This window comes from Molothrus ater, chromosome Z (genome assembly GCF_012460135.2).
Source record: "Molothrus ater isolate BHLD 08-10-18 breed brown headed cowbird chromosome Z, BPBGC_Mater_1.1, whole genome shotgun sequence".
NCBI lineage: Eukaryota > Metazoa > Chordata > Aves > Passeriformes > Icteridae > Molothrus > Molothrus ater.
Genome location: NC_050511.2, coordinates 53493209 through 53637387, shown reverse-complemented (window position 1 = coordinate 53637387; position 144179 = coordinate 53493209). Strand labels below are relative to the sequence as shown.

Sequence of the window (144179 nt, the reverse complement as noted above, 5' to 3'; positions counted from 1 at the left end):
CTAAAAAAAAGAGCTACAAAAGAGGGGAGAAAAGATAAAATTATTCAGTCTTACATGTCCAGGATTAGGATAATGCAAATCCTTTGCAAAATTCTGGTGAGGATGCTAAAATTTTAGGTAGGACAAGGACATAAACCATATGATACATGAACAGACATTCAGGCAAAGCCACCAGCACTCAGCACATTCTGCCAGGACCCATAGTATCCTTGGGGATCTCTGCAAAGATGGTACAGATTGTTATGACAGATTTATAGGACCAGAGCATCCTGCCAATAAGCACACTAAACCAGATAAAAACACTAAGCAATACATCATCCAGACCCCTGATTCTTTTTGTGATATGAGAGTAATGGGAAAAAACAAACAGAAAAAAGAAGGAATTATGGGTAATTTCTGTTAAGTCATTTGTGTCAAATAAATATTCAGAAAAAGGGGAATGACAGTCATGGACACATTAGCCAGTGCTTGAAAGGTTAAGAATACATATTTTTAAGACAGATTCCAATCATAAAAGAGTGCTCCAAAGTGCTCCACTCACAAAAGAGTGCTCCAAAGGAACCTTCTGGTAATGGTCTGTACATGTAACGTTCTCACTTCCCAAGGTTTGCACAGTAAACAGTGCCAGAGATGAACATTACACTTTTTACCTAAAACTATAATTTTAGATCTAAAATTGTTCTACAGCAGGCCAAGAGGATCTGCACCATCTGGGAAAACAGAGATAAAGCAAATGAACTGAACTAGTTCCATCTCTTCAGAGAGAACAAAAAACAAAGCAAAACAAAAAAAGACAATTAAACACAAACTAATATTCTATGACTATTTGCATCAAATATTCTAAGAGGGGTGAGCTACTGAATGTTCTGAAGTATCTAAGATCATCAAGTGCAAAATCTGTCTCTGTACATTAAAGCATTGAAGTCCTTGAGATACAGAATTTGTGAAATTATTTTAAACTGATTAGCGATAGCCAACCAGCTCTGGCTGGATTTGATTTTAAGTCAAGCCTTCTACAGATATTTGCCAAACATGACCAAAGATATGCAACATAAAATTGTGAGACATTCCAGAAAATACAGCAAAAGCAAAAAAAGTTTCTTGGAAATTGAGAGTATTCCCAGTTTCAGGGAGAGGGAAAAGGAGTATTTCATTGACCAACAGACTTGTCAAGGCTCTGCATGCCAGAATAGCACAGCAAATGAGTGAAACAGAAATACAGATCTGCTTTCATTAAACACATACCTCCTTCTTAACTTGCAAGCTATTAAGTCAAAATATGAAATTGGTCGGGATCTACCCAGCATGCTATGATAAAACATTGCTGATCTGATTTCAATGTGATTTGAAAGAGTGTAGGCACCCAGAGCACTCAGAAACTGATTCATGTTACTCACTCTTGGGGCAAGAGCAAGGCAACACCGAGTGATGTGGCCCAGCCTTTGACATAAACAAATTATATTAACCACAAGCCGTTACCTCAGCAGCAAAGACTGAACTGGGATGAACACATATGGACATGTATGTTCCCTCTATTATTTCTGCTGTGAGTGTAACACACACTCTCTGCCTGAGAACAAGGCTGATCATGACCATCCTTATCACCACCTCAGCAAAAGTATTCCAAACAATACAACAGAGGCTTCATTCAGATTTCAAGGAAGATGGTGACCTGTAGATGTTCTGCATAAACCCAAGACAAGTGTTTGCAACACTTTAGAAACTGAGTGGTTTTGACAACAGATGGCTGTTTGCCAGCAGCATGTTTACACCCCGTATCCAGGAATTCAGTCATATCACTCTATCACAGCACCACAGCCAGCCAAAAGCCAAAGCTTTGAATCAGCAGCTATAATTTTAACCTTTTAACAGCTGCATGAAGCAAATAAATGTGCCAACCCAGCCTTAAAAAAATAACTACACATGAAGTTTGATTACAAAGTCTCAGTAAAACATTCAGTGCCAAGACACAAGCATGGATATGTGCAGAAGGACACAAAATCCGAGTCAGACATACTGTTCAGACAGATTGTGGACACCCTCTCACCAGAGAAATATAAGAACTCTCTGGACACAGTCCTGTGCATGTGCTGTGGGTGGTCCTGCTTGAGGAGGAGGTTGGACCACATGACTCACTGTGGTCTCTCACACCCTGACCCATTCTGTGCTTCTGTAATAGAGTGTGGATCGAAATGGTGACAAAAACCTTCCAGGATCCCATGAGGAAAAGAAAAAATTCTGAAGATAAATTATGTTCTGGAAATGAGCTGCATATATGAAACAGAAAACTTTATGGAGTATGATTTGTTTAGGTTTCAGGTTAAGTGAATGGGTACATATTATTTCAAAACAATAAATATAACCACTCATTATGAACATATGCAGCCATGAAATACACCAAGAATCAGCTATCCAGAAAAAACATCTGCACTACTAAGTAGCCAGCATCAATTTAGACATCCTCAAAAACACTATATATCCACCAAAAAACCCAAACAAACAAACAAACAAAACTCAGCAAAACAAATTTTAAAAAATGTAAGGAAAAAAGCTATTAAAAAAATTCTAATTTCAAATAACCCACAAACTTCATTCAATGTTAAGATAAAAGGAAAGCTTTTTCAGGTTCATAGAAAAGTTTTGTTGCCAAATAGCGTGTTGAGGTTTATTGCTGAGTTTAAAAGAATGAGGATGGTGATGGCAACACAAGTTTTACTATAATACAATACAAAACTTTTAATATAATAAATGTAAGCAAGGCACCATAGCTTCATCTAGCTGTGCTCTGTTGTGTTAAGAGAATAAAAAAGATATTACAATAATCAGCAACCAAACAATAAGGGCATGCAGTGTGCACGTACAAAGGACCTTAAAATATTAGCACTTGAAGGACATACATAAAAACCAGAAGTGCTCAGCTAGCTTTACACTCATTTTGCACTTCAGAAGTGAGCACATTTGCCTTAGGAGCACTACTCCTGAATCAGAGAATCAGAGAATAACCCAAGGTGAAGGGACTCCTAAGGATCATCAGATCCAACTCCTCCTTGCAGGCAAACATGTTTTGGCTTTCAATATAGCTGCTACAAAAAAATCACACTACACCTTCCAAACCAGTCTACCTATAACCAGTCCAAAGCAAGGAGGGAGGTTAATAAAAGTGAACTTTAAAAACGGTGGAAATTACTGAAACAAAGAATCCAACACTTTCAGCAGGATTTCAAAGCACTGAGTAAGCACAGAGGCTTGTGTTGTTGTATCCATTGATGTCAGCATATGAAGACACTGTTTTGTGGAGAAGCTTATCCAGAAGCAGTTTGTTCCCTTTTTAATACTTAAGTCCACTTTTTTTATCTGAAGTATATAGTTAATTCTGAAAAAATCATGGCCCTGACTTGTGAAACACCAAATTAATTTTAGATATTTTGCTGGTAGAACTTTTTATTTTATAAGTTAAAATTAATTAAGGCTTGGGTTCTTTAAGAAATGCTTTGTCTCATTGAAAAAAATGTTTTCCTTACATAGAGTCTGAACTTTAAACTATTTCAGTTTAAAACCATTACCCCTGGTTTTAATGCCACAGGCCCTATTAAAAAGTCTGTCCCCATCTTTATTATAAATCCCCTTTACAGAAAGGGCAGGTGGATGCCTTTGGCCCAAAACCCACTTCTTTCTTTTAAGAAATCTTTTCAGGCATGTTTTCAAGGTTTTCGCTAAAGACTGTCAACTAAAAATATTTTTAGGATGACAGGTAAAAGTTGCATGCAACCATGAATCCAGGAACATAAGCTGCCAGTCAAAGCAGTACTATGAAACTTCCATATTTGAGATGTGATAAGGACATGCAGATGTGTTACATTATTTGATTATAATCTACATCCATGACACAATACTGGCATCACAGGGAGGATTTAATCTGTCTGAGGGTTATTCAGTTTTTCCTATCTGCTTGACATGCATGCACTATGTATTAAACCTACTCATTGATCATAATCACGTCATTACATTTTTAATTTCTTATGTATTCCAGTTGATTTTAAAAAATCAATTTTTATATGTTTATTTGAACTTTTGTTGGTACTCTCTGAGCAGATATGAGGGAAAATATTTTCTAGTACATACAGGTCTAAATAATCTTGGTATTTTTTTAAAATCAACAAAAACATCCCCACAGTTTCTATCAGCTTACTTAGTTTCCCTAGGGAGGGTACATGAATACAAAAAAAAAAAGACAAAAGAACCAAAAAAACCAAGGCATTCAATTACACAAAAAAACACAGAATCAATATAATCAAATTTTACTGGATGGAAAATATTAAAGAAACTATAAAATATTTCTGGGGATCAATTACCTAGAATATAGAAAGTTTTGACAGTTCTGGTGCATGAGACTAGGTATACAGAATACAGCACTGGTGTCTAAACAATTGATTTGAGCTTAATAAGAAACGAGACTAATTTGCTCCACACTCAATTAGTAGAAGCACTAAAAAAAAGAAAAAAAAACAGAATCCACAGTTCCATGTTATTTATTCCTCATTTTCATGTCTAAGATTTCTAGTGTACCTAGTAATAAAAATTCGAATTGGATAAGATGGTAATTAGGTTTTGTATGGATTTTCTTCATCTAACAGTATTAGGAAGCTACGCTGCCAGCAGATGGAATACTACAGATTACATCTAAAGTGCACAATGGGAAGAAAGTGATCACTGTGAAAAGTGATCACGTTTACTTGCTTCATGCCTGATTTAAACAAAAGATCTTTCTCATCATTTTCTAGAACATAATAGACATAGTGCAGCACGGCAGACTTTAGTCTGGCAGAGGAAGCAACAAATGAATCCAGGATTTCTGTGTTAATAGTTATAGGTTTCCAGCAACAGATTCCCTCAGGCACTTCACTACCAGTAATAATAAACTGTGTATTTAGTCCTTGTTTAGGTTTATGGCAGAATTTTACTTTTAAAGCAACGTAAAAGAAAACATATGCCTCATCACATTAGTCTGTCTTGCTGTTTAACATCGTCTGTAACAATCTTTTGAGAATCTGACTAAAAGCCTACAGTTTCTCTACATGATGTCCCTTGGAAAACATCACAGAATTCCTGCCATGTAAAATTAGGCCTAATCTTAATTATCTTGCTGTCTTTTTCCTGAGCTTAATTAACTTTTATGAGTGCTTTTCCACAGTGCAATGAATACTAAACCCATTTCATCTTATTCGGTATTTCATAATTTCTTTTCCCTCAGTTCTAGGACAAGAAAAAGCTCTTCATAGTCCTAATTGTTATGGCAGAAGCTCAGGTATGAAATCTGAAAGAGAGCTGTAGCTAAAAATTTAAGAACGTTCAGCCATGCATACAAATAGAAGGGCAGAAATCTGCAAATGTTGAGAGATAATCCATCCTATCCTCTATTTAACTGACTTTAAATATTTAATTATCTTGTTAAGTAAATCCAGATTATAATATTCAAATCCTAGTCATTGCAGGTCATGACACTGCTTTAGGTGAAGAACAAATTTTCTACAGTCCACACGACTCAAATAATTTTAGAATAATATAGCAGCTAATTTGCATGACCAAGCCTTCTCCCTTACTGCTTATTCAAATTTTTGTATGATCTGGACCCTTTTATCACAAGAGAGAACAACACTGAGAAGACCGAGCACGTATTTTTGCATGTCACTTTCCTTTGGCTTGACTTTTACTTTGCTTCTCTCAGATTATAGAAACCATCTCTATTCTTTGGGGAAAGAAGATACAAAGGCTGTTTACTCCTTTTTTTTCTGTTCATTCACAAGACAAAAGAGCAATTTTACTTAACCTGGCTGTTTAAAAATCCAATAGATTTATCTTAAATAAAAGAATACTTTCTTCCAAGATCAGACAATATCCATTAGCCCTTACAGAGCATTTACTACAGATTACTCTCTTCACCTCTACCATGCCAGCAAGATGCAGGGTGGCTTTGTCTCTAGGTATGATCAGATGAGGTATTCTGTGAATGACTGGCTGATATGCAGATGGTTCAGGTAAGCTGCTTTTTAATAACACCAAAGGCAGAACAGACAAATGAAAATCTAGTAAGGAGACACCAGGCACCCTCTATTTAAAGGTCTAAGGGCTACCAGATTTTACAGAATATTTGTTTGACTTCTCAGGATTTAATCCTGTCACTAGTTGACTGTCAGCATCAAAGATAGATTCAAATACTTAAAATAACCAACACCAGAGAAAGAAATAATTAGCATCCATCCAGAAAACAGGGAACATCTAAACTATGTTTTCTGTTTCCACTTTTCCCATAGCAGGCACAAACAACAACAAAAAAGCTTAGCAATAACTTCATCAAAGTGAGCAAGAAATCTTGATTATCATAAATAACTATCTTAAAGTTAGCTCATGATGGGGTAATCACTCTATGAACTCAGTCATCTCCTCTATTAACCTGGACACCAACAAAGTATCCTTTATATGAGAAACTAATGCACTGCATGAAGAATGGAGAGGGCCAAAGTTCAGAACATTTCACTACATGAATTTGTTTCCGTTTGTATTTCAGTCTTTTTCATAAATCAAAGCCTCCTATTTGTGAGCTGAGAAGGTACAAGGGCCACTTTCAGTGCCTATGGACCATTTACAAGCACTGCTGTCCCAAGCTGTCCATGTTTTTTAGTGGCAGCTTTCAGAAGGAAGATGCAATAGGGGTATTTTGATGTTCTGAACAACTTGTACTCTCTCCTTCAGCATCAGGGAGAGAAATTAGACACAAACATTGTAACTCCATGCTGTCACACAGGACACACACTAGATCATCAGCACAGCCCACAAAGTGTACGATTGCACAGCTGCAACTTCTCACCTACTCCTAACTTCACGCTAATGCAGGTATTCTATCTTTCTTGATAAGTAAGTAGTAAACTGAGTTACCAAGCAGAATGCTTGCAAAAGTAGGTCAAAAAAAGAGTCTAAATACAACCCATTATAATAAACAACAAAATGAAGAAAAAAACACCTAAACCTCTAGAGTAAGTGTTACTTATATTTTCCACATCAGGTTCTACTAACATCAAAACTTAAGCAATGGGTAACTTCAGTCTATATCACCACTAATTTCCCCATTTTACTCTCCCTCTTCCAAAACACCAGAAAAAATCTCAAAAAAGGCAAGGGCTACTTAACAGAGGCAAAGGGCTATCCCAGCTGGGCAAACTCAGTCTCAGAAGCAAGAAAACCACGCTCCCAGGACTGGCACCAGCACACCCAACTCTGATACCTGGGCAGTATATGCAAGAAAAAGGCCCACCAGGAAAGGAAGCAACAATTGCTGTCTCCCTTTTGTGAGGTGGCCCCAGAGTTGAAGCTAAAAACAGCTTTGAGAAACCTGTTACACCTGTGTCACTAGTCCATGGCAAATGGCCAGTTTTGACATGTGACCTATAAATTTAGGAAGGTTGGCCATCTTACTTTTCACGTTTCAAGCACAGTATAAACTGGAACAGTTTAATCTGAATTCTTTGGAAATGGATGTCCCTTTTCCTTCAAAGAAAATCCCTCTTAGGAACCAGAGCCCAGAGTGACTTACTGGTCACCAGTTCTAAAAGGTTCTGTTAAGCCAGGGCTGCTCACACTGCTGTGACCTCTATTGTGTCAATACAGAAACACCAAAACTTTGAATTTTAGGGCAGCATTTAAGTGACAAGCTATTTAAGCTGACAAGATGGAGGTGAAAGGCTGACCACATGAAGCTCAAAAGAAAAAGCAACAATCTTCTCCTTAAGTGGTTTAAGATTTGACTCACTGTTTCATCAGCTTGTGGACTTATAAATTTTTCCACCTCACAGAGCAATTGTATTAATTTCCACTAAACTGGACAGCATTTTTATTAAAAGATCAAGCAAAGCACTTGTCATTTCCTAGCCTTCTAGCACTAGTGGTGTAAGAAACCACTGCCTAGGCAAAAGGTCCATAAACTTATCACCTTAGTGTATCTATTGTCTTTTGAAGTGAGCAACCTGCTCTGTAATTCAGTTCTCATTGACAGATACAGACAAACATATCCCCATGCAAACACCCTCAATGTCTATTTTAAAAATATGAGAGAGGGAAATTTGTATTTCCCTCTACCTATTTTGAAATGAAGAGTCTGAACAGCCAAAAAACTCGATGTGCATATTCATATCCTCATTCAGTTATGGAGAGCAATTGGCAAATAAATGAAGTGGAAGAAAGAATCATAGACGATCAACAGGTTGCTTTTGCTCAAAGACAAAAAGTGGCTGCATGTTAGAAGTGAGAATGTGGGTTTCACACCCATGCATGCTCATGTACAAAGCAGTATGTAATTTTCTGCTGTTTCTCTGTGTGAAGCAGGTGATTAAGAGTGAACAGATTGAGAGACAACTGTCATGTAGGCTAAGTGTTAAAAGAAAAGAAGCTCATGTTATCCCAACTGCACCACCATAACACTTTCAACTACTACTTGCTTGCTAAAATGAAGCAAAATGAACAACTAGAGAAACAAACAAGAACTGAAATAAACTCTCATAGGTAACCCTTGGTAACAGCAACTCAAAGATCTTTTAACTAAAAAAAAGTTTCTAGCAAGTTAGAAAAAATCTGCTTATGTCTCAAAATGCAGTGAGTTTCCAGGCATGCTTCATGATGACTAGAAAATATATTACGGTTTTATTTGATCTAGATGAATGGGGGAAAAAATAATCCCTACATCTGCTAAAGCCACTAACAGCTTATTGATAGGTTCAACTGAGCCACTTCCATATTTTCCCTACTTTGCTTAATATATATCTTGGCAGTCAGCAGACATGACAAAACACAGTATTAGAGAAGGCAGGGGAAAAGCCAATACACTGCTAAAGAAAAACATACATCAGCACTTCAGTCAGCCTATTTTCTGTGCTTTTGCTTCTTCCTCAGTGTGTGTCCTGACATTTTCTAGTAATGCCTTACAAAAGCCATTGTTCAAATTAATATGAATTTAACATATTAACATATGTACACACTGTGCTGCTCTAGCAATTTCCAGATTTCCTCCTGTATTTTACAGGGGTTTGAGATTATGGTTGCCAGAAGCCACAGAAGCACTCCTTGACGCAAACATGAACATAATGCACAAACATATCCATGCATAATACACATAATACTCCAATATCCATTCCTTGGTTCTTCCCTTCCCACCTTGCCTCCATTGCTGCACAAGTGAATAACATTACGGATTTCAATATGTTTTTGCTTACAGCATTTTCATGTAAAGATATTCCTACGGTTTCACAAGAAATTAAAAATATCCAAAACAGGAAAGCTATTAGAAGGACATGTTTCTATAAAATAAGCATTCTGTCTGAATTCTAACACCTGTGGGGTTTTTTAAGATAGCTTTGTATCCAGACCCTGTGTATAAAGAGTAAAATCACTGATACAAATCAAACACAGCACCATTTTTTCATGTAGTCAGATAAATATATATATATTCATATATACATAAATATATTTCAATCTCTATATATCCTAATTATATTAAAAGACAGTGCTGTCTTTAATTTATATCAATTGGTTTGCCACGTAGAAGATAGCAAGGTCAGAGGAGCTTCTGTTACTCATGTTTTAATACTTTTTTTTCCAGACATTCTGACTTCTATAGCCATAGGGACAGGCTAACCATATCTAGGTCTGGCAGAGCACTGGGCCTTCCAAACTCTGCAAATTATAGTCTTGCACTTGATACCAGTTGCTAAATTCAAAATGATGAAGAAGTGAATAGCTGAATATTCCTTTATTTCTTTTTCATTGCTTGTGTGGAATTTGCAGGAAACATGAATACCTATTTTTCTGCCCTTCTTACTCCACAGTAATAACAAGACATACATCCTTTAAACACTTTTTACAAAAACAAGGAAAAAAATCGGTCATATATTTTCTTTTTCCAGTGCAATATTCTTTAATACTCTGTTACCAACAGATTTGACATTGGGCCCTGAAAGAATGAAAGGACAATTGTATTCATATTATGTGGAGAATAAACACTATGGTATAGAATGCTACTATATAGATTACGACTTGATACCTGCTGGATGTGAAATCTAGAATGATATATCTTTTTTTTTAGAAAAAAACACCAAAAAAAAAATTGTAGCTTTATAATATCACAAATATGCATACTTGCTTTACACCCTAATTATGTGCTCAGGCCAAGTAACCTGAAAAGTGCTAAATAATAGAAGCCAAAAACAAAAAAGATGACACAGAAAAAAATTAATATTAATTTGGCTGGCAAGGTCAGAGTTCACAGTGCTTTCTGTGACCACTAGCAGTGTCACCCAGGCACAAATATGATGATAGTGTGCAATCTCCATGTTTAACTGTAGAACAGAGCAGGATATACACTAGGTCTTCCCTAAAAAAGGGGGGCCATTTAAGTACAAATATGAGACAGAAACTCTGTTTGGAAGTGGCAGAGAATAAAGGTGGAAAGCAACTTAGATGAAGATAAAAATAAAAATAACATTTCTGGTTCTTAGGAAGGAAAGCATGGGAAAAAATCAATAGCCTTCAGGTAAGCAGACTTCTATAACTTTACAGCAGGGTTGCTGAGCTCTAGTGGGATGGATGTCTAGATAAGAAACAGGAATGAGTAGAGCTGGTGACCTTTAAAGGGCATGGGTGCAAGTCATCACAGTTCAGTGGAAGGACAAGTAAGGCTTGGCAAACACTGACTTGGTTGCTCCAGTTTTTCAGTGATTTCAAAAAGAGAACCCTGGGTAGAAATTAGCTTATATTATTCTTTATTACTACTAGTAATTTAAAAAAGACAAAAAGAGAAGAAAACATAGAAAGGCCATTCTTTGAAGATTTAAGGATAAATTAAACTTATTTGGTAAGTAATTCAATACAAAGACAAGCACCAAAAGAGCTGGCTTTACACACAGTGAAGAGGAAGCACCACTTTGCAGTTCTCAGTGACTGACATATTCAATACCAGTTTGCCTCCTTCCTCACTTGGGGAAGCATTTAACATGACCAATCTAAGTGACAGAAAGGTAGAAACTCCAGCAGGGCAAAGAGCATGTTGGATGTTTTGAAGCTGGCAGTGCAGCTGAAATACACTATCGCACAGACTGAGGCCAGTGCCTCTGTGAATGGTGGAGCCAACCTAACAGCACTCAATCTGAGGGCAGAGGAGAGGAACCTGCTTCCTTGCCAGCAATGGGCAGCTTATTGGCCCACCTTTCAGTCCCAAAACAAGTGTTTGCAAAAGGCCACAGGAAGCAATTCAAGAACAAATCAGAAGTTATGCTTCGGATTTCATGAAAAACCTGGACAAGCTCTGAAAACTGACAAGAGGACAGAAAAATCATGACAACTTTTAAACAGGGGAAAAGAAAGGGTAGAATTTAGGAATCTGAGCCCTATGAGCTTACCTCTGATTCCGAGAGAAAAAAAAAAGAACAAAGCTCAAGCACCACAGAGCTGCAAATAGCGCCAAATAATTTGCACTTCTCTTCCTTTCAGGGCATAGATCTTCCTGAATGGGGAGTAAAGTAAGTGCTAATACCTTGACTTTAATCTTTGATTACAAAGCCGTCCAGATTATTTTCTTGTAAGAATTAAAAAATCAAGTTAAGAGAAAGCAGCATGTAGGACAAGCTCAACAGCAGAAGTATCAGCAGGTTATCAACAAGCCAGATCAGGGTACCGAGTGAGGTTTTACAAGAGTCTATCCCAAGCCCAAAACTATTCCGTATTTCCTTACCAACTCAGATGAAAGAAACAATAGGTATGGTAACCAAATTTATTACAGGTAATATCAATAAAGATCAGAGTTAGAATTCCAAATCATAGTTAACTGAATTCTTACTGACTGCAACAGAAATTAGGCACTGCTCAAAAACAGGAAATGCAAAGTTCTACATTTAGAGATAAACCATTCAGACACAGGAAAACACGTTACTCTATGCATAGCTGAAGCTGCAGAAAGAGATCTAGGAGTTAACCAGTGTATTTTGTGATCCAAGACAAATGCCTAATTGGAATAGGTTTTGTCAACCGTGTGAACTTCTTCATTCATTTAAGTGACTGAGTTGCCTTCAGCTACAGTCATGCCCAGTTCTGAACACTCCTTCAAGATAGAGGTGAACCTGCTGGAAAAGGCAATAATAACCAAAGGCTTGGAATAACCAGTCTAGAAAGATTAAGAAGAAAGGGGCTGAAAACCCAAATGTACATCAGAATAAACGTATGCCACTGTCAACAGAAAATAGTGGTCCTAGAGGCTTAAAGCTCTACTTACATGCCAACAAAAAAGGCTTAACATCCCAGACTTTTAGAAATGCAAGACAGCACCTAGAACCATTCCAATTTGACAGCAGACTGGGCACTTCTCTATGGCTGACAGGTAGTAAGAGGATCACATTTATCCTCTAATTAAATCCAAAATTAAATAATCAAGTAAAAAGAGTTGGGATTGGGAGTAGAGGTGAGTATCTGTCCTATAGAAAGTGTTATGTGAATTATTTTAATTACATTTTGTTTGGTTGGCATGGCAAGGTTTTGGTAGCAGGACTGTACAAGGGTGGTTTCTGTGAGAGGCTGTGAGAGGCTGCTAGGAGCTCCATACATACCCAACAAAATTGGTTCCAGCTTGGTATAAGACAACCACTGTCACTGCACCACTAGCCAAGGCCATGTCCTACAGCTGCAATGGTAACATCCCTGCAATAATGTAGTGAAAAAGAGGTGAAAAATGCTCCTCAATAGCAGCTGGGAAAGACAGCCGAGAATATGTGAGAGAAACAATCTTGCAGCCACCGAGGTCAGTGCAGGAGTGGGAGGAGATGCTTCAGGGGACAGAGCAGAGATTCCCCAAGACTGTGGTGAGTCAGGTTGTGCCCCTGCAGCCCACGGAAGCTCATGGTGGAGCAGAGATCCATCTCCAGCCCCTGGAGAAGCCCAAGTCAGAGCAGTTACATGTCCAAAGAGGCTGTGAGCCCATGGGAAACCTGCACCGGAACAGTGTCCTGGCAGCACCTGTGGTCCCATGAGGAGAAGAGTTCATGCTGGAGCATGTGTGCTGGCAGGGCCTGTCAGCCAGTGGATCAGTCTGTTCCTGAAGGACTTCACCATGTGGAAAGGGACCCACACTGGACCAGTTAATGTAGAGCTGCAGCCTGTAGGAAGGACCTACATTAGAAAAGTTCATGGAGGTTCATAGGTCCTGCTGTGGGAGGGACCCCACAGCAGAGGAGGGGAAAAGTGTGAGGAGTAATCTCCCCTGAAGAGGAAGGAGCAGCAGAGACAACTGTGATGAATTGCAGTTTCCATTTCCTATACCTCTGCACCACTGGAGGGGAAAAGGTAGAGATAATTGAGATTAAAATTGAGCCCAGGAAGAAGGGAGTATTGTGGGGGAGGTGTTTTACAATTTAGTTTTTATTTCTCATTACTCTATTGACTTGCTTGGCAAGAACTTATATTAATTTCCTCAAGTTAAGTTGCTTTTGCCTGTGACAGTAATTGCTGAGTGATATCAACTTGTTCTTAATCTGAACCCACAAGCCTTTATTACTTTTCCTCTGCCTTGTTCAACTGAGGAGTGATAGACCTGCTTGGTGGGAGCCTGGTATCTAGTCAGGGTCAAAAGCACCACAACACACAAAATGTCTCATACTGCAGGGAGTCCTCTTTTCCTTTCTGATTCTCAGTGACTTCTACATTCAAACTGTGTTTTGCTAACTTTTAAATCTCAGTAGACTGCCAATCTATGGCACATATTCTTTGCAAATTGGATATTACCTCTGTTTTCTGGAGCTGAATCATAAAAAGGAAGAAGGATATGATGCAGTTCCATGTTACCATTTCTGAACTTTGCCATTGGAGGACAAGATTAACGAAACAGAAGACACCTGATCAGTGTTCAGTGTCTCGCTTAAAGCTACACATCACTTGAAGCACAACAATGCTGTCTCATGCCAGGCCATTATCTTTGCTAGAATACTATGTATTGCCCGTGGTGGTATTTTTCACTTAGGCAGAATATTCAAATGTGATACCAGAAATGCAGCAGTAGATGGCATAATTACACAGTGATCTGGGGGAAATTTCAGGTTCCCTCATCTCTTTGGCTAAGTCAAGCAGACCAAATATTAAAAAAAATTAAAATTCCCTATACCCAAAATATTTTGTTCTCCAAAACAAAATGGAGGATTTATGAAGGCGGCTGATCAACTGTAAGAGCAGAAACAACGCAAAGGGAACTGGAACTGTGTTTTCTTGTAAGAAAGTTGAGCTCTAGGCCCATTTCCTGTAATAGTGGTCAGAATCAAGCTGGAATTCAGTGTTTACATTCCTTTCTTTAAACTGAAACAATAAAAGTTTCAGAAAAGAAGTCCATTGAGTTCTTATGTAGTTATGTAGATAATATGGTTGGCATTACTTACTCTTGCTTTAAGACTATTTTCTTCCATATTTTAAGGGAAGGTTGGTTGGATGTTACAGCTTTGGTGTTTTTTAAGAAATCATAAATCCATTTTGAATTAACTATATAACCGAATTTTTCCCTTGAACTTCACAGCTATCATAGATTTTCAAAAATTTCATGTGAAACTATATTAAGTTACAGTAAAATCCCTCACTGCATTTCAGGTTGTAATTTCAAAGTGATAAGTAGATATTAAAGCATGTGAAAAATGACAACATAAACAACCTAATATAACAGCTTCTGAGCTACAGGCAACAGTAAAACTAAATTTCTGCTACCAGTAGGGGTTAGCAGTACCCTAAAGATAACTGAATTGCATGATGCCTGTTTCCTTCATCCTTACAAATGTTCCAAGGTGCTTGCTGTCTTGCAAAACACTTTGATTTTTCTATAGTGCAGAATAAACTGCCAAGTAGAGATCAGCATAATCTTGCTCATATATGGTTCTCATTCACTGAATTGCAATCTCAGAAGGAATCAAAACATGTAAAGAAAATACCCTCAAAAAGCTGGAGCATCAGTGCAGCTAATGGTCCTAATATATGACATAGCACCTTGAGTGCTCCAGAGACCACATCAATCTGTGTTAGACACCCAGAATCCCTCCTCGGGATCACCATGTGTCCTCCTTCTTCAGGTATCTTCACTGCTGCCTTTCCTCATTCAGAGAAATAACACAGAAAGACATATTGTCTAGAAACTTTTCTATAATTCATATGTAAGTTTGGAAGACTGTGGGCTAATATGACATTCTTACAGTCAGGTTAGGCAGAGAGAAATATCAGCACCTCCTCCCTATTTCATTATCTCTCTTATCTCTTGCAGGCAAGAATAATTGCACTCAGAATTTGGGTTCTCTTCCTTGAGGCATACTGGGTACACACACTTTTTCTATCCCAGAAAGACTGCTGCAGTCTCCCAGGGGTTCCTCTCTCTTCTAGAAGAGCCTTTTAAAGCACCTTTAGGCAAAAAATACCCACAACAGTGGAAAGAGTTGGATCCCCTTATCTTAGACTTCACTAAGGAGGATTTAAGACTTGGCAAAAGAAAATATTCTTCCAGTTCCCCATACTTGTTCAGGTTTTTATTTATATCAGTTGTGATAGAAGCAAAAAGGCCCAGGTGGACAAGTTTTTTCTAGCTTGTGAGCAGCAGTAGCCTTGATTACACAATCAGGTTTCTTTCTACAAGACAATCATCTAAGCTTGGGATGCTGATGCTCATTGAATAGAAAGTACTCAGCACTATAATGTCGCTCTTACTACTCAGCATAGAGTTACATTTTAGTATATTCCTCACATTTTATTCTGAATAATGATCCTGAGATCAGCTCAGCTTGTTAGACCCTAGTGCTAAAAACATCAAAGAGCTGTGAATCCCTGAATGGGCCAAGAGTGGGACTTGATGATCCTCATAGGTCCCTTCCAACACAATATTCTGTGATGCTGTGGCCTAATTTCTGTGAGAAACTCGGGGTGGGTGACTGCTTGTCACCCATCACATTGTCTTAGTGTGCTCCTCCAAACACTTCACAAGGTAAAGGAGTATTATGATTCCCTTGCTTTTACTGATGATAAATGAAAGCATGTAAGTCAAAGTTAACATTATGATTACAAGCTTTTTCAAGTCAGTACAATGTGATTTTTCAAGTCTTTGGGACAGAATTTCCATTTATTATAGTTTAATTGTGAAATCTCAGCATGTATGTGAACTGGGATGCTCAGGGTTAGAAGTAACATGCAAATAATTAATTAGGGTTTTGGCTTGGAGCTCTGGTTTTTGGGTCATTCTGTTTGGTTTGTTTGCAGGAGTTTGGCTTGAGTGACCTATAAAAATTTCAGTAAGATTTTGTGCAATGAAAATTAAATTCTCAAGGACAAGTTTCATCTGTCTTAGTTTTAAGACCTCTCTTCTCTACATCAGTCATCAAATACTCCTGTCTACATATCATTCAGTCTCTACAAGCCTTTGAAAGCTTTGATCTCATACTCCAAATGTTTATTACAATTTTCTTGTTAACTTCACTGCTGTTCAGTATACTGTGCAAGCATACTGACTGTTCAAAATACAGTAGGAAAAGCACCCTCTGAGACACTGTCCATTTACTTACACATGAAGATGTGCTATATCTTGCTGGAAACTGCAGTATTCCCAAATCATCTTTTAAGAGTGCTTGGTAATAATTCACCTACCCCCTAATGCTACTTTATGGCGTAAGCCTCTATGTTGCCTGTTAAAAACTATGCAATGAACAGTTCCCCTGCATGTGTCTCCCAGCCTCAAACTATTTCAAATGCATATATCCAAACAGAGTAAATTCATTAATTATACTTGAACAATTGAGAGCAAGATCACAGTGAACAGCACTACTGCTGCCAGAGGAAAATATTTCAGTGTGGCATGATTGCAAGGGACCCCAGACCTTGCAGATTCTATGCTTATGCTCAAGTCAAATCAAGCGGCACCTTTCAAGGATACAACTGTTTTTTAAACAAAACAACCTGCTTTGGAAAAAATGTTTCACAACAGAAATGGTTGTGTGTTTCTGTCCTTTGTCCTCTACCCCCACTTTATCCTGGAAGTTGAAAGAAGTTTCCTAAATAAAAAAAAATATTCATAATTAAGCTCTCTTCTCACAATTATTTCTCCTTTGCAGGAAATGGAAATTGGGCAAGTTTTATTCCACACATAATGAGGATTCCATGGCCTTCTCCCATACTCTTTCAGTATTTTTTCTTGGAGAATCCATTCCAGTTACTGGGATTTTCTGCTGGGTTGTTTTTGGGGAGTTTGGTTTGGTTTGTGTTTGGCTTTTTTTTAAAGAACTGAAGGCACCTAGATTTTAGCTTTTGTACTTTGATTTCTGTTACTGCCCTGGCTGAGTTCTTCTTTACCACAGGCAGATGTTCTCAGGTTGTGTCTTACAAGTGTTCTCTGAAAGTTGTCAGGCACATTTACATATTTATCTAGTAACAGGTGTTATCTTGCCTAGGGTTTTTTCATGTAACATCTGTCCCAATTCCCTACTTGATCATAAGAGTTAAGTCCTGCTGGCCTCACATGTTATAAAATTGTTCTCTGGAAGCAAATAAACTTTTCTTTTGTGTCCGTGGATTCCCATAGTATTACTAAAACTACTGTTCTGTCAGGACACTGGACAATGCACAGCTGGTATTATAACAAAAACAAAAACCAACCAACTAAAACCCCAAACAAACAAACAAAAATGTTAAAAACTCAGCACATTGCAAACTACCTTAAGCCTGAGGAATTCTCATTACATTTAAGAGTAACCTTACGACAGCTGTATTGGAGTCCCTGATCTTCTCCCATACAAGGCAAACTCTGCTAAGGTTTGCAAATGTAAGTACTGATATAAGTTTTATCCACCCTTTAAGTAAAGGTGTGTCTTTTTGGCTAATTGTAAGGCCCAATACAATTTTTTTCTGGGCAACAGCTTAGATCTCCCTGTGTTTATACACTACAGTTTCATGCACTGTAGTATTCCACATCCTCAAATCATCTCTACAGTTTCAGGCACTATCTTCCTTCAGAAATGGACCAAACCCACTATCTGCCAAGTTGTAGCTGTTTTGTGAAGCTTACTTCCTGAAAACCTGCAATACCACTTACTACTTATATTTGCAGGGTCAATATTATTATTATTATTATTATTATTATTATTATTATTATTATTATTATTATTATTATTATTATTATTATTAATAATAATAATAATAATAATAATAATAATAATAATAATAATAATAATTTTTCATTAATTATTTAGAAATAGAATGGTTTATGCAATTCTGATTTCAGACACTTCTAAGGTACAAAAAGAAAGCTTTCACACCTCAGTTGCCTATGATTTGCAGCTCTACTGAAGCAGCAGTCAAGGAATCAGCCTGCAAACACTGAAGAAGGAATACAAACCACTCCTGGGGAGACTGCCTCCCCAGAAAGCAAGACAGTGAAGCTACTACTATTCATGTCTTTCATTTCTCAGTACCTGCTAATTGAGTATTGTGCTACTCGATAAAGAGATACAACACAGGCCTTTTTCTGTCTCAGGTTTTGTGGCACCTGCAGTTTTGAAAGCACTTGAATATCATGATCAAGATTAATTCAACTTGTGCTTCATCAATGCAAGGCAATGATTCCTTCATATTTTTGAAACAAACTGCAGCTCTCCCATTTTGGAACCCAACTTTTCATCTTCACTTTCTTGTGATATCTTTAGCTTCATTCAAAAAATCTAGCATAAAAATTAAGTTTTAAAATCACTTTATTGAATGAAGAGTCTGTTGTTACAGTACTAATTTGGGAAAAGTATTTGAAAATGCTCTGTAGCAAAACAGACACTGCACAGAATTATTAAATAATATATTACAGATGCAATATCATTGGCAGATCAGTTCAGAGCTACTGAGGTTTAATATGGTTATTAAAATTATATTATTATTATGAAGTAATAAGTTTCAATACAGCATTAAGACTTGTTCATGAAGTAGCAGCTGTCAGAAAAAACAGTTCAAGATTGTGACAAAGAGTGTACAGGTGTGTTTCTGCATGTGTGAATGGTCCAAAATGATAACATTCACAAATTGAGTTCTCCTGTAGGGAGTGCTTAATTTAGAATGTTTATAAGACATAACAGATTTTGTCAACTTGCTTTCTGAATTTTAAGTATAAAATGAAAACATAGGATCGATTCCATGCAAAGAAATTGGAGGCAGACATTGCATTCGTCCCATTTGTATTGTTTGCAAAATGCACTTAATGGTTTAAATCCAGTTGCTCCTACAGAGCAGATATGGTGAGGCTGCTGAAATCTTGGAGCATCACAGGACTAAAGGAATGCTACTGAAATCACAGAACTCTTTTTAGGCTCAAAGGAGAAGGAACTGGAGACATTGCACATCATAGCTGAGTCTTCACACCTTCCTACACCTGCACAGCAGCTCTGCAAGCCTCTGGGGCTCTTCTTCAGGCACACATTGCTTCCCATGGTTGTCCATTCCGGCAGCAGCCTCTGCTCTGGCATTGCCAGGGCCACTGTATGCCCAAATCCCAGATGCTCATCCTAGCCTGACTTGCCCATGCAGCATAAATTCCAAAGTCCAGGCCAAGAGTCACCCCACAACTCCAGGAGGCTGGGCACCTGTCCATCACAACTCTGGCTCAGGAGGCTCTCAAGCAGGACCTTCAAAGCCACCACTTAAGCAAAAATGACAAGGACACTTCTACATGGGGAAATGGTGCCCAACTGGCTGACATTCACAGTGGAGCACTTGAGACCTAATGCTGCAGTCTTCCCTCAATAGGGAAGGGGGCCCTCCCTGGCCAACATCTCTAACAGACAACAGGACTCCACACTGCCTTGATACAGCCTACAGCATTCCACAGCAGTTGGATTTACTGCTCGAGTCCTGAGTCCAAACACCTGCAGCTCAGGAAATGAAAAGTGATAACTGCTATTTGTCATCTTCCCTTCTTGCTGCTGCAGCATGCCAGGACACAAGCTCCAGGCCACAATGTCACCACCATGGAGCATCATGGTGACATTTGAGAACTTTCTCTTGGAACCTGCAGCCAGCCAGTGCCAGTTCCTTGGCATTTGCTGTCTGGCAGGACCAAGCTCAGCTGCCCAGGGAAATGCCTATGGCTAGGAATCACTCTGCTCTAACCGTGACAAGAGAGTTTGAACAGGAGCCATCTCCAGGAAAAACACAATCTGCTCCTGCCCAGGATAAGTCCCTTCAGCTGAAAGACTCAGCTTCTTTTGTCCCTCGAGAATAAGACAAGAAAGCACCTTGCAAAGCTGGTCTAGCATCCTTCAAGGAAGAAGAGCATTTCCAAACATGCACTGATAACCAAAGTACCAACAGAATACATCCCCTTTATTAAAGAGAAGTGTTCTAGTGAAGCTGATGATTTTACCTTTCCAAACAGAGACATACATACACACAGATCCCCCTTCCTAGATTCATGTGCATACACACATTTGTGGGTTCTCCAGGAACTAGCATGGAGTCTCTTATCACACATACAGACTCAGAATATTCTGAGTTGATAGGGACCCTGCAAGGATCAAGTCCAGCTTCTAAATAAATATACAGGGATTGCATCCACAAACCTTGATGTTATTAACACCATGTTCTGACCAAATGAGCTGGTCTCTTCTCAGTATCCCTTCATGGAGTCAGCCTTCTTTTAATCCTGCATCACTTGAGGTACAAGGTGAAGTGTCTGGAAGTTGAAGTTCAGATGTGGCACAAGTGCAGCCCTGTAACTGGTGCACAAGGTGGCCCAACCTCTTGCCCCCATACTTTCCCAACAGTGCACCAAGGCATATGGCCTAACAGACTTTTAGGATCTCTGCATCTTTTTGCAACAGTCATTTCCTCTGCATGTTTACAAGCACAGCCCCTCACCCTGTGACCTTACCTAAATCAACATGCTCTCAGTTACAGCACTTAGGCATCTGATTAGGGCAACCTGGGAATTTTCAGATTGTTCCTGTGGTTTAGGGTGGGTGTAGCTTGCCCCGCAGCCACAGGAGCTGGACGTATGCTGGCTAGCCACTCCCAGAGTGTGGCCGGAGGAGACCATGAGTTCTGCAACTCCCTGGTTCTTCACAAAAACCCCGGGTAGTGGTGCTGTCTGCAGCATGGGTGGCACAGGCAATAGCGTGGCTACGAAGTTCTGAGGCGAAGGAGGGAGAGAGCGGACACTCGTGTAGATGCCAAGGCACTTTATTATCCCAGGCGGGGCCAGTGACGGTATCAGAGAAGGACCATTCAGGGAGGCACTGATAAAGGGGATGGGCGTGATGGGAGGAGACACAAGGGAACCAATAATTGAAGCCCAGGGGAGGAGCGAGGGGCACAACTGAAGCAATAAGTATTGCATAAGGGAGGGAAAAGGCTCAGGAGGTAAATCATATCTTAAGTAAGGGATAACTGACATAGAAGGTTCCCGAAATAAAGGGGGGTGGTTACAATGATGGACAGGGAAGCTGGGCAGCATCAGGAGGGAGGAGATAAACTTATAAGGACATAAAGGGAAGGACTAGGGGATCAGTCACCTTGACGGACAGGCCACTGGCAGGAAAACAAAGGACAAACCACTCAGGGACAAACCATTGTGAGGAAGGCACATGGGGGGAACCGAGGATCAAACCATAATTTCAACTTATAAAAAATAACCAACTTTACAATAAAACTTGTATAAATATCTTAAAACACACAATGCTACAGGTGTGTAGCTATATGTGTTTTCCTTCTGTCTTCTTTTATTTTGTTGAAATAGTATCCTAGAAATATGAAAATTCAAGAATGAGAACAGTACTTTGCTAGCAAGCCTCTGCTGTTTGCACCCTAATTTCTAATAAAATGGAATCCCATTCCTGATCATCCAAGGTATAGAACTATTTGATTGGGAAAAGAAATGTATTTCAATTACACAATACATACATTTTTTGTAGACTGTTGAAAAACCTTCTTCTTTTAAATTCTTTAACTTTTCTTTGTCAGTATTAGCTGTATTTTCAGATACAGAAACATGTTACAGGTTTAGCCAGTCATTAGTTGGGTTTAGAATGGCATTTCAAACTCTGTATGTGAAATTGAAGAGACTATTGCTCTGTTAAGTACAGCAAGAGCAAAGAACCAAAACAACTATACAGAGACTGAATGAGACATCAAAAATAAAAGCTGAAGCCTCACACGGTAGGCATGCATTTTTGATACTGCATAGCCCAAAAAGCAACACAGGACTCAGTGCAGCCTTTGCTGTGTACATTCAATATAAGCAGCACAGGCCAGGACAGCTTTGCTTTCTTCACTACACTCCTTGCACATTTCACCAGCATACTCTTTAACCTTTTAAAGACTAGGTGTTCTCAACCCTGGAATAACAGCAAGGCATCATGAATTTCACATACCAGCTGAAGCTCCTCTGAGGATAAGTGAACACAGGCACATTCAGCTAGCAGTTTTATCTAGCTTTATAACAGGCCTTGGAGATTACACATTACCATCTGCACACTTTGGATTTAATTTCCATGGTTTGGGATGAGCTGAAACGCCAATTTGCCAACAGCATACAATTGCCTGCATTTTGATTGACTGGCAGATGAGGAAAGAGTTTTGTATTTACTACAATGAAGTACATTCAATAAGTAACATTGGTAGCATTACCAAAATTAATAGTTCCATCTTGCCAATGGTACTCTTGCTGAAAGAAGTGTACTGACACCCTTCTGCCTTCCTGCACACAAAGGCTTCATACAACAAAATCAAACATAATAGGAAATCAAAACACCTCCAAGTCCTTCATAGCACACACTAGCTCATCCAGTTGTTACCATAACAACAATGAAAGATAAAGTGGATGAGACTTTACTTTTAACCCTGAAATATCTGAAGAACTACTTTCCACACGAAAAAATTGAGGATACTAGATATTCTCTTCTTCAGTGGCAAAAGTACTGCAACCTCTCACAAGCTGAAAAGCTGCTTGAAGAAGGAAACCTACAAGATGCAATTTAACAGAGGAAAAGAATACACTAATAGTCAGATTTGAAAAATTTGAAGTAAAGTTTTTTTTCTTCTAGCTGTGTGAAGGTCAAAGGAGCTGTGACAGGACACATAATGTCCACTAAAAAGATACTTAGTCCTGTATTTATGTAACTAAATAATGAAATTTAGCAGATGAAGAAACAGAGCTTAAGTACACTCAATCTTTGTTTTAATTTCTGCGATACTGTTTCTCAAGACCACAAAGTTTGTTCATATAAGCAAAAACACAAAATGTCTAGTTTAAATGTGATATCAATACAGGCAATCAGCTATTCTAGCTATCTAGAACCCTGACTGTGGACTTCGTGACTGTCTGAACAGAAGAGGCACAACTACTCACTGTGTAGAGAAATTGGGCAGAAAAATTCAGTCTTCAGATTAGAAAATAAAGTCAAGCACTGCAGAAGCCTTCAAAAGTCATGAGTTCAGAAACAGATGTAGGTGAAAAGAAGGTAAAGTAGAACACTTCAGCACATTTCATGGAAAAATTGATATTTCTATCTCTTCTACTTCTTCTATCTGTCTCCTTCAAGAAAGTGTAATTTATAAATTTTTTTCAGATACTTTTGGTCCTAAAGAATCTAAAAGTGAGTTTGGGGTTCTTTTTAGCCAAGGGGTGAGGAGTTCTTTTGAAAATGAAAAAGCCAAACAAGAAAATCACACAAACATTTTTCCCTCCCATAAAGAATTCTAATGAAGAATAACTGAATTAATTCTTGCAATGAATTTTCAGAATTTTAATAATTTCAAGTACCCAATGAATAGCACTTCTTGCTAATACCAACCAGCACTGTATGTACTTCTGTGTCAGTCTGTACTGACTTCTATGACTGTGTGTGCTAGTTTCAGCTGAGTTAATTTCCTTTCCTTCGCAGTGGCTGATGTGAGGCTGTGTTTTGAATTTGGTCTGAAAACAGGCTTAATAATACAGAAATATTTTTGTTATTGCTGAGCAGGGTTTACACAAAAAGCCAAGGCCCTTTCTACTGTTTGTATTTCCACTGATAAGGAAGTTGAGGGTGCATGAGAGGTTCAAAGGAGACACAGCTGGGACAGGTGATCCCTAGCTAAAGGGACCAACAGGATTTCCAGGCCTTCGTGCTCAGTACCTAAGGCTGGAGGGAAGAAACAAAAAGGGGGATCATATGTCCTCCCAAACAAGTGTTACACATGATGGGGTCCTGCTCTCCCAGAGATGGCTGATCACCTGTCTGCCATGGGAAGCAGTGAAATAACTTTTTTTTTTGCTTTGTTTGTGTACATGGATTTGGTTTTCCCTATTAAACCATTTTTATCTCAGCTCAAAAGTTTTCTCACCTTTGCCTTTCTGATTCTCTCTCCACTGGTGGGGGATGAGCATGCGGCTGGCTGGGGTGAAACCACAACACTGTGACATTTCTCTTTCTCCAGCTTCAAGTGAAGTTTCACTTAGTTATGCAAGCTCTATGTTTCCAGCTGAATATTGCTGTAAGATTTTTATGCAGGTTTACATCCAGAGGTTCAGTCTGTCAACATGTTCTTCCATTACCATACTCCTTTGTCTTTAGTTCTAAGGGGAGCTACAAAGGAAGGAAGCAATATCAAAACTAATGCATCTGTGCATATGAAGAAATCTGAGACAGACATTTAATGGGAAACAGGTTAAGAGCTTCACACTACTAAGTATGTCAGTTCTTAAGTAAGAAATTCTTCACTGTGAGGGTGGCGAGGCACTGGAACAGAGTGTCTAGAGAGGATGCGAATGCTCCATCCCCAGAAGTGTTCAAGACCAGGTTGAAATGGGGCCCTGAGCAACCTGATCTTGTGGAAGAAGTCCCCACCTGTGATGTAAGGGTTGGAAATAAATGGTCTTTAAGGCTCCTTCCAACTTTCCTGTGATTATGATTCTATGAACTCTTCATCTTAACTTTTATAACCTCCCTCATAAATAACAAACAACAAACATCCCAATCACAAAAAAAGATACACCTTATGTATCAGGATCTCACAAATACTCATACCTGGTGGACATACATTATCTGTTATCCAATAATCTCAAATGTAGAAAACGCAATATTGACACATAATGTAGACAACATTGAGCAAAAAGCCACATAAACATGCTTTTTCTAGAAAGAAAAAAATTATGAAACTTCCTTCTGTTTACATAACTTTCTTGATTTTGCACTAAAACTAACAAGTGACATGCAAAAAGTAAATTATTAAGCACCTGTTTTGACACCTGCCTGCTGTTGGATATCAGCTTTCTTGTTTGTTTCATCATTCTTGGCTCAACCACTTAAAGTAGCTTTAACTTAAATTCTTGCTAGAATAATCTGGATTTAAGGCACTTTATGAGAGTCAGAAGGGTGCATGACTCACAGTGGAAAAAGTTTTCTTTGAAAGAAGGCCATTGGTGAAGAGTCCTGTTAATACTCATAAATGCACTGCAGAGATAATCAAGAGCACTCTCAAATGAGGAACATTTGAAAAGGATGTTTTTAACTGATATATTATCAGAATAGTTTTAGAACAATTAAATTAATCAATGAATTCTTAAAGATTCTCAACTCACCCCAAGCTGTAGAAAAGGCATGCACTAAATTTCTGCATAATGCATTCCAAATTGACTATCATTGGCATCAGGCCCCATCCCAGGCAAATGGGAACTGGCAGCTGCAGCACCAGCCAGAGAGGTGCGGGTGTGGGTCCATGACTGCGGCTCCGTGGGAAGAAAAAAGCAAATGCCCCTGGCACAGGCCGCCAGGGTGGTAGAAGCCGCTAGATGGTGCTGTTTGACCACATATTTTGTACCTTTGTCTGAAAAATACAAAAAATACCCATTGAGAGCTACAATTTTTGAAAAAAAAAAAAATTCGGAAGAATTTTTTTTTATCTGCTTTGTCCTCATAATTCATGTGAATGGTGCGGGTCCCCATCAAATCTCTTTGCTTAGGCAACATTAGATCAGAAAACTAAACTTTGGCCTAGTGGGCTTAGAGATATATTCTCTCTTTTTTAACTGTTTTTAGGCTTAACAACAATTTAACAACTTTACAATTCTTAGACAGCTCTAGTGATAATGTGTATTCTTCAACCATATATTAAATTACAGCCTGGAAAATATCTCTCATTTTATTAATTCAAAGAAATAGTTAGGTTTGAAAAAAATTTACATTGCAGATTAAATAAAAAGCAAAACCTAGATTGTAGGAAACAGAACATGACCTTTTTTTTCCTGAACCTTTTCCAGTTTACTCACTGACAAATATCATAAGTTCACTGCACAGAAAGAAGACAAAGTTTAGTTTTTCCAAATGGCTTGTTCCACTTTGTCTACATTTCAGAATAAAAGTCTATAACAGCCTAACAGTTCCATAAACCTTGAGTGCATGCTAGGAAGGGGGCAGGGGGGAATTATGTAATACCTACAAGAAATTTTGGTGTAAAAATGGCAGCTAGGTCACAAAGGATGGTAATTTTCTCTTGGAAAAAGAAAGTTACACACACACATACACACATAGAGAGGTTAGACATGTAGGATTAGGAGGCAAGAATAATGTGTTGAGCCAAAAGGAAATTTTACTGAAGGGGGCAGGGACAAAGTATGTAATGCACTAAGCCATTAATATACAGCATACTGTAAAAGAAGAATAAGAGTGATAATGGGAGACAGTGAAGGTGTAATCACTAGCAGATTCAGTAGAATTTAGAAAATAGGCTGCTTATTGCTGGAGGGCTAAAAGTTCATAGAGAAGCTTTCAAGGATCACAATACAATTTACTTTTCCTGGTTTCTTATGAAAAGCTCAGAAACAAGGCTGAACCCAAAAGTTAGCTTTGACATCTAAGATAAATAACAAATCCAGTGCTTGCCTGAGCAAGAATATGCAGGAAGCAAATATGCTGGTGAAAACTGCTTATATATGCAAAATCACCACCATGCCTCTAGAACCTAGTATAAAACAGTGACTTTTAGAGCATTTTAAAGACATTGTTTTAGAGACAAGACAAGAGAATGCAGCCTCAAGCTGTGCCAGGGGAGGTTCAGGATGGACATGAGGAAGAAGTTTTTCACTAAAAGGTTTTGAGCATTGGAATGGACTGACCAGGAAGGCAGTGGAGTCACTGTCCCTGGAGCTGTTCAAGAAGAGACTGGATGTGGCACTCAGTGCCATGGTTTATTTGTCATGGTGATATTCAGGCACAGGTTGGACCTGATGATCTTGGAGGTCTTTTCCACTGTCATGATTCTATGATTCTATCACATAGGATTTACATAGCCTTAGAATGGTGAGCACAAAATACAAACTTCCTAAACTACACAACATTTGGTTTATAATTCTGATTATAAACCAAAATTGATTCAAAGTATGACTGCAGGTGTTTAATTTAGTCTTTCAGATATAAAGCTGACAACAAGATTAAAGGTAAACCAGAAAACTAAAAACTAAGAGAATAAAGTATTTCTGATATTTTCTGTCTTTCATTAGCACAAATAACATGCTACCAGAGTAGATTATTCAGTAAACTAATAGACAATATTTATTATAATTTCTAATTGCTAGTAATTAAAAACAACATCAGTGAAGTTAAAGATCTTAAAAGACTTGAAGCATTGTTTCCAGTTTTACTGGAACACTGGGCCATGTCTTCTGTTTAAGCATAAACAGCCTTTGTTCACTGCTATACTACCAATAACAAATTGATAGCTTGGCATAGCAAACTGACCTACAAAACATAGATTTCAACATAAAAGATTTTTCAGTACAAATCAGCAACTTCTTATGCTATTAGCTTATCTGGTAGTTTACCACATATTTTATTGTTCACTGTAGAATACAGTGAGTACAGAGAGTAATGAGCTGATGAAAATTTCAATTCCTCTAATTTTTAATAATAAACTATGTTAGCACTGAAAAGTAAAAATGGGTTGCTATATAATGCTAGATCTAGTAAAAATTTTAAAAGTGCTTCCTTATATTTTCAAACATGTATCTGGATATACTAATTACTGATAAAAATTTCTAGGTGTACTAATACTGATACAAAGTTGTCAACTTTGCTGCACTAGTCTGTTTTAAATTTGTTCACCCTCATTCAAGGGTTAGGAAAATTTGCTGTAAGAATATTAAAACAGATTTGTAAAAAAGGTTGCTAAAAACCTAAACCAAATTACCATCATCTGAGGAATGCATGCAGGCACACATAGACTAAAATTACCATGGTTCAGCTCCATTAAGTGATGCTATCTACTGCAAACTGATCCAAAGCATAGCTTTATGTAATTCATCTAAAGTGGAATGGTTTTCAAGGACACAGTCCTGTATTGCTGGTCAAATTGAAGAGTTGAAGTTTTGAAGGCTCTCCCTACCCCACTTATTTGAATGACATGGGCTGCTTGAATAGGCTTTTTAAACACTCAGCATTAATTGGTAACAGAGACCAGATTGAAATCAGTCGAGTTCTTTTAACCTTTCCCAAATACCCTCACATCTTCAAGTTTCACTTAATGTAATTGTAAAAACAGGTCTACCGTTACTCAACTCTCAAGGGTGGCATTAACTTCATTAGGTGCTGTTTGTACAATGTGTTAAGCTCCTCATTAGAACATGCACAGAGGTATTTTAGACTAATGAGGCTCTATTGTTATAACCTATCCCTGCTTAATTGCAATTTCTTTATAAGTAGATGATGTGGTGCAAACTCTCTTAAATGGCAAGTACTGGTACAACAATCAGTTTTAATTGATGTGTACATTAAAATAAATCTTCCCATTAGGCTGCAGGCTGTATGTCTATTAGCCTCAGAGAATAAAAAATATTTTTTAAAGAGGAAAGTAAAAATACATATGTCCAACTATGGACCTCACCCACTTGCAGAAGGGTGCTGCAGACTCCTTTCTTCTCTACAGCCCTACACAGCACCACCACATGGGCCCTACAGCTACCAGTGAGATAGAAACATGGAATCATTTAGACTGGAAAAGACCTCTAAGACCACTGAGGCCAGCACTGCCAAGTCCACCACTAAACCATGTCCTCAAATGCCACACCTATGAGTCTTTTAAATACCTCCAGGAATTACAGGTTTCAGCTCACCACATCTGTATTTTATAGCAACAGCCTTCACCGTCACCCTCAGTTCAGTTCACTCACTGCCTTCTCTCACACTAGAAGAGATACACACTCAGAGGTCAGGATAGTCATTCTCTCACAGGACCTAAACTGTGCTATTGGAACTGTGCTTGTGGTGATAAAAGGGATAGATGAAGTCACTCAGCTTGCAAATGCCTCAAAAAATCCTCTACACACGACAAGCATGTACAGCAAATCATTTGGAATTAAATAAATTAAGCAAATCAAGGCAAAAACAAAAGCAAAATCAAATAAAGCAATATGCAGGCTGCAAGTATGAATTTTGTTTCTGAACAATGTCAATTCTGTGGTCTTCTGTCCTCTTCATGCAGGAAGGATGTCAGGCCTATATAAATTTAAATCATGACAAATACCAAACCTCCAAGGGAAAAGAAATGCACCCTCAAATGCTCCTTCAAATTATAATTCCTGGGCAAAAAAGTCTTTAGATTTTAACACAGTGAAAGACAGTAGATAAAGCCATGTCTTTGTATACAGGGATAGAAATTAACCTCTGAAAAGGCATTCAAAAGGAAAAAGTATCTTTTAAAACAGAATATGTCTTTTTATTTCAGGAAGCTTTCTACTTTCAGGAAGCCCTCTACTCCACAATCACATAAGATTAATCTTGTATCTCTAACTTTTCCTTCTACTGTTTGTGTTAAATAAAAATATATGGTAAGAGGTAGAAAGGGACAATATAAACAAGTGGGGGCAAATTCTGCTTGGGACTACATGAAGGCAGTAAACCACCACTTTTCTTATAGAGAAGAGAAAAACAAGTTTGAAGTGCTTATATTTCATGGATCTGTTTACTTTCCTCCTGGCCTAGTCTAATTACTTCCTGAGAAAATCAAAGCAACCAAATCCATGAGTTGTTCAGATCATCTTTATGATTACTGTAGGCAAGTTTCTATGCAGTGAGGGTTTTCCATGCTTCCTACCTGCAAATTAAGTTCAGTGTTGCAGCACAGGGTTGTCTGACAGTGATTGGATCCAAATTCTGATGTTTCCATTCACCTAAGTGGGGTTTTGTATAATACCTCAAATGCCATTCCTGTTTTAATTATTTGCTACATGGATATATTAATAAAGCTGTCCTTGTTGGCTTCCTATAACCATGTTGTTGTTGCTTTGCTAACAGCTGTATTATTAGGTGGTATCTCTTTAATGTTATTATGGTCTTATGCATCTTCTTGGTGCTGCTACTCTAGCTGAACATTGCTGGAATTTCCTATTTTAGTCAGTAATGTCTTTGCTCATGCACCTCTTGAGAGGAAGTGTCACTGTACAGTCAGCAATGATATTTTACATGGGACATACCAATACCTCATTTACCAAATGACGTGTTTAATAAAGCAGAGGTCTAGCCAGGAGGCAGCTAGCTCACCACAAAGATGACACTAGTATGGGTAAGCAGAAATTTCCAACATTTCACAATGCTATTCGCTGAATTAATTTCTTTTTTTCATGTCAGCAGCCACCAGCTTAGTAAAATAGTTACTTCTCACTCCTAGCAACATTTTACTCTAGGTCTCTCAGTAATCTTAATCATTAACACAGAAAATTTGAATACATGACCTGAACAAATTCATCAGATTCAGCTGTGCAAATAAAGATATTAACATTAGTATTACAGTACTGAAGAGAATAGATCAATTCAAGTATTTTAGTGGACTGATAATACAGCAAAAGTCTATATATCATTTAGAGAACACAGCCATTTACAAAGCTGAATTTATTTAACTTTTTAAAGCATATCCTACAAAGAGCCAGTATTTATTAATAGTAATGGTATTTCAGTCAATCAGATGAAGTGGGTTTTTTTCTTAATCACATACCCAAGTCTCTCACACAGGGCAACAAACTTGGGGTTTTTGTCTCAGACACTTTTTGTCTTACTTTTCCTTATCAGCCTCAGGTGCTCAAGAATTAAGGCTTGAATTTTGAGGTTTCAGTGTTTCCTTTTGTTAAAAGAAAATTTTGCAAAGTCTCATCATCTAAGGTAAAGTTGCCTTTCATAACCCCACCACATCAGACTGTCTTCTCCACCCCAATGGCTTTCTTCCAAATTCATTGGGTGTGTTTCTTTAAAAAGCTTTTGCTGCGTGGAAGTAGAAGCTTCCAAACACAAATACAGACCTCCAAAAGCTGAGCATATGGGAGTTCCAGGATGAGGAAGGGAATTGGATGTTCATACATTGGAGTAACTGAAACAGCATATACTAAGGTCACCACCAAGAGAGGGAGCAGAAAAGACATAGTTTAAAGAGCATGTTCTAACAACAAGATTACTGAAAAGCAAAACAGTCACTGGCTTCCACAAATATGGACACCGCACCATTGTTTTAATTCCTGTGTACTTCTAGGCATAATTCTTCTATGCTACACGTTCTTCTATCGCTCTCACTCCACCTGACCACTTTTCTGTCCCCTTGCTCCACAAACTTGTCTGTGATTTTACTCATGAGTTCTGGTCCCATGCAGCATTCAGAGTAGCACAGGAGGAGGCACAGCAATTCTACATATCTGCCTGTAGCATCCCACATACTCAACACAGCATTTGTGTAAGTTCAAGCAGGAACAGGCAGAACTGAAAACTCCCTACATACAAACTGAGTGTTTCTCACTATTGCAAATAAAGTACAGACTAGAACAGATTAAACCGCAGTTCAAGAGGGAAACCAAGAAATCTAAGATCAGAAAAAGGAATGGAATACTGGAAACTAGATATAAAACTTAGCTAAAAATGTCCAAACTGATTTTAGAGTGACCAACATGTGACCCATATTTCTTTCTGGAATTATTTGTGGAAAGGTGCACTTTTCATATGTCCAGTTAAGAGGGAAAAAATATTATTTTTTGAATAGACTTGGTACAAGCAAGGAAAAAAAATGAGACAATCCTAATCATGAAAGACAATGTTGGCTCGGAATCAGAGCAGCTGCTTCTGTATATACCACAGAAAACAAAAATTATGAGAGCTAAACCCATAAAGCAAGAACTCACCTCCCCATTATTCTAGGGATCATAACAGACTAATTATGCAGTCCAATTTACAGGCCAGTAAATTCTGAAACTCGGAACAAACTGATAAAATGACCACTCATTGATTCCCCTACTCCTTACTAAAAAATCTATAAGCTTTTGTGGCCACATTCCAGCCAAGATGTAAGCTCTTATAAGAATGTACATAATAATATTCACTACCATCTCAAGTCACTAATACAACCTTCAGCCACAAGTTCAGCAACTGGTTTATTGCTCATTTGGTTCATTCCTGGATGGTAATAAAATTGAATGTTTTTTTCAATATATACTTCCTGACATCTCTTTACAAATTCTGTCTAACAGCATCTCCCTGTATGATCACTTCAACTTGCGATATTTAGGCAGTTTCTTAGCAGTCATCTGTCACAAGGCACAAAGTCATCCCTAGCATAAATGAAATCTCTTGCTCTGAATGCCCAGATTTCACCACTTTTTTCTTCCTATCGCATAACAGGAGACGATTTAGTACAAAAGGACTTAAAATGTGTGCAACACAATTGGCATTGTTAATATATTTCTGAATATCTCTATCTTCAGAAGAAATACTCCGGGGACTGAGAAAGCAAGAATAATCCACCATTTCTTTTCCTGAAGTAATTCACTTTATTTTGATGGGAAAAAAAAAAAAGGCCAAACAAAAAAAAACCACAGTAGTCATAAGGTAAAAAAAAAAGTGTACATTTTTCCAGATAATTTCTAACCTTTTAGTGACAACTGCTGCAGACTGAAAATAAAATTGTATGAAGTTCAAGGACACCAGCCACATTTTTTCCCTCCCTGCCTGCCAATCAGAAATAATTGCAACAGTCCTAGACTCCACAAGATATAGTCTAGCAGATAAGCGATAACAGAGTGTCAGTGACAAAGGTCAGAATTAAAGGGCATAGTTCGATAATTGAGAAAAATAAGGATACACTTGGTCAAATATGAATATGGAGTTCAAGAAAAGTAGGTTAAAGGGAGAGGAACTCAAGAAATAAAGGGGAAAAGTTGTTTTCATTGTATGAGACAGCAAGAGATAGAGTAAAAAAATTTACTCAAGCTTACAAGCTACTGAGCTACCAGTTTCTTCAGAACATGAAGAACAATTCTCTGGGGAGAAGTCCACGTACAGCAGATAGCCACACCATCAGGAGTATCAACTTCTTCCCACACCTGATCCACCGCATCAGAAAGAGAAAAGATACTGGTGTCTGTTAACTACTGCTAAGGGATGTGAAGTGAGCAGCTATAAAAAGTAAGTTCTGTATCTGCCCCACATCTCTATCGGTGACACTTCTGTAGGTATCTAGACCTCCCCTGAAAATATTTATGAATATCAGAAAGACGGATGGAGCAATCAACTGCTTTTAAATTTGCCTAGTGGTTATAAACTACACGGTTTTCATATCCTTGCATTAAAATAGGGCAACTCCAAATATTAAAATACAGCATAGATCCACATGAAATAAAAAATGCATTAATCCAAGTCTTATCACTTATACAGACACCATCAGGTCAGCCCTTCTGGCCTCCTAACTACAACTAACCATCTAGTATTTTCAGCCCTAAAATGATCTCCAAAACAGCTCGAGATCACAGTTGTGCAACGCACTGGAAATCAATAGTAAACTCAGGTTGTGTGGGCCTGATAATGAGGAAAAACCATCTCCTGAGTATAGGTGACAGCAGTACCACCACTGTACCTTCCTGTTCCCACTAGAAATGCATCTCATAGGCCTGCTGCTTTTCACAATCCAGGGAGTTATTGCTGCAACATTCAAGGCAGATAAGACCTCTTAATAAGCAAGAGCCATGAGAGTCTCAGGGCACTGTCACACAAACCTGTTTTTCTTCACATGGCCATACATAACACTGATTGTCACTATAACAAAGCTCCTGAGGTGGAACTGGCAGTGTTAGGTCTATGGATTGACTTGATTTACATGATTCTGTGATGCTGTGTATTCAGGCCTGAGCTGACCTAAACTATCTCAGTAACACCAGCTGTGTAGGCAGGAGCATTTGACTCCCCAGCCTAGTCCCTGACCTGGTTAGCATTGCACTAGCATGGCAAACCTAGAAGCCCTTCAGCACAGGCATATGCAAGTAGCCATATAATTGTAGGCTGGAAAACACACACTTACCACTTACTACTGTGGTATAGGATGGAAAACAGTAGTTTAGAAGCAGGCACGGTCCCCTCTACGAAACTGCAAAACTTGACTGTTTTGTACAACAGCAAAGATGCATAAAATTGGAGGAAAATAATTGTGTCATAGTTTTTTCTTGCTAAGAATGTTCCTGCAATTACTCATTTAGGGAAAAATTCAATTGCCCTCTCACTGTACTTGCTCTTTAACATAGAGAAAGAACACAGTTGCTATTCTGACTCTTAATGAAGGGGTTTCATTACATTTTACTGTACAAATAGATTGCTTTCAAAGATAAATACGTCATATTAATGATTTACAAGCTCATTATGTCACTTAAGTTTTCTAAATAGTTCTAAGAATATTTCTTTCTTTGAAAAAGATAAAGACTTCCTATCCTAAGTGAATAGATATGAACACAACAGAGCCAAAGCAAATTCTTCTTGTGATTAGAGAAGGAAAAAGCTTTTGTATTTGTTGAAGGTTATATCACTTGTTTTATGGAAGAGTAATAGAGTACAGAGACTTTGCCTGGTTAGGCAGCTCCATGTTTGTAGCCTATGATCACACAGGATCAAGTACAGACTAACAAAAAGGCCTAGATAGCAGGAAACCAAACATGTACAGCATAATGACTCGAGGCATTAATTCAGAATCCAAGTAGCTTAAATACAGCTCCTTAAGCACAGGTTTCATGGGGAATACTTAAAGATGATGAAAAGCATATACTTTATTTATTTTCTGTCTTTTTTATTAAAAGTCTTCTCACATTTATTTGGAATTTTTGCTTCCAAGGAAGCAGCTGTTTCATCTTTACCTTTCTTAACTATTATGCTAATCCTGTATTTCAATAGTTACTGTTTCACACATTTATAGATTTCATTACAATTTGCTTAACACTGATCACAAGCAAATTTTATATTTAAAAAAGTCTAGGTATTTAGTTATGCAAAGAAACCAGAAACAAAGAAATTTAAAAAGAGAAAAATGCATCAGTTTGTTTAGATGTCTTTGCATTTACCAATAAAACCTGTGGATAGTCCAAATGGATTTGTACTGTTTCACAAGCTGTTCATAGATGCTGAGAACAGAAAGAGTGTATTACATTAAACATCTTTGGTCAGTCTCATAGACAAATCTTCATTACATGCTGGTCCAAGATGAAGTTTAACAGGATTTCTAAATGCTTTGGATGTTAAATCAGTACTATAAGAGGATTTGCAATATAAAGATTTCTGATTATTTCACTCCCTAACCTAATCATTATAGTAATCTTCAACAAACAGAAAACCATGTACGTTTGTAGTTAATGTTTGCCAATTTATGGAAAACTGGTTAGACAAACTGATTTTGTCCAGTTGGGTCCCTGTGCACTGAGAATTAAACGACTACCTGTATTTAAATTGAACTGCAAGGATTTGACTTTTATAGCAGCCACTTGCACACATGTGGGCCAACTCATCACTGGAGAAGTGCAATATAATAATGTTGGCATCTTCACAACAGGTAGATGTAGTCATTTCTTAAAAATACACAAATTTGTTATTCAAACTTGGACACTTAGAGATAGGTAGATAGATCACAAAGTAGAATTTATGACAGAACATGTTTCAGTTTTAGGTACAAACCTGAAAAAAAACCATAATTTGAAATAGAGTTCATGTTTTACACTCCTCAATTCAGCCAAACAAGTTATTGCTATTTATAATGAAATTTCAAAGACACATTTCACCTAGATTTGATAATTTTTGTTCTCAGGTAAACTTCTGAAGTGCTGCAGATAAAAAAGAAAACTCCCTTATGATATCACAACACTACGTTACTCATTAACTGATTTTTAAACCTAGTTTGAGCTGGAGTCACACCAAGACAGCACTTCCTACAGCAGAGAAAGGCTGTGTGTTTCACGGATTGCTCCAGAATTGAACTTACCTAAGTCTGCAGTTAGCTCCATTAAAATGCTGAAAAAAGGAAGCTCCTTGGAGGACTCAGTTTTTCTTTCTGAAAGTCAGAACAGCTTCCGAAAATCAAGTAATGACACCCCAGCCAGTCCTACGGAGAGTGTTGGATCAGTATTTATAAGGTAAATCCCAATATATTTGAATATTTCGCATGTGCTTGATGATGGGGGAACAGGGCAGCAACAGAGGAGGGCACTGGGACAAGTACACTAACGAAAATACCTAAATAAGGAAGCCTAATACAAAAAGGATGCACACAGAGATGGCAATTTCATGTATGCTACTGATTGCACTGGGAAGGGGAGCACTACTGTAAAGGAGAAACTTGTGATGGAGGACAGAAGGGTATTTTTTCTGTTTCCTTATCTATTGACACTGAAATAGGGCTTTGAATGTGTATAAAACACTATATACCAATAAAATTCAAGTTTTAAAGTGACTTCTATAGGGTCACCCAAATATCTATAATATTTGAACTCTGTAAAAAACAAATGTAAACCTTGTTAGATCAGGGAGTTTAGCAAAATATTTTCATGTGTGTTTTGGCCTAAAGAGACTTCATCATGTTTATTAAACTAATTTTCCAGATGAGTGCCACCTTATTCACAAGAAATACTCAAGGAAGTAGAAAACTTACTAAATGAATTCTGGTAAAGGGTTTCCTGATAGAACATTGCAAAAAAAAAAAAAAAATAGGGGAAAATCTGTTTTCTTACTTTGGAAGTGTGGACTTGTTGAATTGCAAATACCCTCTGTGGTGGAATTCATGGCAATGCAGAGTTCTAGATAAATCATGCACATTTTAGACAGCACAAAAAATGAGGGAAGGCAATGTCAGAGGGCTTCCTCATCTACTTCATCTACTTCCTCCTTATCTACTGCAGGAGCAAGACAAGTAAATACACACAGTACTTATGTCAGCCATTCGTGAATAAAATAGCTTAAAAAGCTATTCAAAATATCATGAGACATTTATTGGTTCTTAATCTGCTTGAAAATTCTTTGCCAAGGGCTGGTCCTGTATGGTGCCAAACAACCCTGAAGAGTGATTTGGAACCTCTACATAGTCTTTGTGTGGCTGAATTACATTTCTTTGTGGCTGTGCACAAATTCTTTATATGGGGTGACAGATCTTATCACTAATTGGGTCACTACTATAAAAGAGCCTGTTGACCTAATTTTTCTCTTTTGGAATATTATTAGGGCTTTTTAATATTATATCTGCATATAATCCTTTCTTCCAATTCAAATGTCAGAGAGATAATGTCCGACAGTTTGAACAGATAATAAAGAATCAGAAATTTAAAGTTTAATTAGAGATTTCTAAGACTTTTATCTAGAACTTTGAGCTTGTTTTTAAGAAAAAAAATTCACATGACTTTTCATATGCCTCTTGATCTCATTTTGCATGGGACATAAGTAACATACAGAGGTATTCAGAGGGCGACAACACAAGTTGGTGATTTTACCCACTTCCTAATTTGAACAATACAAATTTTGTCCTCCTTTCTGTGTCCTGTCCAGAACACTGGGCAGACAGATCTACCTGCATTTTTATTTACCATTAAATAACCAGTACCCAAAAAGCTGCCATATATGCTCTGGGGGCAATGTGACCAGGCCTTACAAAGAACAGGTCCTTTACCCCAGATTTCTCAATAATCAACCTGCCTGCCAGGTATTGAGTGGTAGGAGCAGGCCTTCTAGAAAACCAGTTTACTCAGTTGCTGGTTCAGTAAGGATAATATGATTATAAAACCTTGAAACCATACTTCTATCAATAGTAAAAATGGAGTAGCAGGCTGCAAATACTAGGCAATCGTATAAGGAGGATGCACAATGGCACATAATGAGCTAGATGAACTGAGCTCTCACCAAACTTGCTTTTCATGTGTTTTCATGTCACAGTCATGATATTGAAAATGAGCCACATAAAAAATCATGGAAAATTATTTTGGAAAAAGTAAATGCAGACTCTGCATTTTTAGGTACTCCTTTCATACAGTCTTATTTATTTGTAGCATATTTTCTATATATGAAGATTCACCCACAGAGAAAATTTAATGATCCTTCTTGTTCATTCTAATTATTCATGCCCGAGGAGAAAAACTGCCTATACGCCTAAGTTTTTATATACATCTGGTTTAACCTCACTGTAATTGGCATGTGGATGAGCATGAATTTGGCAGAAACCAGGGAGTTATTAACATTTCATAAAGGGGAGCTCAGAGTTTATTGCCATGGCAGCATGTTGTTCCTGACATAGAGCAAAACTGATTTCAGAAGGAAATTGTGCTAAAGCTGAGGTGTCAGCCACACATTATCAATAAAAAATTTGTATTGATAAAAGTACTGGCCAGGTATCTTTGCAGCATTTTATCAGTATGAATGTATAGAGTTGTTCTGACATCAGAACAAAATATGGGCTAAAAAAACAGGGATCTCCAAGGTCCCATTTGGAGCCCATCCCTGTAATATGAGTCAATACTCTGTATCCAGTTCTCCTAAAATTTAGGAAAATCTTAAGGCTTTTGGTTTTGAATAATCCCCTGAGTGAGTCTAGGAAAAAAAAAAAAAAAAACCAAACATATTGAACACAAGAAAATTAGTTCAGCAATTTAGACCACCAGTTCTGTGAATGTCATAATGCTATGTATGTTTACATCAATCTTAGCAATAATCACATTGCAGGTTATATATTAAATGCTTTAAAAAAATTCAGCATTGGTCAGTAACACTGATATTAGGTGAGAGTTAAAAACATTTTTTTTTAAATTACAATTTACAAGTTAAAGAACAATGTTTTTAAAATTACAGAACATGGAGAGGTTTGTTTTCTAACTATCTCATCAAAATGGAAATCAAAAGAGTTCTCAACTCCAGTCCTGACACAGAAGCTCATTTGGTGCACTGCAATATACAAATACAGTAAATACAGCACTCACATTTTGCATCTGTGATCTGGCATTAATATTTACCTATTTTTTGCTTACAACAAAATAACAGAAAAATTCTGTTAACCAGTAACAACCAGTAGCATAAACTTTAAAGATGGTTTTGTTACAGACAGATTTTTGTTTGGACACAAAAAGGAACCCTACATCCAGATTTCCTCTATGAAGATTTTTTGACAGAAAGCTTTTTTCAAGGAAATTCTACATTGAAATTATATCCCTCAGAATCTTCCAGTGTACTGCTGTAAGACTGAGGCTTATCTCAGACTAATTTAAGAAGTCATGTTAAAAAGATAGGCACACTCCACCTTCTAAAAGGTGTGTTGTTTTTATAGCTCAGTTATGAGCACCTGAAACACTGGCAACTACCTTACTGCTCAGTGGTTTGCATGTGGGTTCTGGCATTCACCCTTACTGGCCTGAATATGAAGACATATTTACACTTGTTTTGGTTTCTTTTTCCCCAGAGTAATATAACTCCTAGTTCTAAATAAGACAGAATAGTAACTGTACAAGCACAGTCAACTAGCTTATTATTCACAGCCCTATCTGATGTAAAGACTGTGAAAAAACTGAGAGTATGATTAATTTTTTCACATTATCTTGTGTTCCTCACTTTAACCTTCCTCTTCTAAAGGTAAGGACAAACCTTTCCTAATCTTCTGGAAAGTCTGGGCACTCTATTTTCTTGTAGAAGATTCAATTTATCCTCAAACAAGTCTGTTTTCATTTTTTTACATACTTAATGTACCATACTGCTGCACTTCAGAGACTGCCAGATGACTAAAGGTTTTTCTCAACAAAATGATCACCATATTTACACATATCATGAATGTTTGCATGCACATGGGCATATGTAATTCCAAATAGGACCCACATGTATTCATTTATGATACACAGATTGAGTAATTATATACATGCATGCGCCTTATTTATTAGATACACATCATCTGTGTGTATCTAATGAATAATAACATACAGCTGTAGCTGGATTGAAATTTTTGTCCAAGTCATCTCTATACAGAGATGTCACACTTGGATATTGTCCAGGATTTCCTTGGATATTTTTAATCAAAGGATGACAAACCAAGCTAATGTGACCCATCAGAGTAGAACAAGCAATACTTACATTTATCTTTTTTAGCACAGATGGACAATATATTAAATGAGAATATATAGCTCTTTTATTAAAAATGGAAATATCTTTTTTAAATTATAAATGGAGAAAGCGCGGATTTTGCTGCCATGAGATTTCATACAATCATTTTTAATTACAAGATCTAGGCATCACAGTATTCTAATATGTTAGCACTGACATTCATGTGGCATCCAGGCCAATATACTACCTGAAAATATGCCATAACTGCTTTTTTTTTTTTTTTTATCATGAGCTAAGAGGAGACAGTGACATGTATTTTTCAGCAAAATGCCAACTGGCTGAGTGCTTTCTCATAGCTGGCAAATTCAAACTGTTAACACATCAAAAGGTTGCTTTTTCCAGTATGTAAGAAAGTTGCCATGAACAATTTGGAGTGAGCTGAAGATTCCTTTATTTCAACGGTTGTACTGGAGGGTTTTTCCATTAACCCTTCATCCCATACTGTTCTTTTGATCACCATGGCACAGTAAGACACCGTGATGAGGCTCACAGCATGAAGGGTGTCTTTTGTGACTCTACACAGGTCATTTTAAAGGTAATTGGTCCTAAAATGGCAGTAAATGGGCTGACGAGTACCTGTGCAATGTGTTACATGCTCACTGAGAGGTGGGCTGATACCATATAACTAATACCCCAGAAGTTTTGGTTGCAGTCTCTCTCCTTTGTCCTGCTAGGTCTTACAACACGAGTGTAGCATGGTCTCGTTCACCCAACTGTTTCAGCATGGAGCCACAAGGAACAGCCCTGGTATGCTCCTCCATTTGTGATAAACTCTCCAACTAGCTTTCAGCCCAGCTTACTTCATTTGCCCCATGCACTGCCCTGTCTAAAGGGGGGTTCAACCAATATAGTAATCCAGGCTACTTTAAACAAAAAACAGGAAGAGATAGTCAGGTAAGACTTTCAGTAAATAGCTCAGAAGAAAAATATTACCTGATATTACCTATAGATATATAGATATATATCTATAAATTAATCTCAAACTTCTAAAAGCAAATAAATTATTAAATTCTTAATCCAGGCAAGGAACAAGACTCAACTTGCCAAAACTGCTTTTCACTCATTATAAAATTGCACCATTCACTGTGTCTGGCCCTAGTTATCTTCCACAGACTATTTTGGACCTTGGTTCCACCTATTTTGAGCATACTTCAGGTATGCTGAGTAACTTGAACACTGTTTTTGAATATTCCTGATAGAGTCAGGAGTATCATCAACACCAGCTCAGATCAGGTATGGCTTTGTCTAGCTGGGTCTTGTACCCTCCAAAGACAGTCTGTAGCCACTCTGGGCAACTTCTTCCAATGCTGCACAACCTTTTTAGTCCAGTTGTTGTGGTTTTTTGTAGTGTACATCTCACAGCTGGCTTCACTCTGATTTGTGGATGACTTGTGTGTATTCTAGAAATTAGAATTTTTTTCCCTGTTTCAACATCTTTTCAACGTCTATTAGTTTGTGTCTCATACTATCAGAGCTCCTATTTCTATAGTATCTAACATAAGACTGCTTTACTATCACATTTCAACTATAAGGACTTAACAGGTCTTTCAACGCTTAAAGGCTTTCAAAACATTTGCATAGCCTTCACAGAATCCTACCAATGCAGAATATCACAAAGAAAAGTGAAGACATATACAATGACCTATTAGGCAAAAGTACTTGTATTCAGGCACTATTGAGGCTGTAGCTCTTAATACATTTTTACACCCACAAAGACATATAGAAGAACTTTCTACTGAAATGTGCTCAAAGCACACAGAATGCTTGTAACCACTTTACTAATTTTCTGCTTTGTTTCTTTCCAAGGAAGTTCCCTCATATTCAGGCATGCTGACACTTGCCAGTTAAACTGAGAAATACTTTATGAACAGCCACAATGAATGCACTGAAATAAACCTTGTTGATTAAGACAGCCTCTAACGCTATTTCCAGCTAGATTGTCTTTTTCATCATTCAACAGCAATGACCTAGCCATGAATCTCTAGATCTCTAGGCATGGATAGCAGTTGCACTGCTTTTTATACTGACCTCTCCAGTGTGTCTCATTAGGCACTTTTACTGTTTCTTGCTTCATGTCCTTCAAGATATGATTCATAACTATTCTGATAAATTGAGAAAACAGATTGGAAAGAAAAAAAAAAGAGCAAAATGCACAAAGGATATGTAGATAGTCATACTCAATCAAGTCTTACAATTTGCTGCTGATGTACTAGAGAACAGCATCTCAGCTGACATTTATAAAAGCTTCATTAGGTCATACTGCTTGAATACTAAACCTGAGCCAGCCTTCCTGTCGTGAAACACAACAAAGACTTTACCACAAAATATGACCAGTGGTACTGTGTATAGGAAAGATGAAGTAATCTTTTAAACTCCTCTTTATACAATCTTCATAAAACTACTGGTGTTGAGTATGAGGGACCATGCTTCAGAAAATAGAAAATACCTAAACCTACAAGAGACAGTTCATAGAAGAAAGAAAAAAAAAAAAGTCCAAAGCCACAATTTATATATTTTATCTGAGACTACAGATAAAATGAAAATGATGAGAAACTATGAGAAACAGTAGACAGGTTTTCACTGTTCTTCATATTCAATAAGTTAAGAAGTAATGGCTTTAGATTTCAGCAACGAGGATTCAAGACCATGTTGTGGACTGAGGATATCCCCCAGATGATAGCAAACACTGGAATTCGTGGCCTGGGCACACTTAGGACTTTTAAGAACAACTAAGACAAGAGTCTTGCCAGGAGTGACACAGGAATAGCAGGCCTTAACTCAGGACAGGAAATTAACTCAATGACTCAGTGAGTCTCTCCCCATTCTGCTTTTCTGTGATTTCATATGTATCGTAAATCTTTTTATTTTGCAATGAAAGTTTTTCCTATTGTTCCATCCCTAATTTTTTATCCTTTGTCATGTTACACATAATGTTGAAGGTTCTAATTACTGAAAATCCTGAATACCCTCTAAGGTTTAATATACTCTTCAGAGTAGGAACATGTGAATTTTAGTCTATACAGCATCACCAGTACTGCAGGCATTAAAAAGTAATCAGTAACTTTATAGTACACTACTTTCTCTTTCTCTCCCCAATCTGACCTTCAGCAGTTAGAGAAAAACACAGCGCAGATTTTCTCACAAGGAGTCTGTTGTTGACAGCTTGATCCTCAAATACTTGCTTTACTGTATCTGTATATATGAGCAATTATCACATTACAGTAAAAGGTCTTTTGTGCTTTTCCTTTTAATGTAAGACTTGATCATAATAAAAACATATGCTTTTCAAGTATATTCCACTCACATGAGCAGTCCCACATTTGCTTGTTTAATATAAGGCACTCCTCCCTGAATATTCCTGAGAATCCTGGTATTCAGAGCTTTTATCACTCAGGAGAGTCCCCTCTCAGTCTGAAGTTGCTGTACCATATACAGTTTGACAGAGCTTGGTCACAGAGTTTCTTTTTCAAATCCTAAAAACACCCCACAAGCTATAGTCCTGGTTCATTGTTTATTACTTCCACTGTCATTATCAGATAAGAGCAAACTGGACTAAGGAGACATTTATCACCAATCTTCCAGAACCAAGTCTCTGACAAGAATTAAGACATCATTATATGGAAGAAATAACTAAGCAAGGATTCATTTTTTTAATGTCAAGGCTTTAGACATCAATTTATTTTAATGTAAGTTTCTTCTGCACTAAATGACTAGACAGATTTATTTAAATCAGAGAGCTGTGCACACCTTGAGAATGGAGTCAGATGAAACTACAAGAGAGACTGAGCTCCAGGACCAAGCAACTCCTTTCTAGTTCTTGCACCACTGAGGTGAAGACAGGAACCTCTGGCAATGAATGAACAGAACAGTCAGTGGCAGTGTTTATCTCCAAAAGAGGTGGTTACAGCTGACAGACTGAAAATCTAAGCACTCAAAAGAAAACAAAGTTTATTTATTCAAATATCTAGAAGTCACATTCTCACCTACTAAAAACAGTACTTCTGCTGAACTGCATATAGTTACACAGGAATTATTCAACCACAAGTCTGCCTCAAAATTAGGACAAAATTAGCAATTACATTTTTAGTGGAATGAAAAGCCTCCAAAAACAAGATATGGGGTAGGCAGTCACTTTTCCTACTGATTCCAATCATCCTGTGTCTGCCTTGTTAGTGCACATTTATACAATCCCTGGGGTACCTAAAACCTCACACAGGTTTCCGCACCCAAGAAAAGGGCCTGAAGAGACACATGATGCCTTCCCCAGCCCTTTCAGTGCCAGCTCTACTCATAGTCCAGGCAGCTGAAATGGCTCCTATTCTGTTATGGCTGGATAAACAAAATGCTGTTATATTGCCACAGGTTGTGTCTGTGTTAGGAAGTGGGAGAGGCTCTGCAAAGCAGTGCCAAGTGCACTCAGGGGTTCCACAAGGAATAATAGCAGCAATCAATGTTTCACAGGTACAGGGCCTAACAGGCTGAATAATCTCCCTTGTAAATTAAATCTCATTTTTCCACATGTGCCTTGACATTTATGTTAAATACTATGTGAACATTAGTTAATGGTGTCTCCCAGAAATACAGTCATTTTAAATGTCTTCCATTCTATACATCTTAGCACATAGTCTTTAAATTTTCCTGTACTGGAGCCAATTAAACCCACACAGTCTAGCAAAAATCATACAGCAATCTCACATTTTTTGCAGGATCTGTGTGCCCAAGCAGCTATGGCAGTCTTGAGGCATTTCACCATTAACACCTTCTTTTTATCACTGATTTCCTGAAAGTATTGCAACAATACCTAAAACTTTTTTCTTGTGTGCCCTAAAGACTAAATATCCAAAGGTGATTAATTTGCTTCATACACTTTTCAATCTGAAATTTACATTAGTATCTATCTCCTACACAGATATTCACTAAAAGAAACCTCTCTACTGTACATATTCTCCCTTTAGCTCATGTGAATAGTCAGCTCTTAGGAAGTTATTCTATTCATAATTTTATTAAAACATGAAAATAGACCTTTGCCTAGACATGTTACTTTGAACTCTCATCCCAGGATTTTCTCTCCTTTGATTGCCTACTTACAACCACAGAGTCCCTTTAAGTTTTATTAAAACATAATTTCACCAAACTGAAACCTAACTTACTTAACTAAGTAGTAAAGACATTTTTCATAGTTAGTGCCTGCCATGCAAGATAACTTGTGGCAAGTGCTGCCTTAAATCTAACCTTCCTGAGGGCTCTCAACTTGTCCCACAGCTCTGCCAGCACGGGCCCAAGGAAACTTGCCATCTACAAGTCCATGGGCCCCAGCAAGATGCACACAGGAGTGCTGAGACAGCTGATGGACATCATAGCTATGCTTTCTTATCTTTCCACCATGACCTTATCCTGGTCATGGTGATCAGGACTAGTGTCTGAGGACTGAAGAAAGCAAATGTCACCCCGGTCTTCAAACAGGGCAAGAAGGAGGATGCAGGGCACTATCAGCCAGTTAGCCTCACCTCAGTCCCTGGAAAGGTGATGGAGCACCTCATTCTGGAGGCCACTTCTATCACAGGGAGGACAAGAAGGTGATCAGGACAGATCAGGACAGTCAGCACAGATTCATTAAAGGCAAATTATGCTTGACTAACCTGATTGCCTTCCATGATGAAACAACTACATGGATGGACAAGGGGAGAGCAGTGGATCTTCAAGGCTTTTGACACTGTCTCTAACAGGCAAACCCAGGAAGAGGAAGATGGGGAGGTGGATTGAGAACTGGCTGAACAGCAGATCCCAGAGTCACAATCAGTGGCACAGGCTCTAGTTGGAGGCCTGTCAGTGGTGGCAGGGGGGGGGGCCAGTCCTGTTTAATTTACCCATCAGTGACTTGGATAAAGGGGCAGAGACCTCCTCAGCAATTTCACTGACAACACAAAGCTGGGAGCAGTGGCCAATAGCCCAGAGGGCTCTGCAGCCCTTCAGAAGGACCTCAGCAGCCTGGAGAGATGGGCACAGAGGAACTTTCTAAAATTCAGCCAAGGCAGGTGCAGGATCCTGCACCTGGGGAAAAATAATCCAGTGCAGCAGCACAGGTTGGAGGCTGACCTGCTGGAAAGCAGCTCTGAGGAAAAGGACCTGGGAGTCCTGGTGGACAACAAGCTCTTTAGAGCCAGCAGTGAGTCCTTGCAGCCAAGCAGGCTGATGGTATCCTGGGCTGCATTAAGAGGAGCAGTGCCAGCAGGTTGGAGGATGTGATCCTCCTCCTCCTCTATTTGGCCCTGGTGAGGCGTCACCTGGAGTAGTCTGTCCAGTACAGGGCTCCTGAATACAAAACTAGAAACTCCTGAAGATGTCCAGCAGGAAGGACTAAATTGATCAAGGTTCTGGAGCTTAGCTACAGTCCTCTCATCTGAGTAAAGGCCGAGGGAGCTAGGCACCTTAGCCTGAAGAAGATACGACTGAGTGAGGACCTCATCAATGCCAAGGGGTCAAAGCCAGGCTCTTTTCACTGGTGCCCAGCAATAGGAAAGGCAATGGCCAGAAACCAATGCAAAGGAAATTCCACCTGAACATGAGGAAGAATTTTTTTACTCTGCAGGTGACCACACACTGGAACAGGTTGCCCAAAGAGGTTGTGGAGTCTCCCTTGCTGGACATATTCAAGAACTATCTGGACACAATCCTGTGCCACACACTCTCGGATAGTCCTGCCTGAGCCAGAATGCTGGACCCACTGGTCCCTTCCAACATCCCCTATTCTGTGTGTTTGTGATTTTTCTGTGCAAAGCAGCATGGGGTGCTGCTGTTGAGTAAGGAAGCATAACTGCCTACTTGTCTGCTCAAGATGTAAAGCCGCAGATGGAAATACCAGCTAATCATTTCAGCAGTTCACCTTAGTAGAGCAGTCCTGAGGCCAGTATCAGTATTTGGACGACTGCCTGCTTCCACGACTCGCCGGGGAAGGCGCTGACAGAAAGCAGGGCCCTGGCCACCACCACCTTCCCCCGGGACTGCGTCTGTGTCAAACCGCATATCTCCTGTAGTCCCCTATAAAACATTAAGGATGGCTTTTGTTGGAGCCGGCGGGAGCCGGTCTCTCACGCGACAGCGTCCCAACTGAATAATTTAAAGCTCGTAAGGGATCGGCCTCACGGGAAGCGAGGCTCCGCAACCCTCACAAGCTCCGCGGCGCGGGCGGCACCGGCCCGGCCGCGCGGGCCCAACCGGTTTATGGCGGCTCCGGCTCCTGCCGGCCCAAGCGGCGGCGGGTCCACCCCGGGGCGGGGCGGCGAGGGCGGAGCGGGCCCGGCCCGCCGATTCGGAGTGCCTTGCGGCCGCGGGGAGAGTCCCGCTGCCCGTGCCGATGGTGCTCATGACCGAGCCGCGGTGCGATGCGGAGGAGCCGAGGGCAGCGCGGGCCGCCGGGCGGCGGGAGAACAGGGGCGCTCCGCGGCTGTGAGTAGTGCCCCGCCGGGAGGGGAGCTCCGCGCGGGGCTGTGCCCGGGCCGCCCACCGGGCAGCGCCGGGGCCGCGGGGAGCTGCGGGCGGGGCGGCGGGGGAGCCCCGAGCGCTGGGGCCGCGCTGCGGGGGCGTCGGCCTGGAAGTTCCCGGGAAAGAGTCACCAAGGGGCCTCCGCCTCCAGGCTTAAGTGAGCGCGAACACCCACCCCTGCTCGGGCAAGATCCGCGCTCGAGTTCAGCGTTGAACTCCGAAGTTGCAGTTTAGGAGCAAAGAGTATAAATACTGCTTGTAGTAGTTTCACCCAACAGCCTGAAAATCTTTCTGCGCTGTGGTACTTAAATACAGTAATTGTGCTTTATCGCTTATGTTAAAGTGCACGGGCTCCTGTGGGAAGCTGTGATCCTTTCTTCTGGGTGCCAGGAAAACCCAGAACTTTATCGAAAGTTGACATAGTCTGATACAGGCAAGAGACATTAAAATAGGAGTTCATTCTGATGTCCCAGAAAGCAGAGGATGCCCCTTCTCAGGAGAAGGTTGTCACTTGCTGGTCCTGGCATGGTTCCCCGCGGGGCCGTACCTATACTCACGTTTCTGCTTTCTAACCTGAGAAGTACCGTAAAAATTGAGCAAGTGAAGAGGTCGGAAATATTCTTCATGAGGAAGAGGAGGCCCTGCTGGCTGGTAAAGGCAGTCTGCTTGGACTAACTGATGGAAAGTAGGGAAGTCAGAGTGCTCAGAGGGGTGGGAGAACTCCCCTGAGGCTGCTGACCTTCCCAGCCTCTGATGATGACTGAGAATGTCCAGAGTTAAAGGTTCACTCCTGCATTGGTCTCTTGCTTCCTGCAGAGGTCTCAAGTTGTTTAGGTGCTTGTGAGCCATGGCCATGACCATCACGTGAAAATGTTGCTGAAATCAAGCAGCTGTCTGTTTCCATACCAGGCTCCCAATTCACATGGGTCTTGGCAGTCCCAAGGACAGAAGTTAAGCATCTGTGAAACAAGAAACTAAAACATGTGGAGCTTTCTCCTCAAAAGAAATAAATAAGAATTAACTTTCTCCTAAACTGGGATGATTCCTCTTCCTGAAGAACTTTTCTTCACAAATATTTAATCTTAAACAGCTTCCAGGAGAAAGGCAAACAAGTTACCACCAGCTAGCTCTTTCTCTTGAAACAAATTCTGAGAAAGTCTGTGTTGGTTTTTGGGTTTTTTCCCCAGCTGTTGTATGCATGATGTCTAAGCAGGTGTATTCCTCAAGTATGTATTGCAGTGAAATCTGTTGCCAGAAATAACTTGCTTGTTAGAGAGCACTGGGAATCAAAGTGTCTTCTAAGTGTCCTTTATCCTGTATGGTGTAATCACATCAGTGACTTCACACCACAAATGAAACATAAGTCCCAGACCTTCGCTACAGTCTTCTGACTTCAAGCCTTGGATCCTGGTCCCTGCACAGAATTATGCCAGTGAACCTAATGAAATTTTTCAGGTATGCAAGATCTGTATCAGATTTTTCTCTTGAAAACAGAACTAGGTAGTATATGGAGAGCTTGATCTCAGAGGTATTGAACACGCACAGGTAACTGACCATCTGTTTTGCCCCCAGGTGTTTAGTCTTTCAGTCCTTCATCAGTTAACAGTTTTAGAAGCAAGGTCAGTCTTAGTAAGTGTGATAAACAGAGAAGTCTTACTCACTATGACTCTCTGGCTTTTTTTAGCTATCAATTTTTGCTGTTCAGTAGGTGTCATGCAGGGAAGAGCTAGGTGGTCTGTTACACTTTAAGATACAGTGTTCAGCAATAGTAGCCTGACAGCAGGAGGGTGAAAAGACTGGGAGAGAAAAGAAAAAAAGAAAAACTTGAAAAGATCATCTTAAACTAGAAAATTGTTGAAGCATTTGCTCTTCGGAAACAAAGTTGGAATTTCTTTTCCAGCCTCATTTTATTGAGAAACTTGTCTGAGAAACTCTTGTGTTCATTTGATTGTGAGTTAACCTCACAAGCCATGTATCTTTGGTTTGACTAATGTGAAGTTACAGGGGAGATTGTTCAGATCGAGAGCAGAAGCATGGCTTTAATTCAGCTGGAAATGAGATTGCTAGAAGTTGAATTGTTGAAGATTTGGTATTAGAAGATGTTGTACATAAGTGTATGTGGATTTGGTGGAGTTTCATTCCCCTCATGTACTTCCAAGGAACAATATGCAGCTAACAGAGCTCATGATGACCTCTATTTGAAAAAAATATTAGCGGGATTATAGAGGTTTAGGGAATCTTTAGTGTTTTCCAAAGCTCAGCGGGAAGAGAGATTCATATGTGTGAAGAGATTTATGTACCTGTACTTCCTGGAGGTATGCTTACAATGTTGTTCAATTTAGAGATGAACTTCATAGCTTACTATGCTGCTGGTGCCATAAAGGCTCTCTGGGGGGTAGATGCATCTGAAGGACTGAAGCTGTAAAAGTATTTTGGGTTGTTTTCGTTTTTTTTGGTTTTTTCAGTGTTTTCTTGGATTAGTTTTTCTTAAGTGTTTCAAGATTAGAAACTTCAAAGTTCATATTTATCCAACAGTGATTCAGAAGAGTGTTAAGTACTTTCATACTGAATCAGAAAATGGCCTACTCTGGCATATTTAGGGATACTTACATATTTGAAGAGTTTCCAGTAGAGCTCTGTGAGTTGTAACCCCAGAGATAATACTATGAGGAAGATGGGCACTGTTATTATGCAGACCCAAAATAGTGATGTGCCAAAAGTTTGTCATTATGTGGAGCTCCTTCCAAGCAAATAAAAAATTTGTGGATGGAAAAAAACTTTCCAAGTGGAGGTCCCTAACCATTACCTCCTGATGTGGCCTTGGACCAAAAAGGAGTTAACCCTTGCACTGTATCACTGTATTTAGAGATTTTCTTTTTTTTTTTTTTTTTGACTGGGAAGTGGGGTGTGTTTATTTTGTGGTGGCACTGGACCTCCCGTAGAAGCTGTCAGCCTTATTTCAGGGACAGTAGGTGGAACAGATGTTTGAAAATTGAGCACTGAAAATAAGTGTGGCACATTAAGGAGAAATGGCAGAGGAGTAATAGCAAGTAGTTCTCATGCTTTGTTAGCATCCCTCTGCTTTTACCCATGCTTGCTTCTGACAAAGTTCATGTAGCACGTTCTGGTGCCACTGGTAATATTTGTTCTCATATTATTCAATCTGTCTGTATAAGTGTAATGTGGTGGGTTACCATATGGCAGCATTTCACTAACATTAAGTGGCACATTCTATCCCCTTATGATTTACAGAATCAGGTAATGTCCAATTACTGAGTGTAACTTAAAGAAATGAAGGGACTGGGACTTGAAAATCTGAAATATGTGGAAGGTTTTCAATTTTTATTTTTTTCTTTTTAGCAAAAATGCATTGCAGGTACTGGGGAAGATATGCTACTGCAAGCAGTGGAAAATGCTTGCAAGCAATTTGGGTACTTCTGGGCAGGGAGAATGTGATTTTTATGGTTTGTTTGTCTACCACATTATTCTGCTGTAACAGATGTTTCTTAATAACTATTTATCAATTGATAAATTAAAACAGAATTAATTGAGTGGCTTGTGCTTAATCAAAATTCACTTCTTTTTCTTAAAGTCTCTTACTTGAGAAAAATACAAAGTGCAGAGAAAAAAGGGGAAATTATTTATTACCGACTTAACCTAGATCAAAGTTGAAATAAAACTTTAACTCCTTTCCAGCAAAAGTGGGGGTTTTTTTTGTTTTGTTTTTTTTTTCTGCAAAGAGGAAAAGTGTAAGTATGTATTTTCAGGGGATGAAAATATGAATGCATACTAAGTATCATATTTTTTAATTCTTCCCTAGTAGTTCTTCCTTACTTTTATAGCAAAAGTTGTGACACATGATCTCCAAAGAAGGAGAGGCTTGTAAATGAAACATTTAAATTTATGTGTGTGACAAGAGTTTTCCAGTCTAGGTTTGAACCTTCATTTGTTCATTATGATGTTTTTTGATCACTTCCCTCTTTTCCCTTCTCCTTGCCATTACTATGGTGTTCACTTTATGTGCATGCTTAAGTTATAAAAGCAGATTTTTAAAAATATTTTTTCTGTGTGTAAATGCATGGTATGGATCTGAAGAGATTTTTCTTTCCACCCAGATGCCTCATGTGGCTAATGTATTTACTAGTTATATGCAATCTGTGAGAAATGCTTATTAGGCAACATAATAACTACAGCTTTGGGCAGCAGGATTTGTTGTTGGTATTTGACAGATGATGCATAAACATCCCATCACAGTATTGTCTTACTTACTTCCATCTTACTTCCATCTCCATAACTATTGCAGTCATGTGGTTAGAAATTATGTGCTTATCTAATGAGGCCACTGCTGAGACTAGTGATCTGAATGCTCTGTACATAGCTGTTGCCAAGTCCACCTATATCCTTTCCAATGAATCTTTTCAGACCTGTGTTACTTTAACTCAACTTCTACTTGGCACTGACTGTCTTTGCCTCTGTCCTTGAAAAATAGCACACTAAGGTTAGGGAGGTTAATAAGCTCCAGAAAGAGTGACAGGAAATAATATGTGCAGATAGGGTGCAGATAGGCAGCAGACAATTTCAGCGGAACAGAGAACATAGAGGCAGACTGAAGCCTTTACCCTCAGTGGATAGAAAAGGCAAACCTAGTTATCTGACTATGAAACAGTAGTTCTGTACATGCCCCATAAAACCAGCCATACCCTGGCATGACCTGCACATGCCTCAGTTTAGCCCTCTGACTGTAGTTTCAGTCTGTTTGTGAAAGACAGAGCACAAAAGACTGTTGATGTTCTTTTGTAGCTGCCATCTATGCTATACTAGTTCAAGAAGAGCTGTTTAGATTTGCTCAGCCTTTTTCTCAACAGGAAGGAAGTTTATCTTAAAAAAGTCCATTAAATAACAGGATTATATCTATTCCTATTTGGTTTTGAGAAAGTTTAAAATATATGTAAACATGCTATGGCCAGCATAAGAGTGGGTGTGTTTTGCTGTGGAGGACAGCTTGTTGCCAGTGGAAAGGCTCAGACTGAAGAAGTAAGCTTTGAGAGCATTCAGACTCAGTGTCATGGTAACATAGAAAAATAGAAAAAAAATTGTGAAAATAGAAAACCAATTGTCATTAGCAGATGGCTGGCTACCATGTGTCACATCTGATCCTAATAAGACTACCTTTTTCCAAGACTCTGGAATGAAAATGGTTCCTTATATTTGGTGTCACAGTCAAAAGCACTGTTGTGACTGGTGTTGGTTAGATCCGTTGTTGGGAGCTAGTATTTCCTAGTGTGAAATAGTAGCTTTTGTATTCAATTATCCACATTGTTCTAGTCTTTTCCGTGAACACATGAGCAGGTCTGTAAGAGTAGTCATAGGTTGAAAAGATAATAATGGGAAATTCAGCATTGCCAGATCCTTGGTGAATGGTTCACTTCTGTCCTTGGTGAAAAGCATCAAAATGTACTTGGGTGTTTCTTGAAACTTTTGTCTCCTTGATTAGATGTGTTTTAAACTAGGAAAGCCTGGTAAAGCACAGTAGATAGAAGCAATGAGAAGTTCATTTTCATTTCATTGTTTTTCATTTGGCTTTGTTGTGCACTATTCTTGCTGGGGAACCTCAGAGAAAATGTAAATAAGATATTTAGGAGCAGAATCTAACACACTTTAAACAGCAAAATCTTATCAATGATTTTGGATTATCTTTTATCAATGCCAGTTTTCAAAGACACTGCTTTATTAGAAAATTCAATCCTCCTTCTCTTTGTATATAACCTTTCAGAAGAATAATTTATTTTTTTCTCATGTACATTGATTAAAACACTTTTTGTATAGCATAGTGAGTCACTATTTCTAAACCTACCATAGAAGAGAAGCTGCTGGTCAAGGGTTTCATGGCAGTTTCACTTTTTAATGGCAGAGAATGGAATCAAAGTGTTGATAAGATTATTCCCAAACCTTTGCTTTCCAACTGCATTCTTAATAACAGTTGTTAATATAATTGCAGGTGTCTGATTTTTTTTTTTCATTTTGGTTTTTGAGTTTTTTTAGTGGTTTTGGGGTTTTTGTTTTGTTCTGTTTTTAAGTATTTGAGTCTGATGTAACTACTTAGAGTTTTTTCAAAAGCACAATTAATGCTGGAAACTGTCATCCAAGTCTTGCAGTGTGCTGAGCTATGTTTCTCTGGAGTTCTTCCAGAACCAGAGGTGCAGCTTCAGGCAATGAGGCCAAACCTTAATGATTATTCTATGGTGATCAGGCCTTATTTGTAAAGATGCTTTTATTTTTTCAGATAGGTACATATTGTTTCTGGCTGAGTTAAGGAAAAGCTCTGATTGATAGATGTTTATATGGTAGCATTGAACATAGATAAATACTGCACCTATATACAATTTCTTTCTCATTGAATTTGGTATTGAACAATTGGTAGACCTGGCACGTAAGTGCCTTTTTTATCTTTTTTGCACCCTTAACGAGTCATAAATCAGGAATTTTTTCTTTTCCCTTTCTCCTGCCACTTCTGAAAGCTAAAGATAAAAACGTGAGTTAAGACTGTACGCTGCCTTTTCAGTATGAATTGTGATTCTATTTTTGTCTTGCTTTGGGTTAGAAGATTAGGTAGGCTAGAACTAAGGAGTTATGAAAACATTTTCTCCTAAAGGATGCAAGCAGGTTGAAGAATGAGAAAAACACATGCTCCTATCCAAAGCAGGGATAAATTAGTGTATCTTGCTTCATTTCCTTTTTTTTCTCCCTCAGAAATGTGTTTGTCCAAGATTTCTGTTGTGTGCTAGATTTGGCTATGCCTATGTTCAGATAAATAGTTGTTGGTCATCCTACTGAAACTCCCATGGAAGCTGCTTGATGGGAATCTTGTGGAGATGAGTGAAGATACATATGAAAGGGGTTTTGCTTTTTGAAGTGGGTATATGAAACGGAAACTCTTGAGAAGACAAGAGAGCTAAATGGCTTGTGTTCCTGTTCTAGTGTTAACTTAGTAAAATATCTTTTTATAGTGTCTCTGGTTTCAGAGCACAGGGAATTCTTCTGTGGTTGTGTTTTTTGTTTTTTTTTTCTATGGAACTTGATAGCAGTCTGGTTTTGATTAGACAGGGAATACAGACAGTTAATAATAGATGGTATTTAGAGCAGAGAATTTACATACTTGCTAATGACGTCTGCGGTGTCACAGTGATCTTGCTGATGTCCAAGTGGTAAGGCAGTGTGAAACTTGATCTAGTTATTATGTGAAATGTCTATTCAGTTGAGGAGAAAAACCTGGCTTTTTCTGTGCTTAACAGTGTTGGAGGGCTTTCTGTTCAGTACTAACTCCAAAATTTCATTTGTGTTTTTAATAAAGCATTACACCACAAACATATGAAACTATTCACAGGTGAGTAATTGTTTTCTAAGAGATAGATGAGTTATAGAACACAGTAAGCATTTCTGCAATTAATTAGCTTGATACATAAAATTAGTTTCAGATTTTGAGGAAGTCCTAAACAATTGGTTTCATTTCTCTTTTCATGCCATCTGACATCAAGGTTCCAGCTGTGCCTACTGATGTGTTTCATCCTAGAAATGCCTAGAGAAGCACGTGGTGTATGTGCAACTGTGCCCATCCATATGCATGTTTCACACAGCTGATGTGCAGCTGTGTAACTCTGCCTCCATTATGCCGTGTTTGACTCTGATCTCATGAGAAGAGACTTAGCCTGATCCCTGAACAACCAGAGGAAGTTAAATCTCAGTCTGGTTCATACCTATTCATATTGGCAAACTGACCTTCTCTGTCATGCAGGGTTTCGCATCTCCGCACCATCATTAATGCTTTGCTGCTCTCTGATTTGGTATAAATACATCTGCTGGCTGTAGATTAACTATACAAAAGATGTACAAAATTGTGCACTTCACAATCAGCTGCTTTCTTACCTTCCAATTTCAGCCTTAAGTACAAGCTATGTACTAAGTATATAGAATTATACAAATACCAAATAGATACATTATATCAATCTAGTATCTATTTAGCGGTTGTTAAGCATCTTTCTTCCCCTTTGTGTTTAGAGTAGCTGTAGCTTGTTTTCTGCCTGTTTTGATAGTTTGAGAGTCTTAGTGATAGTCAATGTTTGGTTGTCCATTTGCATGGTAACAATAGTATGTGGTCTTCAAAGTAGATTAAATCACAACATTCTGAAAAATTGTTTCTGAGGGATGCGTTATCCTACATAAACAGTGTTGTGTGCCACATAACACGAGCATGGCTGTAGAGCTGCAGGAGGCATTTTGCATCTGAGTGACCAGACTGTACAGACAACACCTAAATCCTCAATTTGAGCACTATTGCTAGTTTTTCCAGGATGGAGAGGACAGCAGGAAAATTTACAGTGGAAAGGTATTTGCTTCAGTCCAGGTGTGAAGTAATTGAACTGTGTACAGTATGAATGCAAGCTCATCAGATAAAGAAATCCAGAATCTGATTACACATGCCAAAAAGGTTTGTTCAGACTGGTGTAGCATAGAAAAAATATCTAGTAGAATGATGGGACATCTCTTCTGAAAGAAAACTTCAAGACTTAAGTTCTAGTAAAAGGTAGTTGGAGATGATTGCTTTGCTAGCACATGATATGTCAAGGAAACGATGTGCTTAGGAGGAGACCTGTGACCTGCAGCATGCTAAACAATGTCCTTCCAAGCATTGGTGCATTCCATCTTACCCTCTTGTAGTCATCTCTGCTTGAAGCATGTTGCTGGTATGTCTTTTGGATAATGCCTAGATAAATCTCTTCATCCTGCTCCATATTCTCTGCTTTTAAAAACCTGCCAAAGTCTGTCGTCTTTATTTGGGACCCTTAAATGTTTGGAGTCTCTCCCTTTGACTTTAAATTTCTGTAAAAGTGACACAGTCCTTTACCTGAATAGACTCATGTAAGAGAGTAAGAATAGCTTAAATAACTATCTCTTAGCATTAGGACTATTCACACTACTTTGATTTCTTTGTCAAATCCTGTCAGTCTGCCAACAGCTACCCAATTAATCAAACAGAACCAAAAGATACAGAATGTCATTTTATTTATGATGGATATTTTGTCTTGGGTTGTACCAAACACAGTTGTGAACTTTGGGGGTGAAATTGTTCCCCAACTTCTTGGGTTGATCATTTGCAGTAATGCAGCAATTTAACTGCTGTTGCAAAATTAATCCTTTTTGTATAACACGAGTGAAACTGGACCAACAAGGCTTCTAAGGTAACATGGTGATCTAATATATATGCTCCATCCCCAGAAGGAATGTTGCACCAATGCTGAATCACATTAAACCCTTGGGAAATATGCTTTGACTCCAGTTTTGTAAACAAATGAAGATCTAACATCTTAGATTATTCAACAGGTCTTTTTTATTCCTACATAACTGATCTGCAATTTGTGGACTGGCAGACTGGTTTGTCACAACTTATTGTGGTTTCTGAACTTCTAGAGCAGTTATCAGGCAGACCAAGTAGCGTGGGTGTCCTGAGGAAGCTTTCTAGAAGGATTTGTGTGGTTGCAGGGAATTGAAGACAGTAGCCACCATACAGTTCTGGAATTTTGGTCTCTCATGTTTATGCCTGAGAAGTGTTTGTGTCTGGTTCAGTACTGGGGTTGTCAAAGACAGCAGTTGTTCCTTGAGGTTCACTTTCCAAACTCTGGCCTATTACCACTTCTCTCTCTCTCATTGTTTTTGTTCTATGCTTCTTACTCAAACTATACTTGAAGGGAATAGAGGAAAAGTTGCTATTTGAGATTAATGTATTTAATCTTTTTTCTCTTGAAAAATTCCCACTAATGTGGTACAGCAATGTGGTAACTTACACAGTGAGTCTGAATTTTTCAGGTCCTGGTGAAGGTTAATGCCAAACAAGAAAGTTTGAAGTTCAAAGAATTTTATGCAACACAAGGAACTTGACATATGCCTGCCACAAACTTTTGTTTTCCCATAAACCATTCAGATCAGAAGAGATGAAGTTCCTCTAGCTTTTAAAATTTATTGATGAATAATGTGTTTCTGAACTACATTAGAATGAGACTAAGCCCACTGCCTTGGCTTATGTATTTCATAGCACTTTCCCTTAAACATAACTAATGTTTGTGTTAAGTAGCTTAGATGCAATGTATGATTGCACTGTAAGTGCAGGACTTGGCTTTGAAAATAATCCCTATGACAACTGTTCTTTATTTGGAAACTAGAGAGAACTTCTTTTCTTTTAGCTATTATTTTAATAGGCTTGATGGTAGTACCAAATATATGAGGTTTGGGTTTGTGGGGGTTTTTCCCATTTCAGTGGTTGCAATGTCACAAAGTTATTCTGCTTTGCCCTGACGTTTGCAAATCCAAGCTCTTTTTTTATGTGCATCTACTCCCAACAGTTGTAGTAAGAATCACTACAGTGATTTTAAGTGCTCTTAATCTAATTTGTTGTTGTTGTTCCTGACTTTTGTGCTCTTTTTACAAAGCATTTATGAGTACTGACTCACTCATGAAAATTTGAAAAGTGATTTAATTTCCTTGTGATGAAGGGAAGGGAAGGGAAGGGATGGTTCTTCAAAGCACCTGCTGTGTAGAGCTGTAATTATCAGAAATAAAAGGACAAATCCATCTGTAGCTTTTCATTATGTGAAGGAGGCATAAGGACATAGGGTGAAGGATAGACATGATGAAACTGTATCAGTTTCTAGTAGGAAAACACCCAATTGCTACTGTCAGTGTCATGTGTTACATGGGTGAGTCTCCTCACAGCTGTGCTGCTGTTCTCTGGAGGTATCCTGGAGAGGTGAGAAGGCTGGCACAAGTTAGCTCAGCATTCCCACACACAGCTGTCAGCAGGATTAGCATATTGGGATGCCTGAGCTCTCTGCCACCTGAAAGCAGCTGGGTGGAATGGGTTCAGATGCTAGAGATTCAGGAGTAGTAGAAGTTAGTAAAGAAGATAGAAAGAATGGATGAGGAAAAGGGAGTGTGAATTGTAAGTAAAAAAGCAGCAGCAAAGCATCTAACCATGTTGACAGATGTAAGTAAGTGGTAGAACCTGTGTTATAGATTTTTTTAAAAGATATTTGTACTATAGAGGCCTGAGACTGGCCTCCTTGATCAGTTGGTAGTACTGCCATATGAGAATAGCAGGCTGACCAAGGCCGTGATGGATACCAGTCAGGCTTCAGGCTCAAGCAGCTGATCTTAAAAACAATGCTGTGTTACGTAGTTCTATTCACTTGGGAGTTTCCATGCTAAGCTGCTTTTTTTGAACCTGGCAGTTTTGCCTCACCCTGTTCCTTATCCCACTCATTTCTGGCACTCTCTGGCCACTCTTGGAGCCCAAGGATTTGGGTAATAGAAATACAGCAAGACTGTGAATAAGACATTTTCAGGATTTGCAGACATTTGGAATACAAACTCCCCTATGCTTGCAGGGAGAACTTTGAGTAGGTAGTCTTTTTGTCTGTCCGTTTAAAATCTCAAACAGCATAAAACTGCTTATTCAGTTTTTTCAGGCAGATTGGGTTCCACTTGAATCTCATGAATTGCCTATTTAGTTGTCATTTATGTCAACTGAAAATAAAAGCTAATGATGTATGGTCAAGGGAGAGCTGATCCAAGAGTGAAGTTATGGGAATATAATAGGGTTTTTTCCTTATCAGCTTTGTGTATAATTGAAAGAATTGAAAGTCACAGTAATAACGTGAGACTTTGGGAGTAGGAATTCAGTGCCCCTGTGGTGGGGAGTGCTAAGGGTGCTGAGGAAGGCTTAGATATGGAAATAACTGTTCTATGTGAATATAAGATGCCTTGAGAATGCAGCATTTGTCCTGTGACATAAGTTCTGGTTTATCTGTGAGGTAGGATAGCACCTCATTAGACCTCAATTAGAATGAGGTGTATCTTCTGATCTTACTCATCAGAATGTAATAAAAGCAAAAGATCTTTTTGTGCCCTTCCTAAAAGAAGATTAAATTAGTTTGAGAAGTTCTGTTAACAAAACTTTTGCCTTAGTAAGAAAAAAAACTGTTCATAGTAAAGACAGTGCCACATGATGGCTGTAGTCTTGCTGTAAAATAGCAGAAATTAAATATTATAATGGAAAGCTTCTGTAAATGGAATCATTCAGGCCAGGCATTAAATTAGTGGGTGACATCGTTTGGCTTTCCTCTTTAATCCTAAGAGCATTCTATGGTTTTTGTGAAGCTTCGGGTTTCTGCAGGCAAGTGTGTGTATGTATTTGTCATGTCATTTTAGAATAGCATCATTCTTCACACCTGTTATTAATAACAGCTCTTTTTCTCTAAGTTTTCTGGGTTGTCATTTTGTTGGAAAGTTATGAAAAGGGAAGCCAGGGGGAGGCTCTAATGGTACATTGCTTAGCCTTCAGACTCTGGGTCCACATTTCTGAAGCAGCGGCACGTGCTGTGAAAAAACAGTGCACTGTGGTGGCAGTGTTGCTTTTTAAAATAAAACCAATGTTTTTTGTACTTGGAAAGAAATCTTTATTGCAAAGATACTGCATGTGGATTCACACAGAAGATGGGAAGTGAGAGGCAAAATAGGACCTATCTTCCTCTTGCAATATTGAGCCACAAATAGTCTGCTAAGCACCACGTGCTGCCATGCAAGATGTTTTTCTCGTGGTTTGCCAATCAAATTAATTTCCATTAGTCATTTGAGTCGGAGTACTGAATATGGAATGCATTTTTCCTAAACGAGACGTTCTTTTCAGAACGGAAGCTAGAGCTACAAATTTTATGAGTGCTGGAATATCCATGGCAATCTTTCAATTTTCCATTTTTCATTGCTGAAATCCCAGTACTGGAGCTCAGATGTATAGTACTGTTGAGTCAGTAGATAAAGATTTTTTCAGGATATCAGAATAAATATAAGTTACAATTATAAAGAACAATTTTGTTCTTTATGCTGTATTGTCAACATGTTGCAGTGGCACTCAACATTACTGTGAGTCCTGTAATACACACTTTTATTTCTTTGGTTCTTTGTTTGTTTATTTTTTTATTTATTTTCCCCCCTGCAGTTCAGATGGAGAAAATGGAACTGATGAAAAAAGAAAGGCTGGAAAATCACCCACTGTGTTACTTCAGACCCCTACCAGTGAAATGGAGTATTTTGATGACCGGAAAAAAGTTGATCTTGATAGGTAATGCCAGAAATACTGTTAGTTTTCTTCTAGTAAGATAATTAAAATGTCTGCAACCCACTTCAAAAGCTAGACTGGGTAGCAATATTTATCAGCTATCCTAGGGTTAATTTGCCCTAGGATACACTATGCACGTGAATTGGAATCCAGGCACCTTCCTTAGTTGCTGTATTACCCATTGCAAGCAGTCACAATAGAATTTAGACTCTGAGCTGGCCTAGTTCCCCTGTTCTAGGAAAAAATATATTGCACTGTTTGGTGCCACTGCTAGTTACATTCCTTTTGTAATCAATTTGACAGGCAGTCAAACAGAGCTGCAGTTTTAGTCCTGGCCTGTTTCCAGAACACTTTCATGCTGAATATTGATTGTCCATGGTAAAACTATGACATAAGTTTTAATTTTGGACTCTGTGCCATATATTGCATCAGATTTTTCTAATGTCTCCACAAAGATATTCATTCTTCTTTTGTTTGAGAACTGAAATGCATTTTAAGTGCTTCTAAAAGCTAAAATCCCACATGGATGGCTTGAACCTTTGCATCCCTTTCACTTTGTCAACTGAACAGTCAGTGCAAAAGTCAGTGGTGAGCCTGACACTGTTGTTTTGGTCACAAGGCAAATATTTTAAAAAAACCTAATTTAATTTCATTAAGCATCTTTGAGGAAAAGATATTTGAAGGAATATGTTATCACTTTTTTTTCCCTCCAAACACTGCAGTCTTACCTCTCATATGCTATAATTGAGTACTTTTGGTGAAGGCTAAATATAAGATTTTTGTCAGGTTCACAATTTGTTTCAGTTTGACCTGTACTTTATATAAGCACACAAATACATGTACTCACATATTTTTGAGTTTTTAGGGACTGCCTGAAATATGCAGCTGGTTTCTCTGCTAAGTCAGTGTCTAAGTCAGATTGCTATAAAATCTCTTTCCTACTGTGTCTCCATAGCACTTAGGGTTTTTCTTCCTCTCACTCATATGGTGCAATAATGGAAACTTTTGTAGCACCTTTATTTCCCTACTATATCTTTAGCACAACATATTCTTCAGTTCATTCAGTATGAGTCATGTGATTTGTTTTTTCTTCTACTGTTCAGTTTGCATCCTGAGGGCCTCTGAAAAAGAGCTACCTGATTTTTATAGTATGTTAATATGCATTTATTCTGTGCCACATAGATCTCAGAGAGAGTGCTCTCAGAGAGTGCTCTCCTCTTTCTGATTTATGAAACAGTTGTCCCCTTCTCTGTTTGTTTTTCTGAAGAATCCATGCCATTAATTCCTCCTGTATAAAATAGCAAAACTGATTTTCCCAGCCATCCACAGAGAATTTGATCTGTACTTGATTTTTTAAAGTTGTTTGAGGTTTTGTCTGGATTCCCAGTATAAATGGCTGGAGCTGTACAAGTACAGCTACCTATACAGCTGGCACTCAGAATTCCATTTCATTTCCTGTAGGGTTGCTGGTTATCTTAATGATTTCATTACATTACGCTACACTATACAGTTCATAGCCATCCTCTGACTTGTGCACCTATTCTTTGTTGCACTTTTCAAATGAGCTCATAGCTTGTGTTACAAGGTCATAGCTTTCTGTACACTGCCTTCCACCTCAACTACTAAGCTTTTTATCATTTTATCTTGAATTAGTAAGGAGTGTGTTTGCTTAGTATTAGTATTTCATATGTTGCCCAGAAACGAAGGTGAAGCTAAGCAATGTGATAATTCATTAAGCTGGAAAAATGTTTTGAACTTTTTGTATTTCCTTACCAGATAGTCGGTTATTTAGAATACCCCTTCTAAATTAAAAGGAGCCCGTCATCAGACTGTCACAGTCAGCAGTTTAAGAAAAGATAGACTCCTCTTTATCTCTGCATAATCCTTGATGATTTAGATAAGTTATCTAAAGGATTATTATGTTCCATGGAAAAGCACATCCTGTTGGTAACTTACCAAGACCAATGAACTGGGGCCAGGCTTACATCAAATGCTTTAAATCTTCAGGACCAAGAGCAGCACAGATAGTCCAGTCCTGACAAGCAAGGGTGACTCCAAGATTGAAAGGAAAAAACATGCCTCAAATCAGGTAAGACAGAGACTCTATTTGTTTGCCTATATAGAGTAAAAGTAAACACAACTACTATGACAGGGCTTTTGTTTAGCAACACTATAGTTCATGGTTGTATAAGGACACAGGTTCCTTTGTCATCAGTGTATTTGAGTCTGGGTAAAGCACAATATAGTATTAATAACCACATTAAAAAAAAAAAGGATTTCTTGTAAAACAAGTAGGCAGAATGGGAAGGTGTGTGGAGGACAGGAAGTGAAACAGGTCACTTGGTTGTCAGACTGTCTAATAAAGTGTGTGTGGTTTTGTTGTCGGGCTTTTTGTTTTTTAGCTGAAGGCAAATGCACACTTTCATAAGCTGTTTCTAGATGTTCCCATTGATGAGCCGCTGAAACAAAGTAAGTATTATCCCTGTGTTGTTGTTGTCTGTGGATCCTAGATAATGTTACTCAACCAATGTGGTGATGTACAAGAGAAGCTACCTAAATTTAAAAAACTTTTAACTCCACTTACTTAGAGCTACAGGGCCTTGATCCGCGTGCAATGGGCATTTTATTATAGTCTTGGAAAACTTAAATCTCTACATGTTTGGTCTATTTGGAAATTGTAGCCCACTTTGCCATTCCTGGAGAGTAGCCTAATCTAATGCAGTATTTTTTGGTACTGAATCTTTCTTAATAAAAGACATTACTTGAGACAGCATTGATCAAGTGATTAGCTGGAGTTTTTGCTGTTGATGATGTTTTAATGATGTTTTAATGATGTAGTATTTAAAAGAAGAGAATTGTACACAGACATGTATAGCAAGTGTTTCTTGAAAGGAATGCAGGGAAGGTGGTTCATGAGCAAGAACTGGTTTGCTCAATGTCTGTGAAGTAAAAGCAGTATTACTTTACATGTGTTGTATCTCTGTTGGACATCCATTTTAGACAACAGCTGTAGAGCTGGAAGTTTAAAGACAAAATCTTTCATTAAAATTCTTCACATTTAAGTAATACAGTTACCTAGAAGTTAGTAAAAAGTTCATAGGAAGATGGGTCACATTCTCTCAGAAAAGATTTTTGAACTTTGGAGGCCACTTGCATGTTGCTATTCATTTTATTCATTTCAGTTGTTGTCCTTCAAATACTTTGAGTCTAAACTTAGGCCTGTGACATCATCTGAGCTTGTCAGTATTAGTTAAACTTACTGAAAATTTTAAGGTTTGACAATGTTAATCAAAAGGCATAAACCTAAACATATCATAGCTTTGTAAAAAGAACAAAAAAAACCCAGAAGCCAGATTGGCTTGGCTTGGGTTGTGATTTACATTCAAGATTATAGAATTCTATTTGTTTCAGGCTTTACATGTGCTCTGCAGAAAGAAATTCTGTACCAAGGAAAGTTATTCCTTTCTGAAAACTGGATTTGCTTCCATTCCAAGGTCTTTGGTAAAGACACTAAGGTTAGTAAAATGTTTGTATATAGAACAGTAATGCTATTCTTAAAAACTTGTTCATCACCAGAAGTTCAAATTACTGTGCGAGGCTAGAATAGTAATATTTCCAAGTTTTATTGAATACAATCACTGTTTATAAGTGATGTTTGAAATACAGTCTAGAACTGAACACTATTATTATTAGAGATTGAATCTTTTGTTTAAGGACTTCATGTCTGAAAGAAACAGATGAGAGGAAAGGATCTGACAAGCAGCAGTGAGGGTATTGGCAAAACCATGCAACACAATTTGCAAAAATGTTTCTCTTGGGTTAAGTACATAAAAGAGGAGGAGGAGCTGGAGGAAGGAAGGCTGAAAAATATTAAGGCCTTCAAGGCTGTAGCTGGGGCACTGGAGAGAAGGATCAAGCATATTAAGGGATTTAGAAAGCAAGAATTAAAACTGGCTTCTGACTTGAGTAGCAAAGCTTTCTGAAGGATTCTTCTAGCAGTCCTATTTTGCATAAACAAAGAACAGGATAAAAGAAAAACAAGTTGGCAAGATTTTTATTTGTGAGCCCAGTGTGCAGATCAGAACTGCAATGTGAACTGTTGGGAAGATCATAAATTAGTCTTTCTTGGTGATCCACCTAAAGCTTAGTACCCCTGAGGTGAATGATGTGCATACAGAAAAATCAAAGACTTGGGTCTGTTGATTTGGAGCTTTTGGACTGCGCTTTTTTTACATAAACTGCTTTGGTTTTGACTGCGTCTGGGGAAACAGATCAAAATGCTTCAAGGATTTCTTTGGCTTCTTCCTTTCAGGTGTATCCTTGAACAAAGCTTCTGGTTAGATCCAGTGATCTAGGGGTTGATTAGGGGTTGAGATTATGTCATTTCTCTGGGGTCAACTGTTTTGATGGTGTACCATCTGTTGTTAAAGGGCTTTTTATAAAGTATAAAAGGTTTAGAGATTGTTTAATATTATTGACAGCGCATTGTCCATAGTGACCTTATGGGTTATTGTCTTCCACCACTTGTCCCAGGACTATTGTTGATTTCTAGTGAATGAATTCTACTAGTCACAGACAGTACGTTAATGTGGATGGGTGTGTATGTTGGTGAAAGCTGTATGACACAAAATAAAAAACAAATGGTTGACTACTGTCATTCAATATTAGTAACAGCTATCTTTGCAATTTCTTAACATTTAAGCTGCTGTACTAGCAATCTTTGGTTTACTGTGAACAATTACAGCTACTTCAAACTGTGGAACAGCTTTGGCGTGCCAACTAAGCTAAAGGTATACAAGAATATGGTAAAACTTTACTGAGCAGAAAAACTGGTAAAATATGCAGAATGATGATGATGATGTAGTACTAGGAAATTATTTGTCAACAAGGTTTTAAATTCAGGAATATATACATGCTTACATATATGCTGAAGAGTGAAAACATTTTACAAGATAGGGTAGAATAAACACTGGAAATGTAATTATAGCAATATTGCAAATTACGCAGTTCTGGGTCTTATTTTCAGAAAACATTGCAGGGAAAATTAAGAGTGAAGGAGATAGTCCTTATCATTTATTTACAGCTTCATTCTGCTTTTAGGAATACCATCAAGAAAAAAGCTTGAGAATCAGGGATACAGTAAAAAATTATGTCATGGGAAAGGAAGGAGGAAATCAAGCCGGACAGGAAGAGGGGCATTCTTAGCAGTCAGATACACTGACAAAGTTTTCAGGACACAAAGCTTCTGTTGATTAAAACTTGTAAAACCACATAAGCTTAGGGATAAAGTGTTCTATTGTGAGAAACAGCAGATCTACACATTCCAGTTAATTTTTGATAGGAGTTCTAGCTGCAGGTTTGGGGTTTTTTTCTGAAAGCTTTCATGCAGGGAACAGCTATGCAATTCAGGAGTTTTGAGTATGCAGTAAAAACAGTGTGTATATTCAAAAGTAAAAGATTGCTTCTGCAGGATTGAATAGGTGTTGAAAAACTTTTTTTCCAGGTAGCACTCATTTGGCTGTATGTGTTGGCCTTGAGTCTTTCTTGGATTTAGACATTGTTTTACCCTTTTAAATTACTTTCTATGTTGCCTTCAGGTAAATCTTTTATTCTGAAACAATTACTGTTCCAGATAAAAGTATTTGTGATCAAACAGTGATTCCACCCTTCCAATCTAATGCTGTGGGAGCAGTGCAGTAAGCAAGTGCTGAATGCACACATTAGTTTTGATTACAGTGATGTTGTCCATCTAAACTACAGAGAGTAGAATGCTGTTTACATCTCTGATTTAAAGTTCTTTAAGGTGAATTGTGAACTGAACCAACTAGAAAAATTGTAAGCTGCTTTCTTGTAGCAGGATTTGTGTTCAAGCAGTATTTGGCAGTCTTGCAACCAAACTGTTATTTACAAAGATTTTTTTTTTTTTTTACCCGGTACAATTTTTCATTTCATGATTTTGTGTTACTGGTCTGAACAAAAGTTAGCAAGAAACTGCACAGAGTAAATTCATTTTCCTCCAATGGCATATTTTAATTCAGTGTTGTGATTGCAGACTGAACAAATTATGAACACTTCTAACCTTGCTTCCAAATTTCTCAGGCAGATCTGAGAGCCTGTGCCAAAAATATTTTTAACAGGATCTGTTTCTTAATCATGGGTGTTATTATATTATATACATATCCAGGATTATTATATTTGCCTAACTCACTAAATCTCTAGGGTTTTCAACTCACTGTCTTCAAACAGATTTTTACCATTATAAATTGGGATTTACAGAAAGAACCCATGCAGAATATCTGAAGCAAAATACTCTGAAACTTAGCAGACATTACTCTAATGGTGTTGGATGTAAACATAAAGGAGGAAGGAACATTGAGAACTTTTCAGTGTAAATGTAGACTGCCTCCTTGGCACACACAGGAATCAGTTGAAGTCAGCAGGTGTATCAGTATTGGGTCTTTCAACCTTGCTGAAGGACGAGCTGTTTACTCACCTGCTTGTTGCAGATCTGTAAGTGGTGAGAAGACTTTTGTGCTCATCATTCAACAAGCTTTTCTTGTCTGATACGTTCTGAAATATTTGGTTTCTAGACAAAGAAGCATAGCTTTAAGATTGGTTCATTTTGCTGATCTGCAGTGCACTAAGCCCATAGTCTTGTGGGAGCCAGAAGGGATCAGGAAAGGAAGACACAAACAAATGCCTGGATTAGCATATTATAAAAGGAGAAGTAAAAGTAGTTAGGTGTGATTTCAGATTATTACTATTTCTTATTTTACATGAAATAATAATAATCAGAAGGGCATTGGAGACATCTTTAAATGGTGAGTGTTGAAGGTCTGGCTTATCCCAGTAGCTGGGCTGGCCCCTCAGGAGAGAGTGTGATGCAGATTTGTATGTGAGTATTGGGATTCCAATGCTACATTTACCTTGTTTCAGATTAGTATACCTGTACTGTCAGTGACGCTTCTGAAGAAAACCAAAACTGCCCTTCTTGTGCCAAATGCTCTGATCATAGCGACAGTGACAGATAGGGTAAGTACTGATAGAGGACAAGGTATTTCAGTGAGAAAATAAAGAATAAAATCTCTGTTTGCCACATGGTCTCTGTAATCATTCACTCCCTGTTTTCCAAGAACTCATAGCACCAGAGGAACTGGAAAAGCTGAGTCAGGAGGTGCATGCACAGAGGGTTACCTTCTTTGTTAGCAGCTCTGTCAGTGTTCTTCCATTTATTTGTATCTCTTACCTAACCAGTCATACTTTAGACACATAAAAACCTGTTGCTTACAGTGATATTCAGGAATTGTACTTGCATCAATCAGTAGAAAATATGAGCAGCTTCAGAAACAATGCATTTTCATTGCACAAATATTCTGTGGGTGCAGGAGACAGTACCTAAAAGCAAGTTTGGGGTTTTGTTTGTTTGGAGTTTTTTTAAGGGTTAGGTAAAATGTAGCATGAAAAGCGTTTTAAAAGAAAAAAACAGATCTGGATTATGCTCTTGTTCCTGCAGCAGAACATGGTAACTTATATGTGCCTGTTCTGTGTTTGTGTGATAAACATCAAGTCAAAGGCTTAGAAAGGACTACAGGTTTTTGCTACCATACTTTGTTACTTGATCACCAGCAAAATCACCTGTCAAGTTTTATTTAGATAAGAGGAAAACTGTATGTCTTCTGCAAACAGTCTTGGAACTTCTATTTTGCAGTACATGTTTGTCTCACTACTCTCCAGAGATACCACCTACAAGCTATTAAAATCTATCTGTACACATCTTGACGTAAGTACTAGTGGCAATGAAGATGGTATGTAGTTTGTGTTCATTATTACTGCTATCTTGCTGTGAAATGGTACTTTCTGCTTGTGTTCCTTGTTGACAGTGCTACTTTTTTTCAGGATACAAGCATGGGCAACAGTCCAAATCCCTCTTCTGCAGAAAACAGCTTCAGGGCTGATCGCCCTAGAACTCTGCCCCTGGTAAATGGCTTAAAAGTTTGTTCTTTTGTTGCATGGCATCTTTCACTGCAAGTACTATTTATAATGCCTGAAGAAGGGAAACTGAAGAGAATTGTGACATCTGTTTCTAAAATTTCCATGAGTCTTTAAGCTGGAAAACAGTTGGAATAATTAGCATAATTATCTGTGACGTGCAGTTTATATACATGCGTAGGCTTTGGATTTATTCAAGGTCTGCATGTTTTCCATATCTCTGTCTAGCAGTCAGATTTCACTGTACTGACATAAAGTCTGCCATGGGCAGTTTTTGCAGTGTTTCTAATAGCAAACCTTCCTCTGTAAAACAGTTACTCATGTGCAAGAACTCTGAAGCTGCCTGTGATAACCAGAGTCTAAGTCTATGGACTTGCCCTAGACTTCACAGCTTGTCTAACTTAACAGTCTTTCTTATAGACAAGGCAGGAGATGAAGCTTGAATTCTGGTGATCTTATGGACCTTATTTTTTAGTTTGATCTCAACATATTGATGTCAGAGATTGTTCCTGGTTAAACAGTTCTGAAGCTTGGATCTTTGGTTCAGATTCTAGAGGAAATTAGATTGTTTTGATTTAGAACAGGGCTAAGGCTTTTTGTGATTTTTTTCTCCCCATCAGGATTTCAATGAAGATTATTCTGATCTGGATGGAATAGTGCAGCAGCGAAGACAAGAGATGGAAGAGTCCAGCAGCACAGGCTCACAGACACCAGAGCTGGAGTGCTTCCAAGGTGAGTGAGATCATGGAGCCCCAAGAGAAGGAGAATGGACTAGCTCTCAGTTTTGCTTCTGTATCCCCTTCTGATGTGGAATCTAGATTTGTTTGGTCCTGGAGAATTATGTGCATTTTCAGATCTTCCTCAAGGCCCCAGTATCTGCATTTCTGTTACTATGGCCTTCTGAAGTCGAGACTCAGGCAATGACTTTGTCATCAGCAGATCTAAATTGTTGCTGCTTGTTCCAGTTGCTTAGCCATGTGAACAGAGATAGAATGTAGGAGCCATTCATGCTTTAAAACACGAAGGAAAAACAAACAATCAAAACCCATTTTAAAGTAGTTCAAGTCACAGTGCAACTTCTGATCTATACAAATAACACTTTGTACTATGGTCACTTTTGGTCATCAAGATTATTTTTGACTTTTTTTTGTGGGGATTTTTAAACACTCATTTTATTCTTTGCTGCTATTAAGATATTTGAAAATACCATCCAAAGTTGTTCTTTCTTTACCACACTCTTTGTAATCTCTTGTATCAAGTTCTTCACCTAACTAGCAGCTGTTCTTCATAAATCATACTTCATAACTTCATGAGTACAGCAATACTTGTTTTGTGTAGCTCATGCTGAATGTTGTTATGAAAACCTAGAGTATTCTCTTACACAATTAATATATATTAAGATATTAATGTGTTGTTATGCTGTTAGTACTCTGGGTTCCATCTTGACTAATTTGTATAAGAAACTGCTGAAAGACAGTGTCATTTTTTATAGCAGTTCTCTGTCATGTTATTTTTTATTAACTCCTTTTTTCTCTGTGTCTTTTGTTCAGCCAAATAATTTGGAGTTATTTGCTTTCATTGGTATTTTACATTTACAGTGCATCTGTCTTTAATTGTGTGGTGCTGTTCATTAAATTGTGGCGTCATCGCATGCCACAGAGTGCTTCTAAATAATTTTTTAACTTGCTGTCTTACTTCCTGTTGGCTAGTAACTACTTCAAGCCATTTCTTTTTCCACAAATGAAAACTAATATGCAGGCAAAGAACCATCCTAGGAAAAGGAGTTGAAAGTAGGGGTGAAAGGTAGCACGTCTCTCACTCATGGTTGTTTTTTGTCCATCATTAGAGCAAGTCCAGGGTAAACCAGTAGAGCATAAAACTGAGTGTGATTGGATTTTTCTGTTCCATTTCTTTCAAGATACCACTGGCATTTTTAAAGACAGTTCGGAGAGGAAGTTTTAATGTCTTTTTTAAAGTAACAATGCACTATCCTCATTTGGTGTTGCTATTAAAGTAATTTGGAATCATTATTCTAGCAAATTCAGGCCTTTTGAGAGATTACTTTTGTGACTATAATCTTCTGCCTGGAAATTCAATAGTAGCTTTCAAGATTTTCATGGGTTGCTATCTTTTAAAAGATCTGGAATATAAATGCAACATATATTATCTTTTTCAGTCCAAGTGCTTCTTTTTATTTGTGCTTTTCTTTTTATGTTGATGTGGAACTAGTACATAAACTGTTTCAACGATACTTGAACCAACTTCTGCTTTTCACCCAAAAGTACAGAAATGCATCTTTTAAAATTTTCCTCTTTTTCTATTTCTTGACCAAAATAAGCTATCAACAATTTCACCTCTGTTAAAATTCTTTCTTTTGACAGATTATCATGTTGTTGAAACAGAGACTCATTTGAAAGTTTCCAAGCCTGAGGCCAAGTCTGTTCGTTCAGATCCACATAGTAAACGTGGGCCTGATGGAAAAGCCCGAAACAGTCCTCGAAATGGTAAGAAATCAAGGACAGATCTGCAGCTGGAATAACTTGAGATAAGTTTACAAAGTTCATCAGTTCACATAACATGGAAAAGCTCTTTCTTGTTTCTCTCTCTACATTATCTGTTGCATTCTTCAAAACACTGTTTATATTCTGTCGTCTGCTCTGCTCAAAGTAAGACTTGGTTCTTTCCTTTGCAGGCCATTCTGAAGCCTTCAGGTTCCTCCACAAAGTGAAGTCCCAGAAGCTGTTATCTCTGAACCACATACTTGTATTTTATGCAATTCTGTAAGTTAGCAATAACAAGATTGTGAAAAACTAGGATTTTCTTACATTTACATGATTGATATAATCGAAGCTTTACTTGAGAACAGGAAATTATTGGGAATTGTGGCCTTTATACTTCCCAGAAATGTGTATAAACATACATACATATGTACATATATCTATATAAGCCTGCTGCGTCAGGCTTATACTTAACTGGCCATTTACTTTTAAAAGCAAAGGGTCTTTTGATTCAGAAAATTTTAAAAGTGTTTAAGTACTTACAGAGGTTCCTTTTGCATGTCACTTAGCAAACACATACTCAGGTTTGAGATTTTCATAACTGTCTGAATGCCATTGATGCTATTCCTGAAATGTTTCTAAGAACAATACCTTTATTATTGAACATGTGTAAGTAATAATTTAAATAGCTTTTAACAACGAATTTGTCAGATGCTGCTAAAGTTTCCTTAACTGATACACTTTATTTTTCTCTCTTACAGTGTTTGTGTTTTAATACTTTCTACCTTCTACATGAGATATAAAATCAGTGTCCTGGAGGAACGCCTTATGTCCATGACAGCCTTTGATTCACATATTAAGGAGTAAGATAAACTCTGGAAAAATATTGGGGATTTAAAATCTTTTTCCAGAGCAATGATTCCATGAAAAAGGTGTAACTTCTGTCTTCAGTCTTAGTGTAATTTGATTAGTATATTCGAAACATACTTCATGCTCTTTGAGCTAATACATCTGTTTTGCTTGTATAAAGCTTTGTGTTGTCTATATACCATTTAGAAACTGATATCCTGTCTTTCTGAAATAAAAAACTCCACACTAGAAAAGCAAACCAAAGCAAAATCCAAACACACCAAGGGAGAGGTATCTGTGTATTTGAAGAGGAAATATGGAAAGGCACCATAGTTACATAAATAATTCCTTTCTGTAGCTGAAGTCATGGCTGTCATCTGCCCCTGCAGTTAGGTGTTTTGTTTTGTTTTTTTTGGTTGTTTGTTTTTTTGTTTTTTTTTTTTTTTTTTTGTTTGGTTGTTTGTTTTTTTTTGTCTCCATGTTGCATAAATGGGAATATGCAAATATTAAATGGAGCAGCAGTGCAGAGGTATGTGATTTTTTTCCAGAATAGTTTACTTCCCTCTATAAGCTGTATGGGCTCCCTGCTCTTGTCTTTGGAAGTTAAACTGGATACTGCTGAGAATACTAATCAGTTTATTGAGTATTAAATTTTGCATTAACTCTTCTCCCCTTCTTATAACAGATTTTTTTTCCCTGAACTGCTCTGAAAAATATGGCTTTGAAAGTCATTTATAAACTCAGTGCAAAACCTGCAGCCACGTGCAACATGAGTGGAAGTGATGACAGCTGGAAAAGCACCACATAAAAAAGAGAAGGGAAAAATAAAATTCAAGACAGAGCTGACTCAGGCATGGTGGAACTGTTTGTAAAGTGGTTCAAATTTAGCAAGCTCTTACATAAGTGTGCTTTTAAATTCAGCTTTCTTTGATTACCCATCCATGACAAAACAGGTCACTCTGACATTGCACTTGTGGTCATATCAAACAATGACTGTGCTGTTTATGATCCAACTGGTCTCAGCTGTCATGTGTGAAAAGCAGTAGGACTTGTATGCATGTGTCAAAAGACAGAGCCAGGTTCTTCATTAAAAAAGGGATAGAAGGAAATGATGCTCTATCTATGCAGCCTTGCATTTATATTTTACCATTTTATAATCCAAGAGGTGGGGTAAACATGTCCCACATATTAAGCAATGTCAAAAGCATTTTTCTCACTTTTGGCATATTTTTATTAGCAGGATACTGTATCCCTCTTCAGAAACACTAGCACAAGAAAGTACTGATTCTGTTGCTCTGATCCCAAACAGTACAAGATACAGGAAGGAAGATCTAATGTGCGCTTCTGCAGTATCAAGGGCTTGGGCTTTCCAATTTCCTCCAAGGATGTGGAACTTACAGAACTTTTCAGGGGAAATAGCTCAAAAGTGTTCTATCCAAACTTCTGGAGAATGAGATTTCTGTAAACTAGTACAGTTTACAATTTTGGCACTGTTGCCATCTACGTATGTGTCCAGTTCTGTTTTCCTTATTTTTTGAGTCTGTCATACTTAACTTTTTCATTCTATTTGACAGGCATCAAGTGCACCAAGATTTGGGATCTCACCTGCAAATTAATGCCGATGCCCTTTGTGATGAGTTAACTGCTAATCTTAGAAAATTGGAAAAGGTAACATTGTATGATATAATGCAAATGCTGATAGACCAATCAGGTTCTTGCTGTGTTTCTATGATCCTGTATCTTGAAAAGTGTGAAGTTACCCCAAATTTGATACCAAAAGGTGGCATGTTTTCCTAGACAAAGGACTAATTTTCAGACTATAAAATAACCCTAGTATAAACATTGGCATGTGTAAAAGGTTTGCCTTAAATCGAAGCTTATAACCAGGCCAAGTGTCCCTGAGGCAGACACTTCAGGGTGATTATTGCATTATGTAGTGATCTCAACTTTTTTTTTTCTTTTTTTTTCTTTTTAGTCCATCAGGGCTAAGGATTTTAAAATCAACCTTTATTGGTATTTGATTAATTTTTCCTGTTGGGGGCTTTTTTGGAGTTTTGATTAAGAAAAGTGGCGCTTGCTTACATATGCAGTCAGCTACTTCACACAGAGTGGCTGAGATCTGCTTGTTTTATTCCAGTAGCGCAAATGCTGCTGCACCTGTTGTGCAGTTCCCTATACCTGACCCTTGCTTTTTACCATCTGTAATTGGAAAACTAAACATATTTGGTGACTTAAATTGGAAGCCTATGCAAAACAAGTGGGTGTGCAGACCTTATTTCCTTATTTGGTGTTTTTCACCTTTCCAAAACACTTTACCAGAGACTCCACTGCTCTTGTGGCTGTGCCATGGGGTGGGTCTGCTGGATGCTGTTGGAATAGTTGTGTCCAGCACAGGGCAGCCCCTGGCCCTGGCACACTGCTGCTGCCCCTGCAGACCTTGCCCCACCTGCCCCCAAACCTTGACAAATTCGCCCAGTACAGGTGGGTGAAATGCTGTATGTTGGGTACACATACACAGGCAGAACATGATAAAAGCACTAGTGGAACAAAACCAAAAGTTACTTGAATTCCTTTGTGCTTAAGTCACATGGGATATTTTTGCCTCTGTTTCTAAAACTGAGTCTGTGCCAAAGTCTTTCAATGCCTTTTTTCCCCCAAACCAAATTTTTCAAATAGCATAAAGCTAAGAATATAAAATATCACTGTTTACATGTATGGCATAGGTTTTAGAAATAGTGCCAAAAATGGGTTTCTTCCCCCACATCGTCACCCTCTTGGCTACGGAAATATAGAGTAATGCTGGCTTAACCCCTCTGTATTTTCTGGATAATAACAGCGTGAATACAAAGGAAAAATGCTCTGGTAACCAGATGGTTATCAGATACAGTCTTCAGCCAAATTAGGTCATTTAAGAGGTTACTGCTTTCTGGCTGTCTGGGACAGGCTGGCAAGATGGTTCATAGGAGACCTCATTTCAGTGGGAAGCTGGCCAGCCCTCTGCAGCAAGGCTGGGCATTGTCCCACTCCCTTATATAGTCTCTGCTTGGAGACAGTAATGGACAGCTGGATGGTTAGGTCATTCAGCTGTTCCCAGAGAAGTGACCTTCTGTCCTGAATTAGAGTCTTAAGTGGTGTGCATTTTTTGCTTAGTGTCTTGCTTTCTTTGTTTAGTGTCTACAGGATTGGAGCCTTAAAGATTTACCTTTATCTGCCAGATATTCAGGGTGATGAGGTGCTCTGCATACAAGCCAAATCAGAATTGCCTGTACCTGCATATTGCCACATCCTGTTCTAATCTAGATGAGCAATGGTTAGAAATCTAACAGCTTTTTGTTCTCTGAGCAAAGTTGCTGCAGTTGTTTACCAGTTTCATATGCCTTAGTGAAAAGTGGCTGCAGCAGCAAAGGTAGCATACATGTTCTAGTATAACTTGTCATGTCTTCCCTTACTTTCCCTGTGACTACATCACTGTAAACTGGAGCACTGAGATTATCTAGATTAAAAACTAAAAATTACTCTGCAGTTAAAAATTGGTTAATGCACGAATATGTAGCAATGACTTTTTCAGTGTGACCTTGTGATTTTTACAAGTTCTCCTTCATACTTGGAGTCAAGGAACTGCCATTGTTTAGCACAATTCTGCTAACTTGGCTTTTAATTGCATTTAGCAGCTTGTTAAAATGCAGCGTGTCTATCAAAGGATAAAGCATTAAATTGTGGGAGGGAAAATGTGGCCTAATATTACTCATTCCCTTACACTAACTTACCAAGCTAAAAGGAAATTCCTGTTTACATGTTAAGCAACTCTCATAAAATTAGGTCTTCTTAGTGTTTCCCTTTCCTCAAAATGTCCTTCTTGAGAAAGGTGTGCATCTGGGATGGAAATCATGACGTAGGACTGAAAAGTGGTATCTTTGAACAGGAAGTACAGTGGCTCCTCAAATTAAAGCCTGAAAGTAGCTGTGACTATATCTGTAACCAGTGCCAGCAAGTTACTAAGATACTGAGATACTGAGAATGTGTGTGTCTGGGGATGTGACCCACTCTATTCCCTCCTCTCTGCTTTTAAGGACAAGGAGATGAAAAGTGGATAATTAGGCTGTGTAAAAATAGATCTGTTCAAATTATTCTGGAGGATGCAGCTGGCTGACATTACTTTCATTGCAGCTAAAGGAAAATAGTCCACAATCAGTTCACTGAATCTGTTAAATGGGACATGTCTGCTAATGGTTACAAGACTGTACTGTGCACATATCATGGCTGAAGCTGTTAAAAAACTATTTGAATTATCCATTTAGCCATAGAGCTATGACTTGGAAGTTTGAGGCTTTTACTGGATTTTGATCAAGGTGAAAATAATTCATTTTCTTGTCCCATTGCTTCTAGCTCTGGTTTTTATTTCTATCTTATGACTAATGGTGGAGACAATCTATAGGAGAAAATTTCAGAGGATATTCATTATATGAAACTTGCTGGTTGATTGTCTAGGTGTTACATTTGATGCACTTTTATTACACTTACAATAAGGGAAGCATTTAACAGGAATACCAGAGGTATGAAAAGGTGTGACAGAATTAACATGCAGACAGAGTGTATTGAAGAGTATGTCTTGATATTTTTTTTTTTTTAATTTAAAATGCAGTGTAACACTTCTTGCCTCACAACTCTTTCTTTCCCTCTCTTTTTCTAAGATACAGAACAACTTACAAAAACTACTTGAAGATGGTGAATGAAACATCAATGTTCTTGGACTGCTTCAGACCTCATTCTTCTGTCTTGACAAACTGTTCCAAAGGAGCTCTGCTGGCCGGAGTTCAAGCTTCTTTATTTTCAGTCCAAGCCAAGCTTAAACTACTGTAAAGCTCATGTCATAATGCAAAAAAGTCAGATGATTCTTCAGCATGTATCTATATATTTTGCAAACATATATGGTTTGGTCTACATGTATCTATGTTTTAAAAATGTGGGGATTTTTCTTTCTCTGTTGTGTGTGAATTAATGGATTTTATAGCTTGCTTGATTTTAGAGTTGCTTTCACCAGTGCAAACCTTGTGCATATCCTTTTACCTCAACATTTACTTTATGCCTATTGTCATACAAGTATAGACGTGAAGAATGTCAGTCATGATTCATGTACTGAAGTGTTGTGTGAATGAGCAGGTATCTGTTTTAGCTGTGATTATAGATTGGTGCTGTGCTCTTCATTTTTACTTACTTCTCTGCACCCTGATGAAAACAGATGCCTCTGTGTTTGGTTATGCTGTCACAAATGTTTGAGGTCTGCTCAGTTCTCCAGCACTGTAAAAAAGCTCAAGTCCACTTTTTGTGGCATGGTATCACCACTGAGGGTAAGGTCTGTTTCTGCTGGGCATTCAGGTTCCATTGAAGTCAAGCCTGAAATCTGTATGGACTTGCCAATTTGCAATCAAGTTGCTTATGAATAGCAATATGGGTGTGACACACCTGCACAACTTAGAAAAACTGTTTGTTTTCTGTCCACTCATGTGGTCTCTGTCCTTTAAGTTAGTCAGTGTGAAGATCCTCAGTCAGCTTTCCTTGGAGTTCATGCGGTTTTGGTTGGCTGAGCAAGTGCAATTTGTAGTCCATTAAATGGAAGTCTGGTCTTGGTATGTGACTCCAGGGACTGGATATTTCCACATAATGAGAACTGGCAAATTAATGGTGCAGCAATACAAACAATCAGTAGAGTGAATGAAAAAGTGGACACCTGCTTCATTGTATCACATACTGTTTTTTTCCCAGAGTGCCTAAGATGGGGATTTTTAGCTTTCTGATTCACCAAGCAGGCTCATTAGTTTTTAAAAAGCAATATTTAGTAGAATAACTACTATCTGTGAAGTAATAGTACTCTTTATAATATGCTATGCATTTTATAACCATTTCTGTGAAATGTACCTACTTTGTTTAAACAAACTTTTTTAAAACCAGTGACTCAGTACTGTAATTTGGATGAACCTAAGTCCATCCATCAGTTTTAGTCAAGTGTGATGTTCATGAGGCTCATACTTCATGGTACAGTTTGTGCAAAACCCAGCACTCAACACAAGGGGTTAGGAACTGCATCCTGCTTCAGTCCTTCCTCTGACTCCATTGTGTGTGACTTCTTTCTGGATCTCAGTGACAGCAGTAAGAGCAAATTCGGCCCCCAGAGTTTTGGGGACATGTTAATAGTTTTCTCAAATTCCCCATGTTTCTCAAGTTTCCTCCTTGGAGGATATTGGATGGGTATCAGAATGCCAAGGCAGCTTTGAGGGCTCTGCAGGCTCTAACATGCCTGCCTGGCTCAAGATTCCACATGAGTACAGTATGTAAGAAATTGAGATTTGACTGTTCTCCCTAATAAAATACCTGCTTTTGCTTCCTCAGCTATTGTGACTTTATTGGAAAACTCAGCTTCACAAGAAAACTGTTGAAAAAAGTTTGGTTTTTTCCCCCTACTTTCCACTACAGTTGCACAGCTTATGTAATGTTTTGGACTCTCACCTCATCCTCTACCTTGTTCCCTCCCTTTAATTCTGTATCAGGAGTCTCTAGCTCTGTGGTTGAAAAATTGATGCCATGAGTCTCTTTTATCAAAGGAACTACAAGAAGACTTGGTTATATCCAGCAGCTGAACTGAGTTAGCCTTTTAATTACCTTACATTGTCAAGTCTGTGCTTTTCTATAAGAGAACAGGGAACATAATATTTGATAGGTGCCTTAAGTGAATCAGGCAGGCTAAGGCCTTATCATTAGCCATATGGAACACAATAATTACTGTATGGAATGAGCAATCAGAGGTAGGTGTGTGCCCTTCTGCCTGCTGCAGCAGCATGCCAGGGGTGGTGAGTCTGCACAAAGGTGTAACTGTTCTTCTAACGCAGGAAAGTGAGCTGGGCTCCAGAGAAAGGATTGGATTGTGACAATTCAGTCACAGCAGCCACTTGAGCGCAGTGGTGCAGTTCTGTGGGTCCCCTACCCTGCCCCTCTGGTGCTACCCTCACTCCCCCTTTTCCTAGAGGGAGGACGAGGATGTCACGCTCTTCAGGTATCAGGGCATAGGTGGGGAGCATGCAGTGTTCAGGTACCCCAGGGAGCCTTGCAAGGCCCCACATGGAGAAAGCTTAGAAGGGAGTGGAGTGATTTAAATCCTGTGATTTAGGCTTTTAGACTTGGGATGGAGGGGGTTTGCCCCAGTGTTTGGGAGAGAAGAACTAGTAGCAGGGATAGGCAAGGAAAAGCTGCTGCTCCCAAGGCTGGGAGTCTGTTAAAGAGCAAGGAGACTTATTCCAGTATCTGTGGCAGGTAGTGCATACAAAGGCAACAAGGAGGGGCTTTGCCTTTTGGCTAAAGCGCAAGTTTGCAGAAGTAGATGGGAAAGATGTGTGACTTTAGGGAAGTCAAAAATGCACACAAAATTCTTAGCACACACTCTTAGTAACAATCATTCATAATTTGCTGCATATCTGCTTTTAAAAGATGGTTTTAAAATTTCTTGTGTGTTTCTTTTTCCAGCTTTGTCTACCTTTTGTCCTTGACAGCACAGAGGCTGAAAACAAAGAAGAAAAACAAACAAGAAAAACAGCTGAGTTCTGCCAGCCATGCAGGACTAGTGATTGATAGTGCCAGGTTCTGGGAAGATGCTTTGAGTTGAAGGTGGAAGGCAAGAGGGACACATCACTTTTGCTTTCTCTAGTTGTGGTTAGTGAAAAAAGTAATGAGGATTTGTAATGGCTATTTGGATTGAGGGGTTGTTGAATTAGTTTTCTGTCAAGGTATCAAGGTATGAAGTTTACAGTGCTGTTGGTGTGAAGGATGCAGCTAGCACTCTAGGCGGGAAGTATGATCAGCTGAAAGCCTCCCTCTCAACAGTAGTAGGTCCCATTAGCATTTGCAGGAAAGACAAACAGTTTTGCATGTGTTTTTGTCTGAGTATATCTGAATTTAATATTATTAACTTCTTGCATGTGAACCTTTGTACAGGTGTGTGGTAATGCTTTCTGCTTCCTCCTACATCTGCACTTTCATTTCCATGTTTCCACCTCATAGTCAGTTGACAAATGATAAAGAAATATCCGGGTTGCTGATATCCAGGCCTTTGCAGGCTATTGCTCAGCTGGTTCAGGCTATTGCTAGTGAAGTGTTATTACCAAATACATAGGAGATTTTGCATTTACAGAGCAGGTGTGACATGTAGTAATGATCAGAAAAAGCTGGCTGTTTAGACAGAAAACTGAGCAAACAGTGACACAGAGCAAACAGTTCTTTTTGTGTTCAGTGCCTGTGTGTATGCTTCTATAAACAACAGAGGAATAATGTCATTTGAAAGGATTTTACCAGCACCTGCTTTTCAGTTTCCCTGGTGAGACTATCTGAGTCTGACAGGCAAATTTGCTCAAGAGGGAAAATTGACTCATCTCATTTGACGCTTCTAGGTTTATGGTTTGAACCCAGTGGACCGTTCTGCTAAACATGGTTGCATGTAATGAGACTTTACAAAAGAGATGGGTTTTTTGCCTTCTTGGGTTTTAAAATCGGTGTAGTATCATTTTATGAATGTAGAGCCTCATAATATCCTGTTTTTCACTGAACAGCCACAAAAATGTATGTCAGTAAATTTCATTTAAATGCATCTAAAGTTACTCCCTGTTTATCACAACCCAGCCTGGATTTTAACAAAAAATCAGTCAAATGCAAACAATAAAACAACGTACAATCTACAGTAAATCCACAACATGTGTGAGAGTTTATTCCCTGAGCGTCATGGAATGTTGTCATGCCTGTCACTAATCCTGTCCAAAATACAGGCATTTCATTTATACTGTTGTTGTTTCAGATCTTCTGGTCTTCTTCCTGGAGGCACCTACTTCCCCTCAAGTTTCCATTTAGTCAAACTGGCCAGTGAGACTATGCCTACTCATCTTGGATTAAATCTCACATTATTTGGGTGACAAAGCCTAGATCTAGCATCTATAAGACCGTGATCACACTTGCTATTTGTAGTACCCTCAAAGGGATGATCCCAAGAAGGAACTGATTAGAAGTGTGCTATGAGAGGATACTAGCAGGGTTAGTATGATAATCAGAAGCAGGTTTTTTTCTCCTGTACTTAGTTTCTTATCTATTAAAATTTACAAACAAGGGGTCAGGATGCAGCCCCTTAGCAAATAGACTTTGAGCAGGAATTAAAGGTATGTCAGTGAAGCCTTTCCCAAGACTGTGTCTCACTTACAAAATGGACAAGAATATTCCAGTTATCCCCTACTGAAGTGACAAATGCTTTGCTTGAATCACTTTATCTATTTTCCCCACAATGGGCAGTATTTGTGCCAAAAAGTTCACCCTGAGTTGGATGTCTGTTCACTAAGTAAACACCTGTGCTAATGACTTTGGAAATGAGTTCAAGTTCTTGAAGACAGTTGTTGTAGAAAAGATTGCCCTGCCCTGCCAGCCTCCATGAGATCAGTCTGGATAGCTCTTCCGCCTGATTGTTTTTTTAAATTTGTCCACTGTGGATAGAGCTTCTACTGATGTATTTTACTGTCTATGTGACTTTTTTATTTTTCCAGTTTCTGTACTAAGTCCATTAGGAAACTGCTTAAATGTTCATTATGTTCTTAAATTTTAAAAGATACCTTTCCCTGGCTTTACATAAACAGCAAGCTCATGTCATGATGATGTAGTGGCTACATCATGTTCTGGAGGTGTGACATCCTACATTAAGCTTTATAACAAGGATTTTATAGTCTTTGGCAATGCAGGTACTTTGGACTGTACAATAAAGGCTCCTTCAACTCCTGTTCTCACTTAATGGTATTGATAAGGTAATTTTCCACTGACTAGGCATTTTAGCAGGAGATTAAAGGAAAGTCATTCCAATGTGCTGTCAAGTACTAAATTAAAACTCAGCTCTTCACACTATCTACAGGTAGATGGATAAAGGCTCCCTCCAAGAAGAAAAGGTAATGAGTAACTTAATTATAACCTTACATGCTGGATCTGGCATGCAGGACAAAAACCAGCTCTGAATTCTTCCTGCACTTAAAGCTTGCTATCATGGCAGTGTGCACACGTGGGCTCATTCCAGAACAAAGGCAAGGTGGGAGGAAAGTCAGCTTGTACTAACAGCTGTTTCCACAACACATATAAAGATCCACAGACCTTCTCTCACAAATGGATCATGAAACTTAAATGCCTCAGCACTGGCTTATGATACTCACATGAAGAGATGTCCTTCTATGTTTTTTCCAAAAACTGTTTAAATGATGCCACTGACAACACACATGAAGAAAACAATATAATCTACATTAGCTGGCTTGAAAATGGTCACACTTCTAAAGACTCTGATCAATAGTAATGGCTGTAAGAATGCTGTGTGAAAGACCAAGTTTGTGATTGTATGAACACATCTTCCACACTTCTTTTCCAAGTCTCTTCACGTATTTCTGATTCTGCAATCACTCTTTGACCATCACAGTAAATGCTACCACAAAAACAGTTTGTGGGTTGGAGTCTAATTGAACTAGGAAAGTACAAGATTTGTGTTAGGTGTAGGACTAAGGATATGAGACTGCTTGTAGTTGAATACTGAGAGTTCTAGTATTTAGCTACTCCCTTCTTCTCTTTGTAGACCATCCTCTGCCTCCCTTTCCCATGTTGTTCTACCAGATGTAGCCTGGTTCCAAAAGCTGAACTTCTTAATAGTAACCCATCCAAAACCAGTTAACTTTCCACCAGAGACAAGGATAAGAGTCTGTAAAAGAGCCTAGTATTAAATGCAGGCATGTTGAGCAATGCCTAAAATAGTGCTTTAGGAGCTTTGCTGACATTGCAACTTTTTTTCCTCAATTGTTTCTCTAATTGTATTCGATGTAATGTGAAGAAACACTGGAAACTTGGCAAGAATATTGGCAAGAACCCTGAGGCGAGTTCTCTGCACACCTGTCCTCTGCCTGTGTGCTTCTCCAGAGAGCCACGACCACAGACAATGGGCCAGATCTGTCAGCAGCAGTAAGTTAGGCTTCTACACAACTCTGGTGTCTTTCCTGAGATTAAAAATTAATTTAAAAAATCAGCAGTGTCTGATCCTTAAGGTTTTAGTCATTCATCTGCCTAAGTCCCTTCAGATTCTTGCGCATGTCTGTCCCCTCTGCCATTAAGCACTTAATTCAGTTGTGACTGTTGTCCAACCTGCCAGCAGCTGCTTTCCTTACAAACCAGTATTGCTGTCACCCTACCATCACTACCTTACTGATCATGTGCTGCTGCTTCCCATCCCTACTAGTACACCTGTGGTGCAGTATCCCTTATTTTCTTCCAGGAAAATCAGCTGGAGTTATTTTGTGCAAAGTCCATATCGCAAAGGCATGTTGCATCACCTTTGCTGCATCAGCTTTGCTAAACAGATTAGAACATCTGAGTAATCAGTTTGGTGGAGGAATGTGGAACTGGAAATTATGAGAATAATACTTTTATATCTTAGGGGCAGATGGGGAAGATGCTGCTTTAGGTGTCTATTTCCCTTTTAGCAGGACTTTCCTGTGCTTAGGCCAAGGTTGAGTAGAACCATCATACACATCCCTAGACAAAAAAGAAAACAGTTGCAGCAAAATTTTGTTAGATTCCCTGTCCTAGCATAAAGAAACTTACCAAATTAGGCTGACAAATGCTTTGGGACAGCAACAGGTGCAGACTTTTTGATGGGCCACAGAGAGAACAGCATTGTTTCAGAGGGGAGCACATGCCCTGTGTGGAAAAAGCAGGATGAGGCAACAGTGTAACCAAGATCCTGGTCAGCCTCTGATTCAACACACAAGCCAAAATCTTACTCTGCAATGCTCTGACCACATCTGTGTAAAGGAACTCTCTTCATATAGAAATTTGTCACTGCACTGTGTGGCTGTGGAGCAATAATGATTCCTCTGGAAATCTTGAAGGCAGGAGCAGACCGCTCAGCCCAAGATGCTCCTGGATTGCTCTCTCCCAGCAGTCAGCATATACTGCAGTCAAAACATCACATTTTTGTGGCTCATGCAGTGTGAGGCCTTTTTTGGTAACTCTGACCCCTGGCAGTCAGCCCTGCTGATGAGAAATTGGAAGGCAACCCCAGCTGGGTGGATGTAGGCTTCCACAGGGAAAGGCAGCAGAAAAGCACAGACAGCTTTTTTCTTGAACAAGTAGGACAGCAGAAAAGCATATTGGAGAAAATTACAGCTTTTTGCAGCCACTCTCCTGGGAAAGAGCTGAAAAGGAAATGTTCAGAACCAGATTTTTGTGAGTTGGCTTGCACTCATCTTGCCTGGGTGGAAGAGAGCAAAAATTTATATGTTGAGTTTTAGTTAAGTGGCCTGGTAGATCCAGATTCTCCATCCCCAGAAAATACAAATCTAGAGTAGTTAGATAGAATTATGCAAACAGAAAGAGTACAAATTCAGAAGAAGAAAGAGCACAAATATTTTTGGCTCTGCTCTCATGATTTACTGAACCATAACAAAAGTTAACTAATCCCTCAGTACCAAGGAATGAGAAGCTACCGAATGACAAAACAGATAATTTTTTTTTTTTTAAAGCAAATTCGTCGAGATGCTATAGAGACTATTATGTCAGTCTACAGGCATTAAGGGGCAAAATTAACTGTTTTGACTTGGATAATATCTGCTATATTTCTGCAACAGAACTTGGTCCCATTTACAGCAGGCAAATGGTGAAAGACCATGGCTTCCACATTCTAACCCACATTGCAGAAAAAGTTTTCTTAGCAGCTTAAATACAGAATTCAAAATATGTTTTCTGTGTAGCCGAAAGTTATTGAAAACCAAAAAAATCATTCATCTTTTGCATATTCAGCAGGCTCCAAAATACCAATGTCTTATCCCAGTTTCAAAAAAATCCCAAAGAAACAAGCTAAGACTCTGAGGAATTACAATCTTCTCACTTAATTAGGAAATTTGTGAAGAACTCAAAAAAGAATTGTGCAAAGTATTCTTCAAATTTACTGTTTCCCATAGGAATAACACAGCATGGAATAACACAGGCTAAGTACAAGGAAGAGTTACCCTTTCTGTGAACTTTCAGTATTTGTTTGTGAAGAAGAAGGCAGTGAACAGCCGGAAGAGAAAATGATATGAGCAGCACGCAAGCCAGAGTACTTAGACAAACAATGGATGTCATAAATCTCACAGAGATTTGAAATGCAGGGTTTGCAACATCAGAGATGACTTTTATAAACAGAGAACAAAGAGACTGATGTGTTTTTTTGGCTTGGGTTTTTTTCCCACAAAGCATGCTTCATGACAATGGGACAATTTTTACAGCAAAGAACATATTAAGAGGAATACAACTTTCGAAATAATGTTTCTTCTTTTCTGAGATGTCTTTGTCTTCTTGGTGGGTTTTTTTTCCTTAATTGCAAGAGATAGTTTTGACAGCCTGTTAGATTCATGCTTCAATCAATGAATTCTGAACAGATTTGGAGGTTTGGGGTGATACTGTACCTTAGTGAATATGTCTATCTATGTCTCATCTACCATATGTGTTAGCTTAAACTACATCTGGCTCCTTTCCCTGCATTTTCCTCACACAGTAATTCTCTTATCTTTTTATATATTCAAAACCACACTCTTTCAATTTATCCTATTTTGTGCACTCTGCCCCACCTCTCACTTGAAATAGTCTGATATTTCCCAGCATTCCAAATGTATTATCCAGCAGCTAAAATCCTGGTACTGGGTCTTATCTGCCTAGAATCCTGCTTGTGACTTTCACATTGGCTTCCCCATCACCAGCATCTCATAATTTTTCTGGTGATTTTGAATTCCTCATCCTCACTTTAAAGGCCTTTTCATTTTCTGCAGCTAACAATGAGTTGGTGTCTTCCAACATGTTCTCCAGCAAAATTAAGGTGCTTTTCAGACTTTGCAGGGAGTCACTTCAGCATTTCAGGCAGGGGAAAAAATGAATAAATAAATCAGTAACACAGCTAACTAAAAAATAAGGGAAGAAAACAAGCTGGCAAAACAGAGTCACAGCAGCCAGTGTTGGTTAAGCCAAACTGAAGTCCTCATGCTGGATTTTTAACCTACAAGGACTCACTACAACAGCAAATCTTCAGAGGATAGCTCGACTTACACTGTTTCATGAAACATCACCATAACTTTATTCTGCTATTTGTTCTGCTTTAAAGCAACACCATAAATCAACTGTTATCTAGGTCAAACTGAGAAGAGGAATGTGGCAAACAGATAGCCCCCATCTCTCCCACACATAATCACAAGCACATACAGTTGTACATGAATACAGTCAAATAGGAGCTAGGAAGAGGTTTATATTCTCAGATTCTACAGAAATCCTGAACACTTCTTGTGGTACATGTGTTAAACAAAATATCAGCCGTTGTGGTAAAAAATTTAGTTAGACAAACTACAACTGAAGGAGAGGCATGTGCTACACTTTTTAGACTTATTTCTAGTACAGCTGCCACATTGGACTGAGCCGTTTTATTATAGGTCAGTTTAATCAGGCCAGTGACTGAGTAATCTTATAAATCCACAGAAGACAGGAGGCAATACCACTTAGTAACAGTTCGTGGATTAACCAAAAATCCTTAGAAGCAAGAGAGCTTATATTTATCCTGTTCCTTCTGAATCTCCCATTTTTAAACTCACACGCTGCCATTTCATTACCTCTGTAAGACTGCTCAGTAAGCGAGCAGGTGATGTTAGTTAGCTTCACTGTCACGGCTAAGGAAGTTTGGGACACCTGTAAGGAGGGTGTCAGGGAAGCATGAAACACAAATGCCACACACTGACAGCTTTTCAGACTCTAATGTAATGAAAGGATGTGCCTTTCTCTGAAATTCAGAGATCTAATTTGAGCTGTTTGTTCCTTGTAAGTCCATCTTGAAATCAGGCTGCAGGAAAAGAGCTGTAATGCCAGAGAACACCAGCATACTGAGTAAAGTAGGCATTAAACCATTTGTTCTTCCTGGCTGAAACATTTTAACCTTTGGCTTTTGGAGTTAATGTTTTGTATAACAATTGCACTAATCAACTGAAGCTTTTGCAGAATAGAGTGTATTTAATTACTAGCTCAGAGGCAGCAGTCCCAGATGTACTGGAATATAAAAAGCATTCAGACAAAGAGGTCTGTGTTCTACACAGCTGGCTAGCAAATGAAAAGGCTGCCCCGGGGAGGCTTTAGCCTGGCCAACAGCGACACCGGGAGGAATATAAAGGTTTTTAAAAAGGCTATGCTATGCAAGTCCCTGTCCAAAATGCATATGCATTTTCTTATTATTTGGAGGAAAGTAATCAGCTGTATGGAAAATCAGCGCTAATAATTTAGCAGAAATTAAAGACTTCTAACCAGTATTTACCTTTGTACCAGCTATCCATTGGGCAACCCTGTTCAAAATGTGAGCCAAGATACTTACTTCAAGCAACACTTCAGTGGCAGCAGATGTTTGCACACTGAATGCAATTAATCCATTAGTTTTCAAACACCAAGCATGTATCACATGACAGCATGGTTGCTGATTAAGGAATACCAAAGAGAAGATACTAAAAAAAATCCTTACTAAGTCACAGTTTTTTACTCAAGAATTTGATTCTGTGTGATTAAGTCATTTTACCCCTATATTATAAGCCTTAATTATTCTTCTGCTTCCACCTAGGAAAACAGGAGGACACACTTGTGCAATACATGACCAACACATTAGTGCAGGACCAAGAATGACAGGGATTCAAAAGGAAATCCAGGCAAAGTCTCCTTACTCTCCTGTAATTTACACTTTTTCACAAAGTTACTAATGAAATTAATGCAGAGACACGAACGGGTTAGTACACGTAATGAATCTTGAATGCAGCACCTAAATACATGATTTCTCATACAGAAACACAGATGCCACAAATCAAAAGTTCTGGCAGCCATGTGGTTTTGAACTCACCCAGCAACAACACAGAATGATGAAAACACCAGATGAAAATAACATGATATAACATGAATGGGCTGGTGTATTACTGCTGAAAGAAAATGGTGAACACTTTTCCCATTGATTTAAATTCAACACTGCAGGACCACTTTTTGCAAAGTCCAAAGCTGGGATCCACTACTGGCAAGTAGTGTTCTTGGTTTCTAAAAATCATCACCTCTGCAAGAAGCTGTGATAGGACTCAACAGGATAGAAGAAAAGCAGCCTATATCTCCCATTCTCACATTTCATTAAAAATCAATTTCTCTGTTTATTAGCAGAAATATTAATAGAATTATCATCTTTCTTCAGGTAATAATATGGCAAAAAGAAAGGAAGTTACTTGTAAGACTGTTCCCATCAAGGTCATTTCACAGTAAGCAATACTGTGCTAACAAATGAATTATTGAGCATGTGTCATTTAACACTTGTTATTCACTAGTGTTACACACTCAGTGGTAATTAAGTTTATGCAACAGTGGAAGACGCTGATAGAATTTGTATTAAAATGGCAAGTTCATTATGTTGAACATACCAGTAACTCCAAGACACATTTTATGAATTCTCAAAATTGCTTTCCTTGGATGAGATAACCCTCTGACAGCTAATGCAGTTCACAGTCTCCTGAGTGGACTTTCAAAATTAAAGCAGAAATTGAGAAACTGTGTGCTTACAGCATCTTTAAACCTCCTTAGTTCATTACTTCATCATAACGATAACTATTTATAGGCACCTGCATACCTGCCAAAGCATATTACAGTCTGCTGCAGTTTTTAAAAGATGCTCTTCCCAGAGCCACTTCACAGGAAGTCATTCAGCAAACCAATTCTAGTAGGATTGTTCATCACCACATGTAAGGAATTCAAAGCTGTCTGGAAAGAGAAGCAGCACTATGATTACCTGCTCTGATGCCACGCTTGCAATCTGGTGACAGCACAGATAACATATCTTTGGAATAGTAATTCCCATACTTAGCAAAAGTGGGGCTGAGTTTGTAACCTACTTACAGAGAGCCCATTCTCTCTGCCGATACAGCATGGATCTAACACACTCTTAACACACAGAAGCAGTTACACGAGTACTTCATGCTGAGTCCCCTGTAAGGCTACCCTGACAAAAGCTTGTATTGAAGGAGGAATTATGTATCAAGATGTCAAGTTAGCCTTCAGAAGTTTAGTGTATTTGCTATGCAGCCACCTCTTCATCACATTTGTACATTTATTCCATTCATATTAGTTTGCACATGAAGATTTGAAGACCAGTCAAACACTAGACTCACCATACCAGTTTTGTTCTCTTCATGAGCTGAGTTCCCATACCTAAAGCCAGGTGGCAGAATCAACCTTATTTCTGTAAATTAAACAACTGGACTTGTGAGATTGTTTTACCTTAAGAAGAGCTTCCATTTTCAAGAAAAAATCAGATGTGACATGAGGCTATCCAAAAACAATTATAAGCAGCAAGAAAAGAGAATTCTTGAATTAATTTCTCATTGTTAACAGTTTCATAGTAACATTCAGTATCACAGAATAACATTAAAGAGTACAATTTCTATAAATTGGTGGTATTTGCTAAGCAATTATATTTGGGAATTGAATTGCTTCTCTGCCATATGTCCTAGTGATTATCTGCCTGTTTAGGGTACACCATTTCATTCTGTGTGCTAAGGTACAACGTTCTTTAATGAAATGCTCAGACACAAAGAAGTAGAGGAAAGAATACTCCTGGTAGTAAGAGATTCCATAAGAAAAAAAGCTTTGGCTGCCTAATGTCTGATTTACAGAACACCAAAATACCTTGTATAAATTCTAAACACTATGCATTTTAAAATTGAACACAAAGCTGAAAGGAGACCAACTAGCATTGTGGTATGGTGGACTTGCAATCCAGTTTGAATGGCATTGCCATCAAAATAACATCAAAATAAATCAATTGTCAAATCAGATTCCTAGAATCTGAGCCCATAATAAACAGTTCTGTCACATTCAGAGATAGTGGAAATTTGGTATATAACATTGAGAAGAAAAGAAATCCCCAGAAACAATACATTAAGATCCTCAGAAATTCCTCTGTGGAAATCTAAAATCTCCAATAGATTTAGAGTCTAATAGCACTGTGTCTCTTCTCATCCTGAGTCCTGAGCAAGGTTCCTAAATGAGCTGTTGTTGCCTGTGGTCTCCAGTGGCCAAAAGAAGCTCTCATTTGAGGTGAAACACAAGTAAACAATATGTCTTTCCCTAGAAAAGTATTTCCTCTGACTGCATCTCCAGGTCTCATCTCCAGCCAGTCTGCTTGTAGGGTATCACAACCTGATATGGACAACCTGAATTGGCTGTAACCCCTTCAAGTGCTAAATGAGATTCCAAGACACTACAGTAGACCTCTATCTCCCAAACGTATCCTGAAAGTCTCCTTTCTGGAGAGGCAGGAAAACTAAAGCAGAACTTTTAGCCCAAAGATTCTTTTCCCAGCTAGCAACTCAGTGTGTGAAAATGGATAGTCCTCTGAATATTCCTGCTCAAAACCAGCGAGTAAAACAAATGAGAAGCCCAAGATATTTCACAAAATGTACCTTTATTTATTCATTGAAAAATAGCCCTGTACTGGTTCCCAAATATCCCCCAGTAACTGGTACTGCAAGAAACTTGGCACACAGCTTGAAACACAGATGTCGTAGCTGGAAATATGAGCAAAAGGTGTGGAGGGGATAGAGGCAGTGTTAGTACTGAAATACAGTGTTAAGGCAACAGGTTAACCAGGCCACCTGGACCCAAGGTGGTTAGTTTCAGTCACCCTCCCTTCCTCCCAAAGACCACAGACTTCTGATCTGAAGACTAATTAGTAAATACATTCATAGAAAGTGAAGCAATTTAAGAGTAGCTGATTTTCTGACAGAATTGGTTTCATATAATTAATTTTTATCCCCATGATGCTTAGGAGCTGCTTGATTCAGAAATTCTAGGATGGTTCATAGCACAGCCACTCATAAGGTTGTTACTGAAACTTGATTCCTTGAGCCAAGGGCAAATCTTTGCTGTAGTTGATTGTACTGAAAGAGAAACAACAATTTAGAGACCAGACTTAATCACTGCGACAGACTGTGCAGTACACTTCTTATGTATAAGCTGTTATATCTAAACAAGACTTCTCTAAAGCAGTTTGCCTACTTAAAATTATGAACTAACTTTACTGCAGTTTTCAATATAGTAACCATGTACAGGAAAAGACAACATTTGTCATTTTCTCTTCCTTTATGGAGGATCTTACTTCTCTTTATGTATTTAATCCCTTACTAGGAGAACATCCAGATAGAAAAATCAAGGTGGGATTTCTCATGTTCATAAGTCTTTGCATGAAAAAAAAAAAAGATAGCACAGGTAAGGGCTATGGAAGTCAGCAGAGAACACTAATGCTCATCCACTATTGGCTGTCAGGAGATTTGTGGATAGATAACCAATATATAGCTGAATCACCTACCAGAGGCAATAGTGGTGGCCCCTCACTGTGGCTGCAACTCAGTGTATTTCCTGACAAGTTTCAAGCATTTTTCAGATGAATTTAAAATCAACCAATGGTGGGGGGAATCCCAAAACCACCTTATTTTTTTCCTTTGAAAAGTTAAAAAAAATGTCTTTATAAAAACCCTTCCAATGCTCTTTTAGCTATGAATGTGAAGAAAAAGCAATTACACTTATAGATGGTTATCTCACATTCAGTAAAGACAGTAGCCTTGTAGCCAAAGATTTATATGTTTTGAACTTGGGGAAGTTAATCTGTAATTTAAATTTATTTGTCTGTCTTACCAAGTAGACCGTCTCATATAAAGTTTCCATGAATCACTTCCAGATTCTCTTCCCCCACCAGTGTGCTTTTCACCACCTGTAGCAAAAACATTTTAAATTAAAACCTGGTTTTGGATATGGCAATCTGGACTAATTCCACGAGGTAAGACATTTTTATAAAAGTACATGGGAAAAACGATTCCTTTTCCTTGTCCTATATCTGAGTTAAATTACCATCCCACACAACACACACAGCTAGCTCTCTCCTCATGCTTGACGTAAAAAAAATATCTCCCTGGAGTTCAAAATTCCTTCATGGTGGCACTAGAGGACCTTGTTTTAAAAACATTTGTCTTAACACAAGACAAGAGTACAAGAATGTGCTGGTTCTTGTACTGCTTAAATGGTAAGGTTAATGCTTCTTCCACCCTCTTAGTTCCCTAAGTATATAAAAAAAGGGAAAAAAAGGCAAAATTTTTTATTATAGGATTTTCTGACAATAATGCTACATGCCATACATCTTATATAAACTTACCAATAGACACAGAATTGCCCAAGATTGTTTTAATTAAAACTTTTATACAGTTTTCCACCTGGCCATATCTTTAAATACCTCCAGAATATATATATCTGAGTGACATTCCTTTGATGGAGAGGAGGAGAACGAAATAACACATGGAATTTTTAAAAACCTAATACAGCTATTTTAAAAAGTTTAAATCTAACTGTCAATATCTGTTTTCTGCTAAAGCAGTATGATTCAAAATTAACTTTGATATCATCACATTTAGTCATTTAAATTCACTGATTAGAACCTTGACAAAGCACAAGTAACATACCAAAAGCACCTCCAATCTCAGCTCCACTGGTTGGGATGTTAACATTTACAATGCCACAGTCAGATCCCTTTGGCCTACAAACAAAGATAAGGTACAATTCCTCCTTAGGATCAGGAAAGGTTACCTCCCTAAAATGAGGGCTGTAAAATGCTCAACTAGCATTATGCAGAGGTTTACAAAAGACATGAAAGACTAATCTTATGTACCTCAGGAAAGTAAAATAATAATTTAAATTATACCCTAGCCAGCGGAAAATCCTTCCCAAATCCTTGGTAAAGATACTGCTGGAAAGACCTTGTTTTACTTCATTATTCCAGGCAAAAACCTCCTCTTCCTCCTAGAAGAAGCATGTGTCAATGGTTAAGCCATGACTATCCAAAGCAAAGCAGTTACAAAGAAGCTCTGTGAGAAAAAACCCAACAAACCACAGCCATAATGCAAATGTACAGAAGGGCACTGGGCAAATACATATGTGCCACGTCAGCAATACCTCCACAGAACACAGTCTGCTTTTGAACAGATGTGAACAGTATCGACCATGAACACTAGCAACAGCAATCTGTTCCTGTATCTTGTCGTAACTCCAGCACTCTTCACAGAAATAGAGCTACACACTGAGTTGCACAGTGGCTATTTCACAGTGTAGAACAAGAGCCACCACTTCTTGAAGTGCTGGGACAACTGTATAGATGTGACACATGTCTGATTTCTCTCTTGTCACTCTACTGTTACCATCCTTGACACTTGTTTCACCACTGTTATTTTACCTTAAATTTCAGCACATACAATATGGGGGCAAACGTCTCAGTGTGGACAATGGGCGCGTTATGAGGAAGGCCAGTCACAATGGTTGGTTCAACATAGTTCCCAGGGCGATTTATAACCTTCAAAATAAATAAAAAATAACCAAGTAAGTTCCAATCAGCATCCAGCTTAGTATTAGTGTAGAAAAGGAATCTTACACGGTCTGACCACTACAGTTGAGAAATCAGAAACAGAAGGCCAGATAGGATGAATAACTTAAATTTTACTTATTTAAGTATTTAAAATATATAAGCACAACTTATGTCCTCTAAAGATATAATCAAGTTGTAATGTCTAGCAGCTGAAACTTCCTTTCTCCTACTTGTAAGCTACTTAGAATTTTAAAGTATATAGAGGTTGCAAATGAAAGACAAGAAGCCCCAGAACAATAAGTCAATGAGAACTAAACATCCTATATGATTAAGATGTACAAGTGGTTGTCTTGTATCTCCAGTATTTCCTCAAGCTAGATATTGTGAGGGACAGAACTGCAATTTTCCTTTTTTACATGTTTGACATTCACCGTTTATGTTGGGTTTTTTTTATTTTCACTATCACTTGTGTTGCAGTGTGGTTTCCTGTCTCACCTATCCCATCCCCCTCAGGTACACCAACCTTTCCCCCTCCCCCTTTGCCCTCCTGCCTGGGAGCTGTCCATTAATCTTCACCTTCCAGCAAGGCGTTGTGTGATTGGCAGATGCCCCCCAGGCCTGGGCTCATTGGTTTGTCCTAGCGTCCACATCCCTTGCCCCCTCCCCTCCTCACACCTGGTTGGCCCTCACCTGTCCCTTCCCTCCCCCTGTCCCCAGGGCTTAAAAGGACACAGAGACCTTGCGGCCGGGTGTCTGTCTGTCTGTCTGAGAGCTGTTACCACATTCAAAAGTCTACCATGCTACAATAAAACTCTGGATTTAAGCTCCACGGCAGAACCCGCTTCTTTTCTCTTCACCGTCGCCTGAACCTTTTCCACCAGAGGTAAACTGAGTTCCTACTTTGCCTGGATTTGTTCCCAGTGCCTAGCTGCAGCACCCAGCCAGCCAAAGGCATCTCTGGGGTAAAAACACCACAGCTGCCGCCTTTGGTCCAGCAGTGAGGCCAGACGAAGCCAGGCAGGACACACCCCAAAACATTCGGGGCCTAATATTTAATACACTTGCAGCTGGGGAGTGGTGTAAGAGTAGCTTCCAAGTAGAATTGCCTTTACCCTGAAGACAGGATTCCAATTCAAACAATTCTCAATCTGACTAACCAAACATCCTGTAGTGGCTGACAGGACAAGCAGAAGTGCAAGTTTAGCCTAAGCTATCATGTTACTGTATTTTTTTTCCTAGAGCACAACCTGTAGCAGGGAAAAAAAAAGTTAAATCACCTTTCCACCACAGACCACAGAGCCACCTTGTTGTTTTGCTTGTTCTACAGCATCAAGGAACATTTTCACTGCTTCTTTGGTATGAAGAGGCCCATACAGAGTGTCAGCTGAAAAAGATTTAGAATCAAGACTGTGTATGTTTGCAAATATTCTTATCTTAGAATTAACTGTTTAATCTGTCCAGGATGAGCAGTATTAGCCAGACTCTTCATCTTCCTTTCTGAGTCTGTATTCTAAATGAAACCAGCTATTTCCACCCCCTGGTAAATTGCTAAACTTAGATAATTTGGATCTATAATCACTTCAGAATTTAAACAGAAAGAAACCAACAGCAACTTGTTTCCTAAACCCATGAGATGGAAATAGCTACTTACAATCCCATGGATCACCGATGCGGACCTGGGCATAAGCCTTGGCAAGCTTTGCCACCACCTCATCATGGATGCTTTCATGGAGAAACTAAAACACGGTAAGAAAGTTGTAAGATAGCGCAGCCTATGTAACTACTCCTGAAGTACTACTGCCCTTTGAAGGGGGCTGAATGAAAGAATGGAAATACTGTTGTTCATATTCAGCAAATCCAAAAATTAAAAAGAGACAGAGGCCAAGGCCTCTGAAACAGCACTAACACCAGAAAATGAAGATATAAAATCTTCATCATAAAAATTTAAAACAAGCCAAGAAACAAAAATCTGTTTTAATTTTACCCCATCTCAGATCAGTACTATCAATGTGCACTGTAAACATTTCAGTTTAGTATTCTAGAACAAACATTCCAGAAATTTTATTGCTCCAGTTTGAGGAATCACTGCCCATCCAATACACCTGAATCAATTTACCCCCATCCATTTTACCTAATATTTACTGAATCAACCCAACAGTGACAAGACAGACAATGACACTATAACACTGTTGAATTTGTTGAAAACGATTGGCTAAGAATTAATAACAAAGTAGGTAACACACACCCCCTTGCTTTGCTGCAATATAAACACTGAACCAAAATTTGTAGCAGTCACAAGCAAAGCTCTGGCAATGAAAACAGAAATACAGAACTTTGCCAAGTACTATTTTCCTGACTTAAAACACATTTAGAAATACATACAAAGAAAATGTTTAGAGCTAGAATTACACTGGAATAAAACTATGTTCTTATTTTCCTCACATACTTTTTTTGAAAAAATAAAAGCATGTTTCAAATATTATTTGTTGCTCTTCACAATATTAGGAGTTGTTAGTCATTTTCTGAGCCAATCTGGAATTAAGTTCAAATTCAGAGCTACCCAAACCAGACAATACACATTTACTCACCAGCCTTCTAGCAGTTGTGCACCTCTGACCTGCTGTTCCCACAGCAGCAAATAGAGCAGATGGAATGACTAGGTTCAGATCTGCGTCTTCAAACACTTTAAAAAAAATTAAAATATGAGCATGTTACTGGAGTAAACAGGCAGTTCACAAGACTTAAGATGCTAAACAATATTAGAAACTGACAGGTTGGTCAAGAATCTTTAGGAATAGTTGCAGTAGTTGGAACAGTTGCACAGCACATGGTAAGATACAAAGAAACACCTTGAAACTCCTACTATTTCTCTGTAGCTGGAATTAGTCACATGCAATTGGACATAACTATAGGTTTGAACTACTGAAGGGAGCCTTTTGCAATAAAGCTTGCAAATAATTCTAGCTTCCTTTAATTCAGGAAACCACAAGCAATTTCTTGCCATTTCTCCAATCTGTCCCTCACTGAGAAGTTTATCAGCATAAAGTAACAATCATAAAGTGTATCCACATGGCCTTGCAAAAAACACAGCTAAAACACACAGGTGTACAGTAATATAAAATGTACAATGAGCTGAACAAATACATCTGGCTAGAAGACATTGAGATGCTTTATAAAGCTCAAACAATCCCCAAAATATCACTTGGCTTAACCGGTCCCAAAAAAAGTCTCTTAAGCATCCAAAACCTTTATGAAGTTTGGGATGAAGTCCAGCCAAACAATGATTATGTGATCATTCAAAGTCAATTCCCAAAAAACCAGGACTTTAACATTAAAAAATAAACAATTTTCAAGCATAAAACAAGTTTATACTGCTGGCTACAAAGCAGCATAGAAAAAAAGAAGGATCTGCTCAAATGTGATTTTCAAAAGAGTAGATGATGTAGCATCATGTTTGTACTTCAAAAGACTATATATATGTAAATAAGCACATTTGTCCAGAATATTAGAAAGGTGAAACAAAAGGCAACAGCACAACAGGACAGCAATTTAGGTATTTATTGAGCTTATATATTCTTTCTGCAATGTTGTTCAGCCTTGTAGTATTTGTTGTTTTTCTAGGAACTGGATCATACCCTAAGGTACTTAAACCTGAAAAATGTGCTACTGAAATAAATACCTTTATGCTTTTCTTTCAAGTATCATGAGGACCTTATACTTTATATATATATATATACTTATACTCTAAAATGCTAAAAGTGTAGTGTTCACAAGATTATATATAAAGTGCAGACAGGCATTTCCCAGGAAAATGGTGGAGTTATTATGGATGGAAGCATCCAGAAGGTATGAGGCACATGGCGACATGGTTTAGTGATAAATATGCTGTTGCTGGGTTAAGAGCTAAAGTCAATCTTAAAGGTCTTTCCCTTAATGATTCTACAACTAAAACTATCCTATAATCAAACTTACTTAGTTTAACATTGTCCACAACCCATTATTGAAGCTTACTGCTTCTCTCATTCTCCTCTTCAACACTGATTACTTAAGAGACCTTGGAATCTTACTTTTTGTCTCAAAACACTGCTCCCTCACAATACCAAAGACAGAAAAATCCCACAACATTCTATTATTCTACACAAACTAGATGTACTTTTAAAAGCCCAGGGCTGGGGGGGAAACAAATAAACAAAAAAAAGTGACAATTAGCTATGAATATTTGCTATGAATACTAGCTTCCAAATATCATCTATGGGACTAAATTTCTACAGCATATTACCAATAATGGCATTGTTTCCTCCCAATTCCAGCAGGCTTCGACCTAATGAAAAACACAAAAAAATAAGTTATACCATGGCCACATGTATTCATTGTACCTCAGTCAATGAGACTACCTCTAACTAGAGCTAAGCTTCATGAAACATATTTTTAAGGATAAACAAAACATTTTAGAGATCACAGTCTAGCCAAAGCAGAAAATTACACCAAATACTACATCTATCACATGTCATGAAGATACGTGCCCAGCAGCTATGACACAATGAAGTTTAAAAAGACAGGCAAAAATAGCACTGGAAAGAAAAAAATTGAAACAGGAAAAAGTTGCAGCATAAATAGTATGACATAGATAAAGAATAAGGTCCTACAAAGATCAAAATGCACACAAAATTCAACTAAGCTCATTTATTTCTGTTTATCTACAATCTGAGACTAAAAATCACAACCTGCATCTGGGTGAATATTTGCTATCTGTTCTGGTTTCTGGGGGGCTTTTTTACACTTGCATGAACTTCAAACGTATAAAACAAAAAAATATGTTTGCAAGGTGCTGCTCATAAACTAAGAAGTAAGAATCTAGCAGCTGAGATTCTTGCCTGTACACTTTTAAATATCTGCAACAAAAACAGCACCTCCAAAATCATCATTATATTTATCAGGAGTAAAAGGTGAGGGGGACTGTATTCATGTATTCTATTCACATTGGCAAAAGACCATCAGCCCTGGTTGTTCACCCTAAGAATCCCCATACAACTAAACACTAATGGACACCACTACACCTCTCCTCACACTAATTGTAAGACTATGGATTTGCAGATAAACTGGAAAAAAAACCTGAATTGCAACAGAACTAACTGAAAATGCCGTATGTATCTATGAGCAGTTTGAAACTCCCATTTATCCAAGACAAAAAAAAAAAAGGTAACACAGCTGAAAACTGTGTTACTGTTATTTTAAAATCTTATGGGGCACTGCTGCCTTCACCAAACATGGAAATAAATAGAGAAGAACCCACACACTCACCAAATCTCTCCTGAACCATAAGTGCTACTTGTTTGCCCACTTTTGTGCTGCCAGTGAAGGACAAGAGGTCCATTCTCTCATCTCTAGCCATTGCTGTCCTGCACAATGGGACACAAAGCACTGTGTTCAACAAAAGAAATGCAGACAGAAAAGCAGCTTGCACCTTCCACATACATCAGCTTCAACCAGGGAGAGCTTTAAAGCTAGAGTTTCTTTGAAACATCAGGCAACTGAGCTAATGGCAGGAAAGCTTCCCCTTAGCCAGAAAAAAAGGAACAAGGCTGTTTCCATCCACCTTTTCAGGCCAAAAAAGCATCACCTGTAGTAACACTGACATTCAGTCTAAAGTATATTGTGAGATTAGTTCCAATTGTTATGATCCACAAGAAAACATGCAAATCTATGACTTTTTTAATGTTTGCCATATGCTTTGCCTTCTCTTAAAATACTCAAAAGATATATCTGAATATACATTTGTACTGGGGATTTCCTCATAGTAAAAATCAAGCAAAGTGATTCCGATTGTACAGCTTCCAAGCACAGATACACATCTATGAGCAAGTGCAGAGTTCTTCACAAACATGGAAAAGGGGAATTATTCTCCTCCACAACTAATCTAAAAGGCACTATACATTGAAAACTCTCAAGAACATGGTAAGGGAACCTAATATTAGCTGTACTCTTTGGGTGTAAGCATATGCAGAAGTGGAATATAAACTTAGTCATGCCTCTTCATTAAATATCTGACAAGTTCTTTGTTTGCAGCTGATCTCACAACAGCAAGTAGACATATGTATTATATTTAATGCAGGACTTGAGCCAGAGTTTCAGACCAGCTGATAAAAATCATGGCAACATGTGTATTCCTAGAGACTAGAATAACTTCACAAATACCTCAAAAGAATATTTTTTTCCATTTATAAACGTTCACAAAACACAAGAAATATTACCTACCCAATGTCTGCTCCACCACAAACCAGAGAGCAGATTGCTCCAGGCAACTTGTTATCCTCCAAGACTTTTGCAATTATCCTGGAATCAAAGATGTAAAAATGTTAGAGATTTCTGACAAGTGCAAATGGGGAATGAACCATTAGAACTGTCTGGGGGTTTTTGGGGTAGTAGTGGTTTGGGGTAATTGTTCTCAGGAGTTAATATTAGATCTACAAGACTTAGTAATTACCTATTTTAAGGGACCTACTTTTATTTAGCATTTTAAAATAAATGTTATGTGTAATGCACAGTAAGTATTCAAAATGTTGATATAAAGTAACAATAAACCTAAAGGAAGTATCGCTATGAAATTTATTCTTTGGAGAAGTTCTCCTTTTTATTGAGATGAAGATCAAAGAAACCAGAACTCACTTTGTAACAGCAACACTAACAAGGGATGTTGTAGGAGCACCCTTCCTAGAAAGGGAAAAAAAATTTACATTATCTTCTTATTTAATTCTTTAAGAATAAGAAATAATTAAAATGAGCAATTTTTAGGGTCTCTGATCTACAGCACTCTTTGATTAGGCTGGTTTTCAGGTACAAATTAAGACAGGAACTCAAGCATTTCCTTCTGCAGCTGAGCATTCAGAACTTCTACTGAAATCCATGTAGACAATGGCTAGGCCAGACTTCAGAATGAAGGAGGTAGATGAAAGCAAACTAGGAGATAGGAGAGAAAGTAAAGCTACTTATTTAGATTTTTAATCTTAGCTGTACCAACTTGGAATATATTAACTGCCACTGCTGCAAGACCTCACTCTGGGTTCTTCATTCATAGGCCATTTGGCTAAGTCCTGGATGGATCTGCACCATAGTACCTCAAAAAAGAGGTTACCACAAAATTAAAAAAAGCTCTGACTAAAAATGATTTACGCCTACACTAGATAGAATCAAATATCCAGAAACACCTGACACTCAATAGCAATTTCATGCCTGAGTTAACAGCTTCCCAATTTAAGAATACTGTTAGCAAGGTGGACAGCTAGCTCTTACCAGAGGCAAGCGTTTCCACAGATCATTGCAATCGCGCTGTTCCACCCATAAACTGCCACGGGGAAGTTGAAGGCCGTGATGACTCCCACCAGCCCAACAGGATTCCACTGCTCTATAAGGGCATGGCCAGGTCCTGAAAGCAAAGCCACAACATAATGCAGTTTTCATCCATTTAATGTCTGGGGTTTTTCTAAAAAGGGAAAATATGTAAGCAAGAAACCTAGCATCACTCTTCAGTCCACCATAGGCTTAGCTTGCAAAGAGCTGTGTTATTTGTGTCCTGCAGCTTACCTGGATCAAGGTTAGCTAGATTGTGTAAAAAGCTAATGATCTGACAACAAAGTTTTATTATTTTAAACATAATGATGACTTGTGGTAATCAATAACTGACAAGGATGTCTCTCCTTTCTAAGTACACTTCAAAACTTTTTACATACTTTTCTCTACTACCTTTCATCAATTAAAAAACCAAAGAGAATCTAATGCTTCAAAGAACAGAGAAAATGGATGGACTGACTTGCTTATCTGTCACTTCATTAGGTACTTCAATAGCTGGCACTACTGCCCACCACATCTATTCCTAAAGCTCCCTAAATAACACACAGAACAGAGATCTTGATGCACTACAAGACCGTATATTTAAGTAACACCTCCATATCTTAATTTCTTTTAAGAAAAAAACACCAAACACAAACAAAAAAACTCCACAAACAAAACCAAAAAAATAACACATACTTACTTTCTGAAGGCAAAATAGGTCCACCAATCATTCGGGACAAACCAACAGCATAGTCACAGACGTCAACATACTCCTGCACTTCTCCAACACCCTCGACAAAAATCTTTCCCATTTCTAAAGAGACCTGAAAAAATTCAGAGTAAGACAAACTTTTTTATAAAATTCCCTTGGATCCCTAATGTATTTTGTCTCCACTTAATGTCAGGTGTATCTGCTGATCAAGTAAGATTTTAACACACACTTTTTCATTAGGAGATTCACCTCTTCCCCAGTTATTCAGAACTTAAAGAAACAACACACTAGACGACTGGACAAGGGTCATATCCCAGTACAACAGGAAGAAATTAGAAAAGGAAATTAATGGAGAAAAATTTTTAAAAAACTACTGATAGGAGGGTCCAATACTAATGATATGTTTTTATCAACAATATCTTGGATTTACATCAGCAGGCTTGCCTGCATTGTGGGCCAGGCAAGGAACAAGTTGAAAAAGAGGGATTACTCTGCTCCAGCAAAAGAAAACAGCCACTTACATTTTTCATAAGCAAACTACTCATTTTACAATATTTCAAAGCAAATTTGAAAGATTTCATTTGCAGGCACTGCTGAAAATGCTTTTACATGCTTAGTATTTTAGTAACCTGGGATGTTTAGGATCAATTTATTGTTTTTTTTTTTCTGAAGTTGACCTTAAACTACATCCTTCTCTTAAAATTATGTTAGACTTACTCCGTTGAAATATATCAGTAAGAATAATCTGGTATTTGAAGATATTGCCATCCAGAAATGAGAAAATCTCAAAATTTGGGAACTGAAAAATCACCTACTTATCTCCATGCAGTTTTGTGGTCATGCTCTGACAGCTAGATGTGGACTTCATACAGATAACACCTGCCACTTTACAGTGATGACTGTACTTTAAAAAGGCTGTTAAATGATGAATGAAGTTCAAAGGATTTCCACAGGATTTTTCTCTCCATGTGAAAGTTAACATAAAGACGACTAACTGTATTTCTCTGATGCCTGTGGTTATCTCAAGACAGAAGGAACAGTCCTTATCTGTGACCAAAAACAGAGCAGCATCAGACATATCTACTAAGAAACACAGCAGTGGGTCTGTAAGTGCAGTAGAAACACCTGGATACTTCATCAGGGCATGGCAAGGTGAGGCTGGAAATTTCCTACAGTGTATGAGAAAGATGAGTTTCTATACAGCTCCTTTTTACATATCCTAAAGTCAGGCAAATTCCTAAAACCTGAATACCTACTGCACTTCTTTCACCCTGAAATTCATCCCCAATCCTAGCAGAGCTGAACACACATATTATCTGTTTGGGAAAACTAAGGAAATATGGCAAGAAGATGTAAGTTTTGGTCAAGAATAGAGAACAAACTTCTGTATTCCACACTCATCAGGGAAGCTCTATTGTTTTTGAATACAGAAGTATATTAGCACTCTAATTCCACAACAGAAACTGTGCTGAGGAGACAACATCAAGGGAAACAGCAGAACAAGGTTTTGAAGGTTAACAATATGGGCTTGACTACACGCGGAGTTATTCACTGACAGCTGTTTCTGAACAGCAGCACAGACAGGCAAGCCCTGCAAAAAGAAAGTGGAAGTTCCCCACTTGACTCCTTTTCTTCCCTAGCAAGAAAAGGAGTAAAGCAAGAGTTTTAAAGGAGTGGTCCTTCAGCCTTCATGTCCTGCACAGCACTGCAAGATCATCTCATTAAGACCATCTCAACTTCTGAAGCCTCATATTTCCACATGTCACTTGGCAAAATCCTGCAGATCACCAGAAAGAGCTCAAAGTTAAAAGCTGTGTATTAGAGAAAGGTTTTTTCAAGATACTTTTAGTATGAGGAAGTGCCCTGTCTGATAGACAGGAGGGAAAAAAGCCGGTGTACCACTCATCCCAGAGAAGCCCATAATAAACTTTCTTTTCCTATTATAAATTGTCAATTCACAGAATCACAGAATATCCTGAGCTCAAAGGGACCCACAAGGATCAAGTCCAGCTCCTGGCCCAGCACTCTCTCCAGGAATCACACCATGTGCCTGAGAGCATTGCCAACTGCCTCTTGAGCTCAGTCAGGCTTGGTGCTGTGACCACTTCCCTGGGGAGCCTGTTCAGTGCCCAAACATCCTCTGGGTGAAGAGCCTTTTCTCAACAAGTAACCAAACTCTCAGCTGACACAGCTTCATGCCATTCCTATGCCATAATGATTTTTTTTTCTTCTTTTTAAAATTAAAAGTTAATTAGGCATGCTAATGGCACTAACAGCAATTACTTAACAATTACTAAGGTTAGTATTGCAGAGAAAACTTAGTATTACTGAAAAAAACCAGTTTTGACATACCGCTCACCCTCACCCCCAAAAAATGTAGGCTACTTCTGAAAATACCTTACCAAGCTTCCTAGAACTTTGATTTTTTGTCTCAGGGCATCACCAATCTGTCGCACTATTTCTCCACGTTTAGGTGCAGGGATCTAGTAAAAAAACCCAGAAGAATCTATGTGAGATTGAAAATCTGTAACTCCTGCTGTATATATATTGCTAGTTTTCTGTCCTTGTATTAAGCAAGCACTGATTGCTGTTACTTGTTCATTTTTATCATGTGCGCTGCTTTACAAGAAACTGTTTTCTGCCTCAGAGACTGATAGCAGTACAAACATTTTGTCTGTTCAAAACTTCAGTTTCACTAAATATTGACAAAAGCATTCAGATTAATTCTCTTACTGCTGTTCAACTACATCACCCCCAATGCAACCAATCAGCTGCATCTCAAGAAATAAGCATTTTTCATAAAAGTGCACTTACTGGTTTCTGAGCCTTGAAGTGTACTTAATAACACACTTTCAAACTTCCTTTTAGTACGACATTTACCTTGTTAGCAGAAATTAAGACACACAAAAACCTCAATCATGAAAACATTAAGCTCATACACCAACTCTTAATATATTTTTTTAATGTGGTACCAGTATGGTAAATAATAATCAATAGCCAAGATCAATTTGCAAACTATATGCAAGCAATTCTCTATAAAAACAAGACTGAGGAAAAATGCATAAACCATGCAAGCATATCTCTTTACAGGCAATATCTTTCAAATAAGCTCATTACAAACAGCAAAGTTCACAAATTAATAACAAATAGCTTTGAGGAAAAGCCTTCAAGAAACATTTGATGTGTTGATTCTTTATCTGTTGGATTGCTTTCAGATTATTGCCGAACATGTTATGAGCTACCAACATTATACTCACAAATTGTAACAAAAAACCACACTAACATATCCTGAGAAAGTTGTTTTGTTTATCCTAAACTTTGTCTTCAGACAAGGTGTTTTGCTGGCTAAAACATAGAGTGCACATCACCTTTTGAAATCCAGGTTTCAGCTTCTACCAAAGAAACAACAGCTGTAAGAACCAAGCCTGGTACAGCCATCAACAGAATGGGTGCTGGCTGGACACAGCTGGTAGGGCTGCATGGGGAACTACAGCTTGCTGAGGAAAAATAGCTTAGCTATTATATACAACGTAACACCAATGCTTTTGAACCACACCGCTGTTCTGTGAAATACCAAGACAGCAGGTGAAACAAAAAACCCCATGCTTATAACCAGCAGTTCTTCCCACACCAGGAGAACAAGAAGATCGACACAAGTTACTCCTCCAAATACTCCACAGTTCTCTCCCAGAAGAGGGGGCAACAGGAAGTGAAACATGCACAGGGACAGTTTACTTGCCACAAGGTTTCTGAACTTCAACAGACCTGTTGGCAACAGCACACAAGCACAAGCCTTGGTAAATCTGCCAGGGTATTCAAAACAAACACATCCCACAAGTCAATGCTCTCATCTTTGTACCTCAATAGTATCACACACAAACTATCTGGGTTTGTTTCTTGAGGTCTCCATTGCAGAATTTTGCGCTAATGCACCACACACAGTATGAATACATTTTTACACCTTCACTTTATGGGGCAATTTAATAGCCTGTCTCTGCCAGAGATCTGTAATAAAAGAGAAATCTCCATTAACTTACATCAGCCCAGACCTTCCATGCCTCTTTAGCCTTCTTTACTGTTTCTTCATAATCCTCCAAATTACCCTACATGAAGAAGCAAATCAAAGTTAGGAAAATCAAATCCCCAAAAGAAATGCCACAAAAAAGCTTCTGCATCCAACTCAAGATATTTTTATAGAGAGTACTTGCACTACAGGATGCGACTTTTATAGGATGCTTGTAACTTGACACAATTTGGATCCAATATTATAAATTATCTGAAGCCACTGTCAATGAAAAGCACATGTGCTGCCTAAATTAAAAAAAAAAAAACACCAAAAAACCCCCCCAAAAAACCCACCCAAAACCAAAACAAACAAAACAAAACAAAAGAAAGAAAAAAAAAAAAAGAAAGGAAAAAAAACACAAGCAGAAATTTTCATTCAGGTGTTAGAGGAAGCTCCATATAGAATAACGGTTTTATATATGTTTGTATCTATACATACATACACACATATATAAATATGTCCTACTCCATCAGCATCACTGGGCACATCAAGGGTTAGTTGAGTCCTAATACACAAAAGGATTACTACAATAGTGCTATTCTTACAGTAAAAACATTCACAAATTTACTACTTGAATGTCAGGTTGCTCTCCTAACTACTTGCTCCCAGGCCTCTCATCCCTACTAAATAGGCACAATCTGCTCCTATTCTGCAACTTCCCTCAGGACAAACGAAAAGGGAAGGGAGGAGCCCTTGCTCTTCCCAACAACGCTTGCAAGAGTGCGAGGCGGAGGGCTGGAGAGACAAGAAGTTAAAAAAAAAAGGAAAAAAAAAAAAAAGAAAAAAAAAGAAAAAGGCAGACTGTTTTTCTTCCCAGGAAAGCCGCAGGCATATTGCCAGCAGTAGGCCCTCGCTGCGACGAGCACCAGCGGCCGCCCTGGACTCAACATCCCACGGACCCTGAGGTGGAATCGGGAGTCTCGTGCCCTTCGCCATCCGGGTGGCGGGCAGGGGCAGCGCCCAAACCAAGGCCCCAGGACGCCCCGCTCCGGTGACGGGGCCCGCGGGCGGCTCCCGCCCGTCCCCGCCGCGCCGGTGCTGCCCCCGGCCGCGCTCACCTGCCGGACGCTGGCGATGGGCTCGTTGTTGGCGGGGCAGTACGTGGTCACCACCTAGAGCAGGACGAGAGCGATGAGCGGCAGGGCCCCTTCCCCCAGGGGACGGGGCGCGACCCCCGAGGCCCCGCCGCCCCCCACCCCCGCGCCCCCCGCACCTGCCCGCGGCCGCCCCAGCGCCCGTTGTACACGCCCGGGTTCTCCTCCTGCAGCCCCAGCTCCCGCAGCCACGCGTAGCGCTCCTGGCTGATCAGCAGCGTGGACATGGCGGCGGCCGGCGGCGACCCTGCCCTCGGCAGCGGCAGCAGCGCAGCGAAAGCGCGGCGAAGCCCCAGCATGGCCGGCGGCCGCCAGCGCGGGGGGACGGGGCAATGGCGGCCGCGCCCCGCCCGCCCGCGGCCATTGGCGGCGCTGCGCCCGCGCCCCCCGCCCCGCCCCGCTCCGCCCCGGCCCCGCTGGCCGGCCTGGCCGGGACCCCCGACCCGGCCCCCCTGACTCGGCCTTCCTGACCCTGCCTGAGCGAGCCCCCATGACCCGCACTGGCAGCGCAGCTCAGCCCGTGTGCTGTCCGAAATCCACCCACACTCTGCTGCTTTTCAAGAAGAGACGACTGAGATGGGACCTCATCAATGTCTATGAGTTTCTGAATGGAGGGTGGCAAGAGGACAGAGCCAGGCTCTGGTCAGTGGTGCCAAGCAACAGGATGAGAGTCAACAGGTAGAAACTGGTGATGGAGAAGTTCCACTTGATCCTGAGGAAGAATTTTCTGTGCAGGTGACTAAATCCCGGAACAGATTGCCCAGAGAGAGTTGGAGTCTCTCTCACTAGAGATATTCAATAACCATTTGGATGCAAGTCTGAGCCATGTACCCTGGGATGACCCCACTTAAACAGTCAGGTTGGACCAGATGACCCACTGTGCTCCCTTCCAACACAATCCATTCTGTGATTCTGTGTGATTCCATATACCCTTCCAGAGCCGCAGGGGCAGAGGCATCCCCAAGTCAGGTGTTTCTAATTGCTGCAGAAAATAAGAACAAGGGGCATCAAAACAAGGGAAAAAACATGTAGCTGTCCTTATGCAACAATAGTAGTATGTGGGAGTATGCACAATTCTTTCTATTCTCCAATACCATGCTTGAATGTCAGTTAAAAATCTCAGTGTCTTTGGTTTCTGAGCAAGCCACTTTATCTACATGCCAGTTTGTGAAATTACAACATTTTTATTTCCCATATGCAGGACCAACACCCTTACTTGATATGCACTCACCTTGCAAAACTGGAAGTGATTTCTGTCCCATATTTTTACTGTAATTACACTTCAGTGGCTTTGAAAATTTAGATGACTCATTGTGATAATGAAATATTGGTCATTTTCAGAGATCCAATATTTTCTGAATGACCAAACCAATGAGGAATAAACCTCAATACTAAGATTGAAATGTCTCAGCTTATAGGATGGAACATACTTATAGCATAAAAAAGAAATGCCACTGCTCTTAAAAAGGCCACTGTTTATTTTTTGGTTTTCCACAGCTAAACACTTTTCCTTGATGTGAATTGCATTAAGTATAAATAATAATTTGCTCTTTAAGGAATGGTTGTTCAAGTAATTCTTTCAAATGAAAAATATTTTTGGATGATGTAAAGAGTTTAGGAGTAAAAAATCTTGGCAAGGTTCAAGAGCTGGCTTTGCCTTTGTCTTTGCTGCGTGCTAAATCAATTGTCTCTTTTACTTGGAAAATGTATTTGGACACTATAAAACTTGTATCAAAAAGGTAGCAATGTTTTCTTTCTGCAGACCTTCACCTTTTTTGGCCTTATATACCTTTACATAATCAAACAGGTGTTTCACAACCACATAGCTGCAACGCATGCATTGTGTTCTAGCAAGAAAGTGGGACTCTCAGGGCAGTAGCTGGGGCATGGGAGCTGAGTTTCAGTTCCACAGTCTCTTCTCATCACCATAAGCAGGCAGCTCTCTAGCAACAGTTGCACACAGCTATTGGTGCTGTAGCTACTGGTTGAGCTACAGAGAAAATCTGAAACCCTGGCACTGTGCCTGACTTGGCTCTGTTCATATTTTTTGCTCTAGAGCATCCAAGCAGATGAAAATATCACTGTGACAAGTGGTGCCAAAGTCCTTTCTGGAGGGACCTGGGGCCAGCTTGTCTGCAAGCAGCCAGTGATCATGATGCAGGGCTAAGGCTAACTGTGCAGGTCACATGGGAATTAACCAGCCACTGCAAAAACATGTGCTTAGGTCTACATCCAACCTTAGCAAGGGGCCCAAGCTTTTTTCTTCTTGCTGTGTCCAGTCCAGGTCCACATCTAAACCTAGGTCTTCAGAAGTTGCATACACAATGGGGTGTGCATTCAGGGCAGTGTCTGAAATAAAAAAACATATACAATGTGTGCTCTGTCCCACAACTGCAGAGCAAGGCTAATCACAGGGGAGTTTGCAGGATATAAAAACACTGTGCAACAGCCACATACATGGAGGTGGGAGTGGGAGGAGAAGCCCCGCATCACATGACTGTATGTAGGTTTTTTCTGTTTGTTCTACATGGGCATCCTGACCTTGATATTTTTAATCTTTATTAGTCAGAGTTTTAGAGAGAAATTATCTGTCTATGGTAAATTTACTTTGCTTTGTGATCATGCTAACATGACAATTTGCATTCTCCCTGACTGAGATGTGTTGTATCCACCACTGAGAGTACATCTTGAAATTTGTGATATTTAAAACCGATCATGAAATATTATTCTGCCATAAGGTTATAATTAAGTTTGCTAAAATTTTCACTTCAAACAAAGCATTCAAGAAAATATGGAAAGATTAATTTCAGTGATGCTTGTGAAAGTTGGTAGAAATATGTTTTCATCTTGTCTATCAAAGTTTCCTTCTTTCCAGATCTGATCAGTTGAGCATTGCTGCAGGAGTTCTTGGCTCCAGTTTAGGGTAAGAAACATTGTAGTCAAAGGGGCTTGGAAAGGGAAGCACTTCAGCAATATCCCACGAGACAGACTTTGAATCCCATGAAACTGTGCTCTTGGGTTCTGGATTGACTACAGGGCTCTTCAGATGTAATTCTTCTTTCCTCTTTGCTTATCTTCTCATCTGTAGGAAAAGGTTCAAGTTCCTTGCATCTTTAAAGCAATATCCAAGGAGCAGTACCTGGACACAAAGAGGGTGGAGGCCAAATGTCCATGTTCAGGAGGTCCCAGAGCCTTTACACTTTTGTGAATATAGAACAACTTCAACACAGCTTCAACACAGTACAAGCAATTCAAACAAGAGGAGTGGGGAGGAAAAGGAGGAAAGCTTCCAAAAACATGCTTAAAATTTTACTTCATTTCACATATTTTTACAGCATGACAGAGCCTTGCCTCAGAGCAGCAGGTTCCTCTGTCCTGTTCACATGACTGTGATTTCAGTTCATTTTCAGAAGGAACTGTGTATTTTTCTCAGTGGTAGTACATAAGGAATTCAAAGAACTATAGTGATTCATGCTCTCAAAATAGTCAAATCTATAGGGGGGAAAGCAAACAACAAAATGTCTCTCTTGACCTGAGATATTTCAAATCAGTGCTTTTCACTTTTGTAGTCTGTCAGTCACTCATATTTTGAAGTTTCCTATTTACACTGCACTGAAAGTGATATCTGCCAGAAATCACTTCAATCCTAAGAAATAGGCATATATGTTGTATATCCCATAAAGAGAAAATGGTTTGAGGTTTTAGGAAACAGCAACAACAAGCCAAACAAGGTATCTTGTCATGTGCACAATGCAAAAAGGAACTTAGCATTCTCAAAAACAGATTTTGCATATTTAGCTCCAAGTTACAGTGCAATGGGCAACATTATCTTATCTGGCAACAGTCAGCAATGACTCAATACAAGAAGTGATCAGAAGATCACTTCAGTGGGATCTGAGGCTGAGAAGGAAGTTGGTTCAGCAACAACCTCTGCACTCTGGCTTGTCCTCTTTCCATGTTGACCATGCACTGGTAACCAGTGAGTTGCAGTTATTCCATTTAAAATGAAAGCATCCCTGGCTGCAGCTTGATGACCTATACCAAAACAAGTTCCTCTACGTTTTATGTAGCCTTTTCCACCTGCAGAAGGCAGTTTAGAAAGTAAGTGACCATCATTACTAAGTAAGTGACCACCATTTCATCTCTAAGGAAATGGAAATACAGAGGAGTTGCTTCACACACTAATGAGGGAAATCCCTTTGGACTTAACTTTCAATCTGATATTTAGCCCTCAGGCCTTGCTACTGTATCATTATCAGTGTCCCAGTTGTGTTACAGCTCTAGAGTTCTCATATAGACCAAAACTGTATTAAAAGCACTTTCTTCTTTGCAAATAACAGCTCTTAGTAATGTAAAAACGACTAACAAACCCACCTTGCACACACTTGGCAAACCCTTGTGCACACACATGGGAGTCGTGTATATCTTTACACTAATGGGTGGAATAAATGGTGATCAATAATGTATTTTAGTCAGGCTAGCAGCCTGTCTCCAGGTGGGCTCTGCCAGGGATTGATACTGGGTTCCACTGTTCAACATCTCCATAAACTGTCTGATGATGGGATTGAAAGCACCTTCTCTAACTTCACTGCTGATGCCAAATTGGGTAATGAGGTGAATCCATCAGAAGGGAAAGCCATCTTAGAGAGAAACCCTGACAGACTGAAGGAGTGGGCAGGAAAGAAGAGGGTGAAGGTAAGTGTGAAGTCCTGCATTGAGGAGATAACCAAAGAATCCAGGACAGGCTAGGATCTATGTGGTGGGGGAAAAGCCTTGCTGAAAGGGATCAGAGGGTCCTGATGGACAGCAAGCCAGACATGATTCAGCAGCGCACTGCAGCAGCGGCAGTGGCGAAAGGCTAGAGAACCTGCCCCATGAAGAAAGACTGAAGAAGTTGGGTCTCTTCTTCAGGGAGATGAGAAGGCTCAGAGGGGACCTAATCACATTTTTTGAGTACTTCTGGGGCATCTGCAAAGATGATGGAGGCTCTCTTCACAAAGTGCTACATGTAGAAGACAAAAGGCAGTGATACAAGTTGCACTGGGTGAGGTATCATCTTGAAGTAAGAAAGGCATTTCTTACAACAAGAACAATCCCTAGTGTTCCCATTGCTGGTGGCTTTCAAGGTGCAATTAGATGAGGTGCTAAGTAATCTCTTTTAGGTTCCCTTTCCAACAAAAGGACTTTATGATTTTCCAAAGCCCCTTCCATGATTCTTTGGCATGTGTGGGGTGTGTAATTCTAGAGTCAAATATATGAGCAACAGAGAGAAGGACAAGGAGAGGTGCAAAAGAATTTGGAACATATTTGAAAAATTCTGAGGGATTTGACATACATTTTGAATGATGCTGAGAACTAGACCACATGGGAGGGGGGAAAAAAGGGCAGTGTTTAATATATACATGCGGATCTTTGAACAACTTTATTATTCACACAGGGCAAGACTGTCCATGTAAAGTAGGCATCCTAGAAATAGTTTAATCACCAATTTTCGTGTTACCACATGAACAAACCAAACCAAACAAAAAAACAAAACAAAACAAACAAACAAACAAAATTACAATGAGAAACTGTCACAGACATCTTTTATGAAAAATCCTTTCCTTAGGATTTTTTCTCCTGAGAAGCTGAGAATCCTCAAGAACAAAATGTAAACAGTGGTTATCTGCTGCTGTGGAATGCAACAAGTGGATCTTTGATTGGCCCATGATGGTTGTTTCTAATTAATGGCCAATCACTGCCCAGCTGGCTCAGACAGAGAGTCTGAGGCAGCTGCCTTTGTTATCATTCTTTCCTATTCTATTCTTAGCTAGCCTTCTGAAGAAATCTTTTCTTCTATTCTTTTAGTATAGTTTTAATGTAATATATACCATAAAATAATAAATCAAGCCTTCTGAAACATAGAGTCAAATCCTCGTCTTTTCCCTCAACCTGAGACCCCTGTCAACACCGTCACAAAAAACCGCACAAAAAAAACCCCAAAATAGCCCCTGAAAACCTCCTGAAAAACCAAAGCAAAACAAAAAAAAAAAAAAAAAAACAATCAAAAACCCCAAAAAAGCAAAAAACAAGCCAACCAACCAAAAAACCCCCAAAACCCCCCAAAAAAACAAAACAAAAAAAAACCCCAAACAAAACCAACCAAACAAAAAAATCCCCAAAAAATCCCAGAACACCAGATCATAAATTAGTTGGAAAGGTGGGACTTAAAAAACAACAGAAAAAAACCCTGTTTGTTTAAAGGGGCTTACCTGGAAATTCAAACAGCCAGCGAGGACTTTTGTGCTCCTAATAGTTCTGGGGCCATGAGCTATACATTATATCTACCTGGTGATTAGCAGTTGAGGATAGGAAGCAACAGGCCAGTCACATTCAACATTTTTCCCATGCTGATAACTTGTGTCTCTTCTCCTGAAGTGTTTATGATAGAACCCTGACTATGAAGGAGTTAAAGAAATTGTGTGAGAAATTAAATTGTGTAAAGAAATTAAAGAAATTTGTGCAGCCATCATAACAATTTTTGCAAAGGTTTCTCTCAAGTGTAACTTAGCAGTTCAATGCCTATGTGGGTGGTAAAGTTGCTGTGAAAATAGCAGCTCCCCTCTGGGAATGTAATTATCCAGTGCTTTGCAGATTTGCATTTCTTGGTCTTTCAGTAGCATTGCTTGATGAGAAAGGTTGGCTGTGCAGCTGATACAAGCATTAGGCAGGGTTCTCTGTGATACATGTAGAAAATGGCTACAAGAACATTAAGAAATGCAAAACCAAAAAGAGAATCATCCAAATGTTAGCTAACATGAATCTGGATTTCATTATGACAACTAGCATATTAGAATAACAGGGGTGAGAGAGTTAGGGAAGAGAATTAACAAGAATGAAATTAGCAGATATTTGACATTACCTGTCTGTTACAAAGGCATTATATCTTTTCATATCTTTGAGATACATATTTAAGTTCAAGCCCAGGAATATGTACAGATAGCAGAAAAAAAACCCATTCATTTATGCTTCAATATCCAGTTCAATCAAAGCCTACAACCTCTGGAGACTTGGCACAAGATCAAAAGAGAAAGGAATTCAAGAGCTCAAATTCCATGTGAAGCTCCAAAGGTTTTGAAGGGCAAAGATCCCCTTCCCAGGAAACATGGCTCAGCAGCATCCCTCCTTCTGGATAATATTCCCATGAATATTACAGATTTGGGGCAGAATGGGCCATGTCTGGGAGGGCTAGAGGCTTATTGGTATGGAATAGTTCAGTGTTAATTCTTAATTCCAATCTAGAAAAAAACCTTCCTGTCTTGTTTGAGAGGTGAGGAGTTGTATTTGATCCAGCCAGCATCCTTAGACCAAATGGACCTGGAAAGCCTAGTCCCATGTATAAGTACAGTGGTTACTGATCTTTCTAGGCTGAGAAAAGTATTGCCAGAACTCAACTCTTTTTCCAAAATGGAGGGAAATTATATAACCCTAATTTTTGAAGCTGTTAAGTTGTGCAATACTTTCTTCTTCTAATATACATACCCTCAAAAGGAAAATATCCACTTCTGTACAGTTATATCAGTCAAAGTCATTTTTCATGCTAATGCCCAGCAAGACATCCAGAACTAACTAACATTTCATGGCAACTCTGAAATACCTTAAAACTGCTGCCAGCATAGAACTGAAAACACCCAGGGACCACTCAAACACATTGTAAATATAACATTACTTTGATCAATGCATTCCACATTATTGGTTACTGTATAATGAAGTTAACTTAGAACGAATTGTCTGCAACTCAGTTTTATACACAGGGTCAGTTTGTTCAATTCCAACTACTGCAACTGTAACACACCTCCCATTTGGAATTCTAATGAAGTCAGGAGGCAGTCTTAATGGATCAGCGCTTAAATTATATGAGAGTTAAGAAACCTGAACTTCCTAGGGAGACCTGTGAAACAGACTGCCAAAATCAATCAGATCTGTGAGAAATCAGGCTTGAGGTTGAGGCCCAGTGACCAGCAGAGACATTTTGGAGTGTTTCATACCTGATGGGAGCAGTTGCATGCTCTGTCTTGGACTGCCACTTTCTCCTCTTGATGCCTATATAACTTAGGTCAAAGTTACATTGTGCTTCTATAGCTTGAGTTATAGGACATCAATATAACCTGATCTATCTATATAACCTGAGATCAGTACAACCTGAATCATAACTTTCTATATGTAAGTAACCTAAATCATACCTTTTATACCTATATAACCTGAATCATAACTTTTTATACCTCTATAACCTGGTAAAAAATAACTTTCTGTACAATGTAAAGGCTAGTATATGGTTAACTAGCTGCTTAATGCTGAATAGACAAAAAGAAGATAAAAACACGCCAGGTGGATGGCTTCAGAGACAGATAAGTACAGTACTAATGAGAAATTGGCAAATGTGAAGCCAGTTAGCCAGAAAACAAAGAATTCAGGCAGGTTAGGACCAAGGAACACCATAACTGTGCATGCTCTGAAGACAAAGCTGAAAAGTTCAGATGCAAAGAAGACCTTGGAAGCCTTCATCAGAGGCCCCTGATGACCCCCAGACTGGGGAGGGACAAGTGCAGTGCAGAAGAGCTTTTTATAACCATGAGATCATACCATGTAAATTAGTTCTGGCATGTATGTGATGATGTTGTAGTGACATAGTGACACGAAGTCACTACAACACTACAACAACAGATACTGTATAAATATACCACAGCACTTGACAAGGGTGGGTGAGTTAGGTGGAGATCTCTCCTCACCACCAGTGCTGCAATAAACAAACACTTGCTCTATAGACACCGGTCTATGGGGATTTATTTACAGCCTATCTTTCAGGCATCACTCTCCTGCAGCCTCATCTCCAGCCAGTGGTGCTGGTGAGCAGGCTTGCGAGCGCAGCTGATGGGTATTTTGCCATCTGGTGGCAGCTCACGGGGAAAGATGTCTGTCACCAACACTCGCTGTCCCAAAGGAACATAACCAGTGTGCTTGTAGCAACTGCAAAATGGTTTTCAGAAGATTCACGGCAGCACAGAACCACCCAACCCCTGCAGAGACCATTATCTGCCCACCTGCATCTCTTGCATGTTTTTTGCATGCCTGTGGTGGCACTTGAAATGAAAACAGAGAAGCTCACCAGATGTATTTCTCAAACGTTGCAGCTACTGTAGGCTATGTGAAAAAAAATTTAAAGAAGAAGGAAGGAGGAGAGAGGGAAAGAAAAACAGAAAGGGAAAGGGAAAGGGAAAGGGAAAGGGAAAGGGAAAGGGAAAGGGAAAGGGAAAGGGAAAGGGAAAGGGAAAGGGAAAGGGAAAGAAGACCCCTCCCCTCCCCAAACCCTGAAGTTAAGGGCTTGACTCTTCTGCAGCCTTCCTTCCTCAGAGGTGGTGTCACTTCCATGTGTGAGAGGACCTCCTCCTCAGTCCATGGCCTCCTGCTCCCAGCATGTTCCCACGTTCCCCTCTGTAAGGCACTCCATGGTGCTGCTGCTGGCCTTGTCATGGGGAGGGATGGGGTAAGATTCAGCACTCACATCTCCACAGGGATCTGAGATTTCCTCTGGTGGGATGCCCCTCTCAGAGAAGGGACATCAGGTACAAGGTCTCACAGGCAATGGTCCTGGTGTCCCCCTGCTGTGTTATACATGTTTGTGTTGTGGAGCAGCAGGGAGGAGTGATGTCACATCTGGTGCCAGAGTGAGCCAAGGAGAGCATAGGGTGGCTAAGAACTGCAGGTCCCAGTGCCAACATCTCGGGCACTGCCAGTGCTGTGGCTGCTGTTCAGCAGGCTACAAGAGCAAAGATCCTCTGTGCCCTCCCCACAGAAAGCTGCCACTGGGCAAAAACACTTTGTAGTGAGGAATTCCAAATGACATGATAGCTCAGGGGAAGTAGATACCTGCTTCCAAAGGGGAAGGCTCTTCTCCAGCCCAAGGAATTTTTTGGGTGGGATGAGGGGGACTGGTCTGTGTGGATTGTGGGAGAGGAGTCCTAGGGCTTCTTCCTTTCCCAGCTCTGTGGAGGAAAAAACCCCAGAAAGATCTCTTTAGCCTCCAGACTTCTTTTCAACTCAGAAGTGAAAATCATCATACAAATCATCATTTGTACTCTGCTTTTGATGGCCCAGACCACTTGTGATGAGCATTGGTGAACATACACTTGCCAGCACTAGCACAGATTCAGTTGGTTTGTATGGAATACCTCTCAAGTGATATCAGCAGGATGATATCACAGATCCAAGTCTGTACTGCCAGGAGCCTTTGAAAATCCCAGGCTCCCTTTTGTTGATCCTTTGGCTTGGCTCCCACCTCCAAGCCTACTTGTGTGCTTAGTAAATGTGTGCAATAAACCAAAGATTTTCCTTCAGCACTGATGCCTACTTGTGAGAGTACATACACTGATGAGTTACTGGAGGTAAAGAGCTCTTTGCACAGTGGGCCCACCCCTGGGACAGAGGCAAGGATTCTGTGGAGGTCTGGGCCGTGGAGGTCGGGGCCATGGAGTCCTCATGAAGAAGTGGACAGTTTGCTCTTCCCTCTTCTGGAGACACTGGTTGTACATGAGCTTCCTCCTGGCTCATGCTCAAGTGTCCGTGCTCTCAACCTGAACCACAAGAACATGGAAATGAGGTGTGAGACCCAAATAATTTCACTCTAGTGAGTGAAAACCAGCAGCAAATTAACATGAAAACATGTCCCTAAGTAAATAAGAGGGAACTGAGGCCAGACGCCACACATATACAGCTGAAAGCAGGTGCAAGGAAAGGCAGAGCTACATCCTCTTATGTATCTCACAGAGTCACACCATGGGTTAGATTGGAAAAGACCACGGTGGGTTAGCAGCTCCAGCCTCCCTGCTCAAACTGGGTCATCCTCAAGCACACTGTAAAGGATTAAGTCCAGATAGATCTTGATTCTGTCTTGGGAGAAGAGTCAATGTTGGCTTCCTGAGCAATATTATCCCAACTAGAAGCTGAAAATAGAAGGAATACATATTTCAAATATAGAAAATTAGAATTTTCCTTGTGTTTTATTCTTATTTTAATCTTAAACACAGCTTTGAAATATTTTATGGATAATACTATTTCTCATACTCTGAGACTACTGGATGGCTTTCATAATGGAAATTTAAAAACATCCTTCTGAGAAGTCTTAAAAGTTATGCACCGCTAATTCTCCATCTTCTTAATTTTTCAGAAATGTTCAGTGAAAAATATGATACATATTTTTTTCCTGGGGAATCAAACCAACAGGATCTGTTGGCAAGCCTCTTTGGCAGTGTTATTTCAGATGGTGGTCTCTCTGCATGCTCGAGGAAGGATGACCTGGAGGAAGGAAGCTGACTGGAGGATACTGCTTGTGCTCCTCGGTCAAGGGTTTGTGTCAATGTGATCTTGTTGGCAGAAGAATGTTCTTAAGGTTGAAAGTGCTACTATCCAGAAAAAATATGAGGCATGTTTCTTCCGTGGGAGAACCTTTGTTATCTGAAAAGGCAATATGTGCTTTCTTATGCATAAGTGAGATGTTGAACATACCAGACACAAAAGATTTGCATGTAGAAAAGTATTCCTCACTGGGTAGTCAGAAACTGGATGTTTGCAGCCTTCTAGAGTATGAATGACCTGCATGCACAGTCTGTGAAGACATGGCGTCAAAGCAAGATATGTGAGCATAGAGATTTGAATCAACTCAAAGCACATGGACACTTGGAGAGTTCATTCATTCGAATGAGCCAATCAGCAAGTGCCACGCAAGCACTATGTCACCACTGGTGACATAGGAGGTGTGACCCGGAAGTGGAAGTGGCGTAGGGATCTGACGTCACAGGATGTGACCTAGCACTCAGGTGGCACTCGCCGATTGGCTCGTTCAAATGAACGAACTCACCAATGAAAAAGGAAAGTCTCCATGTCCTTTGATTTTTTCATTGGTGAGTTCAGTCATTCCTGACCCAGAAATATGAGTTTTTCATTGGCGCACTCAAATTGATGAGTTCGTTCATTTGAACTAGCCAATCAGCGTGACGTCAGATCCCTATGTCACTTCTGCTTCCAGGTCACACATCCTACGTCACCAGACGTGATGTAGCGCTCGCGTGGCACTCGCTGATTGGCTCGTTCGAATGAGCCAATCAGTGACGTAGGGATCTGAAAATCATTTGTAATGATTTTCCTTGGTGAGTTCGTTCATTCGAACGAGCCAATCAGTGAGCACCACTCGAGTGCTACGTCACATCCAGTGATGTGGGAGGTGTGACCCAGAAGCGGAAGTGATGAATGAGCCAATCAGTGAAGAAGGGATCTGAAAATCATTTGTAATGATTTTCATTGGTGAATACATTCATTCAAACAAGCCAATCAGCGAGTGCCACACAAGCACTACGTCACATCTGGTGATGGCAGATCCCTACGTCACTTCTGCTTCTGGGTCACACCTCCTACGTCATTAGATGTGACATAGCGCTCGAGTGGCACTCACTGATTAGCTCGTTCGAATGAACGAACTCACCAATGAAAAACTCAAAGCACATGGAGACTTTCCTGCCTGGAAGTGATGTAAAATACATAGGTTATATAATGCGCTTGCACGCATTCATTCATTGGTGAGTTCATTCATTCAAACGAGCCAATCAGCAAGTGCCACGAGAGCGCTATGTCACATCCGGTGATGTCAGATCCCTACGTCACTTCCACTTACGGGTCACACCTCCTACGTCACATCATTGGTGAGTTAGTTCATTTGAATGAGCCAATCAGTGAGCGCCACATAAGCGCTACGTCACGTCTGCTGATGTAGGAGGTGTGACCCCTAAGCAGAAGTGATGTAGGGATCTAAGCACTGTTATGTGCCTTGCATTTCTTTATCTGCAAAGAGGATCCTGAATGATATGGATTCCTTTTCTTGAAACTAGAGCTGGGAAAAGACTTGTCATGAAAAGCAGATTTCATATTTCCCATAAAGGATTACTGCTATTCACAGGATCCAGTTTCTTTTAGCCTTTCTGACACTGATAACAAAAGATACATATATGTGTACTGCAGATGGAAATCTACAGAGAAGCAATTGAGGTCTTTGAGGCCTGCTCAAATATTGTGCTAGGGACTGAAAAGGAAAAATCATTCTTCTATAGAAACTTGTTTTTGTGGAGGAAGAAGGGACAGGTAGCTGCTAGATGCTCACAATAACGTATAGGAAAGGGTGATGTTTCTTGGTAACATCACCCAAATCAGTTCTCCTTCTCTCCCCCTTCTATGGTTCATTGAGTCAATGAACCATAGAAAAGACAGGAAATTTGATTTCTTAGATGCAATTAATTCTTTCTCCAATGTGTGAAAAGATGTAAATGTTTTCTTTTTCTTTGGCACAAGACTCTTTCATTTCTCTGAATGAGTTTGCTTTGATACTTTGCTCTCCTTCAGTTTTCTCTCCCGGAGGCTGGTTATGTTGCCAAGAGAGGGCAGCAAACAAGCAGAGAAACTGCATGCCTGGCCCTATATTAGGTCACATGGGAATATAAGGAATCATTAGGACAGGAGATCTGTGCCTTACTATAATTACAGCACTTAACCTGCTGTTATTTCGCTCTTACTGCAAAAGCAAACCTCTGAATTTCATTTTTTTCCTTCTGTTTTCTTTCAAATTAAATAAATAAGCCCAAACTTCAGTGAAACATTTGAAAATAAATCCTGTGCCATGGAGAGCATGGCTGGACAAACAGCATACACTGCTCTGGGGATGCTGTGTAGAAGGCATGAATCCCACACCTGCCTTTTCATGGTTTTGCAGGGGACTAAATGTGTGGAACAAAGTGTACAGCTACACTATGTCTTTGTTTCCATGTGTAATACATATCATTGTTCATGCTGTCAGCTGCCTACTGCAGGCCTCATTACACATGACACAGGCTCTGATCTCCAACGGGCAGCACTTTCTTTCAAGTCCATCATTCTTTTAATATCCAGAGCCAACTCCTTCATGTGTACTGCTACACAAACAGATCACCGCATAGCCTTAAGGACATGCTTATAATGGTATTTATTGAACTGATCTGGGCTGAACCTGCTTTACTAAAAAACAAAGTAACCTGATTTGTTTCAATACAGGTAATTATTTTTACCCCAAAAGGGCCTGCAGTGTTTTGACCCCTGTCTCTGGAGGCAGTTAGCTCTACTGCCCATATTTTTGAGATTACATTAAAACGTAACATTCACAGCAGATTTTCACTTGATGAGAGATTGAAATGAGAAAAATGTAGTGCCCTGACAAGTAAAATTGAGGTAGAAAGGGAAGGTCCATGTGGGCTTTGTGTTACTGCAGGACAAGCTGCTGTTGTTCTCTGAGGTTCTGCTCTTCTAAGGTCAAATATCATTGCTGGCTCTTTACCCATTAACTGGAAAACACCTGAAGTTCTACTGATAAAATGAAACTAATATTTAAGGACTAGAGCACACTGTTCTAGCACAAGGCTAGAGTTGTGGGAAAACACAAAGTAGTGGATGAATCCTGCCACCTGTTCTATATTTAGATTTGGACACATTAATGCCAGCTTAACCTTGTGTACAAAAAAAGAAAAGCCTTGGGTCAGACCAAGACCTAGTTTGGAAGACCTCGGCAGGCTTCTCGGAGCAGGAGGTGCTGAGAGAGCATCAATCCCACAGAAAGGTATCCAGACAATTCCAGACACAGAAGGCCTCCTGTCAGAAATTTCTCTGGCTGGTGAAGGGGAAAAACAATGATTCCACCAGTGACCCTGCTGATTTCTCCTCAGCCAGGATGTTGTGCATGAACCTGCATTTTAAGGGGAAAAAGATTGAAAGAGAGGAGAGGAAGGACAGTGAATGGGAGTGGTGGTGTTATGGCAGGCAAACACTCTTCCCTCTGTAAGTACCACCACTCATACGTACATGACCTGATTTTGCCTTGCTTGTCCTCTGTAACCTGTGCAAGAGCACTGGAATCCAGATTAATTTAAAGGCCACTTCAGTTGCATGAATTCCCTGGAGGGTGTGAGCCTTGGCTGCGCTTTCATCCTACAGCTAAATTGGTTTGGCAGCTGATGAAAGTGGCAGAGCCCCTTCTGCTCCACTCTCCCCTATGGGGTTTGCTCAGGTCTGCGAGCAGGCTTAGCAGAATTAAAAACTGCAGCTCCTCCAATGTCTTTGCAGAAAGGTAGCAGCCTCCTGTAAGTTCAGCTTGAACTGTGCAAACAATGATTAAAGAAATAAACAGGAACAAGATAGTGATAGAAAGGCTGGCAATTTGGTTTCTGCAGGTGGTGCACCTTGTATCAATGCCCTGTGAGCTGAGCATTGGCTTCATAATGTTGTCAGCAGTTGAACTGACCCTCTGTCTAAGTGTCACTGATTTCATTCGAGTGAGAGCACAGATCATATTGGGGATGGATAAGCTTACACCCTGCCATCTCTATGCCAACATCTTCAACGCAATACCTCCCTTTACATCACACAAACTACAAGAACAGCTCTGCTCCCCTGGACTTTCCTGCTGGTGGTGGCTGATGGGTCTTTGTGGTAAGTGCTTGTCCCTCTTGCAGGCCAGAGAGCTCAACATTGAGTTCACCAGTGAAACAGTCTGGGAAATATGAGTTTTTCTTTCAGCATTTCTGCTTTCTTTCATTTCTGCATGTCTTTCATCCAGTCAAACAAGCTGGTTGTTTAAAGAAAAGCAAAGAATTCCTGTTTCCACAAAAACATTTTTATCACAGAATTACAGAATCGCAGAATAAGCTGATTTGGAAGGGACCCACAAGGATCATCCAATCCAACTCCTAGCCCTGCATAGCACCATCCCCAAGAATTACACCACGTGCCTGAGAGTGCTGTCCAATGCCTTTTGAGCTCCGTCAGGCTGGTGCTGTGCCCACTTCCCTGGGGAGCCTGTTCCAGGCCCAACCACCCTCTGGGTGAAGAACTTTTTCTGACATCCAAACTAAACCTTCCCTAATACAAATTCAGGCCATTTCTCCAGCTCCTGTCACTGTCAGCACAGAGAAGAGATCAGTGCCTGCTCCTCTTTCCCTCACAAGGAAGTTGTAACTGCAGTGAGGTCTCCCCTCAGTCTCCATCAGGCTGAACAGACCAAGTGACCTAAGTCACTCCTCACATGACTTCCTCTCAAGGTCCTTCACTATCCTCATGGCCTCCTTTGGACACTCTCTAACAGCTCAATATCTTTAATTGCAGTGACCAAAACCACACACACTAAGCAAGGTGAGGCCACCCCAGCGAAGAGCAGAGTGGGATTATGTGTGTGTCCTTTCTGTAATGGGCAGTAGTAACTCCAGATATGACATTCTCAGCAGAGAACAGCAGAAGGCTAATGACTTCAGTACAGGTCTGGGAGACTCCAAGCCAATGAACAAACTATGGGGCTTTTTTTCTGAGATTACAGAGCCTCAAAGCAGCATTTCAGAAGTTTGCAGCAGTAAAAGACTATGGGTGTTTGCTCTAAGTTTGGGATTCTGCATGCTGATGATGACACAGATGGAGCCATCGACACTCAGAAACTACTGCAGAGTAAATTTTGTGCTAAATCTGGAATAATCTTTGCAGTTCCACCTGGTAATGAACCTATCTTGGAAAACTTAGGTAATATTGTGAATGGCTCAGCATGGACTATTATGCTATAAACAAAATTTTCTGAATTAATCCTATTATGGTTTAAGTCCTTTACCTCCCTTGTCAATGCTTTTAACCGTATAAATTATAACTCTTCTGAGGCCATTAAGCAGCCTGCTTACCCAGAAACATTTTTGTTTTGCAGGCTGTTAATGTACTGTTAGAGGATAGCCCTGACCTTTCAAAACAAGGGGAGAAAATTTTCCATGACTACATACAGGCAACAGTGAGAGATACAGAGGGAGGAAAGATGAAACAGAAACTATAGCATTTGTCATGGTGGAAAACTGTTAAAGCAGACCATGTTTAGAATAAAGCAGAAGTGAAATTCATTGCTATTCATTATGAAGGAAGGTAAACCCTTTTCAAAACTAATGGTAAAGTTCTCTGTTAAGGCTTGTTAATTAAGTACTGCTGAATGCTTGCCATTTACATAGGCACGCCTGTCACTGTGTCTGCTAAGAGGAACAAGTTGCTGCCAAACTGAAACCTTAGCTATGTTCAGCTTTATCTTGTGAGCTCTAGCAGACATTATTGTTTTCCATTAACAATGTACAGCTTTTCACATCTTGTAGCTGATACTGAAAAACATTAATAGAAGAGGAACTCTTGTCATCAGAATGAAATCAATCCATTATAAAAGGCATTCTATGAAATATCTTCTGCTTTGAGAATAGGCCTTTCAAGGATATTTTGGTTTTGTTATATTTGAAGGTTTTTTTCCTATAATAAAGCATTTGCTGATGTGTTTTCTTATATCAAGAAACATTTTCTGGGATCATTCTGACTAAACCTTCTTTGGCACATTCTTTACAGGAAAATATTAGACAACAAGTTGCAGAAAATAGTGAGAGAGACTGTATTCATCTGTAATGCAAGTGTTTTGATCTGGGGCCAGAAAAGGAAAACAACATAAACAACATCCATTTGAAACACCTTTTTTTTGCATTTCATGTATGCTAGTTCTCAAGCTTATTTGAACAGATTTAAGACAGTTCTTCAGTGTTTTTTTCTCCTCGTGCACTTGATAGGACTGTGAGCAGTGAGTCAGTAAGCCAGCTTGCATTAGGTATCACCCTAGTTTGTATTGGTTATATGAAATGTAAATGTAAAACAGCACTGGAAACCTTTGCTTTTTCTGCTAGCAGTTAAATTAAACATGATTATTTACTATTTCTGAATACTGAAAACTGACTGTTCCAAATTTAAGGACAGTTAGCTCTGAGCAACAATTAGTTCCTTGCTGAGAAGGCAGTAAGAGGGCCTTTAGTGTCTGGATCAGCATCTATAATGTTGCTTATGTTGGTCAGCACCATGCTTGTAGGAGGTACCTGGTGTGCTAGCTGTGACAGTTCTTGCATGTGGTGTGATTTTCCATACAATGCTTTGTGCTCTGACTGTTCCTTTTTCTGCAAATGAGGAGAATAACAGCTGTGTATCTCTGTCTCAAGAATTTAGGCCAAGAATCATTTATGGACATACCATGTGCTTCAGCTACATGCAGGCTGTGCCTTGTGCTGCAGGAAAGTAAGTTTGCAAGTTTGAAAGTAAGTTTGCAAGGGCTGCTGGGTGTCCACAGCCCTTGCAAGGCACCCTCAGTGCAGCCAGTCTTGGTGCCCGGGATAGCAGAAAGACCTGAGCAGAGTGAGAGGGTTTCTCAGGTAATCACCTCCAGTGTCCCTAGGGCTGTGAATGGTATCTGTCAACAACAGGCAAGCTGCCTGCAGCAGTCACTGTAAGCAGGGTGGGTCTGGATGCCCGCTCTTCTCTGCTCTTTGCTCCTCTGTGCTCCCTTTGCCACAGTGGGGTGGCCAGAGCCACCTAAGCTCCTTGAGGAAAGCCACAAGCACTGTGAGCAAGGGTGAAGAGTTGCAGCTGTGGGAGGCTTTTGGCATTCCTCTGCCAGTGCTGATTCATTGAAGTGCTGTCTACAGTATTTATAACCTTTTTTATTTTTTCCCTGCAGTGTAAACGTACTTTTTTTCCTGTGATATTTAAAATGGTGGATAAAAGAAAACATGTCTGTAGCATACAGTCTATAAATTACACTAATAGGAGGATTATGCAAAGAAAACAAGGAAAAGAAAATGGGAATATGTCTAAGAGAAATAGGGGTAGATGAGGCCTGTCCTGAAATCTTATGCAGACAAATGTTTACAAAAGGAAAAAACAGGCTTGGAGCAAACCTCAGCAACCCAGAGACTCCTGTTCTTGGGCTATTGACCTGTTGCACTGTTGTTGCTAGTGATTTCTTCCACATCTAAAAAAACATTCCTTCTGTGTGATCCCAGAAGGTACCAGTTGCTTTTCTGGTGAGAGGTCCATACTTGCAGGTAGTATCCTCCTGTGTAGCTCTCAGCCAATCTTTTACAGTTAAAGTCCTCAGGTCATTTACACTTCAATGTTATTCTCTTTCAATAGCAAGTTGGGAAAAAAGTGTTCCCACAAGTGTTACTGTCTGCTCATATTGCTGCATAGTTCCTTCAAGAACCACACAGACAGCTATCCTGAACAATAAGAGCCGGCAAATAAAAATTACCATCTCAGTTCACTGCTGAGGTGTGATTCTTGTCATTATTTACCACTCCCCATCTGCTTGCCACACTTACCAGGACACTTAGTGTGCTGACCTGCTGGCTGACTACTGCTGCAACTCCAGCCAAATGAAGCTGCTGTTACTTGTCTGAGGCTGTACTCACTGCAGACTGCAGCTCTGCTCTACCTCTCCCAGGCAGCTGCCTTCATGCTACGTGCAGATTTTCCTGAGCACTGCAGCAGAATGCAGCACTCAAAAGGGTATGCAGGGCTACTCTGGCAAAGGGTGGAAATTTGTATCCTTCTAAGAGAGAAGTCTAAGAAATGAGCATTTCATTCAGCTGTGACCTGATCCTGCTCTTGCAGACATTGATGCTAGAGCTGGAAAAGCAAGCTAAGCAACCCCTGCGTTTGAAATGGTAAAAGAAAAGGAGTTTCAGGCTTTGACTACAAATCAAATATATGGAATTATGTCTAAAGCTGAATAACTGCTCTGCAGGAAAAGCTGAAGAAAACCGTTGCCATGACTATTGCGTTTGCAAAGGAGACTCTTTCCTACATCTCAGAGTACTCTACAACCAGCAGCCCCTGTATTATCTCCTCTCCCTGGAGGCTCCAAATTCTACCTTGATAACACCTGTCCCCTTTGTATCTTGTTCGGAGTCAACAAAGGTTCAGAGATGGGGAGAGACGGTGGGGATGCTGAGCATCATGTGGACTTGAGTGAAAGGATACCGGCCTGGGTGGCACAGGAAAGGCATGGTGGCCACCTGGTTTAACACCAGTGTTTGAAGCAGGTTCTTTGTTAATGGCTGTAAATCCAAAGTGCCCAAACAGATGAGGAAAGGTAGTGGTGAGGCCAAAAAGGCTGGGCAAGCAAAGTAACACACTGGAAAAATGCCCTCTGGCATCAGCCTCAGCCCCCTCTCCCCAAAGCAGCTTAGGTGTTCAGAAATGTCTCCCTGCTTTGCCATGCTCAGCTTTTAAATCAAGACAATGATTTTTGTGTCATTGAAGGCTACGCATATTTTGTTTAAAAGTCTTGTAGGCATTGTACAACAGAAAGCAGAGCTAACACACTCCATATGCGTAAAGGTCTATTTGGCTTTCTTTGCAGAAGATCATTTGGGATTTTAAATTTTTCTTTGCTCTGCCTGAAGGCCTATATGGATTTCTGCAAAAGTGCTGAGACATATCAACTAGAATAAGCCATTTTCTAGGATTTCTTGTTTCTCTTAAAAAAAGTACAATCCTATTGCAAAATTTCTGGCATTCATTTTACATGTTTCTCTATCAGCTTGATGTGTGGAAAAGGTGAAGTCTTGCAGCTGTCACCTTGCCCCACATTGTATTTATTCCTTAGAGAAAGGGCAAAGTAAAAGCAGCCACTCTTCCATCTCAGAAAACCATCAATCTCATTTGGTGTAACCAATAAATGGGAGCAAAAAAAAGCAAAACCCAAAGCAGAGATAAGGCAGCTTCTCCTCAGATTTCAGTGCTGGGAATGGTCTGCCTGCACTCCCTGGCTGATAGCCAAAGTTCAGAGGTACCCAAGGTACCAAGGACAGTATCTGCGTACCCAAGGCACTAGTGGCATATATTCCAGAGATTTATTATTCTTAAATAAGCTAAGGCAATCTGTGGAGAACAACTTTAATGAGGTCAGCACAGCATTAAAAGCTAAGCAAATTTCTCTATTCTGCTCTGACTGAGTCTTCTGAGGCATGCTTGTAAGAAGCCCCAGTAAAATGCACCCAGCTTGCAGAAGAAAATGGAACCGATGCTTATACCTGCAGCGTGGAACTGGCAGCCTAGATAAGGAAGGAATTGGTTACATGAGTGTCTTTTGTAGACTAATGCAGAAATGTGAAACCCATTGTCAAAGGCAAGTGCTAAGAGTTTGTGGACTTTCCTGAAGCAGACTGGTTGTCTGGACAGGAGGATGTGGGACAATGCCAAGGGGATGACTGGGATCAACAGCAGCTCCACAAAGAGAAGAACTACTGCTGAAATGAGACTAGTCTTATCAGAAAATCACCAGACCACCAGACAGGCAGAGACACCTCTGCACAAGGGAACTGAGAAACTCAGTAGCTGAAACCTATGTCATTTAAAAAAAAAACACCAACTCCCTGCATCCTAATGTAGACTTAAGCCAGATTTGGAAATAGTTTTTCTGTTAGTCCATGGCCTGTCTTTCTTCAGGGTCAAGCTAGAGTCAGCAACCAGAGACAGACAAACGAAAGAGTCCCTAGTCATGATTTAGTAGGAAGCTACCTCCAGAGAACTCTTCACTAAAAGGCCACATGCTCGACTCTGACCAGCTGCTTATGGAAATGGTTAGAAGGCAGAAAATGAGAGCAGAACTTTCCAAAGCATGTAAGCATGTGACAGTGTGCATGCATACTCACAGACATACCCATGTGGCCAGAAACCACTGGGAATGGGATTCTTTCTGAGAGACAGAACGGTTTCAGGATATATATGGCAGTGTAAAAGGTCATGGCTAGTCTGAAGAGCTCGATGCCTCTGCAGACTTCCAGTGACAGTTACAGCTGCAGCTGACTGGAATGTAGGGATGCTTACAGCACTTGCATCTGAAGCCAAGGACTGAAATACTACCCGCCTGCTCCCAGCCACTCAGCAGCTTCTGTGAGAGCTGCAGCATGTGGCGTGCTGCAATCCAGACCGTTGCCTAGCACTCATACTCTGTTTTGTTTGCCCTCTCTGATTATGCTAGCTGAGGCTTAAAATAAATGGAGTATTCATCCAATTACCGCTGGGCACCCCTTTCTACTGCCATCTATTTGGAGAAAAGTAGCTTTACCACATGGATGTTTACTTCCAACTTTTTTGAACTCCCTGGAGCCTTTAGAACATTCTGTTCACCCAGAGTGCTCACTAGCTGATCAGCTCTGTTGTTTTTCTCTGCAATTAATTAGCAGAGATGTCTGTGCAAATGCCTGGCAGTTGAATATTCATACTCCCAAGTATCATGATTAGCCTAGTAGGTTTCATTGTAGGTGAAATATCTGTTCTATACTTGGAAAGCAGATTATGTAATGTATTTTTTATTCCACCCACTGGGGAAATCTTATGAATTCAATAGCTAAAATTCTGTTTATAAACATTGTTGGGTCCATCTTTTCCTTGGCCTGGGAGCAAAGAAACGAAAATAACAGCGGAATAATTAGTGTAGTTTCAAAAAAGGGCAGCAAGGGAGACTGTGAGCAGCCTGTTCTGAAAGTTTCACATCTATAATACACCAGAATGGGTATAGACTGAGGGATGCCAGAGGCTTCTGGTGTCAGAAGGGCATAACCTGAAGTTTAATAGAGCATAAGTATTAGTCAAACCAATCAACTGTAAACAAAATCACAGTACATTCCCAACAGGTCTCTGATAGATCACACCATGGCAGAGCACTGTTCAATCCCAGCATGATTAGCAAAATGAACATACCTGGCTTTACCAAATAATGGCACAGATAAAGCACCATGAGCTAAGCCAGCTAATTTGTAAAGCTAAACTATTGTTTTGTGTCTTTTTTTAAATCTCTATCTTAGACAATTGTCAGCTTTAAACCACTGTTCTTGTGAATCTGAGACTATCTCGTATTTTGCAAATGTTGCTTTGGTAGTGAAATTTACTCTGGTAGTTGATTTTGCTACATTCAAATCCTACCTTGAAAATTTACAAGTCTTACTGCTCAAGATCTGCTATGGAGCCTAGGACAGTTTCTACCAGAATACCATACTGAAGTGGCAATGTATGGGTATACACTGACTAGCAGGAATGTCTTAGGGTATCTGAATTCAGACATGCAGGGAATGCATGCCAGGGATTGCCAGGAGAGGGAGAAAATTTTGTTTTCTGGAAGAGAAATTCAGCTTCACAAGCTTGGCAAATACTGTCTTAAAAGCTAGGTGCACCACTGCCTCTGATTTTAAAAATATAAATGTTGAACATCTGAAAATTGCGATCTCTGTCAATGCACTTTCAACCTCTTGAAAGAACACCAGGGCAACAGAGAGAGGAAAGGAAATTTGCAACTTGTACATCAAACACCAAAATAATGTGGAAAGCTGCAGATTAATTAGAATGTATGAAACCTCCGAATTCCTTTAAAGTTGACTTATTTATGCCTATTAGAATCCTTGTATCATGTGGAATAGCATCTGTGTCCTGTACCATATTTCCATTACTAAACTACTGTGTGTATTTGAGGGAAATTAATCTATAAATTATTTCTATTATATGAAAAAATATGCATACAGGCATACAGCTACACAAATGTATAATTTAATAGCTATAAAACTTTAATAATAATTAATATTATCTGTAAACAAACTTAGATCATTATCTTCTTATTTCCCTGTTTTCATAATATAGAAAAAAATTAGAGAACCAAATACTATTATGGATAGTTGGGACAAAACCCTAACTCCCCTGGAAACAGAATGTCATCCTTGCACTCCAGGTTGAATAGGCAGAAATGCTTATTTCCTCATAAGAAAAGAAGCACCTCCTGAGACCAGACTTGTCTCTCTCAGCCTGTGTCCAAAGGCAGACTGCAGACAGTTTCTGCTGTGAGTTAAACACCAAGGGACAAGGAAAGCTCACAGCTTGCAGGGGGTCAGCAAACAAGCCAAAACTTTTCAGATCCTGCTGACTCACATCTCCAGCCATAATTTCTCACGATTTTAATACAATGTGCACAAGTCTGTTTGCTTATATAACAAGTAATGATTCAGCTCCCAGAATATTATTGTGAGGATGATAGAAAGAAGAATTTCCAGTTAAAGGAAGAAACTTTGTCATCTGGCTTGTCCAGAGTGCACTTCCATATGAAGGGCTGGGGTTTTAGACCAGAAGTTGAACATCTAGGTCATTGATGTCACCTAATGTGAGCAAACACAGTTCAGGAGACTAAGCCTATATATGCAACTACCTTATGTGTACAATCTCCCCATCCTCAGGGTGTGTCTAAGGCACATGGTGCTTGCTCTCCTGAGGGAGAGAGGGGTATTTTGTGATGCAGCACACACAGGCACTGCTCAGGCTTAGCCAAGGTGAGAAGGTTCCTTGAGCCTTCATCCTGGCCCTGGCCCAGGGGTGCAGGTTTGCATCCCTGGCCAGCCAATGCAGGAGTCTCCTCCCAGTGTCTGAGCCCCTGGCAACAGACATTTACAGGTGTCTCTGCCCTCACAAAGCTCTTCTGCTTTATATGAAAATACATAAATATTCATGGTTAAGAGTAAGTTTCAGTGATTGCATGTAGCATCAGTAGTGGTATCTGTGATACCACTGGGGCTGCCAGAGGTGTACTGGCAACCAGGAAGGAGCTTTACTAAGGTAAGCTTGGCAGCAGTTGACAGCAGTATGCCATCCCTCCCTTGTTGCCCAGTAGTCAATGTACCTCAGGGAAGACCTAGGATTCAGGCTATGCTTGAACAGGTGTTTCAATTTATTGCATAATTTAGCCTTAGCTCACAGGCAGGCAGTTGCACAAATGCTTTACACATCTGTCTGCTCCGCTTGCCACTTGCTCTAGCTCCCCTTTTTGGAAGCCTACTTGATATAATATCCTATACTGGCCTCCTGACCTGACTCTCAGCCAGGTCTGTGTAGGCAACTGGGTGCCAGTTTAGGGAAGACACAGATTGCAGACATAACACAGAGCAGCTGGAGTGCATGTCCACCTTGCAAAACGTAACACAGATTTTTCTGAGTTAGCTTCGGGCTTGACAGAAACATTGTTATACTGGGGATACCAAATGTTGTATGAACAAAAGTGAGATAAAGAATTTGAAGGAATCACTGTATTAATGCATATATATGTCTTCTAGTGCCAAAGCCAACAACTGAGATGTGGATTAGATTAGATTTCTCTTTGCTGTATTGCTGAGCATAGTCTGCCCTGAAGATGAAGAAAACTCTGCACCTTGTGTCATAGGGATAAGGAAGTGAAGGGTTGAAACTGAATACAGCACTTTACAGGCACATCTCTTGCTGAAGTCAGAATCTGACATCCAAAATATTACCAATGGCAATCTTGAAAACCCTTCAGCTGGTTCATACCAAGCACTGTCAAGAACTATCTAGTGACCTCTGGGCTTTTCCTCATGGTATTACCATTTGTATACAAAATTAATATAAATTCTTCAACCTAGAATGAGCAATGTGAATGCAACAGTAAAGCTCAGGTGTATGAGACAGTGCTACAGAGCTGTGACCCAGACACTGAGGGGACAACTGCTCCACACAAAACCAGAGGTGTCTGCAAGGTTGGTAGCACCTTAGTCCCTTGTGTATGTGACAAATCCCTGCTGCTGTCTACTGTGAACAGCTGTGAGGACAAGAATACCCTGAGGTGAGAACTAAGTAATTGCAACACTATTATTTCACTTAACACCATTCTCCATTCACAGCTTTCAAAACCAGAGTGTTTTGAGGAGGGAAACTGCAAAACTGAACAAGCATCAAGACTGACTTGCTCTTTTCAATGTTATGATTGTGTTTGTGGCACCATCAAAGATCCCAGCCTGACATCAAGACCCCTCTTCCCCATGGGCATGGGGCCATTTTTCCTACATCCGACATGGGGCCAAAGAGAAGGGGAGGTAAGACAAATTAAATGGTTGCAGTGTGCCCATGACAGATTGACTAGCTATGAATGATTGAAGTTGAAACATTAAAGTAGGGATTGGTATCTTTTATTTTTCATGGTGCTTCTGGTACACTCGGTCAAAATATTTGCTTTTTACCTCTGGGAAGTTGGGCTTAGGTTCATTCCGGGAGCCAGACAATAACTGCAGTAGGGAAGTGCAGGCTGGGGCCATGCCATGCTGGCTATCAGTACCCCTAGAGCCAGGTACTGCCAAGCAAGTGCTTCCTCCACAAGGCAGTATGAAAGTGTGACATTCATAGAACAGCAGTCAGGAGACAGCCACATAGTCAGACCTCCTTAAGTCCATTACATCATGAGAATGGCCTTCTTAAAATAGAAATGATTCTTGAAGATGTATGTATAATGAGATATGAAAGAGGAAAGTGGCATCAGGGCACTTAGAGAAGTATAATTACTGTAAAATTTTCTTCAATAATTAATTTCTCTGCTTAATTCATAGATGACTACAACTAGTTACTCTAAGGTAGATTTTGGAAATATCAAGGCAGACTTATTATTTGCCACAGGAGTAAGATATTTTTTATATGAAGAAGCCCGGTGGTCTGACAGGCAGTGTCTAAAATCCCCATCAGTGTGTCTTGTGGTTGCATGCAAGGGTTTATCTTCTGCCATGGTCCAGGCATTACATCTCTGCGGAAGCCACTCCTGTTCCCTTCTGGACTACTTGACGAATATTCCCCCCCTGGACCCTGTCCCAGGACCTTGGCCTAATTCAGAGCTGAGAGGGGGGTGAGAACAGGCTGTGTTTGACACCCACAGATGCATTAGTGCACCCACTGCCCTGTAGTTTGCAAGCCCATCAGTGCTGAGTGCACTGCCTGCCCTGAAACTCCAGTGATTGAAGGGGAAGGTCAGTCCGGTTATCATCTCCATGTTCCCTCCAGCACAGAACTGTTCCCTATAACACCTTATTTACATGTGCTGTGATTTACACAGCCCACCATGATTATCAATTAGCTCCCACAACTTTCAAATTACTTTTCTGGCTTGGCAGAGCCTCCCTACCAGCATATTACTTTTGATGATAAGTACGCCCTTTCATCTGTTCATTTTGTTTCCAATTGCTGTTGACTACACCTGGCAATTCTCTTCAAATAAGTCCTGCATTCCACTGAAATTTCTTGAAAATGTTCTCTTTTCTTCTCTCTTTCCCCCACTTCCTATTAATTTAGCATTTTCACACAGTTAGGTCTTTTAATGCATCTCCACAAATGAATACCACCACTTCCTCTAAAATGTTGATGTCTTTATTCTAATTTCCCATCAGTTTCTCATGGTCTTTCTTCTTCTGAGTCTTGCAGACCAAACAACCAGTAGTCTGTGCATCATATTGCCAGCACTAGGTACAAAGGGACAAAGGACCACCCAGACTCTGTTACATTGCAATTACAAATTGAACTGTTTCCTCTCCCTCTCCTTTTCTTTTTTTTTTTTTTTTTTAAGTGCTTACAAGCTTTCTCTGATTTTTTTTTTCTGTATTTGGCTCCTTTCTGAGGCTTCCAGGTAACATACTCAGGTGTGACAGAATTTACAGTTTTCTTAGGAGTTTTTTCTCTATTATCATAGGAACACAATAAATGCCACATCCTAAGCCTGTAGCAAGCCATGTGCAATCTCAATCGAGAAAAGCAAATTTTGTACCAGACAGCAACATTGTCCAGAACCAGATCCTCCTCTGTGCTGCAAAAATTGGACTTTTAATCCAATTTTTTTAAATTCGTGAAGCACATATGTACAGAATCACAGAATCATAAAATAGTTAGGTACAGAAGCGATCTCTGGAGACCATCGACTTCAATCCCCCCACCAAAGCAGGGTCAACTCCAGCAGGTTACACAGGAACACATCCAGGTGGGTTTGGAATGTCTCCAGAGCAGGAGACTCTACAACCCCCCTGAGCAGCCTGTTCCAGTGCTCTGCCACCCTCAGTGCAAAGTTCTTCCTCAGGCTGAGGTGGAATTTCTTGTGTTGTGGTTTATGTCTATTACTCCTTGTACTACCGCTGGGCACTACTGAAAAGAATCTGGTACCGTCCTTTTGGCACCCGACTTTGAGATATTTGTACGCATTAATGACCCCCTCTCAGTCTCCTCGAACTACACAAGCCCAGTTCCCGCAGTCCTTCCTCGTACGGGAGATGCTCCTGATCCTAGAGCATCGGTGTAGTCTCTGCCCACCCGCTCCCGCAGCTCCTGGTCTTCCTTGCGCTGCGGAGCACAGGACGGGACCCAGCAGTGCCGGTACACAGCACAGATGTGTCCGTACAAAGCCCACGGCGTCTCTCTGAAGCGCATTCCCGAAGTACCTCTGGGGGATCCTGTGGGATCCTGTGGGACCCTCACGCCCCCCGCACACCCGAGCCCCGTGCTGCTCCTCCCGGCGCCCCCTAGCGGTCGGCTGTGCCCGCACCGCGCCCTCCAGCGGCGGCGTAGTCCCGCCCCCGGGCGCGCGGGGCGTGGCTCTGATTGGCCGCGGCGGGGCCGCCCCGCCCCCTGCGCAGGGCCGGCCCTGGCGGCGGGGCCCGGCTGTCATGGAGGCGCCGGACGAAGCGCGGGCAGCGGCGGCGGGCGCGTCCCTCTGAGGGCGGCGGCGGCAGCGGGAGACGGCCCGGACCGCCCCGGGAAGGTAGCGCGCGGCCTGGCGGGCCTTTCCGGCCGGCTCTGAGCACGGCGGCCGCGGGGGCTGGGTGCCGTGCGGGAAAGGAGGGAGGGGGATGGGGCTGCGGGGCTCCGGGCGCAGCGGGTCCGGTGGTGAGGCGAGCGGACTCGTCCCCGGCTCTCCCCGCCGTCCGGGGCTTGGCCGGAATGCGGCCGTCGCCTTCCCCGCCCGGCTGCCTTGGAGGTGCGTGTCTGCGGGTCTTCTGGCGGGAGCCGGGGGCTCTGTACTCGGGATACGCCCCGAGAGGAGTCGGGGGTGCAGCTGACGGAGGCATGAGGGAGAAGAGGATCGTTCTGTGTCTGGTGTGGATAACGCGCTGGTAGGATCAGCCCCCTCCTCCCCGTAGCTTTCCTCAGGGGCCACCGCGCGGCCCGGGAGAGTCCCAAGGAATGCAGCTGGACACCGGCGCGCCACAACAGCGACTTGTTTGGGTGTAGCTGTGGGAAAATACAATGCGGTTGCTTGTTTGCGAAGTAGGAGGTGAAAACATCGAGAATTCTCCTTTTGCAGATTTGTGATAAGCACAGCCTGCGCTTCGTCAGGACCCTGTTTGGAGTCTCCATGTTGTCCTATCTGGATGAAACTGATCTGAGAAGTAGCTGGGGACATTCTGTTTGGGCTAAGCACTTCCAATAAACCCTTGCTGAAAAATTCAGGTGTGTATCCATCGGGAAGCAGAGAGGTAAAGGCTAAATGGATCTAAAGACAGCGGTCTTCAACGCTGCTCGTGATGGCAAGCTCCGGCTCCTGTCCAAGCTACTGGCAAGCAAAACAAGGGAAGAGGTGGCCCAACTGATGTCAGAAAAAACTAATGGTGCCACACCACTTCTGATGGCAGCCCGCTATGGTCACCTCGACATGGTGGAATACTTGTTGGACCATTGCTCTGCCTCGATAGAGGTTGGTGGCTCGGTGAATTTTGATGGTGAGACCATCGAGGGAGCTCCGCCGCTGTGGGCAGCATCGGCCGCCGGGCATTTGAAGGTTGTTCAGTGTCTGTTGGATCATGGTGCGTCCGTCAACAACACAACGCTGACAAATTCAACGCCTCTTAGAGCTGCCTGTTTTGATGGTCACCTGGAAATAGTCAAGTACCTTGTGGAGCACAAAGCAGACCTGGAAGTATCAAACCGTCACGGGCATACGTGCTTGATGATCTCATGTTACAAAGGCCACAAAGAAATAGCTCAGTATTTACTTGAAAAAGGAGCTGATGTGAACAGAAAAAGTGTTAAAGGTAAGTTAGTTTTTTCACTTTCATTGTGGTAAATAGAGGTAAGGTTACTAATTTACTTCTTAAAGAGCCTGACATCAAAAAAATTCTTCTGTTCTCATAAAGCATAATATTTAAAGCATTTATAGCTATGTTTTTACTTTTTAATTTACTGGTTTTTAACGTGGATTATAAAATTATTGTTTAAATTAATACAGTTTAATCTTAAATTCCTAATTCTTAAAAGCCTTAGTCATATGGAGTGTCACATTTATGCACGTGTTAAAAGCTAATAAAGTTGCTAAGACCACTCTTTGTAGTAGGTTGGTCTAGCAACATACTCAAGAACATGAGCATGTGTTCTTGGTTTTCGTAGTAATTCTTAAGAAACCAAGTATGCTGTACATAAAACTGATCCGTGCTAGTAAGGCTGGTCTAAGGAAATACGCATAAAGGAGAATAATTACTTTCTGCATTCAAAAATTTATAACCACTTTGCTCTTCACCCACTCTCTCCAAATTACTGAGTAATTTTATACCTTTTTCAGTGTTAGTAAGCAAAAATATATATTAGGATTGAAGAAATGAAGATACAGGTGACTGTGATCTCAGCAGAAGGGCTTCCAGTGGCTCACAGATCTCAAACCCTTTTGCCCCTGTTTACAATTGCTCTGGTGTTACCACACAAAGTAAAGATTTCTGGCTTTTTTTCCTGTGATCATTATTAGTTGGACATACAAATTTTCTATTACATATCAGACTTGTATTTAGTTGTGATATTAGCCTGAAAAGCACACCAGTTGCTTCAATTTACAGCTAATTTTTTGTCTCACTGAGCCAGGATTATGTTTCAGCAGGTTTTGGCTTTTTTAATATATGTAAATACATATAAAAACTAATCTGCTAGCAGTTGTTTTGTAGCATAATACTTCTGCTGCCTTTTTCTGGCTAATTACATTTGTAACTGTATACTGTACCTTTCAGTTATTGGTGTTAAAAATCCTTTGTGTCTAGATTGTTGTATTATACTGGTAAATACCAAATGTGAGCGTAATCTTTAGAAAAGCTGCTTGGTTAAATATGCCTTTTCTCAGCAAATCATGCAAATATGTGGGTTTAGCGTAAAGAAAGCTAAACTACAGATTTGTCATGGAGGTGGGCAGAGAAAATAAATCTTCCTTTGTAAGGGTTTGAGGTTGCTCATGAATCATCATGGACTTGTGGTAGGATAAAAATGCCATTTTTCTAAATAACATTCTGGGAATAGCAAGCTAAATATAAAGTGTGTAAGCAACTGAAAACTTGGGGTTTAGTTTTAAACCTATCCCTTTATATGATAGGTGTGAACCAAGCAATGCTCTTAAATACTTGATTTAATTGGGAAAAAGATGTAATTCTGCAGCTCTTTTTCTCCCTCATTTTGTGTTGGTGGAGTAGGCTTTACCTTACTCATCCTTTTTATTCACTTTATTAGTGAATTAGCATTATTTGTCTTTGTTTAAATGACTGAGGATTTTCTCAGTGGTGTCAATTATCTTAATTCCTTTCTATTTTCTTTAGTTTCTGTGTGACTTGCATCTAGGCGCACAAGCAAAGGTTCTTAAAGTAGATAAATGATCCTTAATTTAAAAAGTTGGATTGGATATGGTTCAGTTCATTAAAACTCATTTTACACTTGAAACTGTCGTGTGTACAACTGGATGTGTGTACGTAATAGCTATCTGTTGGTAATGTGTGGAAGTCCCCTCTGGTATGACAGGAGCATACTTTTTGGTATCTTTAAGAAGTTTTATCTCTGAAGTTACTGAATAAGCAATGGTGAGGTAAAGCAAGGACGAAAGAAAGTACTATAAATCCTGAAAGTCATCTGCGGAAAGGCAGAAGGGCTGAGGACAATTGGTAGCTGTAAATATTGTAACAGTGGCTGAGATTCAGCAGGTAACCTCCTCAGTTTTGTTTTGCAAAAATGCTATTGATTTTAAACAATATTCATTCTACATTGTCATCCTCCCCCTCAAAGAATCTTGTGTATTACTTTCAGTTTCTACTCCTCCCTGCTACGTCCTAAATAGCTGACGGAGTGTCCTGTGCTCGTAGCAGGAAGATAACAGAGCATCTGAGTGTTCTGCTCCCGAGTAGTAAGAGTTGCTGCCCTTGTATGTGAGTTCTGTTTAGACAGGCACCTTCCTGGGCCCTGTATAGAGAAGCCTATTCTTCCCCGAAAGATGTAAAAAACAAATCGTTGCATTTAAAATTGCCATACTCCTTATAAGAGCAGAACTATTCAGTAGAGTTGCTGTTGTGGGAGATTTCTGTAGATCCTTTTTCAGATGTTACTCTTAGAGCTTGTGTGAGGGTGAGGGGCAGAATTACTTGACTTATGTCTTCTGGTTTTCCACTGGATTTTCATATTGCAAAATATCACTTAATACACATATTAAACTTCCTGAATATATAGATATGAAAATGTTTCAGAGTGTTGACAGTTCCAGGGAGAAATCTGAATACTTTGATAGGAAAAAATAGGTACGTTCACATGCATCTAAATGTATGAAAGAGTAGGTGAAAACATGTGGTGAAATCTTGCTTCTAAAATGCAGAATTCCACAGCTGTGTTTTGGACTATGGAAATTCAGAGGTCAGAGGTTCTTGAAAAGGCTGTGAAAGTATGGAAGTACAGCCAGGAAATTAAGATGTTCATAAAGATTTCAGAGTGTGTCAGGTAAGATGCTGCACTGAGGTGAATGAGGTGAATTGTAAGTCTGGAAGTGTCACATGGTGGATGGTGCTGAAGAGGGATGTTTGGGTAGATGAGTCCTCAGCTGTGAAAGATGGCCAGTGGTTCTGAATTTAAAGTACAAGCCGTTGATGATATTTGTTTCTACTGTTTTGCATATCTGAACTTTCTCACAGTTTCCCTGAACTTCTATGTAGGATTTAGGCAGCAGAACTGTAAACAAAGGATATTAAAAAAAGTATTTTAGTTTACATGAACAGTGTAAGTGATGGGGACAAACTGATAGGTGGGGTATGAAGGGTGGGTGGGTTTTATTATTTTGTAATGGTGTAAAACAGCAAAGATATCTGTAGATAGGAAGCAGCCTAAGCAATACTTCACAAAGTGAATTAATTTACCACTGTCTCTGATTCATAGCTTTCACCAGTGTTCTGCTGTCATGGTTTAATGCCAGCCAGCAGCCAAGCCCCAGGCAGCTGCTTGCTCACTTCCCCACCAGTGAGACCAGGAACAGAATACTCGTGGCTTGAGATAAAGACAGCTTAATAGGGAAAACAAAAGCAGAGCACACAAACAAAGCAAAACGAGGAATTCACCACTTCCCATGGGTAGGCAGGTGTTCAGCCATCTCCACAAGAGCAGGTCTCCTCTCCTCTCCTCATCATGTGTAACACTTACCTCAGAAGACAAGCACCATCACTTCAAATGGCCCACCTTTTCTCTTTCTTCCCCTCAGCCTTGTATACTGACCATGATGTCACATGGTCTGGAAATCCCTTTGGTCAGTTTGGGTCACCTGTCCCAGCTGTGTCTCCTCTCAGCCTCTCATGAGCCCCCAAATTCTCACCAGTGTGGCAGGGCAAACAGCAGAACAGGCCTTGGCTCTGTGTAAGCCCTGCTCAGCAACAACAAAAACATCTCTATATTATCAACCCTGTGCTCAGCACAAATCCAAAACACAGCCCCGTACTGGCCACTGTGAAGAAAATGAACTCTACCCCAACTGAAACCAGCGGAACAACTCCTCATTTAAGAAGCTGCAAATAAAAAATAAAGTTTAATGAGTTTTACTTGTAGTTAATGATCTCTCAGATGGCAAATTTTTATGCTGTTCCTAAAAGTAGGAAGAGTGTGGATAATGTTAGAGTAGCAGAAACACAAATTTTTTCAGAAGGTGGAATCCTAGAACTAAAACCTCAAATGAAGCACAGTTTTGTCTCTGTGCCAGATAAGGAGCGTGTTCTGTGTCAGCTGCATGCCGTTTTCTGTTCTGCTGCATTATGAAGCCTGCCAGTGATTTGTTGTTAGAGTGGTGCTACCTTACTGTTACCTTCAGAACAGTCCACTGCATTCTCAAAGACAGTGTTTTGCTGATGTGCACAGTGTTCATTTGGTGATGTGTAGGCAGGAAAATGTTTACTCTCTTAATACAAGTGTCAGTCATTTTAAGTACTCCAGATTACAGATTTGGGCTCTTTGGGGCTATCTCTTTTGATTTTTTTTTATTTAAGGTACAATATTTCATGTAAGTTCCCCATTGAAATATTTTTCATTCAGACTGGTTGTAAAGAAATCTTATACTTCTGCTTCAGTTCCAGACAGGACAGTAAAGATCTTGCATTTTGAAAATTTGCAGTGCACATTTTAATAGTTTGTGTTTATACTTAATTCTCCTCTGCCAGATTTGCAGAAAGGAAGGGAAAAAATCCATTATTGCAGCAATTAGTGAGTTAGATCATAGATAAAATATGCATGTGCTGGTAGCCAGGATGGGTCAAATGCAAGGGAATTGTAACCTTTTTTCAGAATACATGCTTGAGAGGCAAGTGTTTTACCTGAAGATAGCTGGTAGGTCTTTCCATTGCTCAGTGGCCTGGTCTGCGGTCTCTCTCTTCAAAGTGCTTTCTGTAGTTTTGTTAGTGGTTTTCACCAACTCTGCCTGCCTTTTGTAGTTAAAAGACTCATCAGCTAGCCTTAAGACTGGTTTTTCTCCTCCAGAATATAAGAAGATCAGAATTTTGTTTCTAAGAACTGCTGGCCTAGGCATTCTCTTACTTATCTCTTGAGATATACACAGGAGTGTTTAATTGCATTAAAAAAAAAAGGAATACTGTGATTCTTCAAATCCACTGGCACAGTATTTAATATTTTTGTAAAATAATATGGTAAGCAAGGTTTGTTGACTTTGGACTTTGTTTCCTCATTTTGGAAAGTATAGAAGCATGCAAACTTCTGTCTCTATGGGTATTGTATCAAGGGCTAGTGCTATTTCAGTATTGTTGTTAGGAAGGGGTACTGGAAGATGTGACACTCAAACCTGCTGGTAAGGGAAAAAATATATTGCAGACATAGCAGACCCAGAAGTAGGGGAATTATGGAGAATCATGCTATTTCCTTTATGACAAGTGTGGTCTAGTATGTGTTAAAAATAATTAATTTTATTGTGCTGTAAACATTAAGGAGTCTTGACAGGTTTGTTTTCTTCTGAGGGTGTTTGTCTTCTCTGCTTGCCAAGGTTCAGTATCACTGAGGGGGCAGACAGGGGATAAAAAAATCCCAAAACAAAGGTCCTTGTTTTTTTTTTTTTTTTTCTGCTGCTTGTTGTTGTTGCTTTTTTGCTTATTTTTAAAAATTCTCCCTATGAATAAACACTTGCTCTAAAAGTGTGCTGTGTCTTTTTTTTGGGGGGGGGGTTGGGGGGCTTTGCTTTTTTCCCTTTTTTGGTAGGTATTACATGGTACCAGGGCTCTGAAACTCGTAGATGTTTTGTTTGTGACTGTGTGTGGAAAGTGAACTTCAGGAGGAATGTTGAAGTTAAATAAGGAAGATAAAGATACAATTTAAGTTTAATTCTAACTAAAAAGTTTTTGTTTAAATTAAAGAATTCACAGCATGCTGTTATTCACCTAATAATTGATAATGTTCATAATACAAGTTCTCTTGAAGTATTTCAGTGAGCAAGACCGCAATTATTCCCTTACATCATATGGAAATTCCATTAAAATAAATTGTTGAGATTAGCAGTTCTTTGCATTTTTTAGTTAGTTTCTTGAAGGAAAGACATTTTGTTTTTATTCACTATGCACACTAAGAGTTAGGATGTGTAACAGTTTTCTTATGCATTGTCCATGTTTGGATCTATCTGGCAATACTTTTAAATCAGTAAAGACTCTTGGAAGACTGAATTACTTCAAGTGCTGTGGTAGAAAAAGAAATGAATGTTGCATGAAAAATTTCACTTTATAAAAGTGATCACTTCATTTGTAAGGCTGCAGAAATATATACAGGTGGTTAATGTACACACTGGTCAGTCATTTAAATGAAATACTTTTATTTCTTTTGTTTTTAATGATCTTGGATAGAAATTCATTTTGGTGTTAAGTTTTATGTAAGTTTTACAACGTGGAAATTTGATAAAGCATTTTGGAAGTATTAGGAAGTGGATGCACTTAATTGGTTGCAAATCAAGTCAAATAACTTTCTGTGTCATGGCTTCATTTTCTTCCGTTCCCTTGTCACAAGCTATCAGTCTATTTTGGGAATTACTTGCTTCTGACATAGAAAAGCCTGTCCTCCTTATGAATTTGAATACCCATCCCCACTCCAGTAAGCTTTTGGAAACACTGGGTAGTTAGTTTTGTGATACATGAAATGTTTCTGAAATGTTCATAACTCCTTTTAAAGGAGTCCTGTTAACAAAAGAGTAAAGTGTGGAGTTACAATGCCAACTAGCCATACTTTTTTCTGTACTTTGTATCTGCAAGATTTAGAAGGACTGGAGTTGGGGTTATTCTGTTTCTTTTGCTATTTTTTATGGAGAAGTTACTAGGTAATATGAATGGTAAAGTTTTATCCGGATAAAAGCTGTTTGTAAGCACTATTAACAATACAATATAGTGACACTTAATATTTAGCAGAGAAGTATCTGGACTACCGGAATCATTTGCAGTCCAGTCTTTTGTCCATGCAAAGAGGAGCCTTTTATGTTATGGTAAAAGAGCTATCTTTGATATGTGATTAAATTCCTGTTGGTCATTTTACAATTGATTTTAAAAAATAGATGAAACCTACTTTACAGTAATCATTCCCATCTTTAAAAAATTACTTTAATTTGACCAAACCCATCATATGTGTCTCTTCGAAAACTACTTGTCAAAGAGAATGACTTTCAAATTACTTTTGCTTTTTTTTGGCCTTTTTCCTTCTTAATACAGCAATAGATATAACATTGTTTGTTACTGACTAGATAATGTTACAAAAATTGAATTAATTTCTGAATTCTGTTCAGCCACTATTTATCACTATAGATGATATGGTCACTATAGTGACACTATAGACAGTGTAATGTTTTGAAATGGATGAGTTAATTCACAGAATAGTAGTTGATCTGCTGTGTTTATTTGAACTGTTCAGTTCCTGGTCAGTTTGTGGCCAATGTATAGCCTTTGATTTACACATTAATGCCCCTCTCATGTTTTGTTTCAAATTCTTCCTCTACTATAGCAGTTGATACTTGCTAGATATAGGTGGCTGGCAGTGTTATTTCTTAAGGCTGGGGTTTATGTTTGGCGTTTTTTTA

At 39.5% G+C, this 144179-nt stretch overlaps 3 protein-coding genes across 3 annotated transcripts in view; 2 read left to right on the top strand and 1 right to left on the bottom strand.

Moving 5' to 3' along the window:
* The first annotated feature begins 47817 nt into the window (after positions 1-47817).
* GRAMD2B (GRAM domain containing 2B) lies at positions 47818-81164 on the top strand. Its single transcript, XM_036403810.2, has 14 exons — positions 47818-47900; positions 60982-61104; positions 63109-63190; positions 63504-63570; positions 64513-64616; positions 68038-68133; positions 68810-68881; positions 68998-69078; positions 69711-69822; positions 71472-71594; positions 71783-71870; positions 72350-72451; positions 74012-74105; positions 77129-81164. The coding sequence occupies exons 1-14, from the start codon at positions 47818-47820 to the stop codon at positions 77168-77170; spliced, it is 1269 nt and encodes a 422-aa protein (XP_036259703.1). The 3' UTR covers positions 77171-81164.
* Positions 81165-90959: 9795 nt separating this feature from the next.
* Positions 90960-107431, bottom strand: ALDH7A1 (aldehyde dehydrogenase 7 family member A1). The gene is made up of 18 exons (XM_036403542.2): positions 107242-107431; positions 107087-107140; positions 106000-106065; positions 104365-104445; positions 101951-102074; positions 101212-101344; positions 100588-100632; positions 100177-100254; positions 99223-99320; positions 98201-98242; positions 96510-96604; positions 95573-95657; positions 95199-95305; positions 93793-93909; positions 93265-93362; positions 93026-93099; positions 92208-92283; positions 90960-91453 (listed from the first exon to the last, which is right to left on the bottom strand). The coding sequence occupies exons 1-18, from the start codon at positions 107419-107421 to the stop codon at positions 91399-91401; spliced, it is 1608 nt and encodes a 535-aa protein (XP_036259435.1). The 5' UTR covers positions 107422-107431; the 3' UTR covers positions 90960-91398.
* Positions 107432-135513: 28082 nt separating this feature from the next.
* FEM1C (fem-1 homolog C) overlaps positions 135514-144179 on the top strand; it is a 17753-nt gene continuing 9087 nt past the window's right edge. The window contains exons 1-2 of the mRNA XM_036402727.2: positions 135514-135617; positions 136161-136887. Of these exons, the coding sequence (XP_036258620.1) occupies positions 136344-136887 (544 nt within the window). The 5' untranslated portion in view covers positions 135514-135617; positions 136161-136343. The remainder of the gene's footprint in view (positions 135618-136160; positions 136888-144179) is intronic.

Bases quoted from the DNA above. Each gene is read 5' to 3' on its own strand.
- ALDH7A1 (XM_036403542.2), bottom strand. From the start codon at position 107,421: ATGCTGGGGCTTCGCCGCGCTTTCGCTGCGCTGCTGCCGCTGCCGAGG. The intron at 106,066-107,086 runs GTGAGCGCGGCC...TTCTTCATGTAG, and splicing joins CCATCGCCAGCGTCCGGCAG to GGTAATTTGGAGGATTATGA. The intron at 95,306-95,572 runs GTAAGTAGCTAT...AATCTTTTTCAG, and splicing joins CATCGGTGATCCATGGGATT to CTGACACTCTGTATGGGCCT.
- GRAMD2B (XM_036403810.2), top strand. From the start codon at position 47,818: ATGACCGAGCCGCGGTGCGATGCGGAGGAGCCGAGGGCAGCGCGGGCC. The intron at 61,105-63,108 runs GTAATGCCAGAA...TTAAATCTTCAG, and splicing joins AAAAAAGTTGATCTTGATAG to GACCAAGAGCAGCACAGATA. The intron at 68,134-68,809 runs GTAAGTACTGAT...TCTATTTTGCAG, and splicing joins TAGCGACAGTGACAGATAGG to TACATGTTTGTCTCACTACT.